The 144,179-nt window shown below is 43.1% G+C and overlaps 1 protein-coding gene across 1 annotated transcript; it reads left to right on the forward strand.

Annotated features, from left to right (window-relative positions):
* Positions 1-34,482: 34,482 nt before the first annotated feature.
* Positions 34,483-36,947, forward strand: LOC126092220 (uncharacterized). Its single transcript, XM_049907714.1, has 3 exons — positions 34,483-34,806; positions 34,973-35,155; positions 36,066-36,947. The coding sequence occupies exons 1-3, from the start codon at positions 34,567-34,569 to the stop codon at positions 36,474-36,476; spliced, it is 834 nt and encodes a 277-aa protein (XP_049763671.1). The 5' UTR covers positions 34,483-34,566; the 3' UTR covers positions 36,477-36,947.
* Positions 36,948-144,179: the final 107,232 nt, after the last annotated feature.

Genomic DNA, 144,179 nt, shown 5'->3' on the forward strand with positions numbered 1-144,179 from the left:
GGTCTAGCCGTTCTAGGCGCCTCAGTCCGGAACTGCGTGACCACTACAGTCGTAGGTTCGTATCCTGCCTCGGGCATGGATGTGTGTGATGTCCTTAGGTTAGTTAGGTTTAAGTAGTTCTCAGTTCTAGGGGACTGATGACCACAGATGTTAAGTCCCATAGTGCTCAGAGCCATTTGAACCATTTGAACCTCACACCAGATAATTTACGTCCATACAACGTTAACAGGGCCCTGCAGTCATTATATTTATTTTTAGATTTGCGTCCTTAGTAATAAAAGAAATAAATAAATAAGCAAAAAAACTTTTTACTCATCACCATTTTCTTTTCTCTAAATTGATTATATCGATGTAATGACATTTGTGAGAGAGTATGGCACTTGACCACACTCGAGGATTGCGCAGACTCCGGACCCAACACAGCAGACTGGATGCTATGGCCCACACCAGCCAGTGAGGGCTGAGTGCTGTGGAGAGCCATAATGAGTCACCTGTAGCAGCCCAGGTGCGGGTGGACGACCTGCTGTGACAGAACTGTGCTGCTGCCAGCTGACGCACCTACCTCACGCAGCCTGGTCGTCTACCAGTGCAGGCAGCACGTATCGAGCCAGCTCAGACACCAGGGTGCCACCACGTGCCGGCAGCAGCCCCCTCGTGGCCAACTACCCACCAGGCCGCTGATCGAGGGACAAGCGAGACACGTGGCACCACAGTCGACGCGCACACTGAGCCTAACCAACTCAGCAGGGTGCCGAGAGGGACATGTCCCATCGACATCAGGCGAGCTAATCTGATGTCCTGCGCTGGCAGGTGCGTTCCGATGCAGAGGTGAACAGGGAGAGCAGGGCTGCCCCATGTCCCACTAACACTGAATGGACATCTATGCCAGGGGGCGGGTTGCACAACAAATGCATCATGGCAGCCGCAGACGGCTAACTGCTACCTGACCAGGATGACACCAAAGGTCCAGCTGCGGTCCAGAAGCTGCCAAAGATGCCGTTTGCTGCCAAGTCACCAGATGCTGCCAAGTCACCAGATGCTGCCAATATTCAGGAAAGGAAATAGGAGTAACCCATTGAATTACAGACCCTTATCACTGACCTCAATTTGCAGTAGGATTTTGGAGCATATACAGGGCTATTACAAATGACTGAAGCGATTTCATAAATTCACTGTAGCTCCATTCATTGACATATGGTCACGACACACTACAGATACGTAGAAAAACTCATAAAGTTTTGTTCGGCTGAAGCCGTACTTCAGGTTTCTGCCGCCAGAGCGCTCGAGAGCGCAGTGAGACAAAATGGCGACAGGAGCCGAGAAAGCATATGTCGTGCTTGAAATGCACTCACATCAGTCAGTCATAACAGTGCAACGACACTTCAGGACGAAGTTCAACAAAGACCCACCAACTGCTAAATCCATACGGCGATGGTATGCGCAGTTTAAAGCTTCTGGATGCCTCTGTTAGGTGAAATCAACGGGTCGGCCTGCAGTGAGCGAAGAAACGCTTGAACGCGTGCGGCCAAGTTTCACGCGTAGCCCGCGGAAGTCGACGAATAAATTGGCTCATGCCACAACTGGAGACCGACAGCGCCGACTTCATCTTTCAAAAGGATGGTGCTCCACCGCACTTCCATCATGATGTTCGGCATTTTTTAAACAGGAGATTGGAAAACCGATGGATCGGTCGTGGTGGAGATCACGATCAGCAATTCATGTCACGGCCTCCACGCTCTCCCGACTTAACCCCATGCGATTTCTTTCTGTGGGGTTATGTGAAAGATTCAGTGTTTAAACCTCCTCTACCAAGAAACGTGCCAGAACTGCGAGCTCGCATTAACGATGCTTTCGAACTCATTGATGGGGACATGCTGCGCCGAGTGTGGGAGGAACTTGATTGTCGGCTTGATGTCTGCCGAATCACTAAAGGGGCACATATCGAACATTTGTGAGTGCCTAAAAAAACTTTTTGAGTTTTTGTAAGTGTGTGCAAAGCATTGTGAAAATATCTCAAATAATAAAGTTGTTGTGGAGCTGTGAAATCGCTTCAATCATTTGTAATAACCCTGTACTGTACTCGAACATTATGAATCACCTTGAAGAAAATGACTTATTGATACATAACCAACACGGATTTAGAAAATATCGTTCTTGTGCAACACAGCTAGCTCTTTATTCCCGTGAAGTAATGGGTGCTGTCGGCAAGGGCTCTCAGATCGATTCCATATTCCTAGATTTCCAGAAGGCTTTTGATACCCTTCCTCACAAGCGACTATTAATGAAATTGCGTGCATATGGAGTATCGTCTCAGTTGAGTGACTAGATTCGTGATTTTCTCTCAGAGAGGTCACAATTCTTAGTGATAAATCATCGAGTGGAACACAAGTGATATCTGGCGTTCCGCAAAGTAGTGTCGTAGGACCTCTGCTGTTCCTGATTTACATAAATGATCTAGCTGTTAATCTGAGCAGCCCCCTTAGATTGTTTGCAGATGACACTGTAATTTACACTCTAGTAAAATCATCAAACGACCAATTCCAATTACAAAACGATCTAGAGAGAATTTCTGTATGTTGCGAAAAGCGGCAGTTGGCACTAGACAAAGAAACATGCGAGGTCATCCACATGGGTATTAAAAGAAATCCGATAAATTTTGGGTATATGATAAATCGTACAAACGACAGCAGATAACTACGATGGTCTGCTGTCTTACAGTACTGCCACATTTTCTAAATTACTATTTCTCTTGCGTTAAATTACGTTTATTAATTCTCGTAATTGGCATTCCGGCTTTTAACTCGAAATACACGGTGTATGAAAAAGAATCATCCGATTTTTAAAAAAAATCATAATTGTTATGATATTTGGGATATGTGAGTGAACAACAACTCTTGTGAAGAGCATACTCTCTAGGTTTACATCATTCCCGCTAGATAGAAGGACTTTGTGCCCACTTCAGTTCTCGTACAACTGGTGTTGAGACAACAGGAAGTGTTTTGTGTTGTACGAATTATGCAGTGCGGGTCAGTAACAACTGGTCAACGTGACTTTCGTAGTAGATATGGCGTGGATCCTCCTACACCACAGAGCATTAGACGATGGCATAACAATTCCAAGAAACAGGTTGTTTGTGTAGAGGCAAATCGCCGGGCCTTCCCCGAGTGTCTGACACAGATGTCGAACGCACCCGCCACACTTTCACAAGGAGTCCGCAGAAATCCGTTCGCCGTGCAGCTCGACATCTCAACATGCCCCCGATGTCCGTCTGGCGTGTGTTGCGTCGACGTTTACACATGAAACCATACAAAAGTCAGCCACTGCAAGCTCTTCATGAAAGTGACAAACAACAACGTGTGAAGTACTGCAATTTCGTTCTTTGCAAGATGGAGGATGACAGCTTTCTTCCACGCTTAGCTTTTAGTGACCAGGCAACATTCCATTCATATGGAAAGGTGGACGGTCATAATGTGAGAATATGGAATACGGAACAACCACATGAAGTGGTCAACATGAGAAGGACTCTCCAAAATTTAATATATTTTGTGCAGTTTCTGTAAAAAGGGTGTATTGTCCATTTCTCTTGGCGAGAAAACTGTTACGGGAACCATATATTTCGATATGCTTGAGAGCTTTCTTTTTCCATATCTGCAGACAGATTCGAACCATTTCATTTGCCACTACGATGGGGCACCGCCACACTGACATCTGGAAGTGCAGGAATTTTTAAATCAAAGGAAATAAAAATTCTGAAACTCTACTTCGATAGTGTTGTTCAAGCACTATCGGTGGAAATTTAGTTCCTCAAAACTACTTACCGCAATTTGAAGTTATTAATTTCGTACTTCAATAAGTATTTTCAATCCTTAAATGGTTCAAATGGCTCTAAGCACTATGGGACTTAACTTCTGAGGTCATCAGTTCCCTAGACTTAGAACTACTTAAACCTAACTAACCTAAGGACATCACACTCATCCATGCCCGAGGCAGGATTCGAACCTGCGACCGCAGCAGCCGCGTGGTTCCGGACTGAAGCGCCTAGAACCGCTCGACCACAGCGGCCAGCCTTCAATTCTTACATCTCTATTATTTTAAGTACCTGTACCAACTAAAGAAATAATTTTGTCGCCTTCTTTCACAAACTTTATTATTATTATTATTATTCGACCTAGGTTTCGGATTACAAGCCCATTTTCCAGTACATAACGAATCCCAGATTTGAGAACGAAAGAAAAACAAACATGTCAACCTCTTATCATATCAATTCTAAACTCTAAATGTTAATTGTGTTGACAATTTTGATGTAATAATGTACAGATTTAAAAAATTTATCAGGTCAGTATTTACTATAGCTATGACTATACATACATTGGGCTAGAGCTGTGCACAGGAATAGAATTTTTATAAACATCTACTCTTGAAAGAAGACACCGAGGTTCTTCTCCTGTAAATTGGTTACAACATTCTCTGAAAGAGGTTAATAACTGAACTGAGGTTCATGTTATCTGATTCTTTCGTCGGTTCTTGGTAGTATAACATTATAATAAATGAAAAGCCCTAGATTGCTTATGATCTACAGCGTTAATTTATTGCGTTAAACGGATGTGGCTTACGAGACCATCATAGCCTTTCACTGAATATTGTCGACAAAGAAGTTACAATGTTTTATATGTGAATGTAGGCTTTCCCGGTGTATACTGCTGATGAAATCTTCTCGGGCTTCCATCCGGGTAGCTGCGTTGAAAATCCGCGACGTTTCGATGAGTGTCATTCTCATCGTCTGGACAACGTGTTTCACATCTACAATGAGTCACAAGCACATAGTAAATGACGTCTTTGACAGTGTGGTTGCAACGTAATTTCAGAAACAAAGAAGTTGAACAATAAATAAATATAAATGGAGAAAACAGAAAAAACATTAGCACTAAACTGAAAAATCGTGCCTACATAACAGTTGACGTTAATAAACAAACCAAATAAAATAAAATTTGTGCTAGAACAAGGCTACTTGAAGAGGTATTAAACAGGGAAAGTGATACAGAAACCAGTTAAAAGAAAGCGTTGACAATTGCAACAACAGTATGTATGGTAATTATAACAACAGTCTATATGGAGTACATAAGCCATCTGAGTAACATAAACGGAAATGAATAAATGCAGGAAAATGGAAGAATATGTGGGAACACAGTAAATGTCCTCTTCGACAGTCTGCTAGTACTGCAATTTAAAATGTAAAACAGGTAAATGTGAAGGTATCAAACAGGAGAAACATTAACATTATACTTGAAAACCATGGCTCTATAACGTTTTACATTAAATAAACAAATCAGATAAAACAAAATTAACTTGAGGAGACAAAGTGCAAGAGGTTTTAGACATGGAAAGTTAAAAGAAAAGATGAACAGTTGTAACTACAGAATATATGGGGCACCTAGGCAGTCGCAATAAAATAAAATAAAGCATCAAGTACAGGAAAACTGGAAGAATATGAAGGAAGGGTCAGTGTGGGAAGTAATGGAAAACTTTGAGAAGTATGTAAAATTTTTAATATTTCCCAGTGTTGTTTTCAAACATCTTAATTTTTTTGGCGACAGTAGGCAATTAAGGTGGTCCTCTAAGCCAACAGCTGGTTAACGCAGTAAATTAACCCTGTATAACATAAGCGTTATACTACTTTTCATTTAGTGAGCAGCACTTGTTTATTCAGTAATAAATGTAGGGATACACGCACCTATTTCTTAATTTATAATATTTCTAAATGAGTGAGCTTTGCAGCCTTTCCTTTTGCGTGTTTTGTCTTCTATATCTAGTACATATTTCTAGTTCTCGTTTAAACAACGTTTGGCAAAGGGTGAATCGGACTTCTCTAACTTTCAGCTTCTATGGTGTTTCCCGAGCCCAGTGGAGACTGACCCAGTCCGTCCAATATAAGAAAACTCACACTCTCGGCAGGTGGTCTTATAAACCTCACTTTCCAAGATGGCACGTTGTTTATCTTTTGAATTGTCTACTGAGTCAGCGCTTAGACTCACTTTCTAGTCTCGTTTTTACCTTAAGTTTGGCATCACCGTCTATTTTGTAGCTTTGTTTCCTTGCGTTTCACGTATTTTGTCGTCGTCCAACGATTTATCGAAACCTGAGTCCGCACAGTGGCGTCACCTCACCACATAGGCCGCCCTCTACGGCTAAACGCGCGTGACACGCCAGCTCGTAGTAACTCTCCAGGCACCGTACTGCCTTCGTGTTAGCCGGCGCACTTCGTGGCTTCTCTTTCCGCCGTTTGCAGGGGCCGAAGTGCCGCCTGCTGCTGCCAGGCAGCTCCGTGTAGAGATGGGGGATCCGCTCCTGAACTGATACATAGAGTTCAATCTTTCAAAGGAGTGAACAATCAGTGATTCAGAAAAAAAGAACGGTAGCTCCAAACGTTTCCCACGGCAGAGAGAGAGAGAGAGAGAGAGAGAGAGAGACGGAGCATATCAGCGGCGCCTCTGCTGGTCAGAGCACAGTGCACGCCACCCAACACAGCCAGCGCCGGCCTCTGCCCTGCTTCTACCTTGGCTGCCTGCATTGTGCAGTGCCCCATTGGATTTTGTGTTTCACATATGCCGTGCCGTCTCTGTGCATCGTCTGCCGCATGCAGTGTCTGGCGCAGCTTAACTTAGCATCGCACTCTGTCGGCGATCGTTTCAGTCGCACGTCCTGCCCTCTGGGCAGTTGATGCGAGCAACAGGACAGAGAGCCACCTAGCGGATAACATAGGAACTACTTGCAACAACCTGCTCGCAAGGGAACGGACGATTTGTCTCGGAGCGGGTGACTGGTGGCCGTTCACCGCTCCCCCACCCTCGGAACTCGCCCCCTCAACGCCCACCCCACCGTTCTCGACTCTAGCCAGAGCGTTGAGCAAAGCAACTCAGGTGTCACTCTGGTCTCTGCTGTCTTAGCTCATGCAGTAATACAGCTCGCGGCTCGACCTGCTCGACTCAGTGCTTCTGCATCGGAGTTCGTCTCTACTGGATATTGTTCTTCGTAGTAATACCGCTATGTATATTACATTATTATGTTATGTATACATCAATTGTTTTTATTTTATTTTTATTTGTTTAAACTGATTAGATTAGGTTCCTCACGACTCCTCTTACTATAGGATTTATATTATGGACACTCGAATTTACGCTTTAATTACGAGCGAACCGATAAACGTATCGCAAAATGTGATACACCAATATTTTCCTTGTTTTATTCTGCGTAAGGCTATATGCAGCACTTTCGTCTTACAGTCAAATTTATATTTTTTTTTTCTTATTCTGGTACGGATTTTGCGATTTTAGGCGTCTTTGGAAGGAAACGTTCACTTTAAAAATATATGGCATGTGATGTATTTGTATGAGGTTAATTAAATTTTAATACATTATAGCCAAATATATTGTTAATGTAAATCTCAAGTTACAACATTTTCCGATCACCCAAAAAACCACGATAGTGCAAAATAAATCAATAATCAAAAACTTTGTCATATCATGGAAATTTCAATAAACAGTACAAAATTCTTACTCATTATCTGTGTTACTTCAAAATAGGATCAAATAAGATCAAAATACAGGTATAGTACTGGAATAAACCAAGTTTAAAGGGCAATGTGCCTTCCATTTATTTTCTATTGTAAATGAGTGGTGAGTCATGAAAAAGAGCTAATTCATTTCAGGGAGTGAACAGTTCTGATCCGATCTCTGAAAAGAACAGTTTTGCCCATCTCTAGCTCCGTGGCCACCGCCTCCTCACGAGATTTGCTCGCCTGCGTCAGCGCTCAGGCATGACGCGCCCTGCTACGCTCCAAGACAGCCACGCCTGTCCGTAATGTCTCAAGGGTTGTCAGCAGTGGCAGTTGCCCGCCGAACTGACGTCTACCGACGCCCACTTGAAACACAGCCCGTGGCACGTACGCCACAGCACGTGACACTCCAAGGCTTACGAGTGCCAGTAGCCAAAGAAACTGGTACATCTGCCTAACTAATATATCTGACACACACAGTGGTTACTGTTACAACAAGCCACACCATAAGTTGGCAAACGGGTCCAAATTTCTAGTAGTTCACTGTCGAGTTGAGATTTTCACAAATGTTTCATTCGTATCTTACAGAAACTAGCAGTATAGCAATTAACAGCCTTTTAAACACGCCACTAACGCCAATCAAGTAATTTATAGCAATACAACAATTTTAAAAATTTAAAGAATATTAGTAAGCAGTCTACTAAAGTAAATACAGAAATTTGTTAATAAAGTACGGTGAGGTAGTAAAGCTTACAACACCGCCATTAAAAAAAATTAAACAGGTCTCAGCCGACACACGATTAATGGCAATAAAAGAATTTACAAACATGGAGGAATTTAAAAAAAAATTTAAACGAAAGTGTCCTGGAATATCATTAGAACATAAAAGATATGACGGACCCGTGTAAGGCGACCACAAATCACCCACTCAGGGATGCTCAGGCTGGGCAGAATACTGACCAATTTAAATACGCCCGTAAACAGAATTGCCACTCTCAGGCTGGTCACTGCACCGACTTTAAGCCAGCGAAAACTTGTAATAAGACAGCTTAACTTGCTGACAGAATTAGAGCTAACCTCGTGCAAGGAAACATTACACCGCATAGTCCTGAATGAGCGACCACATGATCAACCAACAAGAAGCATGAATTTAATCATAACACAAGACAGATTAGCGAAATAATTAAACTGCCAAAACTACACCTCCCATCGGGCAGTAACGAGAGGAGGAGGAGGAAAGATCACTGTCTTCAATTGCACCGGTGCCGGGGACAGGAAACCCGATCGCCGGAGGCCACAAGGCGAAGAGACACTGGTTACGCAAACTTATTACTTAATGATTAAACCTTCCACGAACTTAACTTGCAATTACGCTCGACCAGGCAGTACACGACCTCCGATGGCAGGGATCCACACATCCGACCGCGCACGCGTCGCCAGCGTACCTAACACGCCACGGTCACGCGACAACACGCTCTGTCACCGGAGTTCACGTCTTCTCTGCAACGGTGACGGTTAGTGACCGCTCCTTCCTGTTAGGTGTCTCCTTTTAAACTCCAGTGTTGAAACGGAGGATTTAAAGAAGCTTGTTAACGTCCCACCAAGGCGTAATGAACAGCAACTACTCGTGGGGCGATTCTGTATACAACCAACACGCGGGGAGCTCTTCCGTCAACTCGACCCGCTCGTTACACACAACCGACATACATCACGTGGCGACTCTGTACAACCGACCACGCCTGCTTCGCGCTGGAGAGCCACACGAGGTTACAACTGGTCAAAGATCTCACTTCTTCCATAGCAGTTTCCCGGAAGCAAAAAAGAAAAATATCGATAGCAGAGGGAAAAGACAACCAAGCAGCCACTTAATGACAGACAACATATCAAACAAACATGCCAGGGGAAGAAAATCTAAACACAAGGTGTAGCACGAGTCGATACATGGCTCAATATCGTGTAGGACCCCCACGAGAACGCAGAAGTGCCGCAACACGACGTGGCATGGACTCGACTATTGTCTGAAGTAGTGCTGGAGGGACTACTTCAGACGAGTTCAATAATTGTTGACTGCGTGTGTAAATGCATGCAATTTCTCGATAGCACACGCAAAATTAGGCCTTTGGTGAGTACCTTTTCAATTACATATTGACATTTCGTACGCCCTGCGTTCGCGAAGTATGTCGGACAAGGCGACCAGTGTTACGTCACAGGTACGCTGGAGGGCCCGTATATCTCGATGGCTCCGACATACACCACATCACTCGACCCTTCAGCTGATGTCGCGAGAACAAAGCACTGATTATAGGCCACAACAACATCACTCAACCCTTAAGCTGATGTCGCGAGAACAAAACACTGATTATCGGCCACAACAACATCACTCAACCCTTAAGCTGATGTCGCGAGAACAAAGCACTGATTATCGGCCACAACAACATCACTCGACCCTTCAGCTGATGTCACGAGAACAAAGCACTGATTATCGGCCACAACAACATCACTCAACCCTTAAGCTGATGTCGCGAGAACAAAACACTGATTATCGGCCACAACAACATCACTCGACCCTTCAGCTGATGTCGTGAGAACAAAACACTGATTATCGGCCACAACAACATCACTCAACCCTTAAGCTGATGTCGCGAGAACAAAGCACTGATTATCGGCCACAACAACATCACTCGACACTTCAGCTGATGTCGCGAGAACAAAACACTGATTATCGGCCACAACAACATCACTCAACCCTTAAGCTGATGTCGCGAGAACATAACATTGATTACCAGCCACTTTCAATATTGCCCTGCTCAACATCACTTACTAAACAATTATGGCTCTTTGATATCCTGAGGAGAGTACAATACGACTGTGGGCAGTATTTTTGAAGGCCAGAGGGAGTGTTATCCTGAATTACAGTTCGCTACACTGACTGTCATTAGTTCTATTAAAAACCTTTTACCTTGTATAATGGGTGAAGCGAAAAACAGACAATGAAACAATAAAATTATGGTGAAGATTTACAGGAGAAAATTTCTCCAGCGTCCACTCTGAACCAATGTAGTGAACACGCGATTAGAATTTGCGTCTGCTGCCATTGCTGTTAACCTCTCGTTGACTCTGAATTGCGGCGGGACTTGCTGGAAAACTAGAGCGCAGCAATACATTTGGTATCGGAAATTTCTTTAGTACACAGTTATACAGTGAAGCGCCAAAGACAACACGCATCTGGCGCAGTTATTAGACCGGTTACTGCTGCAACAATGGTAGATTATCAAGATGTAAGTCAGTTTGAACGTGGTGTTATAGTCGGCGCACGAGCGATGGGACACACAATCTCTGACGTAGCGATGAAGTGGTGTTTTCCCGTACGACCATTTCACGAGTGCACCGTGAATATCAGGAATGCGGTAAAACATCAAATCTCCGACATCGCTGCGGCCGGAAAAATGTCGTGCAATGTCGGGACCAACAACGACTGAAGAGACTCGTACAACGTGACAAAAGTGCAACCCATCCGCAAATTGCTGCAGATTTTCAATGCTGGCCCGCAGCTCGTGGTCGTGCGGTAGCGTTCTCGCTTCCCACGCCCGGGTTCCCGGGTTCGATTCCCGGCGGGGTCAGGGATTTTCTCTGCCTCGTGATGGCTGGGTGTTGTGAGCTGTCATTAGGTTAGTTAGGTTTAAGTAGTTCTAAGTTCTAGGGGACTGATGACCATAGCTGTTAAGGGGCTCCGGAACGCCCTATACTTGCAATGTTAAAATAACGCTTATAAATTACATCTTTCCTCACAAAGTATTTGAGTTAGGAAGTTGAACTTTTTACAGATTATTTATTGGAATATGGGCTACAACTTAACACAGGGATTTTACAAAATTTTAGTTCAGTTATTAAAGATGATTTTTTTTCAATTCTAATGAAAATTCACAACATTTTTTTGCAATTTTTTATTTATATATTCAGACATATACAGTTTTTTGGAAAAAGGCTGTGTTAAATTATGCAGAAGGTACTGTGTAACATTTACTGAAAGTTTGAAACAAATATGTTTGGAAGATCCTTAGAAAACATGTCATTAGTATGAGAAAATAAAACATTTGGGAATCGAGCGACAAAGATTGGATTAACTTTTTAGTGCATTCCAGGTCCATAGGATGGATTATCTTCATCCTCTGCAAACTCCTCCTCCAGCTTCATCTTGTTCTTCCTCCTGTTTACTCTTGCTTGTATTTCTAGACTCTTTACAGCCCTGTCTGCAGCCCGAAGGCGTTCCTTGTCTAAAGCAAGCATCGCTCGTACCATGTTAGAACTTATCTTCATTGGAATATTTCTAAATACCTTGCACCTTACAATGTTGCCATCATTGAAAGTCGCAACAGCATCATACACACCAAAGTGAAGTGTTTCTATTCCAACAAATACAATCTTGGGGATTCTCGACCACATAACACTATTTACACTTTCATTGGGGTTTTGAGTTTTTCCGTGAATACACTTTTCAACAGTTCAGGTGCTGCTAAGTCTCTGAAAATAGGTTAGCCACAACACATACTTTATCTCACATCACTAAAATGTACCTGATGAACACGGACGTTAATAATAACACCATTTGACAGCAGTTTAACAGCGCCACAGTGGGTCACGCCCATGTAGAACACATTTCAAAAAAATTTAAAAATACTTGTAGTCTTCGGAATTGAATAAATTATCTATCTATTAAAAGGTAATAGTCTGCAGATTTAGAAAACGCAAAAAAGTAAAAATTGAACTTTTCATGATTTTGAGCCTTTCCGGAGCCCCTTAAGTCCCATAGTGCTCAGAGCCATTCATTTCAATGCTGGCCCATCAACAAGTGTCAGCGTGCGAACCGTTCAACGAAACATCATCGGTATGGGCTTTCGGAGCCGAAGGGCCACTCGAGTACATGACAGCACGACACAAAGCTTTAAGTTTCGCCCGCCCCGTCAACAACATTGGACTGTTGATGACTGGAAACTTGTTGCCTAGTAGGACGAGTCTCGTTTCAAATTGTATCGAGAAGATGGACGTGTGCAGGTACGGAGACAACCTCATGAATCCATGGACCCTGCACGTCAGCAGGGCACTGTTCAAGTTTGTGGAGGCTGTGTAACGGCGTGGGACTTGTGCAGTTTGAGTGATATGTGTCCCCTGATATGTCTAGATACGACTCTGACTGGTGACACGTACGGAAGCAACCTGTCTGATCACCTGCAGACATTCATGTCCACTGTGCATTCCAACGGACTTGGGCAATTCCAGCAGGACAATGCGACATCCCACACGTCCCGAAATGCTACAGGGTGGCTCTGGGAACCATCTTCTGAGTTTAATCACTTCCGCTGGCCACTAATCTCCCCAGACATGAACATAATTGGGATACCTTGCAACGTGCTATTCAGAAGAGATCTCCAACCCCTTGTACTCTTACGTATTTATGGACAGCCCCGCAGGATTCATGGTGTCATTCCCTCTAGGAACCCTTCAGCCATTAGTCGAGTCCATGCCACGTCGTGTTGCGGCACTTATGCCTTCTCGCGTGGGTCCTACACGATATTAGGCAGGTGTACGAGTTTGTTTGGCTCTTCTGTGTGTCAGCGGCATTCAAACGTATGAGAGAGATTAGGAAAATAAGTAAACTGTTTATAGTTTCAAAAGTAATCGCGATAACTGTAAGACAAGACGATCAAATCCTTCGCAGAAAAATTTCTGCCGTTCCCTAGGGAAGCATGAGGGTACACAGGCGTGCACCTCCTAGTCCGAAGCAAATCAACGGCCAGCGATGTCTTCCGTCACGAATCCAAACAGACGGAAATCGCGTGGGGAGAAATGGAAGCTGTGTGGACACTTCCCAGCGAAAAGTCTGTCCGTCAACATGCCTGGGCATTTGGAGTTGCCGCTGCAAGATCCAAATGAATGCTTTTCTCTCATTGGATTGCTTCTGTTTGGGCATATTATAGAATAGTAGAACACAATTTCTTTCAACGTTGCATTTTCGTTAAATAAATTGCGTTACGTAGTTTGCATGTAGTGGGAGCAGGCATAATATTTTCATTTTTGAACACCGTGCAATAACACACAAAGATAGTAGATGGAAGGATACAAAGAAACAACCAGACTCATCGGTGTGGATCCAGTTCATCAGTAGAAGACTAAATAAGAGGAAAACATTACGAAAGCAATGAATACACTGGTTAGTATACATTATTTGTATAGATCTGAAGATGAAAAAGCGTAGATCTGCACACTGCCCGCATCTGCACTTTAGTTTCTGTCTTAATGAGCATAATTTTTAGTTTCTTCTCTTCTGAATTTTCTAATGAAATCTAAACTTCTGTCGATAAGTAATCAAAAAATTTGTTTCTGCCATATGCACAAGTAGTTGATTTTCTTTTAATATTTTCAGTATGTGTTTATTAAATAAAGAGTTTGATGACTCCAAATCGCTAGATTTAGATCTTTAAAGGAAACTGAACACTGTCCACTGTTGAGAAACCACCGCAGAATTTTGAATCCATATTCTTTCTCCCTCTTTGAGGTATCACCACTTCTAAATGTTCACCTTTTAGGGTAATGTCAGACAGTGAAAACTTTTGCAGCAGGTTCACAGCGAAAAGACCACAGAAGTTGTTAGTGTGAACGTCCAAGGATTCCTAGGAAGAGACCAGCGGCAGCTTTCATGTCTCCCTTACATTGCATTTTTCCATGAAAATCCCTCAAGAGCTTAGGACACAAGTCTTTGTAGTGAAAATTAAACAACGAGAGAGAATTGAGACAAAAGGCTCATGAACGCAACGCTTGGAGAGAAGAATCCTTTTGGTAAACAAAACAATAATAATAACAGCAGGCTGCTGTAGAAGTTCACAGTTTCTCTTGTGCAGCAGTATGAGGGTAAAAAGCTGCAGTTACACTGCATTCAACAGGGCGCTAGAAATGGAGCATTTTCGTCACCCGAATTCCCGCAGTAATTCTTAATTTTAACACTTTGCCGCCCGCACGTCTCGTGCAAATTTATTCGCTTGGCGCCGGCAGCGCTAATTCGGATTACTTGGCTTGTCGTCGGCCGCTTGTCACCTTTCCGTTGATGACACCCTTCAAACACATTGACTTTTGCCCGTTTTAATTTTCCGGAAATCCTCTATTTTGCCGTATCGTTCCACAAACTCTAATTTTCTTTTCAAGTAACTTCTCTGCAAGTTCTACACTGATATAATAATTATCCATGCAGAGGTCATGCCACTTTCCATCAGAAGGTGTCAGTAGTTCCGTCGCTGTTTTTGCTAAAGGCTGTCATCTTGAATGAGGAAATGTATCCCGTACTCGAATCACACAGCATCCGAATGAGTATGCCGTATTTCGCAATTTTCGACGAATTGTGAACTTTAAAATTTAACCGTCCACGCCAAGGTAACATTCCTTCATCAATTGAGATGTTTCGACTTGGATTAAACGTTTCTTTAAACTTTTTCGAATAATGATCAATTACGAATTGAACTTTCACAAGCCGCTCAGCACTATCCAGTATATTGTTGCTGCCGGAAGAAAATAAAAATGACAATATTTGTCTGAATCTGTTGCGGGACATCGTTTCGCGAAATATCGGTGTGTCTATCAACGGATTCGTTGACAAATAATCATTGATGCTTGCTTTTCTTACAGTTCCCATAAGGATAGCAAGCCCAAACCATTTTCTAAGTTCGGGTCCCGTAACGCCGACAAATTTGGCATTTTTTAAATCCAGTCCTTCTATTGCAATTTTGACTGTAGTACTCTTTGGTTTCGTTGCTAATATATTCAAATAGATCGTTCCCAATACATAATTGTACGATATCCTCGACGCTGTGTATCTTTGCGTAATATGTTGGACCCGGGGAGCCTTCAAATTTATTATTGGTCTTCGGTAAATCAAAGTCGGCCACTGTGCACTGTCTTCTTTGTCTGATTCAGCCGAATCAGTTGGCAACCGTAGCGTTCGCCGAATTCTTCTTGGACGAATTTCACTACCTTCCTACGATTCTGCTTCACTTTCATTTTTTTTATATCCAATGTCTTCTTCCCAATCGGCCAAGTCGTCCGGATCGTCATATAAGACGTCCGCGCTTTCATCGGAAATAATCCTATTGTCTCCTTCGTCCACCATGTTGAAAAGGCACAAGTACTTATACACTCCTGGAAATTGAAATAAGAACACCGTGAATTCATTGTCCCAGGAAGGGGAAACTTGATTGACACATTCCTGGGGTCAGATACATCACATGATCAAACTGACAGAACCACAGGCACATATACACACAGGCAACAGAGCATGCACAATGTCGGCACTAGTACCGTGTATATCCACCTTTCGCAGCAATGCAGGCTGCTATTCTCCCATTGAGACGATCGTAGAGATGCTGGATGTAGTCCTGTGGAACGGCTTGCCATGCCATTTCCACCTGGCGCCTCAGTTGGACCAGCGTTCGTGCTGGACGTGCAGACCGCGTGAGACGACGCTTCATCCAGTCCCAAACATGCTCAATGGGGGACAGATCCGGAGATCTTGCTGGCCAGGGTAGTTGACTTACACCTTCTAGAGCACGTTGGGTGGCACGGGATACATGCGGACGTGCATTGTCCTGTTGGAACAGCAAGTTCCCTTGCCGGTCTAGGAATGGTAGAACGATGGGTTCGATGACGGTTTGGATGTACCGTGCACTATTCAGTGTCCCCTCGACGATCACCAGTGGTGTACGGCCAGTGTAGGAGATCGCTCCCCACACCATGATGGCGGGTGTTGGCCCTGTGTGCCTCGGTCGTACGCAGTCCTGATTGTGGCGCTCACCTGCACGGCGCCAAACACGCATACGACCATCATTGGCACCAAGGCAGAAGCGACTCTCATCGCTGAAGACGACACGTCTCCATTCGTCCCTCCATTCACGCCTGTCGCGACACCACTGGAGGCGGGCTGCACGATGTTGGGGCGTGAGCGGAAGACGGCCTAACGGTGTGCGGGACCGTAGCCCAGCTTCATGGAGACGGTTGCGATTGGTCCTCGCCGATACCCCAAGAGCAACAGTGTCCCCCAGTGACCCAGCACTGCGTAGGATCCTACGGTCTTGGCGTGCATCCGTGCGTCGCTGCGGTCCGGTCCCAGGTCGACGGGCACGTGCACCTTCCGCCGACCACTGGCGACTACATCGATGTACTGTGGAGACCTCACGCCCCACGTGTTGAGCAATTCGGCGGTACGTCCACCCGGCCTCCCGCATGCCCACTATACGCCCTCGCTCAAAGTCCGTCAACTGCACATACGGTTCACGTCCACGCTGTCGCGGCATGCTACCAGTGTTAAAGACTGCGATGGAGCTCCGTATGCCACGGCAAACTGGCTGACACTGACGGCGGCGGTGCACAAATGCTGCGCAGCTAGCGCCATTCAACGGCCAACACCGCGGTTCCTGGTGTGTCCGCTGTGCCGTGCGTGTGATCATTGCTTGTACAGCCCCCTCGCAGTGTCCGGAGCAAGTATGGTGGGTCTGACACACCGGTGTCAATGTGTTCTTTTTTCCATTTCCAGGAGTGTATTTTCTTTCCTGTAACATTAAACCGTCTGTATATGACGATGTCACTGGAGCTGGAGCAGCTTGTAAACCTAGCCTGCTTATTTAAAATGTGTACAAACTCTCCTTCCAGCTTGCCGGTCCCTATCTCCTCTGCTACCATTAAAGCAGCTCAACCTGCCGCAACGGAGACACAAGAGTACATGTGAAGTGAAGCACAGTGGTTTAAGCTGGCCACCTTAGGGTTTTGCTAGCGTGCCAGGCTGTCTGCTCGGTTGGCAAGCTTCACGAGACCCTTTCAGCGTGCTCCGCCCCAACAACAGGTAGTCCGCAGCTCGTGGTCGTGCGGTAGCGTTCTCGCTTCCCGTGCCCGGGTTCCCGGGTTCGATTCCCGGCGGTGTCAGGGATTTTCTCTGCCTCGTGATGACTGGGTGTTGTGTGCTGTCCTTAGGTTAGTTAGGTTTAGTTAGGTTTAAGTAGTTCTAAGTTCTAGGGGACTGATGACCATAGATGTTAAGTCCCATAGTGCTTTGAACCATTTGAACAACAGGTAGGGCTATCACTCCAACGTGACTATACTTCGTTCAACAAACGCAACGGGATGATTGGTCAGTAGCCTTAGCTGTTGTACACTGGTATTGTTCCGCACTTCGAAGTAGGTCCAACTTACGTATTAGATATCTTATTACTATATGCATTAACAGCCATCAATGTTTTTGTTAGTGAGAATTAGCTACGTACTTTTTTTTTCAAAAAACGATACTTGTACTCCGATTGTCTCGCTGTTCATAGGTACTGTGAAAATGTATGATACTGCTTCCTGCTTCGTGTGTGTGTGTGTTTGAGGGTTACGGGCGCTAAATAACGTGTCATCAGCGCCCAAACGCATAAAAAAAGGAACACATGCAGTGAAGGGACGAAGACAAACAGAGAACAAGGAGAACGGCTAAAAGACACAGACCTGACGCAGTTCCAAATCCTCACACACAGAGGCAAAACAAGAGGAGAAGGGACACACTAAAAGGAAAGGAAACACAAGGAAAAGAGAAACCGAAGGGAATCAAGGAGGTAATCGTGACTGGCTGACCTCTTACCTAAAACCTGGGTGAGCCAGACACCCAGCAGCACATTAAGACCCTCTACCTAAATTCCGAGGCAACAAATTGGACAGGACACAAAACCGTAAGACCTTAACTACAGTCGTCGCGTCATCTTGTAAAATAGAGGACAAATCCGGTGGCAAAGAAACCACCGCCCTCTGGTCAGAGAATAAAAGACAGTCAAGTAAAATGTGGCGGACAGTAATCTGGACGCAACAACAACTGCAGATTGGAGGATCCTCCCGCCGGAGTAAAAAACCGTGCGTTAAGGGACTGTGCCCGATGCGGAGGCGAGTGAGGAGAACCTCATCCCGCCTGCATGACTGGTAGGACGTACGCCATGGCCGCGTGGTAGCGTTAACCAGACGCAGCTTATTGTCACCGACTGCCAGCCACTCCTCTTCCCACTGGCGCATAACACGAAAACGCAGGAGGGAAATAACAGCATGGAGGGGGACGGCACATTCAACAACGTGAGGGAGGGAACATGCATCTTTGGCAGCCACATCCGCCAATTCGTTTCCCCTAATACCCACGTTCCCTGGCACCCAGCAGAAGGACACCTCCTTCCCCTGCTTCGTAGTGAAACGCGCGCGCGGTACATCGTTAATGGCGAGAAACAAGTTGCTCTTGATGTTTCTTACAAGATAACAGAGAACAGTCAGCTTTGATGTTTTACAAGTAACAGAATCTAATAAATTCAGAACGAGCGGTGTTTAAATAATAAGCGGGGGGGAAAACGGATGAAATTCACAGAATATACGTCAATTAACGCATACTTAACCATAATTTTTCAAGAGAAATGCACGTCTTCTAGTTTCTAATTACATACTGCATGCAAAATGCTGGTTTGCATTGCAAAAATACAGTCTTAACTATCGATATTTTATCAAAGATTGTTTAAGTTAAGAAAACATTAGACAATTACATTTTTTGGAGAAAATGAAAAATCAAATACTCTTAATCTGAATATGCCCATTGTTTTTTAGGACAGGTGTGACCTCACACGAGCCAGAGCGACTGACGCCATATAAAAATGGAAAACAATCATTTTCGCAGTGCTGTATTTTTTGCAGTTGTCACTGTAGACGCTGCAGTCTGTCCGCAGCTCGTGGTCGTGCGGTAGCGTTCTCGCTTCCCACGCCCGGGTTCCCGGGTTCGATTTCCGGCGGGGTCAGGGATTTTCTCTGCCTCGTGATGACTGGGTGTTGTGTGATGTCTTTAGGTTAGTTATAGTTAGGTTTAAGTAGTTGTAAGTTCTAGGAGACTGATGACCATAGCTGTTAAGTCCCAAAGTGCTCAGAGCCATTTGAACCATTTTTAGACGCTGCAGTCTGAAACCAACAGAACTGATCTGGAGCTAAACTAAGGAATTTGTCGCGAGTAATAACAAGACATTTAAGCTGCCAGACGTTCTGGAACCAAGGCACGAAGGCTTGTGACACGTCACTGCCGAACGATGGGGAAATGCAGAACAAAATGGTTCAAATGGCTCTGAGCACTATGCGACTTAACTTCTGAGGTCATCAGTCGCCTAGAACTTAGAACTAATTAAACCGAACTAACCTACGGACATCACACACATCCATGCCCGAGGCAGGATTCGAACCTGCGACCGTAGCGGTCGCTCGGTTCCAGACTGTAGCGCCTAGAACCGCACTGCCACTCCGGCCGGCGAAATGCAGAACAGCCCGTCAGATAAGAGGAGGAGGAACTGTGGACTTCTTGGTGACCTAGGATTCTGTTCCTGATCGCCTCGTTATCGACGTAGCAGTACAGAAATGTATTCCTCGGAGTCCGGTATGGAAGGAGTTCAAGGATTTCCCGAGGAGTGGGTGTAATACCTTCAGTGGCTTCATTAAAGTCAAGAATTTTCATCACACTTGTTCTAATTACAGTACTGTGTTAGCTAAGATCGAGAGCATGTTACGTTTTCCATCTGGTCACCTAAGGAGCGAACAGCTTCACGTTTGTCCTACATTATTTTCTTCTTTTTAAAAATTAAATGACAGTCAAAGCTATGTGGTTTCTTTGCTCGTCTCTTTTTACATCTTTACTGAAACTGTACACATTACTGCAAGTTAGTTGGATCACTTGACTTGCCAATGCTGTCCAAGTTAAACGCGCCGCTGTGTCGAAGTATGCGTAACGCACAGCACAAGCCATACTCTCATTATCGTACTTAACTGTACCCGAGACAGCTCGGCTTCCACTCCATGTGAAAACGAAGTCCAATGAGGTTCCAGCAAACGCCGAAGAACACATAGTGTTACGTTTTCGTGAGGTTTATTCTTATGATAACGAAGTATAGCTGGGTATCTACGAGTATTTGCTTAAGTAGTCTCACTGCAGCCCATTTGTCATAATGGTGAGAGCAGCGAAATGAACAAACCAAACTTAAAAGAAAAACTACGAATAGAGGAATATATGAAACTTCCTGGCAGATTAAAACTGTGTGCCCGACCGAGACTCGAACTCGGGACCCTTGCCTTTCGCGGGCAAGTGCTCTACCATCTGAGCTACCGAAGCACGACTGACGCCCGGTACTCACAGCTTTACTTCTGCCAGTATCTCGTCTCCTACCTTCCAAACTTTACAGAAGCTCTCCTGCGAACCTTGCAGAACTAGCACTCCTGAAAGAAAGGATATAGCGGAGACATGGCTTACCCACAGCCTGGGGGATGTTTCCAGAATGAGATTTTCACTCTGCAGCAGAGTGTGCGCTGATATGAAACTTCCTGGCAGATTAAAACTGTGTGCCGACCGAGACTCGAACTCGGGACCTTTGCCTTTCGCGGGCAAGTGCTCTACCATCTGAGGAATATATATCGGCGACGAAACAGAGTCCAAGACCAGCACTGGAAAATTTTTCGTGTGTTTATGAGGCAGCTTCAGATAAACGACACGTACCTCGCAATGCAAATTGTGTAAAAAGTTACTAAACACTCATTTGGGATCCTCGAGTACGTTACGACATGTTTGTAAATTTGAGCCACAGTTTCCTTACTCAATAAAAATTACGAAAACGGACAAAGACGTTGTGGCTGACGGGTGTGCGAAAATGTGTGCTAAGTCTTGAGGCAATTTAACAGTATACACGCTTTCTAAACGTAAGGGTAACATTAACTGGAGTAGAAAAAAAAATGGCTCAGCGGATATTAAAAACCACATTCTGGTGCTACGTAACGTAGTGCGAAGAAAGCTTAGCGTGAAAGAAAAGCTTCTTCATTTTTGGATAAATATAATATATAAAACGAACTTCGTGTTTGCTAAAATGCATTTCGAGAATTTAGAATGAACTATTTTCGCCACTTTGAATGAGTTCAGCAATCGCACAATCCTGGAAAAAGTAATTAAAATGGTATATCTGGGGTCATATTTGGCTGAAACACATTAAGGCTACAGAATCTAGGCCTCCAAAACCTTACTTTAGTTGGCGTTGCAGAGTGATAGACGTCTTCAAGTTCTCAGGTACGAAGGATCTGGACTTTCAGAGATGGTTCCGCTTACTACAAATAACAATTATAGGTGACCTGATGATGTTTGTGAGAATAACCAATACCAGTCGAAAGAGGGTGAAGTTGTAGAGAAAACCGCTCATATTAAAATAACAAATATGGCGTTTTGTGACGAACACGGTGGCACAAGCTTTTCACGTTTACTTCTATTCAAATACTGCAACGTCCAGCGCACACAACGTGAAAATTTTCGTCGCGTCACCCCTGTAGCTGACACATGGCAAGCAGAAGCACAAGACCGACGCCCTTTACCCCAGAGAGAAATTGATTGCCAAGCGTCATTCGCTTTTTTTCCCTCATTCTCAACATCAGCACACGCTGTTGAGAATAGGTAGATGAATAATTCAGAGGTGTAAACGTCCCGCTTTTAACCTTCCTGTGCTTGTCTGTTAGCCAGGCAGGCAAGCTGCGGCACTTATATATATGGTGGTCCATTGATAGTGACCGGGCCAAATATCTCACGAAATAAGCGTCAAACGAAAAAACTACAAAGAACGAAATTTGTCTAGCTTGAAGGGAGAAACCAGATGGCGGTATGGTTGGCCCGCTAGATGGCGCTGACATAGGTCAAACGGATATCAACTGAGTTTTTTTTTTTTTAATAGGGACCCCCATTTCTTATTACATGTTCGTGTAGTACGTAAAGAAATATGAATTGTGGTGAAATAAATAAAAAAATTAAATTTATTGGTTATTTGAAAAGAGGAAAAATTATGGACATGGAATTGTAACTTCAGAATTTTTGAAAGGCCTTTTTTACGGACTGTATTGGCCGGCTTGAATGCGGACAAATTCAGTGCTGCGTGAAATATGCCTGTAATATAATTTACCATTCCGATTAATTACATTTTGAATTCTACGTCATTGTTGATTTAATCAGAGTTCTCACCTTAGACGTAGAATTAGTCCTTCTGCCACAATATTAATTCATTAGTCGCCATCGATGTTCTTCTCTTTGTTGACCGTGTGTATCTTCCTAAGTCGGCATCAGTTCACTTCACGAAGACGGTGGAAACCAAGGAATACAATGCTACGTCGCTTTAAATAATTTTCGTAACACTTCGATACTTCTCACTATTTTTTATTCACAAGACAATAAGACTTGCTCTGCTCGTCGCACAAACCATAATTACCAACAATATGGCTACCTTTCCGCACGCACCAAAAATTACATCCATCCTCCACGAGGCAACAATCGAAAGTGTCTCTTAGCTCCTTCTTGGAGTATGAAACAAAAGAGAATCCAATATGAACATTACAAAGATTATAATCTACATGCCTCTCAATTTAATCTTTGGCGCAGCCTTTAAGGTATTGTATGTCTCTGCGTCGGAATGTGTCATCAAAACTGCCCCCCTACTGCATACTGTCACTAGAAAATTTTATTTGGTTGACAGGATACAGTAGTCGACCTTGCAATTGATAGGTTTGGGGGTCTTTTATTTACAAACTTCATTTTTACTGTCTCATTTTCACAGCACTGTGAATTATTTGGTATTACTGAGTGTGTGTCAGATTTTTTGGTATACTTATGCTAATATTTACAAACCTTAATCCTAATATACAAAGTTTTGGTTAATACTGAGAAAACGACATCGTGTAGTAAAGTTTGTACAATAAAATATACAATGAATACAACGTTACTTATAAATGTTTCCTTCCTCATCAGAGGTGAAAATTAAGTCCTTGTATTGCCTTCTGTAATTATTCTGGGGCGACGAGCTTTGTTCCCTAGCCCCAGTGTTGAATATGGGCGGGTGATACGCGTGCCAGATAGTTTGGTCGTCCGTTAGCGGGCGACGTTGGTTGAATGCACGCGTCAGTGCACTGAATATACACCGACGTGCGGGTACCGTCGAGACTTCCGAACCTCAGTATGCGTGTCCTTTTTGTAGTTCCTTCCAGTGCTTAGACTGGATACGATGAGGTACAATGGAATATGTGCCCCGAAGAACACACCACACTATGTGCGAGGCGGAGGACGATCCCGTCGATGCAGCTCCAGGTTAGAAGCGTACCGTGTCAAACTTGTTTGGCATTGTCTTTTCTTATTGTGACGCCATGGGTCGTTTGACGATACCAGCTTCAGTTTTCGATGTCACTTGTTTAGGCTCGCAGACACTTGCAACGTAGCACTACTTTGCACAATTTTAATTTCTACACACACCACTTTAACCGCGAGTATTCCGATAGAAACTTCCTTTTTCACTACACTTTTTTCTTCGCATTAACCCCTTTTACCTATTGTACCTAGAATAATTCTCCTCAATACGTCTGGTCAATGACCGTAAGTATTCACAAATATGTAAGTCACGGGACTTGGCATGAAATACAAAATACATCACATACAATGGAATAACATATAACACATACAATACATTATTTACATTAATTACAGGAAAAAACTATCGACGAAAATTGAAAAATTTTTGACTACTCATAGTGGCTTCTTCGTCTTGGATTTTACTGACACACACACACATTTTTCCATTAATCAGTTAGAAGGAACAAGTCCTTTGTTTTCCTTCTTGAACTCTAGTATATGTTAAGGTTTACCTCCGTTACGTATTCTTAATACGCAACGACATGCATCAGCATGCAGAGAATACACCTGTAGCCGCTCCACTGAAGCTTGGGAAGGGAATTTTCTACCTTCTACTTAGGGTAATGGCAACGACTACGTGTATGCTACGGTTTTTACGTATAAAATCTGAAAATGCACGAAATAATCATTTATATGTAGCTATACAGCATTTTGGGCGGAAGCACATTCTGGTGTGCTTGTAAATCATTAACCCTAATAAAACTTCCCACATTAACATGGACATATAAACATAAAATTTTGAAGTTCAGGTGTAACGCCGGAAATGCATATCCTCCTATTTCCATCTATTGTACTATAAATTTGTTTTCCTTATTTTTGTTACCTGAATATATGACATTTCTGTGTCTTTACATATTGTAATTGTTTTACTATTTGTATATATATATTTATGCATTTATGTCGATGTATAATTGGTTTGTTTCGTAAATATTATTTGTATTTTTACGCTGGGTCTTGCCTAGGGAAAACTGCTATCGAACGACTACATCGATAGGTCGTGTGAAGAATCAAAGTGTGTAGGATCTTTGGTAGTGTTAACTCTGTCGCGTGGAGCGCGAGCAGAGAGAGTCTGGCTGGAGTAGCGAGTGGAGCAGGTGTGTCGTGTGAAGCTCCCGCGAGTTGCCGCGCTTTCGGGGTTTGGCAGAATGTAATTGCGCTCGACTCGCGATGATAGTTTCTGACATGGTGTCGCGGACGGGAAGCATTAGCTGGCGCACATCAAGAGCCCGTTTCGCCTGGTGACCGTGTCGAGAAGAAGGCGCGCAAACATCCAGCTTCTGCAACAGCGACGGCCGACAATGAGTGACTGTCGCCACCTCCTCGATCGACGGCTTTAAACCTTCAATCAACCAACAAGGAAGACTGGAAGCCCGTAAAGTTTTAGAACTGTATGGCAGACCTCAGCTTTTCAAACTGTACCATTTTTGTAACTATAATTACAGCAACTTAGCGTGAACATTTGTTGCTCATTGTCCCAATTGCATTACCAAGCAGGGTCCCTTCCTTTTCCTGAATGAACCCGAGTGTCGTTGAAATTCAAACGCCAGCATTAAAATAATAATATAGCATTTCACTGCTTTAATTTCAAAGTTCAGTTAAAGTTTTCATAGCTGGCTACAATATTTAGATTACACAAGCACGAATTAAGAGTGCGAGTTTTGTTACCATATTTTAGCATACTTGTGACTGCAGCTCAGCTTGGTACGTACTAAATTTTACTATTGTTAATTGTTCAGAATCATTTAATTCAAGTTCAAAGTTAAATCTCTTCTTTCTAAATTGCGTAGATTCAAGTAGCTTTTGAAATGATTGTTGAGGTAGTCCAAGACTAACCGTATTTTACTGAATTTCGATGTGCTTCAGAAAGAAAGCTCACTATTAACTTCAGTCACTAAATTAACTTTCGATTTTCCGGTTTTATTAATTCTTTTGCTAAATTAAGTCAGAGTGTAGCGAAATTTATTACTTCTGACAAACTTTCAGTTTTCACACTACACGTGTCAACCTTCAGTTGCCACGCTTCTAGTGCTAATTATATGTGTAATAACTTTTCTTTTTCAGTTACTGTAGTAATTGTCCATAGGACTGGCGACTGTAATTTTCTCCAAATCTCAAATATCTAATTACCGCTATTTATTTGCTAACGTAACGGCCGCACATTTACTTTCTTTATTAACTTTACCCCTTTTCAAAATTAATTTCCACCAGTTTCATTAGCATTTTTCCTTTCAATTAGATGTAACCCTTTCCTCCCTCTTTACCGACAGATTAACTTCGGTGACGATTGCTTTTCCCAAATTTCCATTAGGTACACGCGGTTTAATTTTTCACTGTCATTAAGGTCGATAAGTGAGGGGGAGATTACACAGGGTGCAACTACTATTACTATGTACAGTGTTTCATAATAGCGGCACGCCCTTGTGTGCGTGTATCATGTTCAATTAAAATGCGCTTATAGGCGTCTTGTGTTATCATGGGAGAAAAAATACAGACATTTTAATGCATCGGTTGTCATGAAAATCTATGTACACGAATAATCCGACTGTCATAGCTTCAGTACAGCATAAAATTCTGTATGACGTTTTTTTATAGTTTATTTTGTAAACGATTCCTTTGCTTACAGGTCGTCGATCACGCTACTTACCTGTTTCTCGTATAGCGGCGATATCATTTTCATTCTTCGTGACTGTAAATCGTTATATGTATGAAAGATATAATATTGACATTGATTTCAAGTGTGTAAAGTAATTCATACCTTCCTTCTGCATACATGAGTGAAGCATCGCTAATGTTGCACTGTGTATCAGGTTTCTCGTATTTTCTCGTAAACTCGTAGAGTCTTATGGTTTTAATTAAGTTATTTCTTGACGTTAGGTATACATGTTTATACGAGGTTGTCTTAGAGTTTAATTTTCCTTAAACACTTCTATATTGTTTAGGTTCCGTACATGTACAGAGCTTCTTTCGCCTTCCACACGTTCATACATACGTTTATAGACACAAAAAATATCTACTACTATAATATACACTTTGCTTATGGGGCCCTTTTTCGGTACCCTGTACCATCCCTTGAATATTCCAAAATAATTCAGGGTGTGCTGAGCATCGTCCCCTCATACTAATAATACTTACAACTAAATATTTCTTTTTACATACATAACTGCCTTACGGTCCATTAATGCACAATCATTCCATATTTTCCTCCTTTACACTTTAGCTTTCGTACATGTAACCTCGTGTATAGCTTATATATTCTACAAAGTTGTTTGCTGAGTGCTTTAGGTGTTTTCTAACGTTAATGTGTTTCTCTCTCTATAAATACTAGGTATTTGTTTTGAGAGCGATTCAGTTCATTACTCACGCTGCATAGATCTGTTTATTATTTTCCTATTTTAAAGCTTGTGTCATTCTTTTCCTTAGTCACAAAAATTCACGCGTTCACCTTGTTGTTCATTCCGAAAATCGCTAGCTACTGTGTAATGTAAATGTATGCGTTATCTCTTTGCTTTCCTCTTTGCTGCTTTTTCCTATATGTAATTGCGTGTTGTTCTCGTGTACATAGCCTTTCTTCCGGTTATATATCTGCATTATTTTTTTTTTGTTCTATTTTCTTTCTCCTTCCGTACAAGCTAAGATTTTACTCAATACAATATAATATTACAATACCGTCTATGAACAGTATGTACTTATATGTTCACTTTTATTACGTAGTACCAGCATATAATTAAATTTTCTAAACTACTATTTACAAGACTTGTGTACCCTTTTCTTTCTTGTTTTTGAATGGCTTTGGTCACTGTGCCTCATAGTAAGAGTGGTCTCACAACTTTTAAACGTTCCGCGCATGCGCGCTTATGTACTACGACTGTACTGTAGGCGCGGGGAAAACTCTGCATTGTTGGTGAACACGACCGCGCATGCGCCTTCGCGCTTTGTATACACTCAGCTGATCGGACAGGGAAGGGGGAAGATTTCTCTCCGGCTCGCTGACTACAGAGCTGCCAATGCCCTCGTCTTGCCATGTTGCTATCGCGTGCTCGTCAGCTGAGCGTTGTATTGCAACTTTGACGCGTGGTTTGTTGCTCGTCTCAAGTGAACAAACTCTGACCTTCGCGCTAATTTGTCTTTGTTTCTCTCTCTTAAATAACTGAGTCAGACTACAAAAGTACCGTATGGTTTATTTTGTAGTGTTAAGACTCACAGTAACACATGTTTCATTAGGTGTGGTTAACTATGCGGTTTTTAGCTGGCATATGCCCCCAGTTGATTACTATTTTCGATGTTTAACTGAAATTTCAGTTATGTTTTCTAGTTTAATGCATGTTTTTCAATAACTGACTGTCTTTTGTTTTCGTGTTCGCATGTTTCTTAGGTTAATGACAGCAATTTTACTATATGATCCAAGGTTGTATAATTTCAATTTTGCTAAAATAACATATGACCTTTAATGAAAAAATTCTTTGATATCCTTGTGGGGGTATAACTCTTTCACCTTGCCCGTTCGTGTGTTACCTAACAGATAACATCCTGGGTGAGGTTTGTCTACTATAATGAAAGGGCCATCATACAGCAACTGCCACTTTCTGTTTAATGCCTTAATTTTAGAGGATTTTGGGTGGGTACGTAATAGTACTTCCTGTCCAATGTTAAATTCTGTAACCTTTCTTATCTTGTTGTTGAACTGTTTTCTCCTTATTTCTGCTTGTTCTTCCATCTGTAGTAATGTTTGACGTACCTTTTCGTCTAGCGTTATTTCCTTAGTGGCTAATTTAGGTAAAGGTTTAGCCCATTCGTCAAGTTCTGTGCCTTGAAACATTAACTCTGTAGGTGTAAAGCCTGTTGAAGTATGAATTAAATTATTTACAATATGCTGAAATGGGGCTATGTATTCTACCCATTCTGTCTGCTTATTTGGTATATAAGTTCTTATAAAGCGATTAAAATCTTTGAAATTTCTCTCAATCGGGCTCGATTCTTGGTGAAATGTGGATACCAATATATGTTTTATGTTTTGAAATTCGAGAAATGTGTTCCATTTATTACTAGTGAAGTTTGTTGCATAATCAGTTAATATAATTTTCGGTTTTCCCACTAGTGGTATGTAGTCTTGTATCATGCATTTGATTATTGATCCCGACAGTACTGCTTTTATAGCATACATTTCTAAGTACTTTGTGAAGTCACAAAATGCGATCACATATCTAACTCCTCCCCTAGCTCGTGGATATGGTCCTGCTGCGTCCACGGAAACTAGTTCTCTTGGTCTAGTTGGAATGATAGGGTGTAATACGTCCAAACAAGATCTATTAAGATGTTTAACCTTCTGACATATTGTACACTTTTTTATTATTTGTTCAATCCTGCGTCTGAGATTCGAGAAGTAACAATACGTTGATATTTTCGCCGTACATTTTGATACCCCATAGTGTCCCCATACTCTGTGTGTGTGTCTTATCAAATTGTCTATGTATTCTTCTGGGATGCATACACACCAGGTGTTGGATTGTGGATTGCGCCTGTAGAAAAGAACATCTTTGGCAGTGTGTAATATTGTTTCAGTGTACTATTGTCATCTGCCTGCAGTTTTTGTATAACTTGTCTCCATCTACTGTCTTCCTTTTGTAGTTTGCTCATGTCTTTACACATCTTTCTGTAATATGGTTGAAATGTGCCATCATTAATCAGAAAAACTCTAAAATCGGAAGTCTGTTCGATCAATTCATTGAACTCGCTCAAGCCTTGTGGCAAGCGCGATAATGCGTCAGCAATTACATTCTGTTCACCCTTGATATAAACTATCTCGAAATCAAATTCCTGGAGGAATAAACACCAACGTGCAATCCGTTTGTGCAATAATTTACATGTGAGTAAAAACGATAATGCTTGATGGTCACAAAACACTCGTGTATGCCTTCCCCAGAGATAGTATTGGAACTTGCGGAAAGCCCACACTACAGCTAACGCTTCAAGTTCAGTTGCCGAATAGGCTCTTTCACATTCCGTTAACGTTCTACTGGCAAAACTAATTATATTTACTTTCTGTCTCCATTATCATTTACTAACTGGAACAGACAAGAGCCTAATCCCTGACATGAGGCGTCCGTACTCCAAAGTTGTAGTTCATGTCAGGATGCTTCAAAATGGGTGCGTTTATGAGTGCCTGTTTGATTTTTACGAAATCTTCCTCACATTTTTCTGTCCACAATCATGTGTGGTTTTTCCTTAAAAGGTTGAGTAGGGAATCACTGTTCAGTAACTGTTTGAGCACGAATTTTCGAAAAAATGACGTGAGCCCCAGAAAAGCTTTCAATTGTTTACGTGTTTGCGGTGAGGGGAAATATTTTATGGCATCAAGCTTTTTTGGATCTGGTAAAATTCCGCCTGGTGAAATAATGTGGCCTAAAAGTTTTATTCGATCCCTTCCGAATTCGGACTTCTTAAAATTTGCTGTGACGTCATATTCTTGGAATTTTTGGAACACCTTGTGAACCAATTCTACATGCTCTTGCCGGGTCTCCGTGGCTATCAAGAGATCGTCTACATACAACGTCACTTTGCTAATCAGTTCTGGACCCAATACTCTGTCTAAAGCCTCTATAAACACCCCAGCACTCACGTTGAGTCCAAATGGCAATACTTGGAACTGATAGCTTCTGCCAGCATGAATGAACGCAGTATATTTTCTGCTATCACTATGTAGGGCTATTTGCCAATACGAAGCCTTCATGTCAACGGATGTTAAATGCTTCACTCGATGAAATTTAAGCAATTGCTCATCTAAGTTCTCCGGCCTAGTGCGTATTGGTATGCTGATCTTATTAATTTCCCGCGCATCAAGTACTAATCTGACTGACCCGTCAGGTTTGCAGACAGTTAGGATGGGACTGCAGTACGGTGAATGCGAAGGTTCTATCATCTTCCACAGAACCATTCTATCTATTTCTTTGCGAACCGCTTCCTTCTTTGCCCATGGTACCGCATATGATTTATGGCAGAACGTTTTATGTGGGTGGACTTACATTTTGTATTCATAATTTTTTATTATTGTCGGCTGTTTTCTAAAACTGTCTCGGTATTCATAAATAAGATCTGCTAGTTCATTTTGTTGAGTTTCTGAAAGACAAGTGGATTTTCTTACCTTCTCGTGGGCGGCCTGTTCGTTAATTATTTCCGTGTCTAATTGTTCGGGGAAAGGAATATCTATCAATAACACATGTGGGTAAACTAATTTTACTTCAGCTTGTTTCTGTAATTGGCCATTATGCTCTATTGTTGACTTTATAAGATTGACCTTGACACTACGACTGCCCACTGGGAAATAGCAAAATCCATTGCCTATGTCGATGTTTACTTTATACTGCCGGAAAACTTCCATACCTAAAATACAATTGACGATTAATTTGTCAACGATTAAGAATGTACAGTTTATCGTGACATCGCTAATGTTAACAGGCATTTGCGTCTGCCACTTAATACTTTTTGACTTGTTACCTACAGCTGTCAATATTTTGCAATTTTCCGTTGGCAACACTGGTACTTTTAATGCTTTCGAAACTTCTTTAAATAAACAAGTAGAAATAATATTCGTAGATGCGCCTGTATCTAAAATTACGTTGGTAATTATAGTTCCTATCTTTGCTGTTATTACAGCCTGCATGAAGTCACTTGCTTTTATCTCTTCTTCACATAGATCAACTTCTACGGTAGCATCCTGATCATATCTTAAAAATAATTGTTTAAGATGTAATGTGTGCTTGTTTGTGCCCCCTGTTGTCGGCCGGTGAGGGCTCATTGCGACCGATTGTTGTTTACAGGGGGGGGGGGGGGGGGGGGACAACGGCGTTGCTTCATTACTGTCCGCTGCCTCTACAAAATGTACTGAGTGGTTATTCTGTCGCCAATTAGTTTCCGGACCGCTGCGTGCAACATTTTCTTGCGGCCGGTCGTCGCTGTTTCTCCTTGGTCGGTCATTCCTATTACCGTAACTATTGTAATTTTCATTTGTGTGCCGCCCTTCATAACGCGGACCTGACCAATCATTCACGTGATTTCTATCATTTCCATACCGGCGTGGACCGTAATCTGTATTATATCTTCTGTCTTCACGTCTCTGTGGCGCCGAATTCCTCCGATTTCCGTAATTCCAGTTTCCATTATTTGGCCTTGTCGCATACGGATGCCAACGGTGTTGGTTTTGTCCATTGCCATTAAAATGATTCCCGCTACCGTTGTTTTGATTGGTTACGGAGTGTTCATTCCGATTACTTGTGTTCGGCTCTTCTTCATATATTAGATCAATTGAGTCAAGCACGGAAAGAAAGTATTCAAGGTCGTTCTCCAGTATGGTTACCAATTTTTCGCGTAAGTTCGCGGGTAGTCTGTTTTTCAGAATTTTGAGATCATCAACGTGCTGTATTGGATTGTTCCAATAGCGCATCTTATTCAAATACCTTTCGAAATACTTTCTCAACCCGCCGTTTTTTAGGTTGAACGGTTGTGGGTTGAATACCTCACGTCGCAGTCTTCCTTGGACCCCAGCAGAACAATATTTCTCCAAGAAAGCCCGTTCAAATTGTTCGTAGGTGACGCACTGTTCAGCCATGTCTGTGGCCACAAAAGTGCGTCGCCTTGTGTGAAGCCTACTACATATTTAATCTTCTGTGCCTCAGTCCAGTTTCTTGGTAAGACATTTTTAAATGCTCTTACGAATACGACTGGATGAGTTTTTCTGGATTCTGTGGAGAAAACTGGAAACTGTCTATGTTTCAATAGGCTCTCATCGACTAGAATCGTCGAGATGCAAGGCGACACGCCTACTGCCTGTTGCAGCACCGCTTTTGGCGAATAGCCATTGTTTGCCTGCGCCGGTGCGTGCACATACGCCGGACTGGGCGCGTGATGTTCTGCGTTATTGACATCGTTATCTGGCACGGGCGAATAAGTGTCGCGCTGCCTGTTGCTTGACGTAGGCAAGTCATTTGAAACATTCAGTCTACCAGTAATTTCCTTGCGTATTCTGTCTTCAGCTACTTTGATTTCATTACCTAATTTCTCGAAAAGTTTTGTTTCCCGCTCAGTTATTGATCCATTTACATTACCGGTTTCTAAAGTTTCATTTATCTTGATAATGTCCGCGTTGATACGTCGAGCCTCCTGTTTCAGAAAACAGACTTCTTCGTTAACTTTATTAACTTGGTCAGGTATTTCTTCACACGCGGACTGTACTCTGGTTAAATTTAATTGAATAGCCTGTACGTTTTCATGTATTTCGCTTTGTACCGTTTGTGTTTGATTGTGTGTTTCTACGATTTCTGACAGTTCCTGTTCCTGTTTGTTTGTGAGATCTGACAATTTCTTTTTTAAATCAAATGGCTCTGAGCACTATGGGACTTAACGTCTTAGGTTATCAGTCTCCTAGAACGTAGAACTACTTAAACCTAACCAACCTAAGGACATCACACACATCCATGCCCGAGGCAGGATTCGAACCTGCGACCGTAGCAGTCCCGCGGTTCCGGACTGCAGTGCCTAGAACCACACGACCACCGCGGCCGGCTTTTCTAAATCATTCGCCAATACATTGTATACACTATTGACTGTTTTGATGACTTTGTCTTCGATCTTTTGATCGATTTCATTGGTGAGTTTATTTAAGCGTTGATCAAAATGTTTGTGCATATTTTCAAATCGTGTGTTTACACTTGAAAACTGCTGTTGGAACCCAATTTCCATGTTTAACAATTTTGTGTTTGTCATGTTGTGGCTGATTTCTAGATTCGACAGTTTTGTGTTCGTTGTGTTGTGACTGATTTCTAGATTCGACAGTTTTGTGTTCGTTGTATTGTGACTGAGCTTTAAATCAAATAATTGCTCGCTCACGTTTGACATCATACTATAATATGCCTCAAGGGTAACTGACGAAGCTTGTGTGTTTGTATTTATGCCATTATTTGTAACCTTTGTTTCTCTACCACGATCTGATTGAATCGAAACCGGGCTAGGTTCACTGATTTCACGCGAAATATTTTCATCTGATCTGGTAATCGATGCTTCATCGACTGTGTACGAGGTTTCGTTTGCAAGTGGTTCGTTATTGTTAATCCCTGTGGAGTGCAACTGAATTGTATTTACTTCTACATTATGTTGTGCTGAAAAACTAATTGCGTCATCATTTACGTCACTATAGTCAGAATCGGTGATTTGTCCATGAACATTTGTCAAATTAAAATTCTCCGATTCCATTGTGAAGATATTATTTTTATCTGTACTTTACTGTTAATCTAAATCTTTAAATTCTCTCGCAGTTGCATTAAAAAAATATCTCGCGATTGTTATTTGTTGCGCGTCGGAAATTTACAAGATGGCGCACTACGTCTTCTAATTCTGCGATTGTTGAACATAAAAAAGAAATTATCAAAGTGTAATTGTGTGTTGCCACAAACACTGCCAGGATTTTAATGTGGAAAGGAAAAGGTTCTGCTTTAAGTGGAGCTAAGGCCGGTATTACACTATCAAATTTCTTTGTCCAATATCTTTGTCCAATATCTTTGTCAAAGATTTTTGATAGTGTAATAGGGATCTTTGACAAATGTCGTCCAATATTTGATCAAATGTAGGACGAGGCCGTACATTTGATCAAAGAAATCGCTTGTCTTCTGTTCACTGCAATGCGACTTGTTACCACGCGGAGCGCCAGCATCGCTGGAGCGTTCTGTCATCTTTTGTGTTTATAAACATGGCTGCTAAATACAATTGGTGTGTGGCGTCTACCACAAAATTAATAGAGATGTATGAAGCGGATGAGGCACTTTATAATGTGAGGCACCCTGATTACAAAAATAGATTGAGAAGATTGGAGAGCTATAAAAATATAGCGGAGGTCATTAGCCGTGACATACGGCCTGGCTGTACGGTAGAAGACATTAAGAGGAAGATCAATGGCCTCCGTACTAGCTACGCGTGCGAGAAAGCAAAAGTACGTATTGACATATTCATTTATATTTATTTATGCAAGTAAAGTTTACATGTCATACAAATGATTAGCATTAGCATTAATTTGTTCACTGCAGTGACTTGAAGCATACAATAATGTTTACGTAACCTACAAGTAGTTTAAATTACTTTCATTATTAATATTGCAGATGCATAAAAGCAAAAGTGGAGCCAGTGCGCAGGCGGCGTACACACCACAAGTGTACTGGTTCCAGATGCTTAAATTCCTCGACCAGTCTACTGAGGCCGACGATAGTTTGTGCAACCTGGAGAGCCCTGAAAGTGAAACGGGAAGTGAACGTGCCACTCCGACATATGAGGAGATGAGTGCGGTATGTACATTTGTTTACATTTTACGTTACTAAATGTGATTATCTTGCCAGGGCACTTTCCCAGCGCCATTGTAAAATGTCTTAAAGTATTCCCTAACTGCTCTCCCGTGTACTGTACGTCCAGAAGCAGCTTGGCAAGCAATTGGTTCCATTTGCTGTAGGTCCTCAATGCTTTGTGTCTCAAGATAAGTGCAGTCTCCTACTACGGCAGACACTGTTTCCTGACGAGTGTACAAGTGTTTTCTTCTCTCAGTTAACAAGTTGTGCAATGTGCAGGCAGCCAGTGTTATTGTGGTAACTTTTTCAGGAGGCAGATTAATAGTAGTAAGAAAAATCCTGAAACGACTTGCAAGAATGCTAAAGCTGCTCTCCACTAATCTTCTCCCTCGTGACAGTCGGTAATTGAAAACCTTTTCTTCTTTTGTGATTCCTTTTAAGGGGTATGGCTTCATAATGTTATAACTCAGTGGAAAAGCGTCATCTGCCAGTACTACCATTGGAGTTGTAATGTTTGTGTTCCCAAGCTTCCTGCCATCAGGAATGTTGAGCATAGATCGGTCAATAAGACACTCACGTAGTTTGCTTTTTGAAAACACTCCAGCATCACCAACACGCCCATTAGTTCCTACATCTACATACAAAAATTTGTAGGAAGCATCTACCATGGCAAATAAAATGATACTGTTGAAGGATTTATAATTGAAAAAGTGAGATCCACTAGCTTGTGGACATTTAATACGAATGTGCTTTCCGTCCATTGCTCCTATTGTATTATAACAGTTCCACTTCTTCTCGAAATCCTCTGCAATTTGCTCCCACTCTCCTCTGCTTGTGGGTACCTGTAAATAAATAAGATTTATGTATGTGCAAGGAAGTACGTAACTAATAGCTTTTTTCTTTTATTTCATAGCATGCGGTACAAGAGCCTGTCGCATGTAGCGAGGCTCAGCCACAGCCCCTGCGTCAAGAGCGGCCTCCCACGAAAAGGAGGAGAGCCACGCCTGACGTGGCCACAAATGTAATGGTGGAGGCCACCAAGACACTTCAGGCTGTGGCTGATGCTGCCAGATCCATGCCTGTCCAAGAAGACCGCTACGGCACCCTTGGCGCCCACATCGCAGCAGAACTGCGTGAAATGGAGAAGGTGGGCGGCAGGGAATACACCACTGTCACTGCGCACAGTCTGCAGCGGACATTAATGGACAGGTGGGATTTGCTGCATGCGACAGCCCGGGCACAACAAGCACAACCGTCCACCTCAGGTTATATCCAGGCTGCCTTGCAGCAGGCTGGAATAGAGGATGAAGACTCGATGTTATAAATATAAATATATATGTGTGTATTATTTTTGTATCTCTCCAATCTTCTTAATCTATTTTTATAATCAGGGTGCCTCACATTGTAAAGTGTCTCATCCGCTTCATACATCTCTATTAATTTTGTGGTATCACACATCAATTGTATTTTGCCATGTAAATAAAGTTACATAAATAAAGTAATAACAATTTATCTTCATGAACATAAAGTGTATCGAACATTTATTTACCTTCAGACAATGGTCCTTTAGTGCTTTATAAATTGCTTCACAAGTTTCAGGTATTATTTTACTTAATGTGCATTGTGGAATTCGAGTGCTGTACTGTAAGCTAGAGTAACTTTCTCCTGTAGCAAGGAATCGTAGTGTTACAGTGAGCCTGTCTTCTGCAGATATAGCAGTTCTTAGGTGCGTATTGTGTTTTGAGATATGAGGAATCACTTCACTGAGAACATACTGAAATGTATGCTCATCCATTCGCAAAAAATTGATGTATGACTTTACGTCTTCCACTATTAGCTCACGTAACAAGTTTTGCTGAATGCTTTTTTCGTCTCGTCGTGAAACCCACGGCTTCACCCAGGTACGTTTCCTTTTTTTCACCCGCTTCTGTATCGCATGTGATTGTGCACTCACAGCAATTGTGGCACAAGCAGCAGCTGCTGCAGTTAATAACAACAATTTGTTTTTGTCAGCCATCTTGAACTTTGACGAAAACTTTGATGATAGTGTAATACCCCTTCTAGCGCTACGTCAAAGATCTTTGTCCAATATATTGGACGGAATATTGGATCACATCTTTGATCAAATATTGGACAAAGAAATTTGATAGTGTAATACCGGCCTAAGCCAAGGTGCAACCGCTGCATGCGTTTGCGCTTTCCTACCTTAATTCCGGCTGAGCTGCGTCACTCACGATTACGTTAGTTTTGTAAATTCTTGTCCTTGTTCCTTCTGGTTATTGTGCCATCCGTTTATACAGTTAATATTGTTTTACCTTATTCGTAATTTTCCATGTGCGTCATGTAACAGAGAAACAGTAATTAGTACAAGTACGTTTGCAGTACAACAATCAAGTACTTACTCTTTGTTTCCACCATCAGTGTCCCTGTCAGCGGTCGCCTGTGTGGCGAAATAAATAAAATATTAAATTTATTGGTTTTTTGAAACGAGGAGAAATTATGGACATAGAATTGTAACTTCAGAATTTTTGAAAGGCCTTTTTTACGGACTGTAATGGCCGGCTTGAATGCGGACAAATTCAGTGCTGCGTGAAATATGCCTGTAATATAATTTACCATTTCGATTACTTACATTTTGAATTCTACGTCATTGTTAATTTAATCAGAGTTCTCACCTTAGATGTAGAATCAGTCCTTCTGCCACAATATTAATTCATTAGTCGCCATCCATGTTCTTCTCTTTGTTGACCGTGTGTATCTTCCTAAGTCGGCATCGGTTCACTTCACGAAGACGGTGGAAACCAAGGAATACAATGCTACGTCGCTTTAAGTAATTTTCGTAACACTTCGATACTTCTCACTATTTTTTATTCACAAGACAATAGGACTTGCTCTGCTCGTCGCACAAACCATAATTACTAACAATATGGCTACCTTTCCGCACACACCAAAAATTGCGTCCATCCTCCACGAGGCAACAATCGAAAGTGTCTCTTAGCTCCTTCTTGGAGTATGAAACAAAAGAGAATCCAATATGAACATTACAAAGATTATAATCTACATGCCTCTCAATTTAATCTTTGGCGCAGCCTTTAAGGTATTGTATGTCTCTGCGTCGGAATGTGTCATTACAGAATGTTTTAGTTGGACCACTTTTTTCGCTTTGTGATGGATGGTGCTGTTATAGTCATAAACGACTAAGTACGTGGTGTCACGTAACATTCCGCCAGTGCGGACGGTATTTGCTTCGTGATACATTACCCGTGTTAAAATGGACCGTTTACCAATTGCGGAAAAGGTCGAAATCGTGTTGATGTATGGCTATTGTGATCAAAATGCCCAACGGGCTTGTGCCATGTATGCTGCTCGGTAGCCTGGACTACATCATCCAAGTGTCCGGACCGTTCGCCGGATAGCTACGTTATTTAAGGAAACAGGAAGTGTTCAGCCACATGTGAAACGCCAACCACGACCTGCAACCAATGATAATGCCCAAGTAGGTGTTTTAGCTGCTGTCGCGGCTAATCTGCACATCAGTAAGAGACAAACTGCGCGAGGATCGGGGATCTCGAAAACGTCGGTATTGAGAATGCTACATTAACATCGATTGCACCCGAACCATATTTCTATGCACCAGGAACTGCATGGCGACGACTTTGAACGTCGTATACAGTTCTGCCACTGGGCACAAAAGAAATAATGGGACTATGACAGATTTTTTGCACGCGTTCTATTTAGCGACGAAGCATCATTCACCAACAGCTGTAACGTAAACCGGCATAATATGCGCTATTGGGCAACGGAAAATCCACGATGGCTGCGACAAGTGGAACATCAGCGACCTTGGCGGATTAATGTATGGCATTATGGGAATATGCACTACTGGGCAACGGAAAGTCCAAGATGGCTGCGACAAGTGGAACATCAGCGACCTTGGCGGGTTAATGTATGGTGCGGCATTATGGGAGGAAGGATAATTGGCCCCCATTTTATCGATGGCAATCCAAATGGTGCAATGTATGCTGATTTCCTATGTAATGTTCTACCGATGTTACTACAAGATGTTTCACTGCATGACAGAATGGCGATGTACTTCCAACATAATGGATGTCCCGCACATAGCTCGCGTGCAGTTGAAGCGGTATTGAATAGCATATTTCATGAGAGGTAGATTGCTCGTCGAAGCACCATACCGTGGCCCGCACGTTCACCGGATCTGACGTCCACGGATTTCTTTCTGTGGGGAAAGTTGAAGGATATTTGCTATAGTGATCCACCGACAATGCCTGACAACATGCGTCAGCGCATTGTCAATGCATGTGCGAACATTACGGAAGGCGAATTACTCGCTGTTGAGAGGAATGTCGTTACACGTATTGCCAAATGCATTGAGCTTGACAGACATCATTTTGAGCATTTATTGCATTAATGTGGTATTTACCGGTAATCACATTTTAACGGCGGAGGAGGAGATTAGTGTTTAACGTCCCGTCGACAACGAGGTCATTAGAGACGGAGCGCAAGCTCGGGTGAGGGAAGGATGGGGAAGGAAATCGGCCGTGCCGTTTCAAAGGAACCATCCCGGCATTTGCCTGAAGCGATTTAGGGAAATCACGGAAAACCTAAATCAGGATGGCCGGAGACGGGATTGAACCGTCGTCCTCCCGAATGCGAGTCCAGTGTGCTAACCACTGGCTTTACCGGCATGCGTTCTCATAAATGATAAGTTCACAAAGGTACATACACCGAAATAAAATGATCATATGTACCTACGTTCTGTATTTTAATTTAAAAAACCTACCTGTTACCAACTGTTCGTCTAAAATTGTGAGTCATATGTTTGTGACTATTACAGCGCCATCTATCACAAAGCGAGAAAAGTGTTCCAGCTAAAACATTCATATTTCTTTACGTACTACACGAATATGTAATAAAAAAGTGGGGGTTCCTATTTAAAACAATCTGTTTGACCTATGGCAGCGCCATCTAGCAGGCCAACCATAGCGCCATCTGGTTTCCCCCTTCAAATGGCTCTGAGCACTATGGGACTTTATATCTGAGGTCATCAGTCGCCTAGAACTTAGAACTAATTAAACCTAACTAACCTAAGGACATCACACACATCCATGTCCGAGGCAGGATTCGAACCTGCGAGCGTAGCGGTCGCCCGGCTCCAGGCTGTAGTGCCTAGAACCGCACTGACACTCCAGCCGGCTTTCCCCCTTCAAGCTAGACAAGTTTCGTTCTTTGTAGTTTTTCCGTTTGACGCTTCATTTGCAACTTTAAATGGAAAACGCTATATTACTATGATCAATCTGACTGCAAATGACTGTGAACTGAACTCGGAATCAACCTACAATAACGTGCTTGGATCGGGCAACAACTTTTGCTTTCGTGTGCGAGCAGTGAAGTAAGGCAAATTTGCTCCCAAGATTCCTACTGCCACGTTGCATATTTCATTTCTTTTCCCAGCTTGCCGTTGAAGTCTCCCAATAAGATTTTTGCATTCCTTTTATTTGTTCTGTTCACAGTTTGTTCGAGAAGGTCCACAAATTTATGTACCTCTTCCTTTATTTTTCTTAGAAATTTTTGTTTTCGTTTGTGGGAGTATGAGCATTTACAACGGAGTAGATTTTATTCAATGTTTTAAAAGTCAGAGTTGCAGTTATTGGTGCTATTGCTTGAAAATTAGTTATTCAGTCTATTAGTTTCATGTTCACTACAAATCCTGCTCCAAATTTGGGGCATTGCTTCAAAACTCTCTGTCCCAGCTTCCCCTAATAAATTCTGTATCCTCGTGACACGAACGGGTCTATCGTGTTTCTTATTTCTTGGGCTTCACTATTAAAACGTTTTGTTGATTAAATTCATAGGTGAAATTCTTCAGTTTTCCGGTCTGAAGTAGTGAATTTATGTTGTGCTACGTAATTTATTTTCTCATTTTGAATCTTCTTATTGTGTTTCACTGTGTGTTTGGGTGATTGCAAACGCTGCGATTTATTGCTGCCTTCTAGCTGGCTATCCACCGCATTCGACGTAGCCTTTACCTGCCTTTTTGGGCCGGACGAAGGTACTTTTTTTCTAAAAGGCTTTTCTATATTTAACTTTCAAAGGTAAGTAACCTTAGCTGGGGAAAGCTCCGATTTAGAACTACGGTTGTTAACCGCAGATGGTGTGTTTCATCCGTGAGAGATATTTTATTTCACTCAAGTCCGCCGGTAAGCCGGTTAGGACGTCCTTATTCGCCCCTTGGGATGCGACAGCGTAATAGCTTCGTAGAGAAGTGACTTCATGGCGGTACATTTTTGTAAAGTGCGTTGTACCATCAACAGCCTTTACAGTACCTACAGTGCTGAACCAGAAGAAATAATTTATAGATCAGTTGTGTACTCTCAGCTACCAGTTAGTTTTATTACTTTTATTGTATATGATTTAACAGCTTGTGGGGCGGCGAGTAAGTTACTTCACTGGTTTAAAGTTTTGATGCCGTCTTTAATCACGTGAGCCTGGCAACTAATTTGGTGGTCAGCCAGAAAGCGAAGGGAAACAAACTGACCTTAGTTTCCAGTCTGCACGGCCACATTCCGGTCCAGCCCACTGAAAGAAAAGTGCCTATTTCCCATTTCTTTGCGGGATCAGGACTAATGCCTTCAGTAAAAGTTTAAAGTTCCAATCAAGATTTAATTTAATTAAAGTTTCTCACAAACAACACTTAAAATTGCGTTATGTTCAACTGAAAACAAGTCTTTCTAATCTAACAGCACCTTTAGCAGTTCAGAGGCGACCACTACGGTAACTTCCTACCAGATTGTTTTTCGCCCTGACTAACATCACTGAATTGAAAGTTCCCGATAAATGTTCAAAAATTAATGCCCGCCATAAAAGTGGAAATAAATTCACCACTTGCCACGCGGAATTGAATTTCACACGGACGTCACACTAACAGTTATTTTGCCGAATTCTAAACGATCCAGGACGGTGTACAGTCACGGCGAGTTCACTATCCGTTTCCACTGCCAAATACGCGCTTGTCATAGCTCGGCTCTGACGTCATCCGAGGCAGAGCGCGACCAGACGTTTAACTTTTCAAATGGTTCAAATGGCTCTGAGCACTATGGGACTCAACTGCTGAGGTCATAAGTCCCCTAGAACTTTGAACTACTTAAACCTAACTAAGCTAAGGACATCACACACATCCATGCCCGAGGCAGGATTCGAACCTGCGACCGTAGCGGTCACGCGGTTCCGGACTGAAGCGCCTAGAACCGCACGGCCACTCCGGCCGGCCAGACGTTTAACTGGCGTGGACCCCACAGTGTCTGAGAGTGAAGTGAACCTTCCTACCGCTTCAGGGGCTGTATTTATAAGGTGCCGGTGCGGACTGCCGAGAAAACATCTGTTGTCTCTGTCTATTTGCATACGGCGGCAGTCTACAAACGACCGCAATCTCGGTCACATAATCTTTAATAATATAGTTACCAATTACTTCAGAAACTTCTTAATTTTTGTTGGTATGCAGATAAGCAGTTTGAAAGCAAGTAGAAAGTTTCAGCTCGCTAGAATGAAAACTTTGCTTAATAGAATTTATTTAGTGGAACTAACGGTAGATTGTTAGCTCTGAACCATACCTTTGCTAAGACTTATATCAGTTGCTATTTATGTTACAAGTCTTAAACTTGGTGTAGTTCTATTATTTGATATATTTGATCATCTGATTTAACCAAAATCCTCTATCATTAAAATTTCAAGTACTTAATCTACAAGACTTAGGTACATTTTAGTTACAAAATTAGTTTTTATTTAATTACTCAAAAACTATAAGAGGTAGATTAACGTGGACTCTCTGTTATTATTTTTGCGGTGTACTGAAGCATAAGTCAAATTTTAAAGCTTCTAAGTCCATTATTTAGCGCCTCTGATTTTTCTCTTAAAACGGCATTTTTCCGTAAACTATTATGTTTAGAACATCAAGACTTGGTATTTGGAACATTATTACACTAAACTATAATATAACAACGTTTTAAACATAAATTTTGATTTTTAATTTCATACTAAATTGTGGTGCAATACTTGTGCGCTACATGCAGACGCGTTAAGATGACGTGGCGCTGCAGCGGTGAACTGGGGTAAGTCCCGGCGGACTCGCTCGCCTCTGTATCTCACAACGATACAGCGCTTGGTTTGCTTCAGGCTATACTACTGTTCTAGAGCGGTTTTAAATACATGATGATTTAACTTATTGTTTTGAAGTTTATGTTTGATCGCATACTGATCGTTTGTTTTTAACTGATTAAATTAGTGTCAGGACGGTTTTGCTCCATGTTATTTGCACTGAGTTGTATCCTGTGATGATCAGCAGTGTAATCTTTGCTCTCTTTAGTTACGTTATCCAACAGTAGCTAATCACCTGTGACCATGGGCGGAGGCGAAGACTAAACTTCCGTCCCAACTGCTGCGAAGAAATCATTTTTTATTGGCTAGATTGAAGAGTATGTAAGAATTTAAAATTATGTCTTTCCTGTTACGATTATTCACTTCAAGTTTTAAAGACAGCTAGGACCAGCCTGGTTGTTTGCCTACACGATTAAAGAGTATGAGCTTTGCTATTACTTGTGAAATTTCATAGATTAAAAGTTCACATAAAGGTTCGTCAGTGGTATTTATGTATATTTCGTGGCCCGGTGCCTTCGGCTCACCCAAATACTCGTTAGCGGTTCAGGTATGTTAGGAAGGGAGAAGCCATCACAGTAGCAGTTCAAATGGTTCTGAGCACTATGCGACTTAACTGCTGAGGTCATCAGTCGCCTAGAACTTAGAATTAATTAAACCTAACTAACCTAAGGACATCACACACATCCATGCCCAAGGCAGGATTCGAACCTGCGACCGTAGCGGTCGCTCGGTGCCAGACTGAAGCGCCTTGAACCGCACGGCCACTCCTGCCGGCACAGCAGCAGTCTACCGAACTCTCCTGACAAGGTTAAAGGAAGCTGTCAGGATTATGGGTCAGGAGAAGCAGTCACTGGGGCTTTTGACAACGCCCCAGCTCGTTCTGCACGAGACACGGTCACACATGCCCCCCTCACCAGGGCTCCCCCCCCCCCCCCATGTTCTCCTGACATGGCAGGCGGTGACTTCTTCCTCTTTCCTCTGGTGAAGAAACCATTGTGTCGCAAACATTTACAGAATGACGACCAGGTGGCCATCAGGGTGGAATTTGGCTGCTGAATCTCTGATACACTTGGGAAAGGGGGGGGGGGGTGATACCCTGATGTGGCACTCTTGTACTCCCAGCAGGTGAAGTGCACCTACAGGATTCGTGTTGGTAGCTGCTCTGTGTGAACTGAGAGACTGGCGAAAGAACTGGTCGCAGCCGGCCGGCCTGCGGGGGCGTTCCGGATGGGCGCTCGCTACCTGGGCAGCAGCAGCAGGCGGTGTGACGTCAGCGCGGCAGCTGCGACGATCGGCCGGAGCCAACCAGCGGCCACCTTTCCTTCTCCTGCGGCTGGAGTCGCGCCTCGTCCGGGTCAAGCCCGGTCCACACGCAACGATCTGTCTGCGCAGACATCGGCGCAGATGTCTGTACATGCAAAAGATCGCTGCAATTGTGATGTGTTCACACCACACAAACCCCAATCTACTACTCGCCCGCCATCTGTCGGTGTAGAAAAGGAATAGCAGTGGCAAGCGACCACGCTCCCCTTAAACGTCAAAAATTTAATTCAGTTATTTTGAAATATAGAAGTGGAGGAAGTTCTGTTGTGGTCTGTGTTCGCAACTTGTGATGCAAAAAACATTCAGACCAACCGCAGGAAACAGAAAGCGGTCAAAATGGTGTAGACAGTGGCTGCTAAAGCGAAAGCAGTTTTCTCACGTAAATTTACTGCGAGAGTTGCAGGGCGAACCTAACGACTGGCGAAATTATTTGCTGATGGATGTCGAAACTTATAATTATCTCTTAAAGTTTTTAACCCCTCATATTATGAGAAAAAATACTTGTATGAGAAGGACAATTTCTCCTCATGAACGGCTGGGGGTAACATTAAAATTCCTAGCAACAGGAAGGGGCTACCAGGATTTGGAATTTTCAACTGCAATATCGAAACAAGCGTTGAGTGAAATAATACCCAACACATGTGAAGCTATTTACGCTGTCCTGAAGGATGAGTTCATGAAAGCAAGTCAACTAAATTAAGTCTGTCAAGTTACAGATAATATTTTTGGTGTTGTAGGCGTGTTTAAAACACAGTAGGACTATACTATTAGAGATTATATACCTACATGGCCAATGAGCTATGGTTTACTTTGTTTCTGAGTAGGCATTTTCAGTTCGCTACTGTGTAGAAGCAACCTGTTACAAACTTTTGTTCCAGGATACAAAACTCCTACACCAGATCTTCTAGATTTCTGAACTTTTGATAACTCTTTTCGGTAAACAGTTCGCAACGAATTTATTTTTTTTTATTACTGTTTCTCTGTTTGCCGAGGCGTCAACTGTCCGTAATTTTTCAATTAGAGCATTGTATGCTGCTGTCTTTTTGTCTCGGTCACTATATTCTTTACTGTTAATCTTCCACAAACATGGGTGGTTTGTATATATTTCAATGAATTCACTTACAAACTGACGAGCATCAGCTATTTTAATGCCCTGTGCGCACAAATACAAACACTAGACTGAGCAAACAGCTGTTTCGCGCCAGATTTGCGGCGATCTCCTGTCTACACGCTCCAACTTGTCTGCACAGATGTGGTTTGAACCAACAGGTTTGAGAGGTTTTGCTCAAACCTCCAACTCCAACTTCCAGGTTTGCACACACCTCAGGTTGGTGCAAATGTTCTGTTCACACGCAACGATCTGTCTGCGCAGATGTGATGTGCGCAGACATTTGCGCAGACAGATCGTTGCGTGTGGACGGGCCTTCACGGTCCCCTCCTCCGTGCATCTGCAGGTGCGAGACAAGCGGTGCGGCCCATCTTTTTGCTCACTCCACAGTGGCTCTGCTCACACTTGACACTTTTCAATTCAGATAGACCTCAACGGTAAGATGTAAATCCAGACAGAAGGGAGGGGGGCCTTGGTAAATGAGGTCATGAATCCCCAAAAAACCTTTTGGTAAAGTGTTCTGAGCCGTGACTATGGATAGTTCTATTAACCGCACCCGCCAGAGCCCGGTATGAAGATGCTAATCCAGTTTCTCCGATGCTGCCTGCCTCCAAGGCGTGGAAAGCAAGTTCTCAGAACCGGAAGGTTGGCGAGTGTGACCAGAAAGTGAACACTGACCAGTCGGCAGTGGCCGAGTGTGCCGCGACAGCTCAGTTAACCGTTCAGTTACATCTACATACAGGGTGTTTCAAAAATGACCGGTATATTTGAAACGGCAATACAAACTAAACGAGCAGCGATAGAAATACACCGTTTGTTGCAATATGCTTGGGACAACAGTACATTTTCAGGCAGACAAACTTTCGAAATTACAGTAGTTACAATTTTCAACAACAGATGGCGCTGCGGTCTGGGAAACTCTATAGTACGATATTTTCCACATATCCACCATGCGTAGCAATAATATGGCGTAGTCTCTGAATGAAATTACCCGAAACCTTTGACAACGTGTCTGGCGGAATGGCTTCACATGCAGATGAGATGTAATGCTTCAGCTGTTCAATTGTTTCTGGATTCTGGCGGTACACCTGGTCTTTCAAGTGTCCCCACAGAAAGAAGTCACAGGGGTTCATGTCTGGCGAATAGGGAGGCCAATCCACGCCGCCTCCTGTATGTTTCGGACAGCCCAAAGCAATCACATGATCATCGAAATATTCATTCAGGAAATTAAAGACGTCGGGCGTGCGATGTGGCCGGGCACCATCTTGCATAAACCACGAGGTGTTCGCAGTGTCGTCTAAGGCAGTTTGTACCGCCACAAATTCACGAAGAATGTCCAGATAGCGTGATGCAGTAATCGTTTCGGATCTGGAAACTGCGCCAATGATTCCTTTGGAAGAAATGGCGGCCCAGACCAGTACTTTTTGATGATGCAGGAACGATGGGACTGCAACATGGGGCTTTTCGGTTCCCCATATGCGCCAGTTCTGTTTATTGACGAAGCCGTCCAGGTAAAAATAAGCTTCGTCAGTAAACCAAATGCTGCCCAAATGCATATCGCCGTCATCAATCCTGTGCACTATATCGTTAGTGAATGTCTCTCGTGCAGCAATGGTAGCGGCGCTGAGGGGTTGCCGCATTTGAATTTTGTATGGATAGAGGTGTAAACTCTGGCGCATGAGACGATACGTGGTCGTTGGCGTCATTTGAACCGCAGCTGCAACACGGCGAACGGAAACCTGAGGCCACTGTTGGATCACCTGCTGCACTAGCTGCGCGTTGCCCTCTGTGGTTGCCGTACGCGGTCGCCCTACCTTTCCAGCACGTTCATCCGTCACGTTCCCAGTCCGTTGCAATTTTTCAAACAGATCCTTTATTGTATCGCTTTTCGGTCCTTTGGTTACATTAAACCTCCGTTGAAAACTTCGTCTTGTTGCAACAACACTGTGTTCTAGGCGGTGGAATTCCAACACCAGAAAAATCCTCTGTTCTAAGGAATAAACCATGTTGTCCACAGCACACTTGCACGTTGTGAACAGCACACGCTTACAGCAGAAAGACGACGTACAGAATAGCGCACCCACAGACTGTGTTGTCTTCTATATCTTTCACATCACTTGCAGCGCCATCTGTTGTTGAAAATTGTAACTACTGTAATTTCGAAAGTTTGTCCGCCTGAAAATGCACTGTTGTCCCAAGCATACTGCAACAAACGGTGTATTTCTATCGCTGCTCGTTTAGTTTTTATTGCCGTTTCAAATATACCGGTCATTTTTGAAACACCCTGTACATACACTGCAAGCCACCATTTGATGTGTGGACGGGAGTATCATGTACCAGTACTAGTCATTTCATTTCCTTTTCCAGTCTCGAATACAGCGAAGGGAAAAGGACTGTCTATATGACTTCGTACGGGACCCAATTTCTCTTACCTTGTCCTCGCGTTCCTTATGCGAAATGACATTACCTTCAGTGGAATCGTTCTGAGGTCACCTTCCAACGCCTGTTCTCTAAACTTTCTCAACTCTGTTGCGCGAAAAGACTGTCGTCTTCCGTCCACTGATTTCGATTTGAGTTCACGAAGCATCGAGTGTTGATCGAACCTACCGGTAACAAATCTACCACCATGCTTCTGAATTGCCTCGCTGTCTTCATTTAATCTGGCCTGGCGGGGATCGCAAGCAGTCGAGCTGTAATCAAGAATGCCTTACATAAGTGTCCTGTAGCGGGCTCCTTTGGTGATCCCATTGATCCCATTGATCAGCCATCCACCCCTACAATTCCCTCTGTTTGCCCCCTCATGGCTGAAGACATCAACCAGTTCCTCCAAAACGTTTACCCTTTTCAGCGCCCCCACTCCCTCCAACAGATCTCCCTTGCTGTCCACTCTGTCTTTCTCTTGAACACCTTCGCCACTTACTCCCACAAACAAGCCTACATCACCTTCACGAGCCTCGACACCCTAGTTTAAACCCCTTTCCTCCCTTCACCCCCCTCTCTTCCCGTCATGGCGTGGCACGAGTATCGCCTCCTATTCCAGAACATATGCTCCTTGTGCACCAACAAATACCGGGTCGACACCTTCCTCGTGAAACCTTTCTCCAGCCCCACCATACTATCCGCACCTCTCCCTATATCCTCTACCACACTGATGCTCCTGGTCCCTGAGCGAAGTGTGGAGTTGCCATTGGCCACCTTAAGCATATCCCTGTCCGGCAAAAAGCTCTTCTCAATGACTCCACCAAACACCTTTTCCTCCACGTCTTCTTCCCCTCCCTCACCATTACCTGTGCCACCATCTATGTCTGCTCCACCGCTCCTCTTCCCTATGACTTCATCTCCCACATTGACTGCACCTTCTCCAACAATGTGATTGCCACTGACATCAACGTCCATAGCTTCTCCCCTGCCGCCCTTCGCCAGTGGCATCAGTTCCTTCCCACAATCCTACGTGACCTTGTTACTCTTCCCAAGCACACCTGTCCTGAAAGCAACACCACCCCTGATGTTGTCATTGCCTTTCCCAACCTCCTTGGGCGTATTGCCATCGGCATCCCCTTCTCACCATAACGTCTGCTCACCACTCCCCTCTAACTCCCCACCCTGCATCCCCTCCCAAGATAGTCCATGACTACTGTCGCACCAACTGGGATGCCTACCAGGAATACATCGCCATCCGGGTCAAAAATCACCCTGATGACATCATCCACACATCATCCTTTCTTCGGAAGGCAATTACTGATGCTGTGGAGGCCCATGTTCCTATTAGAACCATCCACCCCCTGTCCCACACTCCCTGTGTGGGTTGTCTAAGTCCTCCATGAATCCTGCAGCCTCTATCGCCCCTTCCTGCTCACTCATGACAGGGATGCATTACAATGCCACCAGCAAATACAGCAAATCATACGGAACCTTATTACACCAAAGAAATGCCGCGACTGGCGCCAGACCTATACATGACTCACCGCCACCCTCCCTATGAACTCCTCCAAGTACTGACCTGCATTCCATCACCTTACTGATTCCCATTCCACGCCACATTATCCCCTTCTTCATAAAGGCCGCCCCCTTCCCGACAACCTCAGTAATGCCAGCCACTTTGCTTTCCACATTTCTGAGGACTTATCCATCCCTGATGATCCCTACTCAATACGCAACTCAGGCCCTGGTCACGACTGTGTCACCTACCATCACCTTAGAGAAAGCCCCTCCTCCTTCCTGAATGTCTTTCCCAATCTATATAACGTCATCCTCTCTACCGGCTTCTGCCCAGACCTATGGAAGAATTCCCACATCCTCTTATTCCACAAACATAAAAACCCTTCTGTCGCCTCTTCCTATTGTACCCTCTGCCTCACCTCTGTCTTCAGTAAGCTCTTCGAATCCATCCACTCCTGTCGTATCCATCAGCACCTTAATCAACACCACCTCCTCACCTTACCCAGTGTGGCTTCCACCCCTACTTCTCCACCGAAGGCCAACTCCTTAACCTCATCCACCTTCTCTCCCTCTAGCTTGACTCCCATCGCTGTGCCATTTTTATTTCCCTCCAAAACGCCTATGGCATCCCGGTCTCCTCTTTAAACTCCAAACCTACCCTCTTCCTATCAATTTCGTCTGTCTGGTCGCTTCCTTCCTCTCACGCCATCCTTCCTATGTCACCAACTCCTGTATCCCACTGTTGGCATCCCCCAGGGCTCTATCCTCTCCTCTCTCCTCTATCTCCTGCACACCGCTGATATGCCCAAGCCACCCCCACCTGTCTACCTCCTCGAATATGCTGATGACACTGCCTTCCTGGCTCTCTATCCTGCCCTCCAATGGTCTCAATGCACCCTGCTAATCCACGTTGACCAGTTCATTACTTGGTGTAACTGGTGATTCCTTCGTCTCAACCCCTCCAAAAACCAGGCAATCATCATAGGCTGCACCACCTGTTCCTCCTGCCTCCACGATTTCTACCTCACCATTTCTGATTGTCCCATTCAGCTCACACCCACCCTGCAATACCTTGGCCTCACCCTCAACCGTCACTGCACCTGGCCCCCTCACCTTCTGACCATCCAGCAGAAAGCCCATTCCTGCCTCCACCTCCTGAAACTCCCATCTGGCCAGACATGGGGATTGCATCCTTCCACCATCTTCCACACCTAAAAATCCCTCATCCGTTCTATCCTCTGTTATGCCAACATTGCCTGGATTTCCGCCCCCCCCCCCCCAGATTTTACAAGGCCCTACTTTCCATGCCTCCATTGCTGTATCCCTCCCTCTCTCCACTTCCACACTGCCCATCTCCTTCATCAGCGCCTCCTCCTCCTGGATGTTGAACTTCGCCGTGACATCTACCCTTCCTCCCACATGTAACCTTACCTTGTCTCCCCCCCCCCATCCTCAGGGCCCCCTTTCTCCTCTCCACTCCTTCTCCCAGAACGCATTTTCCTCCTTCCCTCCCTGTGTCCCTGCACCCCCTCCTTGGCTGTTTTCCTCTCCCATCCCCTCCCCTGCCCTCCTTCGGCGCATTCCCTAACTCATCCCCATTTTCCTCCCCTCCTCCTCGCCTCCTTTCCCCTTTCTCTCCCCCCCCCCCCCTGGCATATCCTGCCAGGTTTCTATTCGTTATCAGTGTGCTGCATTAGTGTTGTATTTCGGTGCCGTTATACAGTCTCATCTAGTGATGTGGTTTTAATTGTGTGTTCGACCTGTTTATTGTCCATGACTGTTCCATGCTATGCTGTCGGTCACATGGCTGTTTTAATCGTTCTACAACTTTTTATGCTCCAGCCGTACTTTGCCTGGTGCCTTTTTATCCAGTATGTGTTTCTTTTGTGCAACATACTTTTTTTAGATTTTTACCTCCAATTTACAGTCACCGCTTTGTATGCTTTCTTTCCTTATGTTCCACCTTTTTTGTTTCTATATTACGCAATATTTTCTCCTTTCTGTTATTTTAAATGTCTTTCGACTGCAGAGCAGTGCATGTGCTGCTGCCAGCCCACCCCAGATGGGGCAATGAAATACAATAAAGGAAAAAAAAGAAAAAGATGCAGTGGGACAATGGGGCACTGTTATAATGTTACTATTGCCAAACCTTATGTGCCTCCAAGCAGCAACTGTTCCCTTGTGGATCAACAGGATTCTATCCCTGTACTTCAGTGATAGCTTACTGTCCTATTATTAATTCCCATATAGGCCTATTGGCTAGACTGGCTGGAGTGACTCTCCAGTGCTAGACTAATAGCGGAAATATTCACTCCACATCCAGCAGTTACTAACGAACCTGGATAAAGCTACCATCTAGTGGTCGATTAACTGCAACTCAGATTGTTTAAATAAATAATATTCTTTTTTGGTCATCAGTCTACTGACTGGTCTGATGCGGCCCGCCACGAATTCCTTTCCTGTGCTAACCTCTTCATCTCAGAGTAGCACTTGCAACCTACGTCCTCAATTATTTGCTTGACGTATTCAAATCTCTGTCTTCCTCTACAGTTTTTGCCCTCTAAAGCTGCCTCTAGTACCATGGAAGTCATTCCCTCATGTCTTAGCAGATGTCCTATCATCCTGTCCCTTCTCCTTATCAGTGTTTTCCACATGTTCCTTTCCTCTCCGATTCTGCGTAGAACCTCCTCATTCCTTACCTTATCAGTCCACCTAATTTTCAACATTCGTCTATAGCACCACATCTCAAATGCTTCGATTCTCTTCTGTTCCGGTTTTCCCACAGTCCATGTTTCACTACCTCACAATGCTGTACTCCAGACGTACATCCTCAGAAATTTCTTCCTCAAATTAAGGCCAGTATTTGATATTAGTAGACTTCTCTTGGCAAGAAATTCCTTTTTTGCCATAGCGAGTCTGCTTTTGATGTCCTCCTTGCTCCGTCCGTCACTGGTTATTTTACTGCCTAGGTAGCAGAATTCCTTAACTTCATTGACTTCGTGACCATCAATCCTGATGTTAAGTTTCTCGCTGTTCTCATTTCTACTACTTCTCATTACCTTCGTCTTTCTCCGATTTACTCTCAAACCATACTGTAAACAGTATACCCCACTGCAAACAAAATAAAGACTTACGTCAGTCCTGTCCAGCAACTCGGCACAGACTGAATCCTTTTCCCACCGATTCCCTTGGTAAGGAGTGAGGAGAGGAGAGAAGAGGAATTAGAGGAGAGGAGGCGGAGAGGGGAGTGGGATTGGGGGTGTGGGTGGCAAACAGCGCTCTCTGGTAGTGATGTTGTGAACTGTGACAGTTGGTCTTCGAACCTCAAAGGTGAAACAACAAAATTTGATACACCAATAAATTTGGATTTCCCACCATTTTTCCCATTACGCCATCTTACATTACATCACAGGAGGGGAAGGGATCAGAGGGGAGGTGAGGAGACCGGGAGTTCCGTGAGTGAGACTCACCTGCTGGCTGGGGAAGACCATGAGGTCATTAGGAGTGGAGAGTAACTAATTTATCAATTAATTAATTTGCATAAGTAATTCGATTTCAATATAATACTGAAATTATCACTTTTTCCCACTACTGATGACAATGTGGCACTACCAAGAGGAAAGACATCTTGTGTGGTGTATGGTGCTGGGGCATCATACTGCATCTGCAGCAACAATCTGGACAGCAGTTGCCACCACAGTGACACAACGAACTCTTTACAGCTTCAGTAGAGTCAAGCGAGATCTCGTTAGTGGATATGGTGGAGGTCTTTTCTATTTTGTGATGAAAACCTGTTCCTCCCCAGTGCCAGTAATGGCCATGTGTTCGTTAGAAGTGGAGCAGTTGAGGGCCTGTATGCATGCATAACACACTGAACCTAGACCCAGAGCTATGGTCTGGGGTGCGATCTCCTATAACAGCATAAGAACTCTCATTGTTATCGCACAGACGCTGAATGCAAATTTGTATGGCAATCTGGTGATCCGACCTGTCATGTTGCCATTCATGAACAGCACTCCAGGGAGTGTTTTCCAACTGGTGATGACGATGTTTGGTTTGTGGGGCGCTCAACTGCGCTGTCATCAGCACCCGTGCAAAGTACGAAGTTTGACACAGTCTATTTCCTTTTCACAATCCAGTCTAGTCACTCCCACAAATGATAATGATATGAAACGATGAAGACAACACCAACACCCAGTCCCCGGGAAGAGAAAATCCGCAACCCTGCCGGGAATCGGACCCGGAACCCCGTGATCCAGAGGCAGCAAGGCTGGCCCCTAGACCACGAGTTGCGGACGTTTTCAAACTGGATAACGCTAGCCCACATACCGCTGTTGTTACCGAACGCGCCCTACAGAGTGTCTACATGTTTCCATGGCCTGCACGGTCACGAGATCTGTCGCTAATCGAGCACATACAGGACGTCATCGGAAGACAACTCCGGCGTCATATACAAACAGCAGTAATTGTCCCTGTTCTGACCAAGCAAGCGCAATCGGCATCGAACGCCATCAAACAAACTGACATCCGGCACCTGTACAACACAATGTGTGCATGTTTGCATGTTTGCATTCAGCATGTTGGCAGTTACACCGGTTGCTAACGTAGTACCTGCATTTCACATTTCCAGTGGCTCGCGCTTAAATTAACCTGTAATCTTGCATTGTCAATCCCTTAAGGGGCTCCGGAACGCCCTATACTTGCAATGTTAAAATAACGCTTATAAATTACATCTTTCCTCACACAGTATTTGAGGTAGGAAGTTGAACTTTTTACAGATTATTTATTGGAATATGGGCTACAGCTTAACACAGGGATTTTACAAAATTTTTGTTCAGTTATTAAAGATGATTTTTTTTCAATTGTAATGAAAATTCACAACATTTTTTTGCAATTTTTATTTATATATTCAAAAATATACAGTTTTTTGGAAAAAGGCTGTGTTAAATTATGGAGAAGGTACTGTGTAACATTTACTGAAAGTTTGAAACAAATATGTTTGGAAGATCCTTAGAAAACATGTAATTAGTATGAGAAAATAAAAGTTTTGGGAATCGAGCGACAAAGATTGGATTAACTTTTTAGTGCATTCCAGGTCCACAGGATGGATTATCTTCATCCTCTGCAAACTCCTCCTCCAGCTTCCTCTTGTTCCTCCTCCTGTTTACTCTTACTTGTATTTCTAGACTCTTTACAGCCCTGTCTGCAGCCCGAAGGCGTTCCTTGTCTAAAGCAAGCATCGCTCGTACAATGTTAGAACCTATCTTCATTCCCATATTTCTAAATACCTTGCACGTTACAATGTTGCCATCATTGAAAGTCGCAACAGCATCATACACACCAAAGTGAAGTGTTTCTATTCCAGCAAATACAGTCTTGGGGATTCTCGACCATATAACACTATTTACACTTTCATTGGGGTTTTGAGTTTTTCCGTGAATACACTTTTTCAACAGTTCAGGTGCTGCTAAGTCTCTGAAAATAGGTTTTATCACCTCCATTATTGCATGAGGCAGACTATGCTTATGAGTGTACACTTCACGAGTTAGCAATCCTTTGTTATATTTACACCAACTGTCTTCTTCTTTGGGACACAAGCTATGTTGGGGATGTTCATCGGTTGAAGAAGTATGAAAAAAAAGAGCCCAAACAGCCTTCTTCATTTCGTCGACACTTTGTGTATTTTGCCTAATAGCCATTCCGTAATAGTTCTGTATTTTGTCAATTACACTGTCAGTTAACCTTCCCTTCCCATCCAACACTTTACCATCACTCACTTTTTGTTTTTTGTACGAAGCTTTCAGTCGCCGAAGTCTTGTTCCCATTCGCTTCTGTACGTGTCCAATACACTCAAATTTCTGCACTACAACATCATCACCATAGGGCTTCAGTCCTTCAACATCTTTGAAACTTTTAGAATCACCGTCACCATTGTAATTAACATATCGCACAGCGCCACAGTGGGTCACGCCCATGTAGAACACATTTCAAAAAAAATTTAAAAATAGTTGTAGTCTTCGGAATTGAATAAATTATATATCTATTAAAAGGTAATAGTCTGCAGATTCAGAAAACGCAAAAAAGTAAAAATTGAACTTTTCATGATTTTGAGCCTTTCCGGAGCCCCTGTATGTTACGCAGACGAATATATTTCCAAAATATCATTACTCTATGTTAATTGTTTTTTGATGTTGCGATTTATTCCTTTGGTGTAATTACACTGACCGAATTTAATAATTTAAATTGCTGTCACAATATACTAATTAAAATATACAATCTTAGATTAAAGGTGTAACACACTAAGTCAGTTAACGTTCTAGAAAGTGAGTATATTTCTTGAGGCTGCGTAAATGACGACGAGCAACTTACCTAGACTGTATCCATACATTATTTGAGAATGGGACCACACAGCGACTTCCAACGAACTTGATAAAGTTTAAACACTTCCGAAACTTTTTGTGGCTGACACCCCCTACGAAAGGATGAAAGAAAAAAAGATTCATAGCTTACTACATTTTTGCTGCTCATGCAGTAAAACTTGAGCATCAGACATAACGTTTTAACTTATTATTGATTTATTGCTAAATGTGTTCGCAATACATTTTGCAGACAGAATCAAAATATAACCTTAAATCGCAGTAAATTTGTAATGTTGTTCTACATTTAGTTGAGGAGATATGACCTCATTTGTAATCAGACGCTCCAAGCTCTTTTATAGACCGGATTCCGATTCTTTGAAGAATACGGGTTCGAGGGTTACTGGTGTTGCACAATCAGCTGATACATAACTGTCTCACTGCAAGAACTTAATGGAAGGCAACGCTGTCTTCTTCGCCGAAGCGAGTATCGGACCGGAGAAGTGAAAACAGAGTTCATTTTTACAGGGTTATGTATACAAAGTACTGCGTGTTTGAAAGAAGTACGCCGGCCGCTGTGGTCGAGCGGTTCTAGGCGCTTCACTCGGGAACCACGCGGCTGCTACGGTCGCAGGTTCGAATCCTGCCTCGGACATGGATATGTGTGATGTCCTTAGGTTAGTTAGCTTTAAGTATTTCTAAGTGTAGGGGACTGATGACCTCAGATGTAAAGTCCAATAGTGCATAGAGCCATTTGCAGGCGGTAAGTTATTTATCCTGTTCCGGTAATACATCTCCGTTCATGATCCTCTGTTTTTATCTTACTTTATTTTCTTCTGTATCAGGCGAACCCTCCCTCCCAGATCTCCGCGCAAAGAGAAGAAACGGGAGAAAAAGTGAGCTAAAGAACTGTGGAAAGAAGTTATTGAAGCGAGAAAGATGTCTTTAAAAAAAGTCTTTCCTGCCCGGTGCGCATACGATGAAACGTAATGCGTGAAAAATTACCAGACGTGAGAAAGCACTTGTTAGCAAAGGAAAAGAAACGGACTGCAGGACATCCTTGTGTGTGTGTGTGTGTGTGTGTGTGTGTGTGTGTGTACGTGCGTCAGTGGGTGTGAAGCGGTGTGACGCAAATCGCTGCGCGCTAGGTGCAGCCGCAGAGCTCGGACATCATGCATGAAACGGGCTGGCAGTTGGCGGCCTCTCCACAAAGCCGACCTGCCCGGTCTGCAGCCTCTTCCTCGCATCAATGGACGCCGGCCGTCCGTCGACCCTCGCAGTCTGAGTCAGCAGTACCGACCGCGAGCGCTGCGGAGGTGGCCTTCTGAAAGAAAGAGCTGATCTTCGAGGTCGCAGACTTCTCAGCGCTGCGACCGCGAGAATGAGGCAAAACCAACAATGACCGATGACCTCCTCCTACTGGTTGGCGGCCGAAGCCGAGAAGACATAGGAGCCTGAAATAGAACGAGCAACAGAAACACTACAACTTTGGTGCCGGAATACTAAGATGACAATTTCACCAACTAAGTCCACATACCTCCTTCTAAAGGGACAACTAATCAGAAATCCAACAGTCAGGATAGAGGGCTCACCAGTTCTCAGGCGACGTGAGACTCGATACCTGGGCATCATCACCGATGAGAGGTGGTCATTTGGCAGACACATTGAAACCGTAACACAAAGAGCCATACAAGTACTCAACAACCTCATCTCCATTGGACACAAACGTTTCCACCTACCACCACATCTCATCAAACTATATCATAATAGCATACTCACCTCCATAGTGGGTTACGGTTCTGGAGTCTGGGCACACAGGCTCACGAGAGTGGTGCCCGCCATGACAGTGAGAAGAGTGCAGAGGAACATGATTATGAGATCAATGGGGGCATACAGGACCACACCGGGAGGAGCCCTGTTAGTCATAATGGGACTCTGCCCCTTAGATATTAAAATTCGAGAGCAGGCCGCTTGGTACTAGGCAAAAAAGGGGAACTTGGATAAAATAGAGGAAATTCTAGGAAGTAGGATTGAAAATAATGTTGAGATCAGGCTAAGAGGGGATCAGTTGTGGCAACATTCATGGGAAAACGAAGAAACAGGGCGCAGAACTTTTGGCTTATTACCAGATGTCAGGGAAAGAATGGGAATGACATATTTCGAACCAACCAGGGGACTGATTCACTTTCTCACTGGACATGGACCCTATCCGACATACTTATGTCGATTCGGGAAAAAGGCGACACCCACGTGTAACTGTGGTGTTCCGGAGGGTACTCCTGACCATGTAGTCTACGAGTGCCCCCTTTTCAATGATGTGGCCTCAGTGTTACGTGACCAACTACCTCATAATGACACACATAGACTGCTAAGACATCATGACACCTTTCAGACCATTAACAAACTGGCTAACGCGGTATCACAGAAAGTCTTAAGAGACTACCTGAGAGAACCAAATTAGCACATGATTAGAGACCTACCGAAATACCGATAAAGCCAGCACCCTATTCCCAAACCGCCCAGGCGCGGAAGGGTCGACTCTTCAGTCTAGAATCCGCCGTGCCTCGGGATTAGGGGGAGTGGGGTGTAACTTCACCGATCTAGACAACGCACCTAATTGTGACCTTAGGATAAGTTTAGTAGCAGGACCTAGTTTATAGATACTTTTCTTAGGAACCTGCAGCGACCAACTCCATGGCCTGCCCAGTGTCAGGGGCACGCTCATTGGGGTTAGCTCAATGAGCAAGGCCTTATAGTAGGTTTATACTATCAGCTGACACATTTGTAACGCTGCAGGCTTTAGTGACTAGTTTATAGTTAGTTAGTTAGGTTATCACTTAGTTCTCAATTAACATACTAATTTGCCCATTGTAGTATCCATGTACTTTGCTACTAACTAGTTACCAAATTACACTTAGAAAAGCTGCAATTGTATAAATGTATAAGATCTTCGGCCCACTAATCACATAAGGCAGTGGGCTAGATTGTATAATTAATAAGTTTTTGGAAATAAAGATTTTTTTTACAAAAAAAACCAACAATGTCCTTTCCTTTGATCGGATCCGGGAATAAAACGCCTGTACACCTGTCGACATGCCTCCACTGCCTGGAACGGAACTTCTGCTGCATATTTTTCTTTGTGGTAAGTTACGTGGTGGAGGAATCCTCTCTCATTACACAACTATTCTGTATCGTCAGCATTTGTGGGTACCCAGTGACACAACCCTCAACGACCTGCAGCAGAATATTTGGGAATCACCAACTGCGACACAATCGCGTGTACAAACGGTGATCCAATACCGTAAAATGCTTTACTATTCCAGTCTCTGATCACAAATGAATTCTTTAGACAATGACTGGTTTCAGTCTGTAATGACCATCTTCAGATCTTTTTTTCAGATCTGTTTTTATCTTACTTTATTTTCTTCTGTAACAGGCGAACAGTCATTACATACTGAAACCGGTCATCGCCTAAAGAATTCATTTGTGATCAGAGACTGGAATACTAAAGCATTTTACAGTTTTAGAACATGGTGTAAAAAAGATCTGAAGATGATCATTACAGACTGAAACCGGTAATCGTCTAAAGAATTCATTTGTGATCAGAGACTGGAATAATAAAGAATTTTTTGGAATGTTCACCAAAAACTCGTACCCTCAGACACGAAATCATCATGGTTCGATGCACTCTATGGGAGTGTTGCAACAAGACAGAAGTTACATTTCACACAACGCTTCCTCTATACAGTAGGTGCGAGTTACACAATATCTTAGTACGCACAGCCGATGAGCCAGTACTTTTTGACCAACTACGTAAAAGCAAATAACTTACGGGAATACAGCTGGGTAACGTCGTCGACTACTATCGATATTTCGACGGGAGCACACCCCGCCATTTTCGAGGCGTAACTGCAGCAAGTAAGCGCTGTACAAGTAAATTTAAAACCTCGGTTCACAGAGGAACTCCGGAAAAATAACACTCACGCACCCTGTAGACACGGGCGTCATCACAAACCAAAGGTGACCGACCTCAGAAGCTTTCGATAGTGAGATTAATAATCAACGAGTGAGGCGGCATTAATGTTTATGGTGTCTGTTCTTTCGGACATGTCCGACAGAACAGACACCATACATATACAATTACGGCCATCACAAGCCAAAGATCATTTCTGTGCGCTCTACTCACGCGGGAATAGGCCTTGTCCCGAGCATTGAGATTAATGGGTGGGGAACAATAGTTTCGTTGTGTGTGGAGTAAGTTGGGAATGTGGGTGTGCTGGGGGTGGGGGGCGTACTTGGGATAAGTCTGCGCAGCCGCAGTAAATCCTGTGTCCTTAGGGGTCGCCGGCACGATAGCTCAGCGTGTTCGGTCAGAGAGATGGCTGCTTCACTGAGTGAAGGGATCAACAACGAACTTCAACGGATGTCATGTGACGTCCGCTATGACCAAATACAATGAACGAAACAAAAAAAAAAAAAAAATCAAACGGCTACCTAGTAAGCAAGAGATCCCGGGTTCGAATCCCGGTCGGGCAGACATTTTCAACTCTACCCGTCGATCTATCATCGTCCCGTACACAGCTGATGTTTTTAATTGAAATTTCAGGTAGCATTAAGTCTGTACGTGTTTTTGATAGGAGAGACCAGGATTCTATGCAGAATTTAAACAAAAACCATCATCTCTGTTTATAATGTTACTTGCTAATTTAATAAGATTATCCCAATAGCTGGAAGTGCATGCCAGGATCCCCGTTCTGTTATATTCCACAGGATGACCGGTGCCAAGACGGTGCTTGGCAGTGGTGGATTTGCGGGGCTGTTCTAAGCGAATGAGTCTTGCATAATCCTGATAGTCTGGCCACTATATGACATGCCACACCTGCATGGGATACGGTAGACACACGCCTTACGCCAACCAAGCTCATCCTTTAAAGAACCTCGATCCTAGATGCTGATCGAAAAACACATTTCCTATGACATCTTCGCAATATACGACCAGTCCTATTCGAAATGTTCCCTGCGTAAGGCAAAAAGGCCGTAGACTTTGACGGTACCTCGATATTATCATTGCCCACCCGGTGCACAGTTGGTCGATAGCGCAACGCACGTCCGATCTATCTTTCACACTAAACGCTTTGAGGACTGTGACTTCGACATGGGCAAACTGAGCTGACAAACTTCCAGAGTCCGAGATGACATGGGCCTGTGAACCAAGGTACGAAGTACTCCTTCGCGTTGAGCCTGAAGATACAGGGTTATTACAAATGATTGAAGCGATTTCACAACTCTACAATAACTTTATTATTTGAGATATTTTCAAAATGCTTTGCACACACATACAAAAACTCAAAAAGTTTTTTTAGGCATTCACAAATGTTCGATATGTGCTCCTTTAGTGATTCGGCAGACATCAAGCCGATAATCAAGTTCCTCCCACACTCGGCGCAGCATGTCCCCATCAATGAGTTCGAAAGCATAGTTGGTGCGAGCTCGCAGTTCTGGCACGTTTCTTGGTAGAGGAGGTTTAAACACTGAATCTTTCACATAACCCCACAGAAAGATATCGCATGGGGTTAAGTCGGGAGAGCGTGGAGACCATGACATGAATTGCTGATCATGATCTCCACCACGACCGATCCATCGGTTTTCCAATCCCCTGTTTAAGAAATGCCGAACATCACGATGGAAGTGCGGTGGAGCACCATCCTGTTGAAAGATGAAGTCGGCGCTGTCGGTCTCCAGTTGTGGCATGAGCCAATTTTCCGCGGGCTACGCGTGAAACTTGCCCGCACGCGTTCAACCGTTTCTTCGCTCACTGCAGGCCGACCCGTTGATTTCCCCTTACAGAGGCATCCAGAAGCTTTAAAGTGCGCATACCATCGCCGAATGGAGTTAGCAGTTGGTGGATCTTTGTTGAACTTCGTCCTGAAGTGTCGTTGCACTGTTATGACTGACTGATGTGAGTGCATTTCAAGCACGACATACGCTTTCTCGGCTCCTGTCGCCATTTTGTCTCACTGCGCTCTCGAGCGCTCTGACGGCAGAAACCTGAAGTGCGGCTTCAGCCGAACAAAACTTTATGAGTTTCTCTACGTATCTGTAGTGTGTCGTGACCATATGTCAATGATTGGAGCTACAGTGAATTTATGAAATCGCTTCAATCATTTGTAATGGCCCTATAAAAGTCAGTAGGCTTCCCACACTGAAGCGCCATAGAAACTGGTATGGGCACGCGTATTCAAATACAGAGACATGTAAACAGGCAGAATACAGCCCTGCGGTCGACAACAAGTGCCTGGCGCAGTTTTCAGATCGGTTATTGCTGCTATACTATGGCAGGTTATCGTGATTTAAGTGAGTTGGAACTTGGTGCTACAGTCGGTGCACGAGCGATGGGACACAGCATCTCCGAGGTACCGATGAAGTCGGGATTTTCCCGTACGACCATTTCACGAGTGTACTGTGAATATCAGGAACCCACTGAAACATCAAATCTCTGACGTCACTGCGGCCGGAAAAAGGTGCTGCAAGAACGGGACCAACGACGACTGAAGAGAATCGTTCAATGCGACACACGTGCAATCCTTCCTCAAATTGCTGCAGAATTCAGTGCTGGGCCATCAACAAGTGTCAGCGTGCGAACCTTTCGACGAAACGTGATCGATATGGTTTATTGGGGCCGAAGGCCCACTCATGTACCTTCAGTGATTCCACGATACAAAGCTTTGCGCCTCCCCTGGGCCGGGCAACACCAATATTGGACTGCTGATGACTGGAAACATGTTGCCTGGTCGGATGAGTAGCATCTCACATTGTATTGAGCGGATGGACGTTGTAACCACCCCACAAAATTGTATAAATAATATTAATATGATAATGATTCTGATTTTAGTGTAACCTCCCCACAAAAAATTGTAATTAAATATATAATTATTATGGATAGCGATTCTAATTTTAGTGTAACCTCAGGACAAGAAATATTAGATACAGCCTCTCAGGTAGATGCTATTTTTCTTGACTTCCGGAAGGCGTTCGATACAGTTCCGCACTGTCGCCTGATAAACAAAGTAAGAGTCTTCGGAATATCAGACCAGCTGTGTGGCTGGATTGAAGAGTTTTTAGCAAACAGAACACAGCATGTTGTTGTCAATGGAGAGACGTCTACAGACGTTAAAGTAACCTCTGGCGTGCCACAGGGGAGTGTTATGGGACCATTGCTTTTCACAATATATATAAATGACCTAGTAGATAGTGTCGGAAGTTCCATGCGGCTTTCCGCGGATGATGCTGTAGTATACAGAGAAGTTGCAGGAATAGAAAATTGTAGCGAAATGCAGGAAGATCTGCAGCGGATAGGCACTTGGTGCAGGGAGTGGAAACTGACCCTTAACATTGATAAATGTATTGTATTGCGAATACATAGAAAGAAGGATCCTTTATTGTACGGTTATATGATAGCGGAACAAACACTGGTAGCAGTTACTTCTGTAAAATATCTGGGAGTATGCGTGCGGAACGATTTGAAGTGGAATGATCATATAAAATTAATTGTTGGTAACGCAGGTACCAGGTTGAGATTCATTGGGAGAGTCCTTAGAAAATGTAGTCCATCAACAAAGGAGGTGGCTTACAAAACACTCGTTCGACCTATATTTGAGTATCATCAGTGTGGGATCCGGACCAGATCGGGTTCACGGAGGAGATAGAGAAGATCCAAAGAAGAGCGGCGCGTTTCGTCACAGGGTTATTTGGTAACCGTGATAGCGTTACGGAGATGTTTAACAAACTCAAGTGGCAGACTCTGCAAGAGAGGCGCTCTGCATCGCGGTGTAGCTTGCTCGCCAGGTTTCGAGAGGGTGCGTTTCTGGATGGGGTATGGAATATATTGCTTCCCCCTACTTATACCTCCCGAGGAGATCACGAATGTAAAATTAGAGAGATTAGAGCGCGCACAGAGGCTTTCAGACAGTCGTTCTTCCCGCGAACCATACGCGACTGGAACAGGAAAGGGAGGTAATAATAGTGCCACGTAAAGTGCCCTCCGCCACACACCGTTCGGTGGCTTGCGGAGTATAAATGTAGATGCAGATGAACAAAATTGGTTCTCATTTATAATCTCCGTACAGAAATGCATTCACATTTAATGTACCCACAAAATTCTTTTCTCATTTAATGTAAGCTCGAAACAGAAAAATTCCTAAACCTCGTAATAAAAAATAAATTCAGTAACCTGGTAAATTTTCGACGACAGCAGTGCTGCGTCATGGCCCTGTAAGATCATTCTGAATAAAAAAGCAAAAATTCTTACCTCAATAAAGTCGCCAAATACATCCTCTCTTACTATAAATTTTTCCGGCACAGCTCTGTGCAATGCTGGCCGATAGATTGGTCATTTATGAAAGGAAGCAACTGATTTTTCTTTTGCAACAATCGGAATGATCATGGATTGGGGAAATTAGTAAATTCTTTAAATTGAAATGAATGCTTGTAAAAAAATTACTTTATGTGACAAAGATTAATATTAGGACATTTTTAATAGATTTACATGGGAGTTCACATAACATTACTAGATATGCGCGAGGCTGCTTTTTACCTTATACAATAATACTCAGGCTCCGGCATCGCTGCACCGCGACCTACAGTCAACACTGCTCTCTGGTCAGCGATTCTCTTATACCTTGCATATGGCAGGCAGCACATACCTCTTACATAACCCTCCACTGGGGGGGGGGGGGGGGGGGCAAGAATTTGGCAGCGATGGTGAGTCAATTGGACTTGCCATGAGCAACAAATTTTTCTAAAATCTACTTAGTTAACTAAGTTGACAGTCACAGAGCATATACATGTATATAAGTACAGAACATAAAATGAAATAGAGTGCACATGCACTGGGTACAGAACATATCAAGAAATCACAAAATATATACGCAATGAGTACAAAACATATTAACAAATGACATAAAGTGCACACGCACTGTATATGTTTTTACCATTTTACAAGAACTGGGATACACAATGAGTACAAAACATATTAACAAATGATATAAAGTGCACACGCACTGTATATATTTTTACCATTTTACAAGAACTAGGATACGCAATGAGTACAAAACATATTAACAAATGACATATAGTGCACATGCACTGTATATATTTTTACCATTTTACAAGAACTAGGATACGCAATGAGTACAAAACGTATTAACAAATGACATAAGGTGCACACACACTGTATATATTTTCACCATATTACAAGAACTAGGATATGAAAGGGAAGGATTGCATTATGGTTGTAGCACAGTAGGTTGCACGTAGCTGCACTGAAAGTCCATATCTTTCTACAGAAGCACAACACCAAGTGAGACAATCTGAAGTTCTCTTCCCTGAAGTACTAATCAGTGTAGCCAAGACACTGAAATTTCGTATTAATATTCAATGTTACCATTTTGGTAGTACATTAGGTACACCAAACAGTGGGACCATAATAACATCTCCATTGTTCAAGGTGGTGGACAGCATGATGTGTCAACACCACACACCTGCAGAATTGATACTTTTTCACCAACGTAGAATTAGTGCAAAAACCAAGTATAGTGCTCCATGATCATGAGGATGGACAGGACAAACGGATATTGCAGTAATTTCTGGTAATTAGGTCAGAAGGTGAAGGTCATTAAGTCTTATGCTAGTCATCATTGAGAATTACACTAGTCTATCAACCGATTTGAGTAATTGGTGGCACTCATTGCCTAGTTACTAAACATTTCTGTGCTATGTATGCAGTATTACAGAATATTATTCATAAGTCATCTGATTACAGTGAACATTGGCACTCATTGGCCAGTTACAAACCATTTTATGCATTATTCAAAAGTGATCGTTCAAAACAAGAGTTAATTAATGGCATACCATTTACATAATTCATCTGTTATAGTAATCATTGGCACTCTTTGCCAGTTACAAACCATGAGAAGTCATCATTCAAAACAAGAGTTAATTAATGGCATAGCAGTAACATAATTCATCTAGTTATAGTAATCAATGGCACTCATTGGCCAGTTAGAAACCATCAGAAGTCATCATTCAAAACAAGAGTTAACTGATGGCATAGCAGTAACATAATTCATCTAGTTATAGTAATCATTGGCACTCATTGGCCAGTTACCAACCATCAGAAGTCATCATTCAAAACAAGAGTTAATTAATGGCATAACATTAACATAATTCATCTAGTTATAGTAATCATTGGCACTCACTGGCCAGTTACAAACCATCAGAACTCATCATTCAAACCAAGAGTTAATTAATGGCATAACATTAACATAATTCATCTAGCTATAGTAATCATTGGCACTCATTGGCCAGTTACAAACCATCAGAAGTCATCATCCAAAACACGAGCTAATGAGTGTAGCATCAAGCTACTGGTATTCATATATAATAGCATGTAGGTGACATAATACAAATTTAAAACATAAGAAACAGTGGCACAAGAGTGGCACAAAGTATTCATATAGTTTTATAGAACATTATTCAGTATTATTCAGAAGTCATCATTAAAAATGACAGTTAATTATTGGCATAGCATTTTTAGAGTATAACAAAAATATTATTTACAGAAATTATTGACATAGCATTTATACATTGTTACAAAACATCCAGTATTATTCAGAACTCATCATTCAAGTGACATAGGACATATTTAAAATGTAACACACTGTAACTATTACTCAAGGTCTGTGGTTAGAAAACATCATTCAGTATTACTCAGAACTCTCTTAAACTGGTAGCATTATTGGGGACTGGTAATACATTTTTTTGTGCTAGCAATGCATTGTGTTGGGATCGATAATTAATTGCTGGGGGATGAAAATATTTGCTTTTGACTTATTGCTGCAAATAACGATTAGTAACGTCATTCGTCATGAGTCAGATGTAGCAACGTTATGAAACAAGCAGAGTATATGTGATCACATTCATGAATGACACACACAAATGGGTAAAAAAAATGCAAGTACTAGAACAGGTTTAATAACTAACTGCTTATAGCACATTAATTTCATGAATAGCTTTTCCTAGAAAAAATACAAAATTGATTATTGAGCTGAAAGAAGAACCACTTATTGTGCTGAAAATTAGTGAACTTCGAATTAACAGGTAATGAAACGTGTACTCAATATAAACGGACTCTAGCTGTCCTTTCCAAAATATTCAGTCATTATACCATGCGACATAAGACATACTGTCAAAACGAACTGCAACCAATACTTAAATAACTACATAGCATCTCTTAACTAATAGTAAACATATAAACTTCATCATTATTCTCATCTGCAAGAAAAAACTTCATTATTCATATTATCATAACTTCATTACTATCATCACCTGCATAGAAAAACTTCATTATTCATTAGCATATTCTCCATATAACTATTCATCACCATTCATTATCATCTGCAAAAAAGACACTCCATTATTCATATTACCATTTACTTCATACAACTATTCATAGTATAGAGTTTCTTATTTCTAGCATATTTCATCGCTAAAACTAAGATGTGTAGTTCTGTCTGACAGCCTGCATCAATCGCTTCGTATTCTGAAAGAAAAATAATTAGTTGAGACTGCTATCATACGATGTGTATAGTATATTCTTGTTAGTGTTTGTAAATTCTGATCCATTTACTCTTCATGACGAGGTATTGCATCTTCTTTCGTTCATTCCGAAGGTGAAATTCCCATATCATAGTAATCCACTGTGGTTTGTTTAATTTATTTCTTTTACACGTTATTGCTTTCTGAAAATGATGAACAATGATTAATGTCTTGCATTTAAATCATACACCCATTAAATAAAAACTGGTTTCTAGTGATATAATTAAGCATACAGCATAGCATGACAGAAAACGTATTATGTCAAAAACATAGACAGTTTTCAAGTGCAAAATATGTACACAGAGTATCATAATGTAGTAGCAAAAAAAAAAAATGTAAAATAGTCACGATGTTGAGACATGATAAGACAAAATGTCAAAGTCAATTGGTGTTTGTTACATCTTAAACATTTCATAGTGCATACAGACAAACAGGAAAACAATCATACATATATGAAAAATGGAAAATGTGCACGGTCTGATGTGTAACGACAAGAAAAGCGACCTGCTAAACTTACCTTGCCGGGCACTTGCCAAGAAAAAATACGATAATCATCAGTAAGTGTTCATATAAATATAATTGCATAAGTGGTCTTATAAAAATCAGGAAATGGCATTACAGTGTGATAAATCATAAAGTATGTTCATTATATAAAGGGTTTAATATTGGAGACATGGTGATTGCCTTTATTTTTTCTGGTTCTCAGAGTTTCTATGTGTACTACATTGGGGTGAGGAATGCTGCGAATTCGATATGGACCTGCTTATAGAAGCTCAAATTTACTACATCTATTCTTTCCTCTGTTGGATAGATAGTGTGTACGTACTAATATCTTCTGTCCAATGTGAAAGTCACGGCGTGTACAAACCTGTTTTTGCTGTCTTCTCCGGCGCCCTGCGGCACGTTTGATGTTGTTCAGCGCAATGTCAATTATTTCATGGTGTCGTAGTCGACGAGATGTAGGAAAGGATACTAATTCTTTAATTTTGTTAGTGGTTCAACATTTTTCATTATAACAGTCGGAGATAGCATAGTGGTATGGAGTTAATTACATCCTGGAATGAGAGTATGTGTGTATCCCAATCAATATGTTTTTTATGGCAGTATATTCTACACAGTTTACCAATTTCTTTCATTAGTCGTTCACAAGGGTTCGAAGAAGCATGGTACCTGGATATATAGATAGGAGAAATGTTTCTAGCTCGTAACATACGTGTCCATATAGCAGATCGAAACTGTGATCCATTGTCGGAAATTACTTTCAATACATGCCCTACATGGAATAAAAAATGTTTTACAAATGCATTCGAAACAGATTTAGCAGTAGCTTTGCGCAACGGAGTGAAAGTAACAAATTTCGAAGTGAGTTCAACAGCGACAAAGATGTAGCAAAAACCTCTATTAGTTCTGGGAATCGGACCAAAAATGTCTGCAGCGGCCATGTGTCTCAGTTTAACAGGTACAATGGAATGTAATGGAGGAATATGTAAAGTGAACAAGATTTTCTGTGTGTCACAAGTATTGCTTACGTTGCTGGAAGATGCAACCTGTACTGTATCTAGTCAAATTCTTTCTGACGTGCTATTATTTGCGGGAGGATGCTGTGGCATTTCGTCTATTTGTACTGTTCTGTTATTTCTTCCTGACGTATTACGTTCGGGATGATATCTACTGTCTGGTTCATTCATGATAATATGTTGTTGCGGATGATTTTGCTGCTGATAAGACCGACTGTTATTAAACGTACGCTGAAAATTGTGCTCATTACTTCTACGTCTGCCATGATAATCATTGCTATATGGCGCGTTGCGATAGGAATTTAAATGATGTGTTTTCTGCACGTAGTTATTTCCTTGTTGCGGCGCGTTGCTATTTGGTGGAGCCGACGCTATGCGTGTAGGCGGCGAAACATTAAAGCTTGATTGACCTTGCACATTACATTGTTGGTTAGGTATGCTAACCGGTTGGCTTTGATGCTGTTGCGGGAAAAAGCGACTATTGTTACCAAAATGCGTTTGCGACTGCTGAAAATTTTACACATACTGATGATTAAATTTTTATCTCGTATTAAAGTTCTCGTGGTTGTCATTTCTGGAGCGTCTAATGAAAACTGTCACATTCGGTAAAACTTGTCGTATCAGGTTTTCTTTATTCATTCTTAATTCTAGATAGATCGATAGTTGAAGAGCTGTTTTGATAGATATAAAGGATAGTAGAAGAGACGGCAGCAGTGCAGAAAACTAAAGATGAAATAGCACTACTACGGCTCGGGGCCCTGTGCACGCTACGGCACATATTCATCGAAGTGTAATGAAACCCCTGAGGTCAATTACGCGCTACAAATAAATTTTAGTTTCTGCGTGCCGGTGAAAATTCAAAAGCAAATTGTTGTATCCAGTCCAATTCTAGTTTCTGCATTACAGGCCAAGCTGATGAAAGTACCAAAACAAATTGTCGTATCCAGTCCAAACGATGTATTTGTGTTCTGTCACTTTTAAATACCTTAAAAATTTTTACGGATAGAAAGTGCTTGTAATCAAAATTATCGTCTCTGTATGTCTGAACAGGTTCAGGGTTGCATGAGAATCTATTTGTCTGTGTCTGTTCGGATTCTAAGTCACGTAGTCTCTGTAAATTACCTAAGTTATACATGCTGTGTGAGTGTGAAAAATGTTCGGAATGTGGCGTATGCTGTGCCGTGTTAGAGGCTGAAATATTTTTCATCTCCGTCACTTCGTGCTGTAAAGATGACAATTTTCTACGTAATGTGTTATTGTACGAACCTATCTCACTGATCGTCTGTTGTAAATTTTGGAATTCGGGTGTTTGATTAAGCGAAACTGGTGGCGTATCATCTGATTTGGTGTCATTATTATTTTCGATAACATCAATACGACTGGGCAATTCATCATATTTTTCAGTCAGTACTTTTACCTGATCATCGTTTATAGTATCGCAAGCATTAATTTGTTCTTGTATTTTACGTGTGATTTTGTTCAATTTTTTAACGTCTGCTTTGATGGCATCGGGATCCTGTATTAGTTCTAACTGTTCAAGTCTGTCGGTCACTGTCTGAAAATCTACTGTGTGTGTGTGTGTCTGTTTTTGTTTTAAGATCAGAGATTTCATCATGTAATTCGGTGTTCAACTGTTTGATAGTATTAATTTCGTCTGATACTGTAGCAATATTGTTGTCTACGTATGTTTTTGCTTTCGTAAACAATTTACGCTTATCTTCCTGTCTCTGTGCAGTAATTGTTTCCATGACTTGTCGCTTTACTTTATTTTGTTCCTGTATAAATTTACGGTAACGCGTTTCACTGTTTTGTAGGTGGTGATTAAAACGTTCGTCAATTTGGCTGTTCTGTTGGTCAAATTTCGCATCTACTTTTGCATCCAGTGTGCGTGAAAGTTCTGCCGACATTAATTTAAACTCGTCGCGTAACTGTGTTGCATTTTCAGAGCATTGTTTAGCGACTGCACTAATTTCGTCTCTAAGTAATATAGTAGTGGCTATCATGACATTGCACGGCAAGGGCTGTAATCTGTTCACTAAGCTGTTTGGAATTGTTATCTAGTTTTTCATTAAGTTGTTGTTTGAGATTTTCATTATTTTCTTTAAGTTGTTTGAAGTTGTCGTCTTGTTCTTTCTTCGACTGTTTGGAATTTTCATTAAGTTGTAGCAATAATGCCATAACTTGATCCATGCCAATATTACCTACTGTATTCTCTATGCTGTGTGATGATGTATCTGCATTTGTCACGTTTTGTGTAACCATTTGGTCATTTTCTGATTCTTGAAAAAGTTCGCCAATTGGATGTGCACTGTTGGTCACTACACCGGAATCAAATAAATCTAACGTATTCTGACCGCATTGTTCATCTTTGTGAGAAAAATTTATCTGTTCATTACGTAAATTCTGCAAACCGGGTGTGTCAAACTGAGCAGCGTTCATTGTATCGAAACGTGCCGCGTCATCAGTTGTTAAATTTACTGTGGACATAATTGCATTTGTTTGCCGATCATTAGGATTTAACTCAATACTAGCGATCGGCTGGCACTGATTATCTGTAATTCGACGATTATCACTATTACACTGTGTGTCGCAATTATTATCGGTCAAATTATTTGAGTCGGCTATTTCACTCATTGCACATCGCGATGTACTGTTAACGGTTTTTCGCGGCATTTTCTCACAAATCGAAATTAAGCACAAAAATGAAACAAAGGCAAAGCAGGAATGGAACAAACACAATTACAACAAAGAGCAATAAATTGCCGATGATCTGTGAAAGAAAGACTGACAAATTAGTAAATGCGTTGCGCCAGATGCAAACTACATTTAAGTAAATAAGAGCAGATATATGACTACTTCTCAGAGATTCACAAAGAAATAAGACCCTGGCCGGTTGTCGCCAAGTGTAACCTCCCTACAAAATTTAATAAATAATAATGATATGAATATGATTCTAATTTTAGTGTAACCGCCCCACAAAAAAAATTGTAATTAAATATATAATTATTATGGAACACCGCCGCAAGCCGGTCCCAAGCCCGGGCCCATCTAAAAACAAGAGGATGGGGAAGTGTAGAGGGGGAGGAGTAACAACCTCGTAAAAAAACCAGGGTCCGTCCGGCTCCAGATGGTAGCACCCTGTCATAGGGCCCCTGCCTAGGGTTACTAGGTGAAACCCAGCCAACGGTCTTAATGGCGGAAGAGGAACAATTTCCCAACGGCAGAGAGAGCGGAAGAGCTAACTCCAGGGCTTACTACCTTGGTTTTAATTTCGGATTCGGGGCAACCCGATCCCCCAATTTATTATCCAACAATTATTGCAAAGCATGATGGGAACGTCGTCAAAGATAGACACTACTCCAAGAGGTAGACCGAATGGCAAATCCTCCGTTGTTCGTAGAAACAATGCAAAGGGGTCAAAGGATTTTGGAGGACCCCAACCAACATGTATGCAGCCCTCAACACTGAAATTTAAGAAAGCAACTATGTTTGCAACCCTAAATGTAAACTCTCTAATTAAAGTAGGAAAATTGAAATCATTGATTGAAAAGCTGAACCAGAAAGAAATTTTAATATGTGCATTGCAAGAAACAAGGTTTTTAGATGAAACTGCTTTAGATTTTGAAAACTATCGTTTATTTAAAGGAAAACCAGGTAAAATCTTAATGAAACAAATGCCATACCTGGGAACAGCATTTCTGGTACATCGCTCAATTTTAGATTCAGTTACTAACTTCTACTCGAGTTCTGAGAGACTATCCATTCTTGAGATTAAATGTAAAAACAAAGGATACTCTATAATCAACTGCCATGCACCCATAAACCAGGACAACAAAAATAACCCGGAGAAAGTTGAAGAATTTTGGGAGATACTTGAAATGGAACTGGATAGATGCTCAAAGAAGAACATAAAAATGTTAGTAGGCGATTTTAACGCACAAATAGGAAGGGAGAAAAAATACCATGGAACAGTAGGCCTCTTCCCAGGTCACAAAAGAACTTCAAAAAATGGAGAAAGGCTTATGGAGGTATGTAGGCATTTCAACTTGAAAATAATGACAACACATTTCAAAAAGCTGAGCCGAAAAACTAAAACATGGAGATCACCAAATCCACTTCTCGGAGAATTCCAAATTGACCATGTGGCTATCTCACTTCATTGTCAAGAAGAAATTCAAAACACTAAAGTGCTGAAAAGCCTTGATGTTGATTCAGACCACTATTTGACTACGATTAAATTCAGACCACTCCCATTTCGAAAAGAGAAGAAAACCTTTTACAAAATTCCAAAATATAACACAGAAACTTTAAAAAATGAAGAAATTAAACAACGGTTTCAAAGAGCATTGCACAAAGATAGCGATGGCATATCCACAATAAATAAGGAAGCGGGATGGGAGGAGATCAAAAACGAAATAGTTGAAATAGCAAAAGAAAATTGTCTCGTGAAAAGAGTAAGAAGACATCCATGGTGGGACAATGAATGTGATGAGAACCTGGAGAAGAGACAGAAATTGTGGCAGAAATGGAACTCCACAAAAGATCCTCAAGATCTTGACAATTTTAAAATCCAGAGAAGAGAAACAGCTAAGCTTTTCCGTAATAAAAAAAGAAGACAATTTCAGGATAACCTAGAACAGACTGAGGAAGACTTTAAAAGAAATAATTCTAGAGATTTCTACAAAACTTTTAGAAAACAGCTAACCAAATACCAATCCCCAAATTTATGTTTTAAAGATGAAGAGAACAAGCTAGGTTTGACAAACAAGACTAATTGTGAAATACTAGCAAAATATTTCGAGAATCTACTAAATTGTGAACCACCCAAAGATAAAATGAGTTTTGAAAACCACCGAAATACTAACACCGAGTCAAAACCTCCAGACGCTGAAGAAATAAAACACATAATACACAGTCTAAAAAACAATAAAGCCCCAGGTGAAGACTCCATAGTACCAGAAATCCTAAAAATAATGGATACCAACCTCCCACAAGTTTTGGAACATATGTTTAAGAAGATCTGGGACGAAGAAAGAATTCCTGAAGACTGGCAGTGTGCCCTGATACACCCACTACACAAAAAGGGGGATAAGATGAATGTTAATAATTATAGAGGGATCTCGCTACTACCAGTAGGATACAAAATTTTGTCAAGGAAATTACTTCAAATCGTGGAGCCAGTTCTGGATAAAAAAATAGGTGAATATCAAGCAGGTTTTAGGCAAGGTAGATCCTGTGTTGAACAAATATTTAACCTGAAAACACTAATTCGTTACAGAATCTCAAGAGGCCAGAGATTTGCAATAGTATTTGTAGATTTCAAAAAAGCATACGACTCGGTAGATAGAGAAACATTACTGAAAGTATTGGAAGAATTTGATTGAAAATGGAATTTGAACTGAAAGTATTGGAAGAATTTGGGGTCGATAAGAAAACAATTCAAATTATCAAACAGACGCTAACAAACAGTAAGGCCAAAGTTAAATTTATGGGTGAAATTTCAAGGAAGTTCGAAATTAAAACAGGTGTTAGACAAGGTGATGGTTTATCCCCAATCCTCTTCAACTGCGTACTGGAAAAGATATTGAGAATATGGAAAGAAGAACTCAAAGGCACCAAGAATGACATCAGAATTGGAACAAAAAAAGAAAAAATAGAAGTGGACTGTTTAGCTTTTGCAGACGATCTGGCAATAATTACAGAAAACGAAGAAATAGCTCAGAACTACTTGGAGAAACTACAAGAAGTTTCGGTCAGAGCTGGACTGCAGATTTCATTTGAAAAAACCGTGTATATGTCTAATCATAGAAATAACAAGAAAAATCTTATTACTAAATACGGCAATATTAAGAGAGTAGAAAAATTTAAGTATTTAGGTGAAATAATTCAAGTGAATGGTTTAGACAAGAGTGCAAACCAGGCGAGAGCAAGGAAAATGGAATTTGCTTTTCAAAAAACCAAAGACATATATAACAAAAAAAACATTTCGATTCAAGCTAAATTAAGACATTATAAAACTGTCATTAGACCAGAATGCCTGTATGCATCGGAGTGCCTAACTCTTAACAAAAAGGGGGAAATAGAAAACATGGAAAAGAAAGAAAGGAAAATTTTGATAAAAATATTAGGACCGAGAAAGATTGGGGAAGAGTACAAGCTAAAGAGTAATAAGGAAATATACAAAACTATTGAGAAAGTGAGTGAGGCAATGCGTAAACGCAGACTAACGTTTTATGGTCACCTGTCGAGGATGGATGGAAACAGACTAACAAGAAAAGTGTTTGAACATAGTAACAGGAACGAAAAAACCAACAATAAATGGATACAGATGGTGAAAAAGGATTTGGACTATTTTAATGTCACCCGTGAGTCAATCAGGGACAGGGAAAAGTTTAGACAAATAGTGAACGAAATTAAGTGTTTTCCACAAGAGACGAAACTAAAGAATAATAACAGGAAATGGTCGGAAGAGCGGAGGAGGAACCACTCGAAAATGATGAGGAAATATTGGGAAGAGAGAAAAAAAGATCAAAAAGCCGGGCAAGTGAATTGTTGAACGTGGTCCAAAGATGGCCGAAATCGAAAGAAGAAGAAGAAGAAGATAATTATTATGGATAGCGATTCTAATTTTAGTGTAACCTCAGAACAAAATTGCTTCTCATTTATAATCTCCGTACAGAAATGCATTCACCTTTAATGTACCCACAAAATTCTTTTCTCATTTAATGTAAGCTCGAAACAGAAAAATTCCTAAACCTCGTAATAAAAAATAAATTCAGTAACCTGGTAAATTTTGGACGACAGCAGTGCTGCGTCATGGCCCTGTAAGATCATTCTGAAATAAAAAGCAAAAATTCTTACCTCAATAAAGTCGCCAAATACACTCCTGGAAATTGAAATAAGAACACCGTGAATTCATTGTCCCAGGAAGGGGAAACTTTTTTGACACGTTCCTGAGGTCAGATACATCACATGATCACACTGACAGAACCACAGGAACATAGACACAGGCAACAGAGCATGCACAATGTCGGCACTAGTACAGTGTATATCCACCTTTCGCAGCAATGCAGGCTGCTATTCTCCCATGGAGACGATCGTAGAGATGCTGGATGTAGTCCTGTGGAACGGCTTGCCATGCCATTTCCACCTGGCGCCTCAGTTGGACCAGCGTTCGTGCTGGACGTGCAGACCGCCTGAGACGACGCTTCATCCAGTCCCAAACATGCTCAATGGGGGACAGATCCGGAGATCTTGCTGGCCAGGGTAGTTGACTTACACCTTCTAGAGCACGTTCGGTGGCACGGGATACATGCGGACGTGCATTGTCCTGTTGGAACAGCAAGTTCCCTTGCGGTCTAGGAATGGTAGAACGATGGGTTCGATGACGGTTTGGATGTACTGTGCACTATTCAGTGTCCCCTCGACGATCACCAGTGGTGTACGGCCAGTGTAGGAGATCGCTCCCCACACCATGATGCCGGGTGTTGGCCCTGTGTGCCTCGGTCGTATGCAGTCCTGATTGTGCCGCTCACCTGCACGGCGCCAAACACGCATACGACCATCATTGGCACCAAGGCAGAAGCGACTCTCATCGCTGAAGACGACACGTCTCCATTCGTCCCTCCATTCACGCCTGTCGCGACACCACTGGAGGCGGACTGCACGATGTTGGGGCGTGAGCGGAAGACGGCCTAACGGTGTGCGGGACCGTAGCCCAGCTTCATGGAGACGGTTGCGAATGGTCCTCGCCGATACCCCAGGAGCAACAGTGTCCCTAATTTGCTGGGAAGTGGCGGTGCGGTCCCCTACGGCACTGCGTAGGATCCTACGGTCTTGGCGTGCATCCGTGCGTCGCTGCGGTCCGGTCCCAGGTCGACGGGCACGTGCACCTTCCGCCGACCACTGGCGACAACATCGATGAACTGTGGAGACCTCACGCCCCACGTGTTGAGCAATTCGGCGGTACGTCCACCCGGCCTCCCGCATGCCCACTATACGCCCTCGCTCAAAGTCCGTCAACTGCACATACGGTTCACATCCACGCTGTCGCAACATGCTACCAGTGTTAAAGACTGCGATGGAGCTCCGTATGCCACGGCAAACTGGCTGACACTGACGGCGGCGGTGCACAAATGCTGCGTAGCTAGCGCCATTCGACGGCCAACACCGCGATTCCTGGTGTGTCCGCTGTGCCGTGCGTGTGATCATTGCTTGTACAGCCCTCTCGCAGTGTCCGGAGCAAGTATGGTGGGTCTGACACACCGGTGTCAATGTGTTCTTTTTTCCATTTCCAGGAGTGTATTTGCAGGATTCATGGTGTCAATTCCTTCCAGCACTACTTCAGACATTAGTCGAGTCCATGCCACGTCGTGTTGCGGCACTAGTGTGTGCTCGCGGGGGCCCTAAACGATATTAGGTAGGAGTACCAGTTTCTTTGTCTCTTCAGCGTATAAACGCATGTCCCAAAGTACTGTGGCAGTGATATGATTCATGTCTGGTGCAAAGTGAGATCAAAAGTGCGCGAGAGTTTTTTTTTTTGGTAATGTGTTGATTTTTATCTTTGCCGTAAGACTGTAGGATCTCCTAGTTTTTGTTACTTCTCTGTTGTTTTTTAGTTTCTTCTCATTGTGAGTTTTTCACGAATAAAAATTTTTTCGTTAACTCATTATACCGGACGGCTATGCAATTATTTGTTGTAGGCAAGTCGCCTACAAATTGGTGACCTCCGATTAAGGAACTTTAAATCTTTCGTTAGCTACGTCGAACATTAACTGCAAAAGCAATGAACGACGACGACAAACGATACGGTTCGATAACGGAAGAAATTCATAGGCTTCAGAATGAGATAGAAACTTTACAGTTGCATATTTCGAAAGATATGAACTTAAGGCATATACCGGACCAAAGGAATGACGTTGGTTCAACAACCATGGCAGCACAACCACAGCAAGTAACAGCAACGGAAGTACCCGTTGGTTTCAACGCTTCACCAACTCAACGGTTGCAATTACGGGCGCCCCCATTCATGCCTTCTCAGCCACACACATGGTTCGCGGTAATGGAAAATATATTTCTACAACAAAGAATAGTCAGTGATCACGAGAAGTTCACCTTGGTGATAAGTAATTTGGACCATCAGACCTCGGTTTTGGTATCTGACATTATAGTGAACCCGCCTACTGAAGGAGCATACTGTAGACTGAAAGAAGTATTAATTTCTCGGTGTGTGAAGTCAGTCGACATCAGAGTCAAACAAGTACTGTACCAAGAGAAACGGGGAGATAGGACCCCGTCAGAATACTGGCGTCATTTACGCAGCCTGGTAGATAGATCGACAGTCTCTGATAGACTGTTACTCCACGTATGGCAACAACAGCTACCAATGCAAGTAAGAACTACACTAGCTATATACGACGAAAGATCAGTTGACAAACTGCTGCCCGCTGCAGACAGAATCTACGAGACGCACGAGCCTAGTGCAACAGTCGCAATGACGTCGACAGGTGCCACGTACGGTGACTACCATTGCCAGCAAGACCAAACTGACGACATAACAGTAAACTGTGCCGCGGTCGCAACGCGACAAACAACAAAAACTTCAAACGAAATTAGAGATTTAAAAACTGCAATAGAGGATTTGCAAACGCAACTACGCACGCTACAACGACCACAAGTTATCTTTAAGCGCAAGAGAGACCGGGCTGGGCGTGAAACACGAAGTCAACAAGAGGACGAGCGTAAGGTGTGTTGGTACCATAAACGTTTTGGGAGAGATGCTACAAGATGTACATCACCATGCGCCTACAAAAGATTGTATGTATCAGACGTACTTACGGGTACAAGGTTTGTGGTGGACACCGGGTCAGGCATTAGTTCGCTTCCTGTCAGCCATGCGCCACACAACGAAAAAGACATACAGCCACGTTTGAAGGCAGTGAATAACTCGGTGATTAACACGTACGGATGTAAAGTGTGCAAGATTGATGTGGGTTTTTCAAAACAGTTTACCTGGTCTTTCGTGATAGCTGGTATATCAGAACCTATTTTGGGCGCTGATTTTCTGGCACATTTCGAGTTGGCGGTAGACTTACAAGGAAAACGTTTGTTAAATCTGACGGACAACAGTGCAATATCAATCACTAAAGGGCATACAACTTGTGAGCAGCTACAGGCGATTGGCAACACTGTAGCCGAAGAGCTACATGACGAAGAGAAGATACGGAGATGTTCTGACGGACAGACAAAAGAAGTTAAGCATAGTACGGTTCACTATATTCGTACCACGCCAGGACAACCAGTTTCACAACGAGCACGTAGAATCGCACCAGAGAGATTGAGAGAAACAAAGGCGATATTCGAGGAAATGTTACAGGCGGGAATAATTCGCCGGTCAGACAGTCCGTGGTCTTCACCCCTACACTTAGTACGTAAGAAAGATGGATCATGGAGACCGTGTGGGGATTACCGAGCATTAAACTCAAGAGCCATTCCAGATAGATACCCAGTACCTAATATACAGGACTTCACATGTGCTTTGGTCGGCGCGAAAATTTTTAGCGTCCTCGATTGCAAGAAAGCATACAACCAGATACCGGTGGCTCCAAGAGATGTTCAGAAGACAGCAGTGATTACGCCATTTGGATTAGTCGAGTTTTTATTTATGCCTTTTGGCCTTAAGAACGCAGCACAAACTTGGCAGCGATTTATCGACGAGGTGATAAAGGGATTAACATTTTGCTTTGCTTATCTTGATGACATTTTGGTTTTCCCTCCGGATAGTCAAACACATGAACAGCATCTGTGTCAACTTCGCAAGCGTCTATCTGACTACGGAGTCGTTTTAAACGAAAATAAATGCGTCATGCACAAGAACCAAGTCACTTTCCTCGGCTATACTGCGTCATCAGAAGGTATATTGCCTCTGCCAGAGAAGATCGCGGCGATACAGGCCCTTCCGAAACCGACAAACTACCAAGAGCTACGACGATACATGGGATTAATAAATTTTTATATAGACGTCACCTACCAGCAACGGCTGCGGTGCAAGCACCACTCACTGATGCACTCAAGGGACACGACGCCAAAGGTCGACGAATAGTTAAGTGGACATAAGAAATGGACAAAGCATTTAATGATCTTCAAGCAAGCCTCAGCAAAGCAGTGTTGCTCGCTCACCCAGTTCACTACGCACAGCTAGCTATTGTTGTAGACGCGAGCCAGTCAGCAATAGGGGCGGCGCTGCACCAGCGTGTAGAAGGGCAATGGCAACCACTACGGTTTTTCTCTAAAAAGTTACAGACTGCACAACAGAAGTGGAGCGCGTATGTAAGAGAATTGTTCGCGATCTACGAAGCAATTCGATACTTCCACCCACAAATAGAGGCTAGACCAGTGACTGTGTTTACAGACCGCAAACCCATAACATCGGCTTTTAAAAACACCAGTGATAAATGCTCACCAAGACAGTTCCGTTATATTGAGTTCATAAGTCAGTTCACGACAGATATACGCCATTTAAGAGGCGCAGAAAATTTAGTGGCTGACTATTATTCACGTATTTGCGGGATTTCAGAAATTATAGACACTTGCAGTGGAACAGACCAAGGATGCAGAGCTACGACAGCTGTTCCGACCCGTCTACAGGTCTGAAGTTCGAGCAAATTCGGGTGCCTAACTCCGAGCGGAAGCTGTGGTGCTACTTTTCTCAAGGCAGACCAAGACCATTCATTTCAGAAATATTACGCAAGACGGCATTCGACAGTGTCCACACACTATCGCACCCAGGAGCCAACGCTACAATAAAGCTGCTCACACACCGCTATGTGTGGCCTTCTATGAAAAGAGACGCGTGCCTTTGGGTACGTTCCTGCATTCCTTGTCGGCCGGCCGCGGTGGCCGTGCGGTTCTAGGCGCTCCAGTCCGGAGCCGCACTGTCGCTACGGTCGCAGGTTCGAATCCTGCTTCGGGCACGGGTGTATGTGATGTCCTTAGGTTAGTTAGGTTTAAGTAGTTCTAAGTTCTAGGGGATTGATGACCCCAGCAGTTGAGGCCCATAGTGCTCAGAGTCATTTGAACCATTTTGCATTCCTTGTCAACAGAGTAAAGTAGGACGACATGTGCGTGCTGATACTGAAGATTTTCAAGGTACCTCTGCTAGATTCGCACACGTTCACGTGGACCTGGTTGGACGTCTCCCACAGTCAGAGGGTTACAGATATTTGTTTACGGCCACAGATAAGTGCACAAGATGGGCAGAAGCAACTCCAATAGTCGATATTTCAGCCGAAACTACTGCTAAGACGTTTCTGTGTACGTGGGTTGCCCGTTTTGGATGCCCCCTTCATGTCACGAGTGACCAAGGACGTCAGTTCGAATCTACGTTGTTTCTCGAGCTATCCAAAATGTGCGGTTTCCAACGCCACCACACGACTGCCTATCACCCTGCCAGTAATGGTATGGTCGAACGATGGCACAGAACACTCAAAGCAGCATTGATGTGTCATCAAGAGAGATGGACGGAAGCGTTACCATTAGTGTTGTTAGGCCTGCGGACAGCTCACAAACCCGATATTGGTGCATCAGTTGCCGAGATGGTTTACGGCGAGCTGCTACGGATTCCTGCAGATTATTTAGTACCAACCTTACTACCTGGATCAGAGGGCCTCACACACTGGGTGCAGCAGCTAAAACGTCACTGCATAAATATACGTTGCCCGCCACCTTCTCGCCATGGTAACCGTAAGGTGTTTGTACACAAAGACTTGTACAATTGCTCTCACGTAATGTTGCGAAGAGACTCAGTCAAATCGCCTTTACAACCACCATATACGGGCCCATTTCAGGTGCTGAGTAGAAATAAGCATACCGTGGACATAATGTACAATGGCGTTCCGACAAAGGTATCGCTTGAACGTGTTTTACCCTCTCCGACCTCTGACACCACGCCTGTGCATCAACACATGATGGACGCAGAGCATACCAAAACACCGCTCAGTACATCGTCCGAGACAGGTGAATCACCACCACAAACAACGACGTCACCGCCCCCGAGACACCCGACGCACACCAGAGCTGGACGTCGAATAAAATTCAAGTATCAAGATATCCCTGGGACTCCACCCTTTAAGGGGGGGGGGGGCTGTGTGGGAGTGATATTTTTCATGTCTGGTGCAAAGTGAGATCAAAAGTGCGCGAGAGTTCTTTTTGGTCATGTGTTGTTTTTTATCTTTGCCGTAAGACTATAGGATCTCCTAGTTTTTGTTACTTCTCTGTTGTTTTTTAGTTTCTACTCATTGTGAGTTTTTCACGAATAAATATTTTTTCGTTAACTCATTATACCGGACGGCTATGCAATTATTTGTTGTAGGCAAGTCGCCTACAGTACCATCCACCTTCCTCCTCACTAACACGTCAACGAAGGAAAGACAGTCATCTTTTTCCATCTCCATGGTGAAACAAATATTCCGATGGACTGAGTTCAGGTGTTCTAAAAAGTCGTCCAAATTCTCACTGCCTTGAGGCCAAACAACAAAATATAGCCGGCCGCGGTGGACTAGCGGTTCTGGCGCTGCAGTCCGGAACAGCGGGACTGCTACGGTCGCAGGTTCGAATCCTGCCTCGGGCATGGGTGTGTGTGATGTCCTTAGGTTAGTTAGGTTTAAGTAGTTCTAAGTTCTAGGGGACTTATGACCTAAGATGTTGAGTCCCATAGTGCTCAGAGCCATTTGAACCATTTAGCCAACAAAATATATTCAACATTTCTGAAAAAACACGCAAGTTTCAAAGCCGCCGACGACAAGGCACGTTCCTCGAAATCTTCGATAAGCAAACTGGCGGTAGTAGATGGCAACTCCATCTGTGTGCTCACTGAGTAAAAAGTAAGAGGAAATCAACGCATGTAGAAAAAGCTCGTTAATTCAGCACGAAACGTAACCTTAGTCAACCGTAATGAATCAGTCAGAGGAACACGAATGAGGAGATAAGCCACATCAGAACTTACTAGAATATCAGAGTCACTCAGACGCATTCCCACCTACCGACGGAAGAAATCCGTCGAGTTTTTAATGCGGTGTTCACACAGACCTACTATAGGGTTCAAAAGAAGAGCTATGTGTTTTGCTGCTCGATATGTCGGACCACAACTGTTACTCAGAATCGGACGAAGAGGAACCCCCTCCTTGTGAACCTCAAGTAAACTAGCAAGTAACATTATAAAGACGCTGACTTTTGTTTAAGTTCAGCATGGAACCCTGCTCTCTCTCCCTTGTCAGATAACAAAGGGCAGAGTTAATACTACCTCACACGTGGCTATTAATTTCACTATCTATAACATATGACGTCGGTCATCTTTCGATTCTGATGATACTAGTGTTTACAGCGTGTGTGAGTGTTATCCTTCCGGAGTTTCTCCGCGAACCGAGGTTTTAAATTCCCCTGCACAGTGCTTACTTGCTGCAGTCGTGCCTCGAAATTGGCAGGGTGTGCTCCTGTCGATATATCCACGATTGTCGATGACGTCACGCGGCGCCATTCTCGTAAATTTTTTAAACATTGTAAATCTAGGGAAAGCTCATGTCCCATACTTTAAAGCATCTTGGGCCAACTTTGGGAGGCACTACATCAGTGATTCTATTCGTCGTGTATTCGACAAGTTAACAGTAGATTCCCAGAGATATGTGGCAGAGCATATCTGTGCACAAAACACGTAATTCCCGGTAAATCGTGGGCTGGTAGTTTTTGGTCGCAGAACCGGGACCAGAAGTTTAACATCGCGTTCAGACGTGGCGAATTTGATGGTCTCCACTGTTACGCTCCTCAGGCACTGCTGCACGATTCTGGAAGTGTTTGACTGAAAATTACCCTGCTTGAAGATGCCACTGGGGAAGACGTCAAGCATGACGTTCTACATCTACATTCATCTACATTTACATTTATACTCCGCAAGCCACCCAACGGTGTGTGGCGGAGGGCACTTTACGTGCCACTGTCATTACCTCCCTTTCCTGTTCCAGTCGCGTATGGTTCGCGGGAAGAACGACTGTCTGAAAGCCTCCGTGCGCGCTCTAATCTCTCTTATTTTACATTCGTGATCTCCTCGGGAGGTATAAGTAGGGGGAAGCAATATATTCGATACCTCATCCAGAAACGCACCCTCTCGAAACCTGGCGAGCAAGCTACACCGCGATGCAGAGCGCCTCTCTTGCAGAGTCTGCCACTTGAGTTTGTTAAACATCTCTGTAACGCTATCACGGTTACCAAATAACCCTGTTTATCAGAAGACCATGTTCACAACGCCTGCCAGCTCTCACGGTGCCTTTGAGTCCTACCACTGGTGTCATGGAAGCCCAGGTGAATGTCCTCCACGGTATAACACTGCCCCTACTGACCAGCATCTGTAGCTGAGTGAATGTACGTACAGCATGGCGGCTTATCTACACACGACTACTGGCAGGTGTAATAAGGAATTGTGTTCATACGAGCACTTATCCTGCTTCACAGAGCTAGCAAGCATCTGACCTCCAGATTCTCTTATGAGGAGTGGATGTCTAACGTTGTGTCACCTACATCTACTTTCACCATACTCTGACCATTTCCGCATCTCGTGGTCGTGCGGTAGCGTTCTCGCTTCCCACGCCCGGGTTCGATTCCCGGCGGGATCAGGGATTTTCTCTGCCTCGTGATGGCTGAGTGTTGTGTGCTGTCCTTAGGTTAGTTAGGTTTAAGTAGTTCTAAGTTCTAGGGGACTAATGACCATAGATGTTAAGTCCCATAGTGCTCAGAGCCATTTGACCCATCTGACCATTTCCCTTACATGCCATGACAGGAGCAAGTGAACAGGGAAAAAACTTTTCAGTTTCTGAGATGCTCGTTTCAAGCTCGGTGCCAGAACAGTCCGCCAGCATCGTCGCTAGACTGATTCCCCATTTCCTGCTCTGATTATGTTATTTCCTTGCGGTGTCACGTGACTGTAACGCTTCTGGGTGGCATTCAGTCTCGTGGTGGGCAATGGCCACAGTGTTTTGACTCGCGAGTGTGGATTCATTAACTCTTAGCAAAATATTACTTGGTCGCGGAATTACTGTCACCCTCCCGCCTGATTATCGCGTATTTTTGGATGCCCAGCTATACTCGTACATTTGGTATGTTGACCATTTTACTCACTACAATACGCACAACCTGACCCAACATACTGAATTTGCAGACTTACCTTTAGTAACAATTCTTGATCATGTGGCAGAGGTGCGGTAGATGATACACTGAAGTGTTGTGTCATTACTGTGACATATCACTAAGTCACATTTTTTAACCTTCTGCCACTATTTGGTTGTTATTTATTAAGAGCACTGGACATGTAAGCTTGGGAAGAGGGCTTTGCGTTTTTCACATTGGGACGGTGCATCCCTAGTGTTGTCTCAGCGTTTTGTGGTCGGTGGAAGGCAGTGAGTCTCATGGGGGGACGTGAACCTCCCCACAGAGACAGGCAATTTTCACAGAAATAATGCTGCGGTCTGCTTCGTGGTTTCGTGGTCAGAGCCAGTGCCGGAACTATATGTGGGCAGGAGGTGCCAAGCCACCACATCCATCCCCAGGGAGTAATTGAGTATGATATTTTTGCCATTTCTATATGAACATGAAAGGTCGAGACACCATGGCACCGCCTGATCAGCGTAAGAAAGACAATTACTTTCGGTCCTAAGCTTTGGTCATCAAATCGAACGGAGTCGCCCCACCATCGTGCTTGGCGCAAACAGGCTGATGAGTCAACGACAAACTACTACCAAACTTGTGTTTATTATGTGCCTTTTGCTTAGCAAAGATAGAATGTTTCTACTGTGTTCCCCTGTGCTTTCATGAAATAGCAATATTTTCGTCTGTTACATTGGTTACAGCATTTAGTCATACCCTCCATGTAGAATTTTTTGATACTACGAGGGTCAGTCAAATGAAAACCTTAAATATTTTTTTAAACATTATTTATTGTGCAAAGTGGTACAAAGCTGTATCACTTTTCAACATAATCTCCCCCACGCTCAATGCAAGTCCTCCAGCGCTTACAAAGTGCATAAATTCCTTTAGAAAAAAACAACTTTTGGTTTTCCGCGAAACCACTCATGCGCCGCGTGGTGTACCTCTTCATCACAACGGAACTTCTTAACTCCCATTGCGTTTCTGAGTGGTCAAAAAATATGGAAATCACTTGGGGCAAGATCTGGTGAGTATGGTGGATGAGGAAGACACTCAAAATGCAGGTATGTGATTGTTGCAACTGTTGTACGGGCAGTGTGGTGCCTTGCGTTGTCATGTTGGAAAAGGACACCTGCTGACAGCAATCCGCGTCGCTTTGATTTGATTTCAGGCCGCAGATGATTTTTTACGAGATCTGTGTATGATGCACTGGTGACAGTGGTCCCTCTAGGCATGTAATGCTCACAAATGACGCCTTTTTCGTCCCAAAAGAGAGCCAGCATAGCCTTCCGTGCTTATGGTTCTGTTCGAAACTTCTTTGGTTTTGGTGATGAGGAATGGCGCCATTCCTTGCTCGCTCTCTTCGTTTCCGGTTGGTGGAAGTGAACCCAGGTTTCGTCCCCAGTAACGATTCTTGCAAGGAAGCCATCACCTTCTCGTTCAAAGCGCCGAAGAAGTTCTTCACAAGCACCAAAACGTCGTTCTCTCATTTCAGGAGTCAGCTGCCGTGGCACCCATCTTGCAGACACTTTGTGAAACTGGAGCACATCATGCACACTGTGGTGCATATTACTAATATGTTAACATGCTACAATGTCATTTAGTGTCACTCGATGGTTTTCCTTCACTATGGCTTCAACTGCTGCAGTGTTCTGTGAAGTCACAACTCGTTGTGCCTGACCTGGACGAGGAGCATCTTGCACTGAAGTCACACCATTTGCGAACTTCCTTCTCCATTCGTAGACTTGCAGCTGTGACAAACATGCATCACCGTACTGAGCCTTCATCGTCGATGAATTTCAATAGGTTTCACACCTCCACTACGCAAAAACCGAATAACAGAACGCTGTTCTTCCTTGGTGCAAGTTGCAAGTGGGGCGGCCATCTTTATACCGATACTACGACGTTATGTGTGCATCTGCACTATGCTGCCACCTACAGGCCATTCTGCGCGCTGTTTGTAGCACGCTTACCAACTTACAGCATAACGGCGCCAAATTTCGATTTGTTATTACAAATTTAAGGTTTTTATTTGACTCACTCTCGTAAAAAGTTGAGGCGAGAGAGTTAAGTTTGATGGCATTCATTTTCTAGGCACTATGCAATTTGTCTCCTGGCTACCGTCTGCTGCTGATGGAAGTTCGCTTTGCTGAGTTGGGGAAATGTAAGTTTCACAGTCTACAAGTATTCTGTGTAACCTTCTACTTGTTTGTTCCACACGCAAACTGAACTGCCTATTTGATTATAATTGTAATTTTGTTTCATTAATATTGAATTTATGAACTGCTCAGATAACGATTATTTCCCCTCCGGTGTGGCCGAGCGGTTCTAGGCGCTTCAGTCTGGAACCGCGCTACCGCTACGGTCACAAGTTCGAATCCTGCCTCGGGCATGGATGTGTGTGATGTCCTTAGGTTAGTTAGGTTTAAGTAGTTCTGAGTTCTAGGGGACTGATGACCACAGATGTTAAGTCCCATAGTGCTCAGAGCCATTTGAACCATTTTGATGGATTATTTGTTTTGTTGTCTGCATGCAGTCTTCTGTATAATTTTGTATTTCCTCACAGTGGCCGCGCGGGGTAGCCGAATGGTCTCAGGCGTCTTGTCACGGTGCGCGCGGCTTCCACCCGTCGGAGGTTCGAGTCCTTCCTCGGGCATAGGTGTGTGTATTGTCCTTAGCGTAAGTTAGTTTTAGATAAAATAGTGCGTAAGCTTAGGGACAGATGACCTCAGCAGTTTGGTCCCATAAGGCCTTACCACCAATTTCCAATTTCCTCGCAGTTTCTTTTTATGAGAATTCAGTCCACATTATCAGAAAACTTTGCTCTATATTAAGTGCTTGTGTTCTGTGTCCAATAATTAGAGCAAATAAAAATTTGTTATATTCTGACTTGATTTAAACTATATGATGCCTCAAGCTGTTGTTCAACTTTTCCATGGTTTGGCGACCGATTAGGAATAAATATAACCTCTTTCACATCTAACGCTTTTGTTCTGTGACGGTGTTATCATTGTGCACAGTGACCAAACACGATGACCATTCTCTTATTGTTTTGGGAAGGTAACGCGCATTGCATTCGCTCGTCTTCTTCATCAGTAAGTCTGTTTATTGACTAGCGAGAGCTCTATCGATTTGCCTACGATTCTAAGTTTGCTGTGTGTTGTTTCATGACTATTAGGCTAACAATCTTGCAATACTCAGACGTAATGAGCAACAACCATTTGTAGAAATGTCGTAGTATAACGCAGGTCTAGGGCTAGCTGACGGCACACACTGTTTTAACAACGTGCCCCAAAAGTTTTATTCAAATGTCTTGGATTGGAAAGCATTGCGAAAGCCCACGGGGACTGACCACGCTTCTGGAGTGCTAAGATTCTTTTGTTCGACAAGCAGGAATACGTTCTTCGCCAAGAATGGAAACGTTTTAAGTGTGAACAATTTTTAGTTTCAAATATGAAGATGTTTAACTTATAAGAGCGAAAAAGCTTTTAGAATACAATAAAGGACTATGCTATTTTGTTTTCAAGAGCTCTTAAGTTTAGTTTACCAAAATTTTTTTCAAGAGCACGTTTTAGATTTCCAACGTGATCTACGCCTATGAGACCACAAATTTGGCGAGCGTGAGGATGGGCTAAAAGCAAGAAAAAGAAAGTGGCACAGTACTTAGTATTGTTTGCTAGGCAGGGTGAGGTCACGTGTTTCATTCCTGATGATCATCCCCGGGTTCTTCTTCGGTGCATACGACTGTTACAGGGTTCACTAATCCTCGTGAGTACAAACCAGAAGCCTTTACAACAAATAAAGAGCGGAGCTGACACGTGATCCGCCGAAGAGACATCAAATCGAATGACTTGCAGCAGGTTACGTGACACATTTATTACTCTGTTAATGTAAGCGCAATAAAGTAAGCATACTTCCGTGTTTCAGTTTTGTTTTATCTCACCAAAAAAGCAATCTGCAGTGAGGCACTGTGGGTTGACGTTATGACTTACAAAAGGAATATTATGTGAAGTGGAAAGACATTATTAGAGATCTAGGCAGCATTTCCTTTTCCTTTTTTTCTCCACGCTACTGTATTTAAGTTGAACTAAAATTTATGCACTGCAATAAAAGTTAATTATCTTGTGATTTTTCTTTATAAAATCTTACTTACTGTGCCCCTTTTCGATAAGATTCTGTTTCTTCATTTTCTTCATCCATAACTATTTCTATCCATAGAGTTTTGGAATTGTGGACATTGTATTCCAAAAGTTTTAACATAAAACATGCATTAAAATCACTTGCCAGTAATGTCTCTATCTGTCTTTGTATTGCAGATGGTATTTAGGTACAAATTTTTCATCTTCAACAGAAAATGATTTCACTAAATTACTGTAAACCTATACTGAAAATACTGGCATTTGGGTTATCTTGCGCTTTAGTCAATGTTATTTATCTTACTGACAATATAATTTGTTTAACATATGGTGTCAACACTGTCATATGTACGACCTTTGTATCAGCACAGCTAGTATACTAATGTGTGCAAACTTATCTTACCACTTAGGGTGCAAATGGACAAAACATCTGAACCGTCCTCTCAAGCCTAGGGTGTCAAACAGACATTCTAAATAAATATGAACCTGGCCCTGTAAGGCAGCTAATATCATGTGTGGATCACAACAAAAATAATTAAAAATGCTGCTGTCACATATCTAGAATGCATGAATTAATAAAAGTGGAAGTTTGGGGTCTATTCTAGAAAGACAGCACAGCTATTCCCTTTTTCATTCTATATATAATTTATCAACTGTTGCTTTTGGGGGTCAAGTGATAAACACCAATCATATTCAGTTATTTTTGACACACAGTAACAAAATATTTAGTTCTTGGACACATTGAAATGACAATTATTAAAGTCATTATCTCTATACATGAAATTTTTTATCACAGGAAAGAATGATTGTTAAAAATCCTCATCAGCTCATTTAAATCTACATTGTCATATATGGTCAATGTACAGAGTTGCTGGAGAATAAATTTACTTTTTGAACCAATAAAAAAACTCTTATGTACTCAATGTGAGGGTTGGTTAGTATCCTACCTTTTGATATTCAGTGGTCAAAGTGTACGCAAGTTGGAGTGAGCAAAATCTAGACTAGGCATTTACTGTGGCCTAACGCACAAGGGTACTTTACCAAGCAGCATCTGGAACAGAGTTGTCTCCTTGCTGGATATAAAACGCTAATTCCCTACTCTGTCCTTGACTGAATTCATTCAATCTCAGTCTTCCTGCATTACGTAGAACGGTAGTCTTTCCCTAGTCGAAATAATGGCTATTGCACACTCGCTATGGGTTGGAGCGAAGTGCACATTTCCTTTGTCCTCATAAATTCCTGCAGGACAAATTAACTACCGCTTTGCTATCTGTTGCCACAATATGAGAAGCATATCGTCCTCACTTTGCACAAAGCAAAGCTCTTAACGTAGTATCTTATTTCCACACACTTGTGCAGTCCACCATGAGACGAGTGAGATTTACTGTGGCCTAACGCACAAGGGTACTTTACCAAGCAGCATCTGGAACAGAGTTGTCTCCTTGCTGGATATAAAACGCTAATTCCCTACTCTGTCCTTGACTGAATTCATTCAATCTCAGTCTTCCTGCATTACGTAGAACGGTAGTCTTTCCCTAGTCGAAATAATGGCTATTGCACACTCGCTATGGGTTGGAGCGAAGTGCACATTTCCTTTGTCCTCATAAATTCCTGCAGGACAAATTAACTACCGCTTTGCTATCTGTTGCCACAATATGAGAAGCATATCGTCCTCACTTTGCACAAAGCAAAGCTCTTAACGTAGTATCTTATTTCCACACACTTGTGCAGTCCACCATGAGACGAGTGAGATAGAAATTTTTTGTCTCAAAATGCTTTTATATAATGGGGATCTCCCCACTGTGTTGCGTCTGCATCACCAAGTATGGCTTCAGCCAATCACCATCTCGCTAGGGGTGAATACATTTCTATTTTTCTTTCTGGGTCACAACGTATCCCTGTTAATGACGTACAGCCACTTACCTTCAATCCTGGCCTCATTTACGTTAAAAATAACAATGCATTTTTCTGGCCCTATCCCTTCTGTGCTGAAGTTCGCCATTCTCTTGATAAATGGAAGTTTTATGATATCATTAATCACCTGCTCAGTTCTTCTCAAAATACGTTTCACTTTAACTTGTTTGCTCATGCCTGTCCATATTGGCTGATATTGTTTTGTTAGTTTTCAGTACATGAGATTATCTGAACTGCAGTTGCCTTTATTGATATAATAAAATTATTATTTTCTGAGGCTCTCATACTGTATCATCCTGCATTATGGATCAAGCTCATGTAAGGTCCATAAAATCTGGGTGCCTTACATGTGCCACCTCTTCTGCATTAATTTTGTGCTACTGTGATCAATGGTTGAGGCATTGCTCATTCCAGTGCAAAATTATACATTCAAATAATTTAATCATTGTCCAGCTACTTGTCTAACTTATGCTAGATGATGTCATTTTAAGATTATATTTTGATTTGAAATGTATTCTTTTACATGGTATTTTCTATTTAGATGATTATTATGTGGCTTTACAGTCCTTTATAGATGTTATTTGACTAATCTTACAACATTTCTCTCTAGTGCTTGTGGGTAAATTCTATTAAAATGGTTCATCCACTCTTTAGATTCTCTCTTTACAATAACTTCCAGCATTCCACAATTCTCAAACATTCATGATATTGATGATTGTGAAAAATGAGTGATGTTAAGGAAGCCTTCATTTCTCTTATATCTACTCTCAACACTTAAATGTTACATCGCTATTTAAAATTGTCATTATAAACAGACCTTTATGTACTTAAGTGGATATTATGTATTTAAAACAGTTAATATTTTTGCATCTCTCCACACACATTAACACACACTTTATATTTATTGACATTATTTATCATTAAAAACATTTTTCCAAAACATCTACAATACACAAATTGTTATTAACATATATTTAGATTGAATGGACATTTACAAATTACACATGAAATACAAAATATAAAACATGGTACATTTATGAATATACTTTAACAATTTACAAATCGAATTACAGGATACAAACGATACACATAAAGTACAAATTCTCAGTGGTATAGGTGAGACTGAATATTTACAGGTATCTCAACTCCTTGCTGAAGTGATTATCTTTTGCACTCTTTAAAATATTAATACGAATTTGTCACATGCATCACTTTCTTTCTTAACACACTTTACACTTTAAAATTTTGGCTGTGTTGTTTCTTGATGCTGCTGTCGATCAGTGGTGGTTGATACTGCTAGTCAATTGTAGGCTCTGCACAATGTTGATGATGATGATCGACATTTGCAGTTCTGAGTGTTCAAGCTCAAATGCCATTACATGGTCGATTCCATGTTGCATTGTTTTGACGACAAGCTACTTGTCCAAGGCAATGCCATGATGTGACACCATAGGTGACATAGTCCTTTATTGGTGTAGTTGCCATCAAGGTTGATTCGTGTAGCCCCTCAATGGTTGCTGCATTTTGATGTCCTCATTATGTGTACACTGTTTGATGGTTTGACCACCTTTGGTTAGTTTGATAGTTAGAATGAAATAATTGCTATGGTATTGTTGAATATTGCTTTCTATTGATTCTGCCAATTCTCATACTGGTTTAAGGAATAGGATTTAGAAAGGAATATTCCTGAATTCTGCCCTCATCTTGGGACCGTTTCTTCTCCTCATTACTTGCTGGGTCTTCATGTCTTTTTTCTTGGAACTTGGAACTTCTCAGGCATAGGGATGGGATATGTTAGTGCAAGTTATTCGGAACTCTACCAGTTACATTGATATGAGATATGGTCAAGTCTGAATAGATCATTTCTGAAGTGATATATCTGTTTTCAGTTATCAGCTTCTTCTTCTGGAATATTGAGAGAAATATTCTGAGTTTATTTTTCCAGGTTGTTGTATTCATGGACAATATTCTTCAAAATACACCTGGCTTGGTTTCCGCACTATTGTGAAGCCTGAGACAGTAAATTCCTTACTTCTGTCTTCAGTTTGTCGCCACTGCCATATTGTGCAGTTGTGTAAAACTCTCACACTCAGATCGTAGCTGCCTGTCGACTTTCTGCTTCTGTCATCAGCTTGGCTTTCTTCCCCAGACGATTGTAGTGACGTTGTGTTGCGTGCCTTCTTTGTTTCATATGTTTTACAATGACTTTTGCTTAATGTTACTACTTACAAGTTTCTTTTACTTTTGAATATTTACATGAATAATACAAAATGAACGTTTAAATAGTATTTTTCAGTTCTTTTCATAAGAAATTAAAATATCTCTGACACATACTTCATTTTATAACGGTTTCTTTACTTCTTGAATGTGCATGAATTGATGATGTGTAGGTTAGTTAATTACCACATCATGCAATTAGTTTTATTTTATTTTTCTCTGACCTACTTTGATGATTTAAATGAATAGTATTAGTGTACCTGTTTTTGAATATTTATATGTTTGTACCATTTCCTGTCTGCCTCTTGAGTTCTGCTGCTACCTGAAACATACACATCATCCTTTGCTGTATGATTTGTGATCCATTTATATTTTAGTGTTCATGGCCGATTGCTGTATGACCACTGCAAGAATTATCATTCATTATAAGCCTTAAGGTGGGTTGACGTGATGTAGACCTATATGTTTTCCCATTCTTGGGCTCACTAATTCTACCGCATTTGCATGAACCACTTTATGAACCACTTTACTAATTGGCATGGGTTCCTTATAAACTGAATAAAATTTTTGGCAAACCTGTTTTCTTTTATTAGATAATAAGTGAGATCTAACAAGAACCACTTCGCCTGAAGATGATGGATACGCAGTCCACTGAAAGGTTGTGACTAGGAAACGACGCCACTCGGCTGATAACCCGTGAAGGTTTCATAGCTGAAATACACTCCTGGAAATGGAAAAAAGAACACATTGACACCGGTGTGTCAGACCCACCATACTTGCTCCGGACACTGGGAGAGGGCTGCACAAGCAATGATCACTCGCACGGCACAGCGGACACACCAGGAACCGCGATGTTGGCCGTCGAATGGCGCTAGCTGCGCAGCATTTGTGCACCGCCGCCGTCAGTGTCAGCCAGTTTGCCGTGGCATACGGAGCTCCATCGCAGTCTTTAACACTGGTAGCATGCCGCGACAGCGTGGACGTGAACCGTATGTGCAGTTGACGGACTTTGAGCGAGGGCGTATAGTGGGCATGCGGGAGGCCGGGTGGACGTACCGCCGAATTGCTCAACACGTGGGGTGTCAGGTCTCCACAGTACATCGATGTTGTCGCCAGTGGTCGGCGGAAGGTGCACGTGCCCGTCGACCTGGGACCGGACCGCAGCGACGCACGGATGCACGCCAAGACCGTAGGATCCTACGCAGTGCCGTAGGGGACCGCACCGCCACTTCCCAGCAAATTAGGGACACTGTTGCTCCTGGGGTATCGGCGAGGACCATTCGCAACCGTCTCCATGAAGCTGGGCTACGGTCCCGCACACCGTTAGGCCGTCTTCCGCTCACGCCCCAACATCGTGCAGCCCGCCTCCAGTGGTGTCGCGACAGGCGTGAGTGGAGGGACGAATGGAGACGTGTCGTCTTCAGCGATGAGAGTCGCTTCTGCCTTGGTACCAATGATGGTCGTATGCGTGTTTGGCGCCGTGCAGGTGAGCGCCACAATCAGGACTGCATACGACCGAGGCACACAGGGCCAACACCCGGCATCATAGTGTGGGGAGCGGTCTCCTACACTGGCCGTACACCACTGGTGATCGTCGAGGGGACACTGAATAGTGCACGGTACATCCAAACCGTCATCGAACCCATCGTTCTACCATTCCTAGACCGGCAAGGGAACTTGCTGTTCCAACAGGACAATGCACGTCCGCATGTATCCCGTGCCACCCAACGTGCTCTAGAAGGTGTAAGGCAACTACCCTGGCCAGCAATATCTCCGGATCTGTCCCCCATTGAGCATGTTTGGGACTGGATGAAGCGTTGTCTCACGCGGTCTGCACGTCCAGCACGAACGCTGGTCCAACTGAGGCGCCAGGTGGAAATGGCATGGCAAGCCGTTCCACAGGACTACATCCAGCATCTCTACGATCGTCTCCATGGGAGAATAGCAGCCTGCATTGCTGCGAAAGGTGAATATACACTGTACTAGTGCCGACATTGTGTATGCTCTGTTGCCTGTGTCTATGTGCCTGTGGTTCTGTCAGTGTGATCATGTGATATATCTGACCCCAGGAATGTGTCAATAAAGTTTCTCCTTCCTGGGACAATGAATTCACGGTGTTCTTATTTCAATTTCCAGGAGTGTACGTCGAGAAAGCCTGCAATCGCATATGCTCGTTCAATGTTCTCGAGCGCTAATTTTGTTATCTGCTGGTGTGATGGTCTTTTGAATGGGAGGAACTGTACAACTTCACTTACCCTATCCACTAGTCTTTTGTTTTTGAGCACTGTGACTGGTGGTAATCGTGCAGTATTGTGCGGCATTTCGTTAATAATAGTCTGTAAACGATGTAAACTGACATCCCATGCAGTATTCGTGAACTACAGTAAAGACGACACCATGTTCCAATATCCTTCATCGTTCGCTCTGCACAATTGGCGCTTGGTTTGTACCTGGATATGAAGGTGGTTTAAGTTTACGTCTTTTTAATGTCGCCAACCAAGTTTTAGATGTATATTGGGGTCCATTATCTGAAATTAAACTTTCTACATGCCATACCTGCTTGAGGGAATCACGTTGCAGTGCCTTACTGATCATAACACCTGTTGCGCGTTTCAAAGCGGTCAGAGTGACATATTTTCATGTTAACTCTAAAACTACAAAGATAAACGTGTTCACAGTCCTTGTCCTTGGTAACAACCCATCAAATCTGTTGCTGCTAGATGTTTTAGCTCTTTCGGTATTATGGGTGACAAAATGGCTCTGAGCACTATGCGACTTAACTTCTAAGGTCATCAGTCGCCTAGAACTTAGAACTAATTAAACCTAGCTAACCTAAGGACATCACACACATCCATGCCCGAGGCAGGACTCGAACCTGCGACCGTAGCGGTCGCTCGGTTCCAGACTGCAGCGCCTAGAACCGCACGGCCACACCGGCCGGCTTATGGGTGACAATGGTGGTATAGTCTGAAAAGTAACATGTTTGGAATGTCGGCAATCCTAACGTTTTTTGAGTACTTTCCGAATACATCTTTCCATGTTGGGGAAATATGCGGTCTCTTTTAGTTTCATAAAGCATTACTTCACCCCAAAGTGCCCATTACTTAAGTGGGTGTACCGTATATACTTGTTCATGAGTTTATCTGGAACACATACTGTCCATAAACTTGAGTCTCCTCTGTACAACAGGACGTCATTCTTTAGCAATTAATGCTGACAAATGTCAACTGGGTTCTTGTCTTTCCACTTATCTTTGACCCTTAACACCTCTGGCTCTTTGTTCTGTTCGTGTGAAATGTCTGAAAAAGTTGTTGTTATGTAGTTTTCAAAAGGAACTCCTCTTATGGAATATATACCAATTTGGTCTTCATCTGCACGGAACTTCAAGTTACTTGGGGTTGCACTATGTGGACACCGGGAAAAAAATCTTCTGAGGTGTTTGCCGGTCCTGGGATATGTTTTACACCGAAACCATACTCTTGTAAGATTAAAATCCACCTAGCTAGACCACCACGTGTCAACTTCGCTGTGAATAAAATCTTAAGAGCTTTATGATCTGTATATACAATAGTTTTCCTTCCGAATAGCGTATCTAAACTTTCGGGAACCCCAGACTACCGCGAAAGCTTCCAGCTCTGTAATGGAATAATTCCTCACACTTGTGGATAACTCACAACTCTCAAATGCAATGGTCTTATGCGTTATCTGTCCATCTTGTTGGTAGCATTGAAATAATACTACACCTATCCCAGTGTTGACGCTGTCTGTGGCCATACAAAAATCTTACGTATGATCTGGGTGTGACAGTACTGGTGCTTCCACTAACGTCTTTTTCAACTTCTGAAATTCTTGTACTGCAGTATCATCCCACATCCATGGAGTGTTTTCCAAGTTAAACTGCACAATCGGGGTGTAGCTAGTCTATACAGATGAACCTTTTAAAAAACGTTAAGAGTCCCAGAAAGCCTCTGAGCATCTTCCGATTATATGGTGTTACAAAATTTCTTATTGCCTAAACTTTTTTCTGGGTTCAGTTTTATTCCCTGTGCAGATATGACATGTCCTAGGAAGTCTATGTCTTGTGTTCCAAATTTGGATTTTTCCAAGTTTACCATTACCCCATGTTGTTTAAGTGTTGTCAGTAAGGTATCCAGAGTTTCATTATATTCTCCCACGATTACTCTGCTGTGAGGATGTCATCTACATAACATATCAATCGCTCTTGTAACTCCTGAGTACTTCCGAGACCTCGAATAAAAGCTGCAGATGAAATGTTCAATCCAAAGGGGAGTCTCTTAAACCTATAACACCTTCCAAAAGCAGTAAATCCATTAAATTTCCTGCATTCAGGAGCCAATTCAATTTGCCAAAAGTTACACCATAAATCTAGTGATGAGAATACTTTTACATTACGAAATTTTTGGAGCAAGTCTTCTAGTCTCTCGGGATGATCAGTTTCTGGAACTATGATTGTGTTAATTTGTCTGGAATCTAACACCAGATGTATCATTCCATCCTTTTTTTCACAACACGTAAAGAGCTGTTATAAGTTAACTCCAAGAATACAGCATGTCGGTAACTCAATGGGATGTTACATGGAGCTACTCTAAAAGGCTTATGATCCTTAACCTCGAATCTGTTTTGGGATCTTTAATTGCTCCAGGTTTCGGTTCAAATACATTCGCATGCTTGTGTAATATTCCATCTAATTCCAACTTCACTGATATGTTAACCCCTCTAGACATTGATATTTTTTTTCGATCTCTGTGTAAATGTCTTCAAGTATTCCCAAATCCGTAGGCACTGGTTCATTCGTCCTTAGATATCGTGGATTATTCTGACAAGCAGTATCTCCATCTACTTGCATTTGTAACTGTCTCAGGTTATCCTCGGATTTTAAGGTGACTTCTCCTAATGTGATACTTCCTCTGCCCATATCCAACACAGCTTTATGTTGACTGAGGAAGTCAGCTCCGATAATCATATCGACTGACATCTTTAGTATTATGACAAAATTATTATATGTCCCTGGCAGTCAATGCAAGTCTTGTCTGCCTTGTGATGTTCGATGAACGTCCCATAATTGGTCTGTGTGCTTTGACCTCTCGTGTTTTTAACACTAATAAGTCATTGCCACCATTGTAACGATTGAATAACGGCTCTGATATCGCCGTTACTTCACTCCCATTATCAACTATTGCTTTAACGACAATATCCTTGACTGTTACACGAAGTATCAGACTTATAAAAGACATCATATTTACGCCAGTGATTCTAACACTTCCTTTATTTCAAGAATGCAATTTCGACCTTAGAAGTACTCTCGTCTTCGTCTTCCTCCATTAATATATCCTCACTTACTTCGTAATTTGACCGACGTATGTGTGTTTGTTCTGTCACAACTGGATGTTTAAGGATCTCTATAGTGGCGTCATTTTCCATTAACATTTGATGGTCTTCATCGAGAGTTTGGGGAGAAGTACTTCCTGTTTATTTAATTGTCCAACTTTAGTCTAGCTGCTTCTAGATCAGCTTCTAAAGTAACCGATCTAGACTTTAAATCCTCATTTTCACACCTTGCTACTTCCTTTAAGTTTGTCTCCTCGTCACACATCTGTGCAATCGTGTTTAATTTGGGTTTTAGAGCCTGGCAGGTATTCTTTAAGTGTGACAGTACTTCACACTTAGATTCTGGGGATTTGTCAGATTCTACAGTAATTGTGTCTGTACTCCCACACTGATTCAACTCTTTATCGTATTTGTTGTCTGTCACTGAGAGTTGCAAATACAAAGTTTCGGCTGTGTCGTCACTTATTACGACGCTGTTTTCTGTGTCTGGTGTGATGATTAATACTGCCGTACTCTGTCCTCGTATGTGCCACAATTGTATACATTTGAATCTGTTTTACAAGACTGTTCAAATACTTTATAATCTGGTTCGTTTTCCGATCCCGACCGGATATTTTCGCTGTTATTTTTCTCTTCATTATCGACTTGTTCTTGCCGATTTTGTTTGTTTCTCGCAATCCACAATGCCTCAGACTCTTTCTGCTTTTCTTCCAAAGTCTTGTGAAAGGATTTTAGTAGATCCTGTAGCGTGCTGAACTTTTGATGAGGTGTACTTATCCGTACTTCCTTCTTTTTTTTTTTTTCACCGACCGAGGTGGTGTAGTGGTTTGCACACTGGACTCGAATTCGGGAGGACGACGGTTCAATCCCGCGTCCGGCCGCCCTGATTTAGGTTTTCCGTGATTTCCCTAAATCGCTACAGGCAATCCGGGATGGGCACGGCCGACTTCGTTCCCCATCCTTCCCTAATCCGATGAGACCGATGACCTCGCTGTTTGGTCTCTTCCGCCAAACAACCCAACCCCAACCTTCTTTTTTCTATTACCTATATCAGCCTATTTTGTCGGTTTACTATCGTCTTGATCAATCGTAGCGTCACAGGTTACGGTAGGATGTGTATTATCCTGCTGAAAATCATTTTTCGTCTGTGCAGAATCAAACATCTTCACCGTATACATTAACGGTTCGTCATAATCAAATCGTTCATTACTACGTAATGCTGGGAATTCATCCTCATCCTCAGTGTCAATCCAACCTATCTCGTCCCAACACTTCAGTTGTGACTTCCTCCCTATTTGCAGTATCTGTGCGGATATCTTTGATGATCTTTCTGTCGTTCTCCTTCCCAATTCCGACTCTTGTACGTCACACCTTAACCTATTTATTGCTGCGGACGCCTCGTCATCCGTTTCTGCAGAAAAGTGTGTTACCTGCTTGAACTCCTGCAATACCTAACGCCAGTCAATCCTCACGCTTCCCAGGACTTGGTGGTCGTAATTTAACCTCCATCTGTAGTTCGTTTCTCTGGTAATTACCCGAATCATTTGCCTGTGGCTGCGTTGTCGCACCACCTCCCCATCTGCTTTCTCTCCATGGACCTGGAGATCGCTGATTAAAGTCAGTCTGTCGGTTATCCCGGGTCCTCCAGTTTCCATTTCTGTTTTCGTCTATATTCCGCCTGTTCCAACCACTATTAAAACCATATCCATTACCCTGTGCTCTAGTGTTTCCACTACTTCCATTTCCGTAATTATTCCCATTTCGTCCAAAATTCAATCTCACTCCCGGCCTACCATCGCTAGCATTATTGTTATTCTCCTTACTATTACGTGTTCTTTCAGAATTACTCTGTCCTGAATCATGACGTCTTTGGCCGTCGTTTTCATACATGAATTCTACTTCTCTCAAAACACATTAAAAAGTTTCTACATAATCGCTCCCACGTCCTATCAAGGCTTGTTGATATCTGATTGGCAGTTTCGTTTTACATATTTTAATCAATTCATCGTCGCTATATGGATTATCTAAGTATTGGTTCCTTTTAGCCATATTCGCAAAGAATCTGACTGCTGTTTTCTCACGCGAATTTTCGAATGAGACATTTTGTAATATTCCATATGTTATTCTCATCTGAGCCTCAGGAGATCAATATCTTGCTATAAAGGCAGCTCTAAACGAATCATACGAATCGTAAGTTTCTGCTATCTTCTGCATAGTTTCAGCTACACTTCCCTCCATATGTGCGCAAATAAATTCATGTGTTTCAATGGCCAATGTGTCGATATTCCTACATTAAATTGGTCAATAAATGTGCGGTGGTAGAAAATATTTGCATCTTCCTTATACTGCTGCTATTTCCGTACTGTAAGAAAGCGGTTATCATCAAAACCTCTCGCTTATCTTTGTGATGTATCTGCTGGACTTTGAAGACTGGAATTCTGTCCTCGGTTTGCGTCAGATCTACGCAAACGTGTGTAACTTGGTTCATTCTGTGACATTTGTGCTGGAGAATCACTTGCAGGTCTCACTGCGCAATATGCGTGCGTAACGCATGCTACCAGCTATGTATCTTGACGTGTAAGCATTTCTAGCTCGTTAAGACGCCGTACTGCGACCCGTCGGTATTCGTCCTACAGGTTATGGCGTTGCATAACGCGTCTCTACGGTTTGATCAGCGTATGTCACGCTTTGTGCTTGACATGCTGACCCTTGCTGCAAACAACGCTCTTGTATTCCAGAGTGCCCTGTTGTTGTTTCTTGAACAAGTGGTCGCAACCCAGACTGTTCCCTACGGTTACCGTGATGTTCTGGCATACGCTGGTTTGGACTAATTCCCCGTTCGCGGTTTATGGTTTTGGACTGGCATCCACATGTGCCTTTCCGTCTTACGTCACACAAAATTTCGCATACTCTTTCTGTCGTATTATCGGCAACTGTTGACTTTGCAGTACTCACAGTAGTATCTACCGACACAAAAGTGGATTCTGTCGTCGTCTGCGACTCCTCACTTTCAACATCACCGATCTCAGCCATTGAAATTGGTGTTCGTTTTTCTCCTGCATTTTTCAAATACGGGCATCGAATTTCTTTAATGCTGCTTTTGTCGTTCTTTTGTGAGACGTCTTCTCGGCAACAACATGTTTCGCCTTCGTCGTCGCTTTGGTGGCAGAAGCTTCGACCTGTTATTTAACCTTTTTGACACTTCGTTGCGTATCTTCACGCAACGTGATGATGTCTGTTTGGACATTGTCGATGTCTGTTTTCAATTGTTTGTGCTCTGTAACGAGCGTCTGAAGCTTGAACTGCACTTCCTTAGCTTAAGTTCACATTTGATATTAAAAATCCTCTTTAGCTCATTTAAATCTACGTTGTCATAGCTGGTCAATCCACTGAGTTTGTGGAGAATAAACTTACTTTTTGAACCCCTGGAAAAACTCTCATGGACTGAACGTGACGGTAGGTTAGTACCCTAGTTTTTGACATTCAATGGTCAAAGTGCACGCAAGTTGGAGTGAGCGAAATGTATACTCAACATTTGCTGTGGCCCAATGCACGATGTACTTTCCCAAGCGGTATCTGCCACGGAGTTGTCTCCGTGCTGGATCTGAAATGCTAATTCCCTACTCTGGCCTTGACTGAATTCACTCAGTCGCAACTTTCCTGCATTCCATAGAACGGTCATGTTGCCCTAGTCGAAATAATGGCTATTGCACACTCGCTATGGGTTGGAACGATGTGCACAATTTCTTTAAGGGACTCCGGAACGCCCTATACTTGCAATGTTAAAATAACGCTTATAAATTACATCTTTCCTCACAAAGTATTTGAGGTAGGAAGTTGAACTTTTTACAGATTATTTATTGGAATATGGGCTACAACTTAACACAGGGATTTTACAAAATTTTAGTTCAGTTATTAAAGATGATTTTTTTCAATTGTAATGAAAATTCACATTTTTTGCAATTTTTTATTTATATATTCAAAAATATACAGTTTTTTGGAAAAAGGCTGTGTTAAATTATGCAGAAGGTACTGTGTAACATTTACTGAAAGTTTGAAACAAATATGTTTGGAAGATCCTTAGAAAACATGTAATTAGTATGAGAAAATAAAAGTTTTGGGAATCGAGCGACAAAGATTGGATTAACTTTTTAGTGCATTCCAGGTCCATAGGATGGATTATCTTCATCCTCTGCAAACTCATCCTCCAGCTTCCTCTTGTTCCTCCTCCTGTTTACTCTTGCTTGTATTTCTAGACTCTTTACAGCCCTGTCTGCAGCCCGAAGGCGTTCCTTGTCTAAAGCAAGCATCGCTCGTACAATGTTAGAACCTATCTTCATTCCCATATTTCTAAATACCTTGCACCTTACAATGTTGCCATCATTGAAAGTCGCAGCAGCATCATACACACCAAAGTGAAGTGTTTCTATTCCAACAAATACAGTCTTGGGGATTCTCGACCATATAACACTATTTACACTTTCATTGGGGTTTTGAGTTTTTCCGTGAATACACTTTTTCAACAGTTCAGGTGCTGCTAAGTCTCTGAAAATAGGTTTTATCACCTCCATTATTGCATGAGGCAGACTATGCTTATGAGTGTACACTTCACCAGTTAGCAATTCTTTGTTATATTTACACCAACTGTCTTCTTCTTTGGGACACAAGCTATGTTGGGGATTTTCATCGGTTGAAGAAGTATGAAAAAAAAGAGCCCAAACAGCCTTCTTCATTTCGTCGAAACTTTGTGTATTTTGCCTAATAGCCATTCCATAATAGTTCTGTATTTTGTCAATTACACTGTCAGTTAACCTTCCCTTCCCATCCAACCCTTTACCATCACTGAGTTTTTGTTTTTTGTACGAAGCTTTCAGTCGCCGAAGTCTTGTTCCCATTCGCTTCTGTACGTGTCCAATACACTCAAATTTCTGCACTACAACATCATCACCATAGGGCTTCAGTCCTTGAACATGTTTGAAACTTTTAGAATCACCGTCACCAAGGTAACAGCGCCAGAGTGGGTCACGCCCATGTAGAACTCACTTCAAAAAAAAATTTAAAAATAGTTGTAGTCTTCGGAATTGAATAAATTATATATCTATTAAAATGTAATAGTCTGCAGATTCAGAAAACGCAAAAAAGTAAAAATTGAACTTTTCATGATTTTGAGCCTTTCCGGAGCCCCTTAACCTCCAAAATTCCCACAGGAACAATTAACTACCGCTTTGCTATCTGTTGCCACAATATGTGAAGCGTATTGTCCTCACTTTGCAGAAAGCAAAGCTCTTAACGCCCTATCTTATTTCCACACACTTGTGCGGTCCGCCATGAGACGAGTGAGATAGAAATTTTAGGTCTCAAAATGCTTTTATATAATGGGTATCTCCCCACCGTGTCACGTCTGCATCGCCAAGTATGGCTTCAGCCAATCACCGTCTCGCTAGAGGTAAATACATTTTTATTTTTCTTGCTGAGTCGCAGCCTAGCTCTGTTACTGACGTGCAGCAACTTACCCTCGGTCCTGGCCTTATTTACATTAAAAGGAATAATGTATTTTTCTGGCCTCATCCCTTCTGAGCTGAAGCTCGGCATTCTCTTGCTAAATGGGACTTTTACGATATCATTAACTGCCTGCTCGTTTCGTCTCCAAAATGCGTTTCACTTTAACTTGTTTGTTCATGCCAGTCCATATTGTTAGAGATTGTTTTGTTAGTTTTCGGTACATGAGATTAACTGAACTGCAATTGCCTTTTGTTGATATAAAATAATAATTATTTTCTGAGGATCTCATACTGTACCGTCGTGTCGTTACGGATCAAGCTCATGTAAGGTCCGTAAAATTCGGATACCTTACAACACAGCTATGTCAGTTACGCTTATCGTTTATTTGTTACATTATTCAAATTTTTTGCGAAGACGTGTAACTACTCATTGCTAGTGGTGAGAACGTGTTACTGGAGAACGGTATAAAAGGCGTGAGACTGAGAAGCGGATGTAATTTTTTTCTAATTTACTTCTTTTGTCTACGAAATGTTTTCGCAAACACACACTGTGTACTACATCACTCTTTACGATTCATTCAACTGTTCTGACGTCTTGCTTTACGATTTGTGGGCGGATATTTCACATTTGTGTTTTGACAGCAGAATTCAAGGATAATGTGTCTGCATGTATGGGTCGTCCCTCCATTATAGAGTATGCTATTGTGGTGTCATATCACAAATGTATGTAGTGTTTTCATTGAAGCCCCACAGCTTCAGTTACAACTTCCGTTTAGTTTCTCTACATACGACTTTTTCTAAGCGAAGCTGTAAATCACTATAACAACTGGGAATCGTACAGCATTCTCATCGATTCCTGCAATATACACTCCTGGAAATTGAAATAAGAACACCGTGAATTCATTGTCCCAGCAAGGGGAAACTTTATTGACACATTCTTGGGGTCAGATACATCACATGATCACACTGACAGAACCACAGGCACATAGCACAGGCAACAGAGCATGCACAATGTCGGCACTAGTACAGTGTATATCCACCTTTCGCAGCAATGCAGGCTGCTATTCTCCCATGGAGACGATCGTAGAGATGCTGGATGTAGTCCTGTGGAACGGCTTGCCATGCCATTTCCACCTGGCGCCTCAGTTGGACCAGCGTTCGTGCTGGACGTGCAGACCACGTGAGACGAAGCTTCATCCAGTCCCAAACATGCTCAATGGGGGACAGATCCGGAGATCTTGCTGGCCAGGGTAGTTGACTTACACCTTCTAGAGCACGTTGGTTGGCACGGGATACATGCGGACGTGCATTGTCCTGTTGGAACAGCAAGTTCCCTTGCCGGTCTAGGAATGGTAGAACGATGGGTTCGATGACGGTTTGGATGTACCGTGCACTATTCAGTGTCCCCTCGACGATCACCAGTGGTGTACGGCCAGTGTAGGAGGTCGCTACCCACACCATGATGCCGGGTGTTGGCCCTGTGTGCCTCGGTCGTATGCAGTCCTGATTGTGGCGCTCACCTGCAAGGCGCCAAACACGCATACGACCATCATTGGCACCAAGGCAGAAGCGACTCTCATCGCTGAAGACGACACGTCTCCATTCGTCCCTCCATTCACGCCTGTCGCGACACCACTGGAGGCGGGCTGCACGATGTTGGGGCGTGAGCGGAAGACGGCCTAACGGTGTGCGGGACCGTAGCCCAGCTTCATGGAGACGGTTGCGAATGGTCCTCGCCGATACCCCAGGAGCAACAGTGTCCCTAATTCGTTGGGAAGTGGCGGTGCGGTCCCCTACGGCACTGCGTAGGATCCTACGGTCTTGGCGTGCATCCGTGCGTCGCTGCGGTCCGGTCCCAGGTCGACGGGCACGTGCACCTTCCGCCGACCACTGGCGACAACATCGATGTACTGTGGAGACCTCACGCCCCACGTGTTGAGCAATTCGGCGGTACGTCCACCCAGCCTCCCGCATGCCCACTATACGCCCTCGCTCAAAGTCAGTCAACTGCACATACGGTTCACGTCCACGCTGTCGCGGCATGCTACCAGTGTTAAAGACTGCGATGGAGCTCCGTATGCCACGGCAAACTGGCTGACACTGACGGCGGCGGTGCACAAATGCTGCGCAGCTAGCGCCATTCGACGGCCAACACCGCGGTTCCTGGTGTGTCCGCTGTGCCGTGCGGGTGATCATTGCTTGTACAGCCCTCTCGCATATGTACACTCTAAGTTCCCTGCAATATTGTACTCTCTAAGACAAAAAATAAATGAAAAATAAATTAACCACGAAGGTATTATCTAAATGTGACAGAATTTGGTTTATTGATGAACATGTACAGATAAAAAAAAATGATTCAAAATTGGTACCAACGACGGAAGAAGAAAGCACGATCGATGTCCCCTCTCGCCAACTGTTGAGTTGCCAGGATGGAGGTGATACACCGAAGTTCTTGAAATGTAAGCTCCTATTCACCACCACCCAAGCACATCGTATCTACGACAGAATGGAACGAGCGTTTCTTCTTGAGCGAATTCATACATCACGGAGAGGTTTGGCAGAAACGGATGAGGAACTTTTGGACATTTTCTATCAACCAAGTGGCAGAATGCATCGAGACGACTGGGAGAAGATCGACAGCACCACTCACAGGAGCATGCAGAACGAACTCAACCGCTGCACAGAGCGACAGAAGACAAAGATATCGGAAGCAGACTGGCAAGGCGATTCCCGATATGTCACGGACAGTGGTCAAACTCACTGAACGACAATTGACCGAAGAGGAAGTGTCTGGGGAGGGAATTTTCGCTATCATCCCGAGAACTACACCTGTGGAGGATATCGTTGCTAATACCGAAGCGTCATTCGGGCCCTTCCTTGTGAAAGAGCAGAGATAATACGCACTGAAACAGACAGGATACTGCGCCGAGCAAAACCACCAGCTTGCAACTGTAGAAAGAAGAGTTACAAGCTATTAAGAATCTTAAAGCCGACAAGAGCATATTGGTACTGCCTACCGATATGAGAAATGCGACCGTTGTAATAGGAGTGAAGATAATGAGCAGAAGGCCCGGGAGCTATTAGATCCGACGACGTACCGAAAACTAAGCGCAGATCCGACGCAGCGTATCACACGGAACACTAGTCGGTTAATCAAGGCGTCTTCTCTGCTGAGAGACATACAGAGGAACCAGCGCAATACATAAGCCCTACCGCCTCCGCTGTGAGGATTACCTAAGATCCATAAGAACAACGTTCTACTAAGACCGATTGTTAGCGCTCCTAGATCGCCGACGTATGAGCTGGCAAATCACTTGATCTCTCTGCTCCAGCCGCACGTGGGGGAGGCTAACACATACATCAAAGAACTCAGGACATTTCACTGAGAAGCTGAAGAAACTAAAACTTGCACCATACGACATCCTGGTCAGCTCTGATGTTGTTTCTTTGTTTAGGAAAGTGACTCTCTGGCGCACATCCATTCCATTTTCCCGCAAGGCATCACAAAGCTCTGTCATCCACGTACCAGCACAAGCTATTTCATGGGTAATGGCAATTTCTACGAACCGATGGAAGGCGTCGCCATGGGTAGTCCTCTTAGTCCAGTCGTGGCCAATTAGTTCATGGAACATTTCGAAGCACGGCACTGGACATGGCACCTTGTAAACATAAGGTGCGGTACAGATGCGTCTGTGATACTTTCGTTGTGTGGAGAACAACTCGGTGACTTCCCAAGACACTTGAACAGCCTCCATGCCAAAATAAAATTTGCCATGGAAGTAGAAAAGGACAAAAAACTGCCTTTTCTAGATGAGCTGGTCACAAGGGATGGTGAAAAGTTGGGACACAGCGTATATCGAAAACCGACACACACGGACCGATACCTACACACACTATCAAACCACCACCTGAGCCAGAAAAGAGGCATGATTAATACGCTCGTAACGCGTGCAGCAGCACCTCAAAGCGAAATGCGACACCTGGAAAGTGTCGCCGGCCGCTGTGGCCGAGCGGTTCTAGGCTCCACAGTCCGGAACCGCGCTGCTGCTACGGTCGCAGGTTCGAATATTGCTTCGGACATGGGTGTGTGTGATGTCTTTAGGTTAGTTAGGTTTGAATAGTTATGAGTCTAGGAGATTGATGACCGCAGATGTTCAAGTCGCCCGAGCGGTTCTAGGTGCTTCAGTCTGGATCCGCGCGACTGGTCCGGTCGCAGGTTCGAATCCTGCCTCGGGTTAGTTAGGTTTACGTAGTTCTAGGGGACTGATGACCTCAGAAGTTAAGTCCCATAGTGCTCAGAGCCATTTGAACCATTTTTTGTTAAGTTGCATAGTGCTTAGAGCCATTTTTTTTTTTTTTTTGGAAAGTGTCCTGAGGAGCAATGGGAGCTCCACAAATTATGTTAGAAGTGTAACAGGACCAAACACTCGGCGAAGTGACAAATCAGAAAAATAAATGTCGGGTAGGGCCTTTATGCAACACATTCTCAGGGTGACGGACAGAATCGGCCGCATATTGCGCAGACAAGGCGTAAAGACTATTTTCCAACTGACAAAGAAGATCAAGAGTGTGCTAGATCGGGAAAGGAGAAAAGGGACCCACTTGCAAAGTCAGAATATACCGCATACCATACACATGGGAAAAAGTTTACCTTGAAATGACTAAACGATCAAGCAACACCAGGATCACAGAATATAAGCGACGTTGCAGGATGGGGCAGGTGGAGAAATCGGCCGTGGGAGAGCACGCGTTGTGTGAGTCCGACCACGTAGTAAAATTCGCCGACACGTAAGTTCTGGCTATAGAGAAGAACTTTCACACGCGCTTGTTCAGAGAAGCTACAGATATACACTCCTGGAAATTGAAATAAGAACACCGTGAATTCATTGTCCCAGGAAGGGGAAACTTTATTGACACATTCCTGGGGTCAGATACATCACATGATCACACTGACAGAACCACAGGCACATAGACACAGGCAACAGAGCATGCACAATGTCGGCACTAGTACAGTGTATATCCACCTTTCGCAGCAATGCAGGCTGCTATTCTCCCATGGAGACGATCGTAGAGATGTTGGATGTAGTCCTGTGGAACGGCTTGCCATGCCATTTCCACCTGGCGCCTCAGTTGGACCAGCGTTCGTGCTGGACGTGCAGACCGCGTGAGACGACGCTTCATCCAGTCCCAAACATGCTCAATGGGGGACAGATCCGGAGATCTTGCTGGCCAGGGTAGTTGACTTACACCTTCTAGAGCACGTTGGGTGGCACGGGATACATGCGGACGTCCATTGTCCTGTTGGAACAGCAAGTTCCCTTGCCGGTCTAGGAATGGTAGAACGATGGGTTCGATGACGGTTTGGATGTACCGTGCACTATTCAGTGTCCCCTCGACGATCACCAGTGGTGTACGGCCAGTGTAGGAGATCGCTCCCCACACCATGATGCCGGGTGTTGGCCCTGTGTGCCTCGGTCGTATGCAGTCCTAATTGTGGCGCTCACCTGCACGGCGCCAAACACGCATACGACCATCATTGGCACCAAGGCAGAAGCGACTCTCATCGCTGAAGACGACACGTCTCCATTCGTCCCTCCATTCACGCCTGTCGCGACACTACTGGAGGCGGGCTGCACGATGTTGGGGCGTGAGCGGAAGACGGCCTAACGGTGTGCGGGACCGTAGCCCAGCTTCATGGAGACGGTTGCGAATGGTCCTTGCCGATACCCCAGGAGCAACAGTGTCCCTAATTTGCTGGGAAGTGGCGGTGCGGTCCCCTACGGCACTGCGTAGGGTCCTACGGTCTTGGCGTGCATCCGTGCGTCGCTGCGGTCCGGTCCCAGGTCGACGGGCACGTGCACCTTCCGCCGACCACTGGCGACAACATCGATGTACTGTGGAGACCTCACGCCCCACGTGTTGAGCAATTCGGCGGTACGTCCACCCGGCCTCCCGCATGCCCACTATACGCCCTCGCTCAAAGTCAATCAACTGCACATACGATTCACGTCCACGCTGTCGCGGCATGCTACCAGTGTTAAAGACTGCGATGGAGCTCCGTATGCCACGGCAAATTGGCTGAGACTGACGGCGGCGGTGCACAAATGCTGCGCAGCTAGCGCCATTCGTCGGCCAACACCCCGGTTCCTGGTGTGTCCGCTGTGCCGTGCGTGTGATCATTGCTTGTACAGCCCTCTCGCAGTGTCCGGAGCAAGTATGGTGGGTCTGACACACCGGTGTCAATGTGTTCTTTTTTCCATTTCCAGGAGTGTACATAAACACGGGCATAGCTTCAAGAGAAAGAAGAAAGCCTCAAGGTAAACGGATCCTGGCTTCCCGTGCTGCAGCGAACGACCGTCGCAGGTAGCAAGAGGAGAAGTGCAGTGGAAATGACCGCGGAGATAAATAATAAATGTCTCGCGACTAAGGGCCTCCCGTCGGGTAGACCGTTCGCCGGGTGCAAAGCTTTCGATTTGACGCCGCTTCGGCGACTTGGGTGTCGATGGGGCTGAAACGATGATGATCAGGACAACACAACACCCTGTCCCTGATCGGAGAAAATCTCCGACTCAGCCGGGAATCGAACCCGGGCCCTTAGTATTGGCATTCTGTCGCGCTGACCACTTTTTTTTTCTTAATATCATTTTGTTCGTTTCCCTTCGTTTCATCTGCTCAGGGCGGACGTCGCAAGACACTCGTTTCAGTTCGTCGTTGATCCATTAACTCAGTTTTTTACGTACAGGGGGCAGCCAACCCTCTGACCGAACACGCTGAGCTACCGTGCCGGCTACCGCTCAGCTACCAGGGGCGGACAGCGCCGAGGTGCCCTTGGACGTTGGCACGGCAGGTACATATAGTCGGCGGCCGCGAGCTCGGCTCCAGTCCACCACTAGTAATGGAGGGTGTAACCTCCCCACAAAAATTTCAAAGAAAATATTTTAAATGTTAACGAGAATAGAACCTAGTTCTAACCTACCAGCAAAAAATATCAAGTCAATTCAATAAAAAAATGAAATCTCAGTGAAAATGAAAACGCAAATAGACCGAAATGTCGATCTTAGGCCCTGTTCTTACCTCAGTAAAATTGCATCTGCTCTTTTTTTTTTTGGGCCATAGCTTGGACGAAATGCATCGCAAAATTTCTTTGAACTTGAGTAAATTTTTTCTTTAAGGAAATGCATGGGAAACTTTCTTTCAATAAAATGTTTGTTTTGTTAAAATGCTTGGTTTGAAAACAAATTATTATTGGGGCATTTCTTGAACAAATTAATTACAATTACAATACATTATTAGCTGAGCGCAAAGCTGCTTCATTACCTTATTCAAAATATATACCTCGTTCTGAATCTTGACCAGAGTTCCATGTCGACGCCCGCCGACTCCTCACACACAACAGCTAACTCGCAACTGTACTACATGCTCTCGCGACTCGCTACGTACCACTACTGCTAACTCGCAACAGAACTGCGCTCTCGCGCGCTATTACTCTCTCGCAACTGCACTGACTACATGCTCTCTGGTCAGAGATTCTGTGGCTCGCCATCGCTGCCTATGAAACGTACGCGTTTCAAGGGTGAAACTTTGGCAATGAGAGCCACCCGTGCTGGCGAAACGTTAGAAAAATCCTCGGACGAACGTCGGTCGAAGAACCCGAGACAGAAGCCAGCAGGCTGTTTGTTAAACAAATGATTACAATTTCAGAAAATCTGGGTGGTTTATTCAAGAAAAAAAACTTCACAATTTTAAACAAGTCAATAACGCGTTCATTCACCTCTGGCTTTTATTCAAGAAGTTATTCGGATACATAGAGTTGTTTGATGTTCCCCTGAGGGATATCGTGCCAAATTCTGTCCAAAATCCGTAGCTGGTTGGAGAACCCTGCCCGTAGTACTCCATATGAAAGGTCTCTGTTGGATTCCTTTCATGTTTGATTTCTTAAATCTGTTGTCATTTATGGAATAAATTCCTCTTCTAAATTTACTGTGGCGTTTCTGACTATCTGGGAGGAGACTGAGTAGTGGAACGTGTTACTTTTACACATAAACAAGAACGATCTGTCACACTACTACACTTTAAAACAGAGTTGATATGTAATTCATGTCACACAGTCTCATACGGAACCTACATCCGCTTTCTTTTATACACTGTGTATGATAAGATACTGTCATCCCCCTTCCCTTCTGTGTGAGAGGATGAATGAGTAAATGTATTTGTATTTGCATGCTTGAGGGTAGCAGACAAGCCTGTCTGCTAGAGAACAGTAGGACCAACGTCGGAACAGGTAGCTACGCTTTCTAAAAGCAGAGAGGTTTCTATCCTTAGTATGGTCCTGTCCGTCCGTTGTCATGTTGGTATAGGAAGCTGCCCCTCTGGTCAGTTCCGTTTGTATTTGGGAAGCACGCTCGGTAGGAGCGCAGGTCAGTCGGTCCGTGGCGAGCGTCTGAAGTGGTTAGATCTCCGGCTAAGCGCGTGTCTGCTACGTCCGTAGGACAATGGATTTCTTAAGTTCAGCCTAACAGAAAATGTAATCACCTTTATTTCAGGTTTAGCTCTTAAATTGCAGCGCAGTGTAATTCTCGTGTGAAGTTCAGATTATTTTCCGGTAGTTGATTTGTCACTACTTTGTGAGTAAAGTGGAACCACGTGTTGATCAGTAACTCTAACTAAGATCAATCTTAAATGCAAATGCTTGTGTGATTATAACGTCTCGTCTTGACAATATTTTTCAATATAGCAACTTTTCTTTATGTTCAACCCAAGTAGGGTGTACTTTGCGAGACCAGTACCACGTGCTTATATAACTGTTTGACCCGTCAGGTTAACAGTAAGACGTTAGTAACCAGTTCGAGGTTTTTCTTTTGTAAATTGCTTTTCGATCTGATTTATTTTAATTATCAAAATTATTGTGGAGTTACACTCTTTGTGTAAACCAAGTTGACCACGTGAAGCATGTGGTGTAATCATCAAAGTAGCCCTCAGCTATTCTTTTCGCGAAGATTTCACAAAGAGTTAATATGAATTTAGTATACCAGTGTGTGGTAATTACATGACGGACAGGATTGTGCTACGAACGTAATTTCTTTGGGTGAAAATTTGAATCTGTTGGTAGTGGTTAACTTTCTCTTGCATACGTTTCAACGTTCTTTGTGTGTTGTTTTATGAATGCAGTGTTGTATGCAGTATCCCAATCTTGGCTCCATAATTGATGTGTTCTGTAAGATTGCAATCTCACATTTTCACATTTTCAAAATCCTAAATAAGGCACCAGTTTAGTTAGGAATCAAGTTTAATATGATGAAATTTCAATGATCAAGGTTAAAATAAATTTCCAAATATAAACTGATTTATTTCTTTTTATTTAAATTCTCTTTATATATATATATATATATATATATATATATATATATATATATATATATATATATATATATCACTGGATGTCGTATAACTATTAAAAGATTATAATTAATGTTAGTCTGGTTGGGAATTTGGTAAGCTAGACTGGATACCTGGTGAAACAGTTGCGCAGTAATGCAAGGTTAACTTCCCCAGACAGCTCACAGCTTTTAACCCGCTATTATTGAATATCTGTACCCCTGTCATAGCAAATTAAAGTAACAAACTTACACATACATTCTCGATATGGCTGATCCGGTGACTTTGCTGGCAAAGGTGTGGTTTTCCAAACACCAAGACAAGCAGTAGAAACTCTTGCCGTGTGCAGGAGGGCATTATCTTTCTGAAATTCAAGCCAAGGATCGCTCACCAGGAAGGACAACAAAAAGGGGAGTAGAATATCATCGACGTACCGCTGTGCTGTGAGGGCGCCACGGATGACAAGGGGTCCTGCTATGAAGAGAAATGGCACCCCAGACCACCACTCCAAGGTGTCAGCCCATAAAGCAGGTGACAGTTTGGTACCCCATCGCTGTCCAAGGCGTCTCCAGACACATCTTCGCTTATTGTCGGGGCCAGTTCGAAGCGGGACTCATCACTGAACACAATTCTACACCAGTCAAAGAGATTCCTGGCCGAATACGTGTCAGCAATAGGGTACCACCAGGCGTACTGCCCAAGAATCGGGACTGACTGTCTGGGGTGCCGTTTCTTGTCATAGCAGGACCCCCTTTGGTTGTCCTCTGCGACAGCCACATAGCATAGCGGTACTTCGATGATATTCACGCCCCATTTTGTTACCCTTGATCGTAAACCGTCCTGGGGGAACAGTTCAGCAGGATACTGCCCACCCGCACTTGGCGAGAATTTCTGCCGCTTGTCTTCGTTGCCTGCCAAACCCTACATTTGCTAGCATGGACACCCGATCTTTCCCCATATGAGAACGTTTGCAGGCCGGCCGGTGTGGCCGTGCGGTTCTAGGCGCTTCATTCTGGAACCGCGTGACCGCTACGGTCGCAGGTTCGAATCCTGCCTCGGGCATGGATGTGTGTGATGTCCTTAGGTTAGTTAGGTTTAAGTAGTTCTAAGTTCTAGGCGACTGATGACCACAGATGTTAAGTCCTATAGTGCTCAGAGCCAATTGAACCAACGTTTGCAGCTGCCCAAGGCATTGACGCATCTCTAAAGCACCAATAGGACAGAATTTGGTACGACGTCCCTCAGGAGGTCATCCAGCAAATCTATGAATCAATGCGAAGCCGAATAACTATTTTCATTAAGGCCAGAGGTGGGCCAATGCGTTATTGAATTGCTCAATTTGTGAAGCTTCTTCTCTCGAATATATCATCCAATTTTTCTGAAACTACAATCATTTGTTTATCTGTTTTATCTGTACATGTGATATCACATGCAATCACATCTACTTATTTCCGTCTCACTTGGACAGTGTCTTAGTGATATGTTGCTTCTACTTTTTTTGTTAGAGTGTAGGTCCTGTTCTGGTTATTTGAGGGTGAGTAAACAGAGGAATGGACGTCACACGTCATGAGGTCAGTGTGACCATAGCCCCAGATTGGGCTAGGCATGCAGCACAAGGCAGTTGAAGGCATCGGAAAAGACATGTAACCTCCCCACAAAAATAATAAAATGAACCAAGTGTAAAAATATTTAAATTAAAATATGAACCAAGTGTAACCTCCCCACAGAAATAATAATAAAAAATGAATTTTTCTTTATTGTAACCTCTGAACAAAATTGGTTCCCATTTATTATCTCTGTGCAGAAATGCATTCACATTTAATGTGCCCACAAAAATTCTTTTCTCATTTAATGTTAAGTTCAAAATAGAAAAATTCCTAATCCCAAAAATAATAAAAAATTCAGTAACCTGGTAAATTTTATGACGACAGCAGCGCTGCGCCACGGCCCTGTACTCTGAATAAAAAAAAAGCAAAATTCTTACCTCAATAAAAACTGCGAATATATCTGCTCTTACATAAAAAAATTTCGGCACAGCTCCGTGCAATTCTGGCCTATGCTTTGTGATTCATGAAAGGAAAGATAATCCATTGAACAAAATCTTTAAACTGAAATCAATGCTCTTTTTTTAAAAAATTACTTTATATTATAAAAATTATTATTGGGGCATTTTTTAAAATAAATTGAATGACAGTTAACATACATTTCTAGATATGCGCAAGGCTGCTTCTTTACCTTCTACAATAATACTCATCGTCCAGAGTCCCGACCAGAGCAGACTGCAGACAAGCGCAGACACGCGCACACAACCGCCGACTACTGCCGACTACTGAAGACTCACGCAGACTACTACAGACTACTCTCTGGTCAGAGACTCTCCTAAGTCTTGCCTGTTGCAGGCAGCGCATATAGCGCATACCTCTTACAGACACATGAGTGAAACTTCTTGGCACATTAAAACTGTGTGGCGGACCGAGACTCGAACTCGGGACCTTTGCCTTTCGCAGGCAAGTGCTCTACCAACTGAGCTACCCAAGCACGACTCACGCCCCGTCCTCACAGCTTTACTTCTGCCAGTACATCGTCTCCTACCATCCAAACGTTACAGAAGCTCTCCTTCGAACCTTGCAGAACTAGTACTCCTGAAAGAAAGGATATTGCGGAGACATGGCTTAGCCAAAAAAAACATGCCCGAGGCAGGATTCGAACCTGCGACCGTAGCGGTCACGCGGTTCCAGACTGAAGCGCCTAGAACCGCTTTTTTTTCCTTTATTAAAACAACCATGTATGTACATAAGCACAAAAACAAAATATTGAAGTGCTGGAACTGATGCAACACGAATTGTATCCTACAATAGACTGAAAAACACATTTCAATATAGTGCCATTTGTAAGCTTACAAAATAGAGCATAAATAGTAGCCTCTTCAGTCCAGACATGAGACATAGATCCGAAACGCAAACATATATATAATTGATTGTCTTAACTGGAATGACAGTTCTGTCATTTGATTCATAACCGTCCAAACTCAGAGTCATTTGGAGCACACAAACGGAAAACAAGAGATGCACAGGTACATAAATTAATGAAAACGTCATAATGAAGTTGATAACACCATTGAGAAGTCGGGAGTAGTCCTAGGAACTGGTAAACCCTTACTCGTTGTGTATTTTGTTCGCTACATAGTCTTGCATGTGATTTGTGCCATTACCGGCATCGAGAATTACCCTACGCCTTGTTTTTCAAAAATTATGTCTAACATGTTAGCAAACATCTTCCTGAAATTTGGGTAACGTTTCATCTTCCAGCGTGCCGTTCTCATGTAAGCCTCGAAACTAATGAGATTATCTTCACTATTGTGGATGATGATATATGTCACAAACTGTCCTAACATCCACATCACGGTGTTGTTCTTGGTAGCGGGAAAATGTTTCGCGTCCGGCCAGAGCAGGATGTCGGTGCAGTGGCTGGCTGGGCTGCTGCGGGTAATCAGGCCCAGCCTCTGCTGCACCTATTTCCAGTTAATGAGATGACCGCCACAAGTGAAGCTATGGCGTAAGGTGTCGACCAGGCCACAGCGGACGCATTTATCACTGTCACTTAAACCGATTCTATGCAACCTTTCATTAGTGGGTATAACATCGTTTACAACTTTATACCATGTGGACGCCACTTCAGCAGTGTGGACAGTTAAACTTATGTTGTCCCAAACTGCCTTCCAATGAACACTCGGGTATTTAAGTTCAATAGGATTTCGGACTATTGGAGATGTCCATCTTTTTAATAACAGGTAGGTCGTCGGTAAATCCTACGTGAAATAATGTCCATCAATATAGCTTACTTCAAGAAAAAACTGCTTGACATGTCGTAGTTTGTAATGTATTTTACCTACATCAATGGGTGGATGCGTATCGGTGGGTTGTAAGGTTCGGAAGAGCCAACTGGTTACGCTGAGAGGTTCCTTGTCCAACAAATGGGTGATTCGTTTAATATATAACGCAGTACACTTTCGGTTAATGTCAGGCATGTTTAGTCCGCCGGCCTGTCTGGAAGACGTCAGCGTGGTGTATTTCACTTTGAACAGATGCCCTTGCCAGATAAATCTATTAGAGAGTTTCATCACGTGTTTGGCCTGCATCTTGTGGCCTGGAAATAGTTGGGTCATATAGTACGCTTTACTGAATATATAACTGCTGAGGAGTCGTATGCGTTGGAGAATGTTAACGGACCGCCAATTGTTTTCATAGATGGCACCTTGCATTTTATTGGTGACCTGCTTCCAATTTTTTGCATTCATTTTTAGTGGGCATTTGTCGATAATCATCCCCAGAGTGGTGTGGTTTTCGACACGCTTCGCCCAAGGTATAATAACTGCGTCGAATCCTCGAATGTTGACAAAGGTGCATTTACCGGCGTTGATTTTAGCACCGGAAGCACGACAGTACTCGTCTACCGCGGTCTTGAGGGTTGATACGTCTCCGTCGTTGCGCAGTAACACTCCGACGTCGTCGGCGTAAGCACGAACCACGAAGGACGTCCCGGCGATCGAACGGCCTGCAAGTTTGTCATGAATAGAGCGTAAGAGCGGCTCGAGCGATAAAACAAATAACATCATGGAGAGAGGGCTCCCCTGCGGCACTCCTCTTTGGACCTCGATGACCGGCTGCTTAGCCACAGCCTTGGGGATGTTTCCAGACTGGTAGAGCACTTGCCCGCGAAAGGCAAAGGTCCCGAATTCGAGTCTCGGTCCGGCACACAGTTTTAATCTGCCAGGAAGTTTCATATCAGCGCACACTCCGCTGCAGAGTGAAATTCTCATTCTGAAGACACATGAGTGTTTATCAGTGAGCTGTTACGGTACACTGTGGTGGTGGTTTCATTACAGCTTGGCCCAGGGATAACATTCCATTTACTTCCCATGGGGAACACTCATTGGGAAACTAGAAGAAGCGTGATGTGCTGCAGGTTTAGCCGAGAAGTTTGGTACTGCTCACACCATTGTTTCACGTACGTGGGGAGGATTCCAGCAGGATCAATTGCCACAACATATAACAGGATTGCAAGGCAGGCAATTCCAGGCTCCACAGTGACACACCGAGAGCTTGGAGTTGGTCACTTAACCTGTCGATCAGTACTTTGTGTTCCGTTGACACCTGCACATCGGTGAAACTGTTTGCGACGGAGTTGTTGTTGTTGTTGTTGTTTTTGGGGAAGGAGACCAGACAGCGAGGTCATCGGTCTCATCGGATTAGGGAAGGATGGGGAAGGAAGTCGGCCGTGCCCTTTCAGAGGAACCATCCCGGCATTTGCCTGGAGCGATTTAGGGAAATCACGGAAAGCCTAAATCGGGATGGCCGAACGCGGGATTGAACCGTCGTCCTCCCGAATGCGAGTCCAGTGTCTAACCGCTGCGCCACCTCGCTCGGTTTTGCGACGGAGCTAAGAGCATAGGGACTGGACCAATAAGGAGTGAGGTATCGTGCTCTTCTCAGATGAGTGCAGATTCAGTCTGAGTAGAGAGTTTGGATGTACCATTATACGGCGAGAGATGGGAACACGTAATGCTCCCAGAAACACTGTCAAATGTGATCGTTTTGGTTGTCGAAGTGTTACGGTGCCGGGAGGGGAATAATGTATGTATTGACCTCCAAATCTTTGAACACAAAACACTAACCAAATGGTTCAAATGGCTCTGAGCACTATGGGACTGAACTGCTGCGGTCATAAGTCCCCTAGAACTTAGAACTACTGTAAGTTTGTTACTTTAATTTGCTACGATGAAAGCGGTACTGATGGACAATAAAAGCGGGTTAAAAGCTGTGAGCTGTCTGGGGAAGTTAACCTTGCATTACTGCGCAACTGTTTCACCAGGTATCCAGTCTAGCTTACCAAATTCCCAACCAGACTAACATTAATTATAATCTTTTAATAGTCATACGACAACCGGTGATATATATATAAAAAGGTGAATTTAAATAAAAAGAAATAAATCAGTTTATATTTGGAAATTTATTTTAACATTGATCATTGAAATTTCAGCATATTAAACGTGAGTTATAACTGAGCTGGTGCCTTATTTAGGACTGTGAAAATGTGAGTTTGCAATCTTACGGAACACATGTATGGAGGCAAGATCGGGAGACTGCATACAACACTGCATTGATAAAACAACACACAAAGAACGTTGAAACGTATGCAAGAGAAAGTTAACCACTACCAACAGATTCAAATTTTCGCCCAAAGAAGATACATTCGTAACACAATCCTGTCCGTCATGTAATTACCACACACTGGTATACTAAATTTATATTAACTCTGTGAAATCTTCGCGAAAAGAATAGCTGAGGACTACTTTGATGATTACACCACTTGCTTCACGTTGTCAACTTGGTTTACACAAAGAGTGTAACTCCACAATAATTTTTATAATTAAAATAAATTAGTTCGAAAAGCAATTTACAAAATAAAAACCTCGAACTGGTTACTAACGTCTTACTATTAACCTGACGGGTCAAACAGTTATATAAGCACGTGGTACTGGTCTCGCAAAGTACACCCCACGTGGGTTGAACATAAAGAAAAGTTGCTATATTGAAAAATATTATCAAGACGAGACGTTATAATCACACAAGCATTCGCATTTAAGATTGATCTTAGTTAGAGTTATTGATCAACACGTGGTTCCACTTTAGTCACAAAGTAGTGACAAAGCAACTACAGGAAAATAATCTGAACTTCACACGAGAATTACACTGCGTTGCAATTTAAGATAACATTAGATATTTTAGAGCTAAACCTGAAATAAAGGTGATTAAATTTTCAGTTAGGCTGAACTTAAGAAATCCATTGTCCTACGGACTTAGCAGACACGCGCTTAGCCGGAGATCTTACCACTTCAGACGCTCACCACGGACCGACTGACCTGCGCTCCTACCGAGCGTGCTTCCCAAATACAAACGGAAGTGACCAGAGGGGCAGCTTCCTATACCAACATGACAACGGACGGACAGGACCATACTAAGGATAGAAACCTCTTTGCTTTTAGAAAGCGTAGCTACCTGTTCCGACGTTGGTCCTACTGTTCTCTAGCAGACAGGCTTGTCTGCTACCCTCAAGCATGCAACTAGAAATACATTTGCTCATTCATCCTCTCACACAGAAGGGAAGGGGGATGACAGCATCTTATCATACACAGTGTATAAAAGAAAGCGGATGTAGGTTTCGTATGAGACTGTGTGACATGAATTACATATAAACTGTGTTTTAAAGTGTAGTAGTGTGACAGATCGTTCTTGTTTATGTGTAAAAGTAACACGTTCCACTACTCAGTCTCCTCCCAGATAGTCAGAAACGCCACAGTAAATTTAGAAGAGGAATTTATGCCGTAAATGACAATAGATTTAAGAAATTAAACATGAAAGGAATCCAACAGAGACCTTTCACTACTTAAACCTAACTAACCTAAGGACATCACACACATCTATGCCCGAGGCAGGATTCGAACCTGCGACCGTAGCGGTCGTGCGGTTCCAGATTGTAGCGCCTTTAACCGCTCGGCCACTCCGGCCGGCAAACACTAACCAGTGAACATTTTTGTGACACTGTTCTTTCTCAGGGGTGCTTTAGGCCCTTCATTTTTATGGGTGACACTGTGCGACAGCATCCAACAGTGCAAGTGTGCAAGTGGAGGAGCCCTCAGAACGTGAGAATATTGGGCGAAAGGACTCGCCTGCTCGTTCTTCCAACTTAAATCCCATCGAGCACATGTGGGATGCATTGCACAGAGGTCCACATGCACCGAACAGCATCCAGCAGTGTTGGAGGAATGGAGTCGCCTGCAACAAGAACTCCTTGCCAACCTTGTGCCAAGCATGGAAGGACGTCGCAGAGTATGCGTTATTAACTGTGGTGAAAACACACTCGTTATGAACCGTGTCCCACTTTTTGTAATGGCCAGGGAAGCGTCGTAAATCGCGGTGACTTGGATGTAATTATTGTCTTTCAATAAAAGTGTCATGTTTGTTTGTCTCAAAAAATGGTTCAAATGGCTCTGAGCACTATGGGACTCAACATCTTAGGTCATAAGTCCCCTAGAACTTGTTGTTGTTGTGGTCTTCAGTCCTGAGACTGGTTTGATGCAGCTCTCCATGCTACTCTATCCATACAGTAGAACTGCATGTCCTCGGGAAAAATTAAGAACTTAGAACTACTTAAACCTAACTAACCTAAGGACATCACACACACCCATGCCCGAGGCAGGATTCGAACCTGCGACCGTAGCAGTCCCGCGGTTCCGGACTGCAGCGCCTGAACCGCTAGACCACCGCGGCTGGCTGTTTGTCTCATTGAGTATTTGTCTGACATACCTTCTTCACTATACTGTAGCAGTTATTTCTACGCACGAGCCTAGTTCTATGGAGCTATGTCACATGTCAGTGACACATGACGTGAAAGTTACTTTCGTCCTTAAATCTTGCAGAGTAGTGTATTACAACGGTTCAAGAATGATTCGCCATTCGTCTATCAAAATACAGATATGTGCTGTCATCTTATCCTAATTTTAGCGTAACCTTATTTGATAGCATACCTTTACATTATTTATTCCACCCACGCACTTTGAAATTTTACGTATAATGCATCAGCCACTGCTACAGGTTCGTATTTAAAGGGAAAATCATGATTGGCACCAGAAAGTTGTATGCATGCAGGCTTAAGCAGGGAATGAAAAGTTGTACCAAGACTGGGGTTCGAACCCAAGTCGCCTGCAGATGGACCAAGAACTACGCCATCCTCGCCTAGTGGCTTCGTACCATTGCTCAGAGTAACCTACCACGCCTCTAGATGAGATGCGTGAAACTTGAAAAGGTCTCTTGAACCATATATAGTTTCATTTGAGCAAAAAATTTATTTCATAAACAAATTCAACACGTCGGTTACATTTTCGTTGTAATGAGAGAACTTCTGCCACCTCTATCATTCATCGCCCATCCCTATTCCGTTTCCGATCGATGCGTGGAAAGCATAAGTGTCGGTAAAAATCTATGTATTAGCTCTAATTCTTCGGATTTTCTCGTTACGATCACTTCTCCAGTAGTATGTTGGAGGAAGTAATATGCCGTCCACAACATATGGTACTGGTTGCCCTGGGAGAATAATATTTATTGTTATAGAACAATTACGAACAGTGCCATGAATTAAGACTTTTGTGATTCTTGAAAGAAATGCAAAAAAATGTGCAGAAAAAAGACTTACCATTTAACGTAATTGTATTTTAAAAATGTCGATTTATTATGTGTATTATTATTTGTTCTATGTTAAAAATATTAATAGCTGTGATTAAGTAGAATGATTTTATATAATTACTTACTCTGATCTTGATCGTGGATAAGAATAGGCGTGAGAGACGTTGTAAGTGTACTTACGTTACACTTTGGTTAAATATTTGTGTTTATTTGCTCTTAAAACCTCTGTATATGTATCTTTAGTATCCCTAAATGTTGGAAAACTAACGACTTATTTTTTTCAGATTCACAGAGCGTGCAATACAGCGCGAGCCTATGAATGATTGTTGTCGGCCATTTGCACAGCCGCAACGTCTTATTTGAATATTGCGAATATTAAACGGCACAGAGCTGCGGCAATAACTTACAGAGATTTCATATTAATTATATTAAACTTCCGTGTCATTTTAACTTATCTGCAAAGATTAATAGTAGTTTTCATTAAATTCTTGTGGTTGGCGCATAACAGCTATCTTTTATCTCAGCTACGTAAATACACTGAAATTAACTTACTCCAAATTGATCCTTGGCAAATATGCCACACAGTAATATTTCTCTGCGCGAACCCATGACATTAAAGCAGTATTACTTTCAATGAAATTGCAATCCAAAAAGAACCTTAGGTGTTTTATAACAGACGATTTAGTACGGTGCTTCACGCCGTTCTTTACGTGTTTCATATTGCGGGCATTACACCTTCAAAAAATATTTCCATAAAAAAAAAGACTGTGTAGTTTGCCCGCAATAAGTTGTATTGCCACTTCAGTGTGTGTTTCGTCAGTTGATGTGTAACTATGTCACGGCGTAAAGTCAAGCGCCAGCACGCCAGTCGGGAACGATAGAGAACAGATGACAGTCAGAAGACGTCAGCCAATCGCAAGCTGACCGACCCCTATCCAGGACGACAACGCGACAGCAGCGGTCCTTATGTGAAGCGGACATAAGCTTCGCGCCAGACTTTGGTCGCGACCAGTTCTACCACAGCTTCAAGACTAGAAACTTGGATAGAAGCGTCAACTATTATCACTTACTTGCACTGTCTATGTAACACGGACTTAGGAATTAATATACTGAAGAAATCTCTTAGTTAGTCTGTCGCCATATTAGTTTCAATGTTGTCTAGCGCTCCGAGAAAGCAGATTTCCTAGACGACTAGGCTTGCTTTAACACTATACGTGTATGTACCCACAAATCATATAGTTTAATGAACTGCACATCTACGCACATAAAGCACACCACTTGACGTGCAGAACGAAGCACAACATCCATATTAAAAAAGGCCACACAATATCCACTCGGAATTTCAACAGCAAAACTTCTGCTAGTACTGTCACAAATCGCTATGTGATATCGATTGATTTTTATGACCACTTTTCTGCAGTTAAATTTGTTGGCATTGTGAATGTATGCTAGGAGAGAAAGCTTCACGCCTTGCCGCTTGATTCATGTTGGCCTATATTCTTTCTGACAGCAGTAGAGGCCAAGAGTAAATCTCATTTTATCAATCATGCCTCCCTGGAGAACTCGCTCCACAGCTGCTGTGTGTTTGGGAGCGGCACCGGTCTGGTGAAGAGCAGTGGAAGTCGCCTCCACCTTTCCACCCCTCGGACATAAAGCGAGTACGACGATTAGGATTTTCTGTGCTGACTTCTAAAGTCAGTCGAGTAGCGCCGGAGCGTAGCCTCCATTCTCACCCCAGAAATTTGGGTTAACCATTGTGATCGCGTTGTGTCACCTAGCGCAGTTCGTGGATGGGCCGAACGAGGTACCACTGCTTCAATCCAGTGCCAACCTCGCGACGGTAAAATGTCCAGCATGTATGCAAAGAGGGGAAGTTTTGTTTTGTGATGTTTCTCGTCTGTTACGTTGGCAATAATGTGTAGTCGGACCCTCCACCTGGAATTTTTGGAAGGTTGGAAGTTGGGCAGGAGGAAGGAACTTTTCGTGCATTCCGACGCAGGCGATGGCGAGAGGAAGTGGGAGCTGACGCACATCGAGTGCTTTCGGCGCACTCTGCTGGCTTGGAGCTGAACTAAATACTCGCAATACGCTGTGGCGCCATCCAAAGGCCGAGAGTTTGCTTCAGAAACGTTTTTTGGTCAGCATCCTGAATTCCTAACTTAATTCCAGTTTGTATTTGGTTTCTTTAGGCTTCTATCAGCGTACTGCGCAGATAATAATGTCTTGGTGTCTCAGCCTCCACGCAGTCTCCCTTCCATAGGATTTCTCCCACTGTGCTTGTCTCAGGTTCTGGTACCCTGATTCGAGGCTCTGTTAATCTTGTTTGTTTTTCTGCTTTTGATTAAATTCTGTTATGGACAGATAGCAGGTGATTAACCAACGTGCAACAGCAGAGTAAATTCGCTGAGGTGACAAAAGTCAGCCGACCGCTGTGACCGAGCGGTTCTAGGCGCTTCAGGCCGGAACCGCGCGACCGCTATGGTCGCAGGTTTGAATCCTGCCTCGGGCGTGGATGTGTGTGCTATCCTTAGGTTAGATAGGTTTGTATCTCTGCTTAGCAACGTAAACAGAGATCGCCTTGTGAAATAATTTAAAAATATAGTTGTATTACAGACAGTTATACTTTGAGTGGTGTCCATTATCGTTCATAGCCTTTTGAGAAGCAATTACACAAAAGTTTCGTTTATCTAGGACCAGAATATCGGCTTTTGCGGCCGTCCTGAGCGGACGCGCTGTGGCGCTTCTGTTTGGGTTTTATGACACTGCGTAACAGTGTTGTGCAAAATTGTGATTGTGGTGATGCAGCATTTTAGTTTCCTTGTTTTCGCGAGCTGTTAACTGCTGACATGGCAACCATGTTTTCCAGAAAGCCTACCCTAAGATTTGGATTTGACAAAGCAACCCGTAATGTTCAGCCCAGTTCACTAGAAATTCATGACTGGATCGTTGACGTTATTGGCATTACTTCGGATCAGACGCACACTGCTTATTATGACTTGGAGCAATACTGCTTTTGTTGTGAAGCTGCTTTCCCCGTTGGTGCTGGAACGGATTTTGCAGAAATTTGAAGGAAAAGCTGAATTCCGCCATCGCGATAATTCGGTGAGTACAGTTACCATTTCAAATGCTGATGTTGATTATAAGCAAGTCAGAGTATTTAATTTGCCCCCTGGGGTAGAAAACTGCTACTTAAAAGACGCATTATCTAAATACGGTGACATCAGGCAAATTCGTAATGAACGATGGTCAAGCCAGCATAGATTGCAATGCTTTAGTGGTGTTCGTTCTGTCGATATGCATGTCAAACAAAACATTCCATCTCATATTTTGGTTTGTGGCTACAAAGCGCACGTTATATACAATGGACAGACTTTGACTTGTCATATATGTAATGAAAGTGGGCATCTCCGGCAAAACTGCCCAAAAAAGGTGTTTGTAGTGCAGAATAATTTACAACAGCGTAAAAAGTTAACACTGGCTGATCTTGTGACTGAAAATCAGATGACGGGTGGCGAAGTTTCCAGCATTACGGGGAATGTAGACGACAGGCCACAAAATACTCTTGAAGCATTTCCACCTTTACTCAGGAAAGACACTGTAGACAATCCGGCTGGAAAAAGTAGTATAGTCACTAACAAGAGACGTCGAACTTGTGACGGCAGTAGCACAGATGAAGAAGATATCAACCTGTCGCTGAAAGCTGTAGGTGACATTCAGAAAACAGTACTGGAAACTGTTTCAGACAATATTGTCAGCATAAATTCGAACTCTGAGTCAAGTACATCAGTAGACAAATCGAATACGCCACCATCACCCGAACAGGTCGAAGTGACACCACAGTCCCATTCTGTAGCGCTGGACGCGCCAGTAGATGGCAATGCGCTGCTCTTGGTGACGCCACAACCCCGCGCTGCAGTACCCGTACGACAATCAATGCAGACAGATTCACTCGCGGATGCAACTGAAAGCAAACACGACGAGATAGCGAGTGATTGTCAACAACAGGCGACGTCACAGCCCAAATCCCAAGACGAAGAAGCGGAGATTTACAGCAATAACACACCAACAGTAAACGAAAGTGTTCATAGAAGTGATGGGGCATTGGAAGAATGTTTGCAAACTGCTTCTGCGCCGCCTTTGGCAGACGAGATGAGATGGTGGCACACGACTGCCCCTCAGATCCACCGACACCGCCCTCGGTGGAAAACTACTCAGGGGGTGGGCGGAGCAGACATTCGGTGAAGGCCAGTGTCAATGCAAACCGCAAGAAAAGTAAAAAGAAAGGTTCTAATGCAAACCGTGACGGTTGTCTCCAGTTAGATTCTCAGGAAGTATCCGGCACGGAGTGGCATGAAATGATAGACTAGCGACAAAAAGGTCACTCCCCTATGTTTCAGTCATATACGATTACCACGTTAAACATTAATAGGATACAGTCGGATGTTAAAATAGCTGCTCTGAAACAGTTTCTGTATGTCTTCTACAGAAAGTGGTATTCCCACAATTAAATTTTTCCAATTACGATGATTTTTGCAATATTTCCACTGAAACGAATGTTGGCACGGCCATTTTAGTTAGAGAAGGCATCCCCGTACATGACGTTGATAAATTAGAATCGGGACGAGGTGTTGGAATAAATGTAGCAGGAGTTACTATAGTAAATTTATATGCTCCTTCTGGCAGCAGTAACAGAGCTGCAAGAGCCACATTCTTTAATGAAAGCGTAATTTATTTACTGAGGAAAAACCCCCTCCAACTTATAATAGGGGGAGATTTTAATTGTGTATTGAGTCGAAAGGATCAAATCCCCAACTTCAATTACTCAACTGACTTGAGACGTCTTGTTGTTGATTTAAAATTAAAAGATGCGTGGGAAATAGAACACCCAACAATGGTAAACTTCACTCATATTGTTGCGAATTCCTGTAGTAGAATTGACAGAATTTACGTATCGGAAAATTTAGCAGATAAAGTACTGAAAACAGAAACTGTTCCCGTTAGTTTTTCCGATCACAGTGCGTTGTTGAGCTGCGTAAATTTAACACCACAACCTACCCGAAGAGTAAGAAGCCAGTGGAATCTAAATATATCGTTATTATCAGAAGAACACTTAGAAGATGCCCTAACCAGAACTTGGAAAATGTGTCTCCGTTCACTGAACAACTTTCCAAGTGTGATAGAATGGTGGACCCAACGAGCGAAACCGAAGCTAAGGAAAGTTTTAATATCTTTTAGTATAGATATGGCCAGAGCAAGGAAACAGACTGTAGAATTCCACTACAGCGTGCTCAGGGACCAATACGATCAGACAGATGCAATTCCTACAAGATTAAAAGACATCAAGAAAATAAAAGCAAAGTTAATAAGTTAATAAGCGTGCTCAGGGACCAATACGATCAGACAGATGCAGTTCCTACAAGATTAAAAGACATCAAGAAAACAAAAGCAAAGTTAATAAGTCTGAAACGTAAGGAACTGGAGGGACTTAAAATAAAATCCAAAGCAAAGTCAGTCACTGAAGATGAGACTGCTGCATTGTACCACCTTGTCAGACACGCCAAGAATAGAAGAAGAAGTTTCATGGATGAACTTCAAATAGATGATGGTACCATAATCACCACCCAGAAGGAAATAATTAAACAGATCTCAGCGTACTATGAACGTATGTATGCGTCAGGGGAAACAAACGAAGAAGAATACGATTATCTCTTTGGTACATATCTTCCACGAATATCGCGAGATGATGATGAGAACATTTCTTCGGACATCACCAAGGAAGATGTATTAGAAATCGTGTACAGCTCCCCTGCTAGAAAATCTCCAGGACCTGACGGAATGCCCATTGAATTCTATAAACGATTTTGGACCCTAATAGGAGAAAATTTCACCGAAATTGTCAATGAAGTCTTACAAGGAAAGCCAGTGCCTGCAGAGTTCAAACAATGCAAAATCGTGTTGATCCCGAAGAACAGAGGCTGCAAAGAAGAAAAAAAAAAAAAAAACTTACGGCCAATTTCGCTTTTAAATTCAGATTATAAAATTATAGATCGACTAATTAACAAGCGCTTTACACCATGCGCTGCTGACATCATAGGCCAACAGCAAACTTGTGCTTTTAGAAGGACAATTTTACAAACTGCGGCTTTGTATCGCAATGTCATTGCGCTAGCACAGGCAAGTAACATAAAATGTGGACTGCTTTTCATAGACTTCCATAAGGCATTTGATCAAATTAATCACAAATACCTGATAGAGACAATGCGCCGAATGGACTTCCTGCCAAAAACCATCGACATCATCAAGAACATGGCAATGGGTGTTACTGCACAAATCTCCGTTAACTGTCAACTGACAAAAAAAAATTGAAATAAAAAGGGGTGTTACCCAAGGAAGCCCCTTATCCATGCTCCTGTTCGTTATATCGCTGGAACCTTTCTTGAGACAGTTACAGCACAGGCTGACAGGCATTACCATTCAAGGAGCATAGACCGTGGTAGGTGCTTACGCGGACGATGTAGGCGTAATCATCAGAGACCAAACAGATGTGACACAACTAGAGATGTGAAAGGTGGCTACACTGAGCCACAGCGCCAGAGATCGCGCCAGAGAGTTTTGTTCCGCCGCCTCCACTGGCAGTGCTTATTGAGAAGTAGCGGTGTGCAGTGCTTGTCGAGAGGTCGTGGTGGAGAGTGCTTGTCGAGATGTTGTAGTAGGAAGTGCTTGTTCCATGTTTTATGCAGTTGTTTGATGGGCTAGACAGCAGATGTTGCTCTAATGGAGATATTGTAATGATTAGAGTGCTTTTCATCAATATATATGAAGGTAACAAACTCGCTTTTTTTCTCATTATTTCAATGTCTTGAATAATGCGTCATTACAGGTTCAGTCAACAAAGCATCTGGCTCGTGTTCTTGTATTAGAGTGTAATTCTGGTTTTCTTGCGTACTTATAGTATTTCTGTTTTTTTAAATTACTTCAGTATAAATGGTATTTACAATTTATTGTCTTGTTGAAGAAGAACCGTGCCAGATGTGTACGTTGAATCACACTCCCACACACAGAACAATTACACTTGTGTTTTGGTTTCGTAGGTTTTATAGTTGCTGGGGACTTAATTAATTAATTGTGTTAACGAAAATTTTCATTTCATTCTTTGTTGTTATTCTATGCAGTCAGATTGCGTACAAAAACTAGTCAGGGCCAAACGGTTTACGAGTCTTCGTAACCTGACAGACAGTAAAATTATTTTCATAAAAAAATAATTAAGCCCCCATGCAGATGATACTTGCAAAATACTGTTCTGCAACAGGTGCGAGGGTACATGAAAATAAATGGAAATTTCTAAATATAAAGCGGCTTGCTAACTTGCGCATGTAGTGGGCGAACCATGTTAATGAACACAAAGCTCTTGGAAAGGCATTGGCAACGTCCCTTTTAAAAATGATAGCAATAAATTGGCGGGAGGTGGCAAGAAAAAGCAAGGGAGCTTTGATTGAAAACTGTCAACGTAGCATAGACCAGTTCCAGAGAATACTGTTTATCAACACGTACAATTTATCCAAGGCCTACTACATAGCACAGGTTCTCCCCATTCCATCAACGGTGGCTAAGACGATCATGTCCACTTTAGCAAAGCTCTTACGGACTGGGGAATTGTTTCGAGTGCCGGTGAAGACAGCAGTTTTGGATCCAAGCAATGGAGGAATGGGTCTAACCGACATCAAGTCTAAAGCGATGGCATTGTATGTCAAACGAACATGGAGCATAATGTGTAATGATCCAGGGTGCATTACAGCAAAACTATACGATATTGTCAGGACAGAAAGTGTAGAGCCGCCGATAAATATATAAAAAATAAGTTTTAAGCTGAAACACATTAGGGAGTATTATCTTGAACTGAGTTATCTCAGCAAAAAGCTTTTAAACTCCAAAAACGTTACAGCAAAGGCGATTTTAGCTGAAAGACGGAAACATGAAAGGAAAAATAACATAGAAACCAAATACGTTGGAATAGCATGGAATGTGGTCTGGAAAAACATCAGTAGTGATGTTCTTTCGTCTGACGTGAGAACAGCGTGGTACAAGGTAGCCAATAACATCATCAGCACTAATGAGCGTCTTTTTGCCATCGGTTTGTGACACTAACCTCTGCAGAAAATGCAACCTCGTTGATAGTGTGCCTCATCGTTACACTCGTGGAGAACGGATTCTCAGCTGGAGGTGGACCAGGGAGAAAATTGTTCAAATAACAAGAACTTCAGCAAACAATGTACCGACTAACATTTTCTTCAGACCAGAGGAAACTTACTACCCTCAGGCAAACAATAACGCAGTGATTTAGTTAATGGGCAAATATACAAGTTATGTTTTTAATAATATTTGGAGCGATGAACATATTGAATACAGGATGTATATGGAAAATGAATTCGAGAAAATACTTAAATATCAGAATCACAACAAGAAATATGGTAACATGCTCCGAATTGTCTTCAACCGAATGGGTATAGGTTAGGGACTGGATTCCTAGTAGAGAGGGAATGGGTTGGGTCACGTTCCCGACCCTACCCTCACCTGCAAGTGACACATGAAAAATAAATCAGTAGTACAGCAGATACAAGAATATGGCGAGAAACATCTGGTGTCTGATATAAAGGAAGATCTTGAACTCCCTATAGATGCGTTTAGAAGGCTGGAACTGACAAAAATAACAAGGAAGTGCAGTATTTTGCGATGTCGCTGTTCGGGACTTCTCTTCTATCCATGTAATTTACCCTGGAAGGAACATGTTGTGGGTTGGCAGGAGAGCCAACACCGTATTATTAGAGGAAACCGAAAGGCACGCGTTTTAGCTCACGCAGGCGGGTGTGAGGTCTGGAACAGGACAAGGAAATTAGACTTTAGAAAAATGGATGTAGCTGGTGGAATACTTAACTTTAATCCATAAATCGTGAACGTCGCTCTTGACGGTACATGTTTTACAGTATCAATAGTAACTGGTAATGGCGCCTTGCTAGGTCGTAGCAAATGACGTAGCTGAAGGCTATGCTAACTATCGTCTCGGCAAATGAGAGCGTATTTTGTCAGTGAACCATCGCTAGCAAAGTCGGTTGTACAACTGGGCGAGTGCTAGGAAGTCTCTCTAGACCTGCCGTGTGGCGGCGCTCGGTCTGCAATCACTGATAGTGGCGACACGCGGGTCCGACGTATACTAACGGACCGCGGCCGATTTAAAGGCTACCACCTAGCAAGTGTGGTGTCTGGCGGTGACACCACAGAACACACATCAAGGATTTACTGAATGATTAATTTGGGTCTGGGAAATGATGATGAGGAACCTCAGGCTACAGAAGAAGAAAATGTGCATGTTGAACTGCCGCCAGTTAAAGGTGACAGTGAAGGTGCTACTGAAGGTGCTACTGCTAAAGACTAATTTTTTGAATGCTGTAATTTATGACTGCAATTATCTGTCACCTTATTTATGTCATTTCATTGTAGCCATTAAAAAAAAGTAGGTCTAAGTTCTAGGGGACTGATGACCTCAGATGTTGAGTCCCATAGTGCTCAGAGCCATTTGAAACATTTTTGACAAAAGTCATAGGTTAGCGATATGTAAGACTACAGACGGCGGTAGTATCACGTACGCAAGGTATAAAAGGTCAGTGCATTATCTGAGTTGTCAATTGTACTCAGGTGATTCATGTGAAAAGGTTTCTGTGGTGATTATGGCGTAACCACGGAAGTTAACAGACGCTGAACGCGGAATGATAGTTGGAGCTAGACGCATGGGATATTCCATTTCAGAAAACGTTAGGGAATTCAGTATTCCGAGAACCACAGTGCTAAGAGTGTGCCTAGAATATCACATTTCAGGCAATACCTCTCACCACGTACACCGAAGTGTCCGACTTCCTTGACTCAACGACCGGGAGCAGCAGCGTTTGCGTGGAGTTGGCAGTGCTAACAGACAAGCAACACTACGTTAAATAACCTGGGCTCATGACCATATCGGTTGGCTCCTAGATGTCTGGAAAACTGTGGCCTGGTCGGATCAGTCCCGATTTCCGTTGGTAAGAGCTAATGGTAGGGATCGAGTGTGGTGTAAATTCCACGGAGCCATGGACCCAAGTTTGCCAACAAGGCACCGAGCAAGTTGGTGGTGGACGTGGGCTGTGTTTATATGGAATAGACAGTGTCCTCTGGTCCACCTGAACTGGAAACGGTTACATTCGGCTACTTGGAGACCATTTGCAGCCATTCATGGAGTTCATGTTCCCAAAAGACGATGGAATTTTGGTGGATGACAATGCACCATCTCGTCTGCCGACAACTGTACACGACTGGTTTGAAGAAGATTCTGGACAATTCTAACGAATGATTTGGCCATCGAGAAGTGGAATTCCAATGCCAGTCATCAGTGATACAAATGCCCGTTACAGGAAAACGTGGCGCCGATATCATAAAATCTGGACTAGGAGCAATGCAAGAAAGTCAGGTGGTCGTAAGTGACATGTTACACACCCTTTCCACATTTCTACGCCCTGAGTTTACGTCCCAAGGCCGAAACACGCCAAAAGGGGTGGGGGAGGCAGGGAGGGTGATACATAATGATTTGGGCAGTCCTATCGTGGTACTGCAGGCACCCCATGGTTACTGTGCAAGGACGTATTGCTGCCAATGTATATGTCACAGTTTTGGCTTATCAGGTCCATCCCGTGGTACAATGTTTGTTCCCCAGTGACTTCGCTGCGTGCCAAGAGGACAGGGCTCCTGTTCAAAGACCTCGCGTCGTCCAGGACTGGTTTTGTGGGAACAACCATAAATTATCTTTTCTTCTCTGGCCACCACAGCCATTAGATCTAAATATTATTGGGCCTTTATGGCTTACCTTGGAAACAAGGGTGAATGATCGATACCCACCTCCATCATGTTTACGTGAACTTTCCACTGTTTTGCAGGAAGATGGTATAAGATCCTCTGGAAAACCATACAGGACTTATTTTTATTCATTACGAGACGACTGGAAGCTGTTTGGAAAGCCAACGGCTCTCTTAAACAATATTTGGTATGGTAATGCGTTGTGTTTTTGGTGTTCCGTAATTTTGTACACACTCTGCGCTTTTCCGTCTCTTAGGAGTAACTGGCGTTTGGTCCTCTGTGCTTGTGACTAAAAAAAAATTAGCCTTCAGTCAGAAAAAGATATTTTTATTTAAAATTTTATCCTTTTCAAGAGATCAAATCTCGTTAATAGGTGTCTGTTATTTTCACATGGCAGTTGCCGCTAGTCTTATTAAAAAGACGATAGAAATATAGTCTTTTTCTGATAAAGGAACAAATGTGGAAAAGGTAAGGAAAAGTTACACTGAAGAGCCAAATAAATTGGTACTCCTGTTTATATTGTGCAAGGCCGCCACGAGGACACAGAAGTGACACAACACAACGTGGAATGGACTCGACAAATATCTGGTGTTGGAGGGAAATGAAGCCATGAATCCTGCACGGCTGTCCATAAATCCGGAAGAACACGAAGGGGTGGCGATCTCTTCCGAACAGCACGCTGCAAGACATCCCAGATATGCTCAATAATGTTCATGTCTGGGGAGGCTGGTGGCCAGCGGAAGTGGTTAAACTCAGAAGACTGTTCCTGGAACCACTCTGTATCAATTTTCAGCTTGTGAGGTGGCGCATTATCCTGCTAGAATTGCCCAAGTCCGTCGGAATGGATGCAGGTTGTAACGTAACTGAAATGATGGTGGGCTGACAGTAATTTGGAGCCCGCGCGTCGGAAACGGGCGCGCTTGTGTGAGACTGCCAGGGAGTGCACCCTGATGCCATCTGTTGGCGAAACTGGGAATTAGCGCTGCCTGTCAGACAATGCACTAAGCTCTCAGAGTCAAATGTATTCTTTTTCTTGGTAATTATAAGTTATTACTGTATAATTTAATGTTGTAAAGCGCTAGTAGTAAATTATTATGACTGGTATGAACTCCAGGGTAGTAAATATAAATATTCTTAAATACTAAATGATTTTGGTAAAAAGGTGGTAGGGGAACGCCCCCACTCTTGGTGATACGAGCGTAGCTAGGGGTAGCTGGAGACACAGGGACTGAACAATGGAATGACCTGGGGAGTGTTGACGTGATCGGACGTGCGTAACTGTGCTCACGCAAAAGTGATTGTGCAACAGCGAAGAGGCGAATATCGTCGCCGTTTTTGGAGTAAAACGCGATGAATGGTTGTTGAAGCCGCCTCTATGCCACTGGGGCTGATTGTAAGAGTTCCTGTGCCCAGATTTTATGGCGGACGTGCAGTGGCTTATACGAGTGCTGCAGCTCGTAGTTCCAGCCGCCATTAAGGGCATGAAGCGTGAAGAGCTGCGTTAGCCACATGCGTCTCACCACCAGCACCGACACGTCTACCCAAGGCAAGACTGCTTGCAATTGTTAAGTCGAACTTTGTATACATGTAAAAGGAGAATACCAGTTTTCTTTTATGCAAGTGCAGAGGACAGAATATAGTAATGAGTAAAATTACGACACATGTTGTTCATTGTAAAGTGTAGTAACCTCAAACATAGTACAGTGAAATCAGACTGAGGCCACCATCGCCTCTTTCATTTACAATTCTTTTGGTTGTAGAATACTTTAGCGTATAAGAATGTTGAAAAGAGCAATGGTCACACCAGAATGAGTCGCCTATTTACAGGTACTTAAATTTTTCTGAGCAACCTTTCAAGTAAAGTCACTTAACTAATTCTGTATCAATGGTCCAAAGAGTAATATCCAAATTCATTAAATAAGTTGAAGGATAGAATTTTGTTAACCGAAGTTGCATAACCTGTGTTGGTAGTAATTACCAAGCCAACTCACAGAAATTGAGAGAGTATTTGCTTTGTAGAATCATCTAGAATGATCAGAAATAGTAATATTCAGAATTAAGTTTAAATTCAACTCAAGCCATTTCACTTTGAAACGAGCCCAAAAATTGATTTATTCTTTTGCTCCTTCAGAGCTGGCGACCGTAGTTATAAGTATTTTCAGGAGGATTCGACGGTAAGTCTGCTGCTCTCGTCGTGCTGATAGGATTATCCACTGCTGCTAGCAGTGGTGATTGGATACATAAGCTCATTACCAAGTTAAGTGGGTCAGGTAGGCAGTGTTACCGTGTGAACTGTAGGGCACTGTAGGCCGTGGTTCGAACCCGTTCAATCATCACAGCTCTTAGGGAAATAGTCCGGTTAGGAGTGTACTAATCATTAGGTAAATACTGGCGAGTAACGGTCAAAAATGTATACGCAAGTGAATTTAGCAAGGTCCACGTAGCACCTAGTTAATGTGGTGCAATGGCGAGGGTAGGAGTGGAGTAAAAGTGAGCTGAGCTTGTGGCAGCTGTGCTGGATTCAGATATTAACTACGTGAATTCACTACTGCCTCTTACCATTGGGACTGAGCTATTTACAGTTAAAATACGTAGCAGTAAGCGCAAAGGCGTGACAGCTACAAGTCCGTATTGGTTTTATACATACGGAATTGGGAAGTGGGTCATTCCGTCAGTGGAGGGGGTTAAAACAACCGAGTCAGGGGAGAACATACCCCATTTACTGATGGAAAGATTCAGCGGTTCGGTCGCAAGGTGATCAGGCAGGATGCTTAGATACATGTCACCCGTAAGAGTCGTATACAGGGGTGCCATATCGCTTCAAATGCACACGCCTCACACCACTGCAGAGCCACCACCAGCTTGAACAGCCCCCTGCTGACATGCCGGGTCCATTGATTCATGAGGCTGTCTCCATACCCTTACACGTCCATCCGATCGATACAATTTGGAACGAGACTCGTCCAACCAGGCAACAAGTTTCCAGTCATCAACAGTCCATTGTTGTCGACGGGCCCAGGCGAAGTGTAAAGCTTTGTGTTGTGCAGTCATGAATGGAACACGAGTGGCCCTTCGGTTCCTAAAGCCCATAGCGATGATGTTTCGTTTAATGTTTCCCACGCTGACACTTGTTGATGGTCAGCATTGAAATCTGCAACAATCTGCAAATTGGTTGCACTTCCGTCACGTTCTACGATTCTCAACAGTCGTCGTGGGTCTCGTTCTTGCACTAACTTTTTCCAGTCACAGCGATGTCGGAGTTTGATATTTCACCGAATTCATGATATTCACGGTACACTCGTGAAATGATCGTACGGGAAATACCCCACTTCATCGCTACTTCGGAGACTCTGTCTTCCATCGCTCCTGCGCCAGCTATAACACCACTTTCAAACTCACTTAAATATTGATGACCTGCCAATGTATCAGCAGTAACCGATCTATCAAGTGCGCCAGACACTTTTTATCTTACACTACTGGTCATTGAAATTGCTACACCACGAAGATGACGTGCTACGGACGCGAAATTTAGCCGACAGGAAGAACATGCTGTGATATGCAATTGATTAGCTTCTCAGAGCATTCACACATCGTTGGCGCCGGTGGCGACACCTACAACGTGCTGACATGAGGAAAGTTTCCAACCAATTTCTCATACACAAATAGCAGTTGACCGGCGTTGCCTGGTGAAACGTTGTTGTGATGCCTCGTGTAAGGAGAAGAAATGCGTACCATCACGTTTCCGACTTTGATAAAGGTCGGATTGTAGCCTCTCGCGATTGCGGTTTATCGTATCGCGACATTGCTGATCGCGTTGGTCGAGATCCTATGACAGTTAGCAGAATATGGAATCGATGGGTTCAGGAGGGTAATACGGAACGCCGTGTTGGATCCCAACGGCCTCGTATCTCTGACAGTCGAGATGACAGGCATCTTATCCGCATAGCTGTAACGGTTCGTGCAGCCACGCCCCGATCCTTGCAAGACAACAAACATCTGCACGAACAGTTCGACGACGTTTGCAGCAACATGGACTGTGAGCTCGGAGACCATGGCTGCGGTTACCCTTGACGCTGCTTCACAGACAGGAGCGCCTGCGATGGAGTACTCAACGACGAACCTGGGTGCAAAACGTCATTTTTTCGGATGAATCCAAGTTCTTTTTACAGCATCATGATGGTCGCATCCGTGTTTTGCGATATCGCGGTGAATGCACATTGGAAGCGTGTATTCGTCATCGTCATACTGGCGTATCATCCGGCGTGATGGTATGGGGTGCCATTGGTTACACGTCTCGGTCACCTCTTGTGCGCATTGACGGCACTTTGAACAGTGGACGTTACATTTCAGATGTGTTACGACCGTGGCTCTACCCTTCATTCGACCCTGCGAAACCCTAAATTTCAGCAGGAAAATGCACGACCGCATGTTGCAGGTCCTGTACGGGCCTTTCTGGATACAGAAAATGTTCGACTGCTGCCCTGGCCAGCACATTCTCCAGATCTCTCGCCACAATACGCCAGTCACTACTCTTGATGAACTGTGGTATCGTGTTGAAGCTGCATGGGCAGCTGTATCTGCACACGCCATCCAAGCTCTGTTTGACTCAATGCCCAGGTGTATCAAGGCCGTTATTACGGCCAGAAGTGGTTGTTCTGGGTACTGATTTCTCAGGATCTATGCACCCAAATTGCGTGAAAATATAATCACATGTCAGTTCTAGTATAATATATTTGTCCAATGAATACCCGTTTATCATCTGCATTTCTTCTTGGTGTAGCAATTTTGTTCAAAAATGTTCAGATATGTGTGAAATCTTATGGGACTTAACTGCTAAGGTCATCAGACCCTAAGCTTACACAATACTTAACCTAAATTATCCTGTGGACAAACACACACACCCATGCCCGAGGAAGGACCCGACCTCCGCCGGGACCAGCCGCACAGTCAATGACTGCAGCGCCTTAAACCGCTCGGCTTATTCCGCGCTGTAGGAATTTTAATGGCCAGTAGTGTATATAGGCTTTGCCGACCGCGGCGCACTGTTCTGCATGTTTACGTACTTGTATCTCTGTATTTGAATAAGCATGCCAGTCCCAGTTTCTTTGGCGTTTGAGTGTAATGTCCTAAGCACGGAACTCGTCGTGTTTTAAATAAAAACTCCTATTTTGGCTGAAAGCTGACGGTTTTACTTTCACACTTTAAAAATCGAAATGGGAGGAACGGTATACAAGAAACTAGACATGGCCACTGTTTCTATGTTTCGATACAGTGTATCGATACGTGGAACTGTGCCAGTGTTTCGGAACGGCTGTGGTTCACTGTTTCGAAACAGTGGTGTTTCATTTCGCCCCTGTCTCGGACAACCGGACCAGATTCGATCTCGAGCCAGAAACAGAAACTGTATCGTTGTTTCAAAATAAGGCTGTTTCAGTCCACTTGTGCTTCGAACGGACTGATTGTATCGAAACAGTGATGTTTCATTCCGCTCTGTATCGGACGAGATTCGGGCTCGGCACAGGTATTGAAACACAACATAACACTTCATGAAACACTTTCAAGAGTGTCGAAATCTTTTTGACAAACAATAGCATGAAGCTTAAGATATCCGAAAATAAACCTTCGTTTCTAGCTGACTGTCCTATTACGAAATGGCGTAACATCTGCTTTATAAACACTAACCAAACAATAGAACAACGCATACTATTCACATTCCAAATAATAAATATGTGAAAATCGTTCAGTTAAATTACACTTTTTTATAACATACGCTTCTGTTCATGTACAGTAATAACATTAAGAAACGCAAGTAAGCCTACAACATTTTGAATAAAAAAAGGCGTAGAGTGACAGTTATTAGACATATACATAAATTTGATGTAGGTATAATTGCAAGCAATCTGTTTGACGTATCACTGATAGTGTAATGGTGAACGGGAAGGGCTCGGAAGCATGGTGTATTTATAGTAACGGTTCGAAACACCTTGAAAGACAAAAATTTTTTCTGTTATATTTTGTTATTTATTTGAATTATTTGGCGTTATTTGTGACTCTATAGTCACTGTGCCTATTATCCACAATGATTCCCTTTCTGTGAATGGGAATTAGCAGGATGGGTATGTTACCCATACTAACAGAATATGGGAATCCCAGTAGCATATCCGTTGTTTCTGCAGTTTGCTCCCACCTACAGTTCCGTTCGTGGTGGTTCTTCTGTCGTATGAAAGTCACACGACACGAAAGCATCGCATTTGGTGCAGTAAATACGAAACTGCCAAGACGCCTAAGTGATAGTTTCATGTTTTCTGCGATATCATTAGCGCTCTCGCACCTAATTTGTGTTTATATGGACATACTTACAGAGTAGACATTCAAGATGATAAAATGTGTAGGTTTATTAGATTACTAAACACAAACTGTTTCACTGTTTCGGAACAGCGTATCGAAACATTACATTGTACTGTTTCATTTGTTTCGGAACAGTTGCGTGTTTCAGTTTGGCCATCTCTACAAGAAACCGAAGACGGTGGCCTTGGACGTGCTCGCAGTCTGGAATGCAGCTAGCCTGCCTTGCGGGTTCATCGCGCTCTGTGGGCGCGGCGCCTTGTGTTCGGTCAGTGCTGGAACCTGCCTCTCCAGGCGCGCGGCAGAACCCTGCCCTCGGCCCCAGAGGCAGCCAGGCAGTCGCAAGGCCGGAAGCCGCGGTCTATCAGCTGAGCGACCAGCCCATCCGTTTCCGCTTCCCTTGTCGGCAATGAGTTCCCGGTAGCCCTAACTGCGGCCCAGTTCTCTGAATGCGCCGCTCCCAGAACTTCTCGCAGCAATAGGCGGCCGGAAGCGGCCTACACCGCGGCGTGGGAAAGCGCTCCGTTTCCTTTTTTCGTGTAATTCGTTGCAGCAGCCGCTGTTTTCCTGCTTCGCGTGTTAACGTTCACTATTCCCGTTGACTTGGGTGGTATTTGCAGCCCTGGCTCCAAATGTTGCACATGTCATTGTGCGAAGAAATCGAGCCGGCCGTTGTGGCCGTGCGGTTCTAGGCGCTACAGTCTGGACCCCGCGTGGCCGCTACGGCCGCAGTTCCAATCCTCCCTCGGGCATGGATGGGTGTGATGTTCTTAGGTTAGTTAGGATTAAGTAGTTCTAAGTTCTAGGGGACTGATGACCTCAGATGTCGAGTCTCATAGTGCTCAGAGTCATTTTAACCTGTGGTGTCACCCCCAGACACCACACTTGCTAGGTGGTAGCCTTTAAATCGGCCGCGGTCCGCTAGTATACGACGGACCCGCGTATCGCCACTGTCAGTGATTGCAGACCGTTGACTTGGGTGGTATTTGCAGCCCTGGCTCCAAATGTTGCACGTGTCATTGTGCGAAGAAATCGAGCCGGCCGGTGTGCCCGTGCGGTTCTAGGCGCTACAGTCTGGACCCCGCGTAGCCGCTACGGTCGCAGTTCCAATCCTGCCTCGGGCATGGATGTGTGTGATGTCCTTAGGTTAGTTAGGATTAAGTAGGTCTAAGTTCTAGGGGACTGATGACCTCACATGTTGAGTCTCATAGTGCTCAGAGCCATTTGAACCTGTGGTGTCACCGCTAGACACCACACTTGCTAGGTGGTAGCCTTTAAATCGGCAGCGGTCCGCTGGTATACGTCGGACCCGCGTGTCGCCACTGTCAGTGATTGCAGACCGAGCGCCGCCACACGGCAGGTCTAGAGAGATGTCCTAGCACTCGCCCCAGTTGTACAGCCGACTTTGCAAGCGAAGCTACACTGACAAATACGCTCTCATTTGCCGAGACAATAGTTAGCATAGCCTTCAGCTACGTCATTTGCTATGACCTAGCAAGGCGCCAGTTAATATTGAGATTGTAAAACCTGTACCGTAAAGAGCGATGTACACCAATTATGGATTAAAGTTAAGTATTCCAGAAGCTATGTACTATTTTTGGCTACTATAATTCCTTGTCATTTTCCAGACCACACGCCAGCCTGCGTGAGCTTTATCGCGTGCATTTCGGCCTCCTCTAGCTATACGGTGTTGGCTCTTCTGCCAACACATCAGAACCATTTTTGACAAAAGTCATAGGTTAGCGATATGTAAGGCTACAGACGGCGGTAGTATCGCGTACGCAACGTACAAAAGAACAATTCATTGCCGGCCGCGGTGGTCTAGCGGTTCTGGCGCTGCAGTCCGGAACCGCGGGACTGCTACGGTCGCAGGTTCGAATCCTGCCTCGGGCATGGGTGTGTGTGATGTCTTTAGGTTAGTTAGGTTTAAGTAGTTCTAAGTTCTAGGGGACTTATGACCTAAGATATTGAGTCCCATAGTGCTCAGAGCCATTTGAACCATTTTTTGAACAATTCATTATCTGAGTTGTCAACTGTACTCAGGTAATTCATGTGAAAAGGTTTCCGTAGTGATTATGGCCGCATGACGGATGTTAACAGACGTTGGACGCGGTACGGTAGTTGGAGCTAGACACATGGGATATTCCATTTCAGAAATCGTTAGGGAATTCAGTATTCCGAGAACCACTGTAACGTTGTTGGTTTATTTGTGGTGTAAGCGGTGGTGATAGACAATAAAAGCGGTTTAAAAGCTGTGAGCTATCTGAGGAAGTTAACCTTGCATTACTGCGCAACTGTTTCACCAGGTATCCAGTCTAGCTTACCAAATTCCCAACCACACTAACATTAACTCTAATCTTTTAGTACTCATCTTACGATAACCGGTGATATATACATAAAAAGACAATTTAAATAAAAAGAAATAAATCAGTTTATATTTGGAAATTTATTTTAACATTGATCATTGAAATTTCAGCATATTAAACGTGAGTCATAACTAAGCTGGTGGCTTATTTAGGACTGTGAAAATGTGAGTTTGTAATCTTACAGAACACATCAAATATGGAGCCAAGATTGGGAGACTGCATACAACACTGCATTCATAAAATAACACATGAAGACCGTTGAAACATATGCAAGAAGAAATTAACGACAACCAACCGATTCAATTTTCACCCAAAGAAGTTATGTTCGTAGCACAATCCTGTCCGTCATGTAATTACCACACACTGATATACTAAATTTCAACTCTCTGTGAAATCTTCCCAAAAAGAATAGCTGAGGGCTACTTTGATGATTACACCACATGCTTCACGTGGTCAACTTGGTTTACACAAAGAGTGTAACTCCACAATAATTTTGATAATTAAAATAAATTAGATCGAAAAGCAATTTACAAAAGAAAAACCTCGAACTCGTTACTATCGTCTTACTATTAACCTGCTGGGTCAAACAATTGTATAAGCACGTGGTAGTGGTCTCACAAAGTACACCCCACGTGGGTTGAACATAAAGAAAAGTTGCTATATTCCAAAATATTGTCAAGACGAGACGTTATAATCTCACGCACATTCGCATTTAAGATTGATGATCTTAGTTAGAGTTACTGATCAACACGTGGTTCCACTTTACTCACAAAGTAGTGACAAAGCAACTACCGGAATATATTCTGAACTTGACACGCGAATTACACTGCGTTGCAATTTAAGATAACATTAGATATTTTAGAGTTAAACCTGAAATAAAGGTGATTAAATTTTCAGTTAGGCTGAACTTAAGAAATCCATTGTCCTACGGACTTAGCAGACACGCGCTTACCACTTCAGACGCTCTCCATGGACAGACTGCTCTGGTCCCTTCCTGAGGGTGGCTCACAAATACCAACGGAAGTGGCCAGAGGGGCAGCTTCCTAAAGCAACATGACAAGGGACGGACAGGACCATACTAAGGATAGAAACCTCTTTGCCTTTAGAAAGCGTAGCTACCTGTTCCGACGTTGGTCCTACTGTTCTTGACAGACAGGCTTGTCTGCTACCCTCAAGCATACAACTAGAAATACATTTGCTCATTCATCCTCTCACACAGAAGGGAAGGGGGATGACAGTATCTTATCATATACAGTATATAAAAGAAAGCGGATGTAGGTTCAGTATGAGACTGTGTGACATGAATTACATATAAACTGTGTTTTAAAGTGTAGTAGTGTGACAGATCGTTCTTGTTTATGTGTAAAAGTAACACGTTCCACTACTCAGTCTCCTCCCAGTTAGTCAGAAACGCCACAGTAAATTTAGAAGAGGAATTTATGCCGTAAA

Source organism: Schistocerca cancellata, chromosome 7, assembly GCF_023864275.1.
Source record: "Schistocerca cancellata isolate TAMUIC-IGC-003103 chromosome 7, iqSchCanc2.1, whole genome shotgun sequence".
NCBI lineage: Eukaryota > Metazoa > Arthropoda > Insecta > Orthoptera > Acrididae > Schistocerca > Schistocerca cancellata.

What these genes read in the sequence shown, in the direction of transcription:
- LOC126092220 (XM_049907714.1), top strand. Translation starts at nt 34,567, where the DNA reads ATGGCTGCTAAATACAATTGGTGTGTGGCGTCTACCACAAAATTAATA. An exon ending in ACGCGTGCGAGAAAGCAAAA is followed by an intron (nt 34,807 to 34,972) that starts GTACGTATTGAC and finishes TTAATATTGCAG; the next exon opens with ATGCATAAAAGCAAAAGTGG. An exon ending in CATATGAGGAGATGAGTGCG is followed by an intron (nt 35,156 to 36,065) that starts GTATGTACATTT and finishes TTTATTTCATAG; the next exon opens with CATGCGGTACAAGAGCCTGT.